The 141827-nt window shown below is 52.0% G+C and overlaps 1 protein-coding gene across 5 annotated transcripts; it reads left to right on the top strand.

Moving 5' to 3' along the window:
* Positions 1-69921: 69921 nt before the first annotated feature.
* LOC111929140 (GDNF family receptor alpha-4) lies at positions 69922-141222 on the top strand. 5 transcript variants are annotated; one of them, XR_015286861.1, is made up of 10 exons: positions 69997-70133; positions 122566-122844; positions 125793-125873; positions 129180-129525; positions 132641-132750; positions 134118-134252; positions 134469-134626; positions 135898-136115; positions 137189-137450; positions 137569-141222. XR_015286861.1 is itself a non-coding variant. In XM_086889287.1 (9 exons), the coding sequence occupies exons 1-9, from the start codon at positions 70094-70096 to the stop codon at positions 137316-137318; spliced, it is 1497 nt and encodes a 498-aa protein (XP_086745413.1). In that variant the 5' UTR covers positions 69922-70093; the 3' UTR covers positions 137319-141222. The 5 variants fall into 5 exon arrangements, 3 of the variants coding, with proteins under 3 accessions (XP_086745413.1, XP_086745411.1, XP_086745412.1); XM_086889287.1 differs by having other exon boundaries at positions 69922-70133; positions 137189-141222; XR_015286862.1 differs by lacking the exon at positions 135898-136115.
* Positions 141223-141827: the final 605 nt, after the last annotated feature.

Here is a 141827-nt window from a genome sequence, read left to right as displayed (position 1 = left end):
GTTCTCCTGGAGAAACAGTGGTGAGCTCAGCAGGGGCAGTGAGAACAGACCACTCTGCTGCTCCTCAGGCTGTGCACAGCCATCTCTGCACTGATGGACATTCCGAGTCCCAGCTCCACAGAAATGTCACCCCAGACCCCACCAGGGCCAAGGGATGACGTCCCAGCCCCGGCGTGCAGGGTGTTGGCTCCTCTCCTGAAGTGCACATTGCTCAGGGACCTCTCCACGCCAGCCTGAGCAGCTCTTGGCCTTTAGCAGGGCACAAGATGGGGAGAGGACCCAGCTGGGAGAAGGATTTATGGCCAGACAATGAGGATTTTTCATGGTGTGACATTTTATTGTGCACTGATGTGTTGTCATGAGTCCCATGAGTCACCACGAAGCTGATCTCCGACTTCCCAATCCTTAGGTCCTCTTTTGTCTACTGGGTTTGCCTCTATGGGGGATTTGGCACTAATGAAATTAAAGTCTTTTGCTTCTGAATGAATTCATGTCTCTGGCTCATGCAGGAGAGAGGGGAAACAGAAGCACCCAAAGGGGCTGTGAGAAGGGTCAAGGAATTAGAGGCAACATTTTCCGTGTTAACAGGCTCTGTATTTGCCCTTTTGCAGTTAAATGTGTTAAATTTAATCTCCAGAACATTCTGACCATCAAGTGCAATCTACAGCCCCGGACCCCTTTCCTATAAATGAAACATTCAAATGTGTCTTCATCATGAAAAGCACCAGATGGACAAGTTACAAATTCAAGGGCCACTTTGTCCCCGTGGCTTTTGCCCAGAGCAGCTGTGGCTGTCCCTGGATCCCCGGCAGTGCCCAGGCTCAGATGGGGCTCGGAGCAGCCTGGGACAGTGGAAGGGGTCCCTGCCCATGGTTATCTTTAAATCCCTTCCAATCCTGTGATTCTGTGATTGTCCACAAATACAAATCTGGCCAGGACCTCGAGCCTGGGGAAGGCCCTCTGTGTGTGGCAGGTGATGGAGCAGCTGGGCTGACTGTGATCCCAGAGAAGGACGCCCGGGGTGTTACAGATTCACTTTTGGGGTTGATACACAGTGCAGGGGAAGATCACACTCTTTTTCCATCACACTCTTCAGTACTGCATGTCCCAAATTTTGGGCTACCAAGCATTAATTTCTGGTGGAAAAGTGCAAAGTTCTCACAGAAGGTGCTTCTTCTCCAGGCTCAGGTTGGAGATGAGGTGATAGACCCCGGGCACCCTGAAGGAGAAGGCAAAAGGAATCACAGCAGACCCTGCAGGGGCTGGGAACAGGAGAGGACAGTTCCTTCTTTACTGCAGCCCTAGCATTCAGTGTGAGTCCATCATCCTTGGCTGCTTGACACCACTGCACCTCCATTAACCAGCAAACGTGGGCAGGCTCCCTTTTCCTGAGGATTGAACCTCCCCAGGAGGACTCCGGGCCCGGCTGGGGGCAGATTATCCATCCCTGGGAGTGGCCATGGGGAAGGAGGCTTGGAGACAGAGCAATCAGGCAATTGTTTTGTAGGAAAGCCTGTGCCAAAGATGTCAGGGTTGACATTGTGTTTATCCTAATCTGTAACAGCTCCAGATCCAGGAGCCAGGCAGGAGCCAGGACTTCAGAGAGCACGGAGGGGGCTGCTGGAATTTTATACAGATGTTTTATAACAGGTGTGCATTGACCTGGAACTCAAAAAGCAAAAAAAGGCAAGCAGATTAACAACTCTGTTTTAACCAGGAGCTGTGTTTGTAACAGGCCCCGGGGGGTAATACACAATTATGCACAGAAATGCTGCTTACAGCCAGCAGAAAATGACTACAGATGCATAAAGAGTGAGATTAATTCAGCACTAAACAATTTACCACTAACACATGTAGTGCTGTCTTCTGAAATGATCCTGTAGAAACAGGCTGTGACCTAAAGCTGCAGCCCAGCTGGGCAGGCTGTGGAAATTGTGTTTCCCTTCCTTCTCCAGGAGCCAGGAACTCGGGGAGCCCTGGCTCCATTCCTGGGGTACCTGTGAGCTTTGGATGTGTGTTCATGGGACACTTCAGGTGACAGGTTTGCATTTCCAGAGCAGCAGCTAAGCAGGTTGAGAGTTTCAGAACAAAATTCCAGGTGTTTTCAGTTCTCCCACTGGGACTCAGCATCAGCCCTAACCCCAACCCTAACCCTAACCACCCCACACCTTGAGTGCTCCATTCTGCTGCTGCCCTGACCCAGGGGAAGGGTTTTAGTCAAGGAATCAGAGAATCGGGGAGTGGTGTGGACTGGAAGGGACTCAAAGCTCATCTGCATTCAATCCCCCTGCCATGGGACACCTTCCACAAGTCCAGGTTGCTCAAGAGCCCAAGAAAGAAAAAGAAGAAAAAAGAGGAAGAGGAGGAGCAGGAGGAAACTCTTTATTGATCTGTCCCTCTCCTCCTCGGCTTTCACCCAATTCTATTCTTTCCCAGTGCTTTTCCCCTCCAAAAGTGGAGCCCTTGAGCACGCTCCCTTCTCATCCCCCAGGGAAGGTTCACCCTCTCCCTCCCTGCTCCCTGCCCGTGGCATCTGTCCTGAATCCTGGGGAGCCTGGGGGAGCCAGGGCAGGGGGGCTGCACCGACACCTGCCCTCCCTCAAGGAGAGAGACCCCAGAGCCGGTCCCAGCTCCGTGTCTGAGTGGTTTGGGTCCTGGAGTCACCTCCAGCCCTGCCTGAGCCCTCTTGGGTCCCCAGGGACCCAACCCCTCCTCTCCTGGCACAGCCCCACCGCTCTGCCTGTCCTGGGGCTGGGGGAGAGCTGGCAGCTCTGCTTCTGCAGGGTTCCAGACAAAGGCAAGTCTGGCACCTTGTCTGGGGTGTGAACGGGGTGTAAATGGGGTGTAAATGGGGTGTAAACCGGGTGTAAATGGGGGTGTAAACAGGGTGCGAACGGGGTGTAAACCGGGTGTAAATGGGGTGTGAACGGGGTGTAAATGTGGTGTAAATGGGGGGTCAATGGGGTGTAAATGGGGTGTTAATGGGGTGTTAATGGGGTGTTAATGGGGTGTAAATGGGGAAAGGGGGGACAGGACAGGCAAGGGCTTGCAATGGACCGGAGCCACCCCAGCTTGGTGGCACAAAGAGCAGCAGCTTGTCAGGGGTGTCCTTGGAGGACATCAAGCACCCCAGGCCCTCGGGACCTTCCTGAGTCTGTCTGTCACCAGCAGCCTGTGGCTGCTCCTGCCTGAACTCATCCCAAAACCTTCCCCCACTCTGATCCCTGTCCCCAAAAGAGAAAAGCAGCCAGGAGAGCCCTGCAAACACTCAAACTGCCCTGGGGGCTCCAGCCAGCCCCAGGTGATGGGGAAGGGGTCTCGCTGTGTCCCGGTCTGTGTCACAGCCAGGCCCCTCCAGCACAGCCCCTGCCTGCAGCAGCTGTAATTTATGAACAAGATGATAAAGAAAGGAAAAGGAGTCCTGTCAAGGTTCTCTGTGTGTGCTGTAAATTGTCCGTATATCAAAGATATTGCCTACATTCAGCATTTAATGCTATCGGTAAAAATATAATGTGAGAGGCCGAAAAAGAAGTTGCTCACAGGGAAGGATGAATATTCGGTGTGAAATATTAAGCCTGTAAAAGAGGCATTTCTCTTTTTGGCTGGAGTGCTGGTATTTCTTCCTATTTAATTTACATAAATCAATGGTGAAAAAAAAAAGTAATAACAGGACTCAGATTCTGTAGCTGCAGGGAACCTGGGGAACCTGGAGAAGGAGTTTGGGGATTATAGACACGCTCCAAAGAAAGCAGCATGGAGCAACTGACTTTTCTAAACTTTCCTAGTTTGGCTTGCTCAAAGAAGTTAACTCCTGTTTTGTACATCCCAGGGGTGAGATCATGTCACGAAAAACTAATAAAATTGTCATTGCAAACTCTGTGTTTGATGGTTCACTGGTTTGATTTTCCACAAAACTTTGTCTTTTAAAATGGTGACTCAACCATTTCTGGCTAGCAAAAAAAAAAATAGAAGATGGAAATATGGAAATACTCTGCATGATATTGGAAAATCTCACAGGAAAGGCCCCAAAAGGGATCAGTGACATCTTATTATGGCCTCAGAAGGAGAGAGCAGAGACCTGAAGGGCAGTGCAGAGACCAGGGCTGGAGGTCAGGGCCCTGCACCCTGAACCTGTCCTAACACCTCCCTCTGACCCTTCCTGATCCAGGCTGGAGCTGGGCAGAACTCAGCCCAGGGGAGCTGGACAGGGCAGGGAGGACAGAGAGGGTCAGAGGGAGCTGTGTGGATGCTGCTGATGGGTTCCTGCTCCTGGTTTGCAGCTCCATGTGCAGAACTCAGCCCAGGGGAGCTGGACAGGGGAGGGGAGGACAGAGGGGGTCAGAGGGAGCTCTGTGGATGCTGCTGATGGGTTCCTGCTCCTGCCTTGCAGCTCCATGTGCAGTGCTGGAAAATGAGAGGGTTTGGTCAGGACCCCAGAGTTCAGCAAAGCCCCTTGTGCAGAGGGGCAGAAATGGGCTGGAACTTTATTCTTCTAAGTGCCACAGGAAAAAAAGAAAAACCCTCCATGTACTTTTTTCCTTCTGCCTTCCTTTGTTTTTCTCTCCCCTTGCCCTGAAGAAGCTGTTGATTATAATTTCAGTGCAGTTGGAGATGCAAAGCTTAATGGAGCGGGCCTTTCTATTTTTGTCCTCTATGCATTGTCAGATGAAATAACATGGATTATATTTTCTTGTTGATGCACTGAATATTCTTGATATTTAAATCCAGCAGTGTTTATAGCAGGCTGAGATTCTGTGCTGGGATCAGAAAGGTTTGAGGTTTGCTTGTTTCTATTATTTATTTTGTGGGGAGATCGAGATTCTGCCTTGTGGTTTTGTGGGTTTTGTTTTACTCTTTTTAACCAGGGAGAGTTAAAGAATACATTGGAATTGCAGGGGTTGGAATTAGATGATCTCTAAGGCTGCTCTCCACCCAACCCATTCAGTGATTCCATGAATTCTGCCCTCCTTATCCATAGCAAGCACCATCGTGATCCTTTCCTGGTCCTACTGCAAACGAGTGCTACCAACTTTGTGCTTGCTGAAATCTAAACCTCTGGTGGAAATTCTTTGTGGTTATTTCTCTTATTTCTCCTTCTCGTCTGATGTTTTCAGTTTGAGGTTCCTCTGGGATATCCTGAGGAATTGCATCCCAAAGTCTGCTGTTCTCCGTTCTTTGCACCACGAGTGTCCCTGGGGCCAAGGCCAGGCTGAGATCTCCCGGCACTTCTGCTTTCAGAACCAGCACTGCAGACCCTGCCCCACCCAGGAGCCCTGAACAGACCAAGCACAACTGTGACCATGGGCTGAGAAAGGACGTGGAGTGGCCAGGAGCAGCTGCAAAGGACCCCAAATGTAAACCCCAGTTTCAGGATGTTCTCCGGATTAATGGGATGGTTCAGTTTGAACAGAGATCAGCTGGCAGAGCAGGGCACAAGGGAGGCCTGTGCTGGGGTGAATTTGGTTGCCAGAGCGTCCCTGATTATTTTTCCACTTTTTTTTGTGTTCATTTGGAATGCATTCGACACCAAGGGTGCTCTGCAGCTGCAGGGAGATGATCCCTCTTTTTCTGGGTAATTGCTGTTCAGTGCAGATATTTCAGCTGGAAGACAGAGGCAAGGTGGCTTCAGAGCACACAGAGATTTCAAACTGACTGATAAGAGTTAAAAATTCTCTATGAACCCCATCTCTCAGAATGTGTTCACCATGGGTGGGACCCTTCAGCTGTCAGGTCTTATCTCGCCCCTTGAACCCTCCACAGATCTAATCCTGAATTTGGAACTGAAGTGGAAATCTTTCATGTTCCAAGAGCCAGTGGAGTTCAGGTTGCAATTGCAGGATGTCCTGCAGGAGGAGGAGAAAGAAGGGATGATTGGGTGCAAGAGAGACGGTTCCTGCTGTGGTTTAGAAGTTGGAAAACTCCTGCCTTAGTGGATATGGCAGGGAGCTGGAACTGGGTGATCCCAAAGGTCCCTTCCAAGCCAAACCACTCTGTGATTCTCTGACCCTGTGTGTGACTGTGTGTGTGTGACTGTGTGTGTGTGACTGTGTGTGTGTGACTGTGTGTGTGTGACTGTGTGTGTGTGACTGTGTGTGTGTCTGACTGTGTGTGACTGTGTATGACTGTGTGTGTGACCCTGTGTGTGACTGTGTGTGTGTGACTGTGTGTGACTGTGTGTGTGTGTGACTGTGTGTGACCCTGTGTGTGACTGTGTGTGTGTGACTGTGTGTGACTGTGTGTGTGTGACTCTGTGTGTGTGTGACTCTGTGTGTGTGTGACTGTGTGTGACTGTGTGTGTGTGACTCTGTGTGTGTGTGACTGTGTGTGACTGTGTGTGTGACTGTGTGTGACCCTGTGTGTGACTGTGTGTGACCCTGTGTGTGTGAGACTGTGTGTGTGACTGTGTGTGTGTGACTGTGTGTGTGAGACTGTGTGTGAGACTGTGTGTGTGACTGTGTGTGTGTGACTGTGTGTGACTGTGTGTGTGTGACTCTGTGTGTGTGTGACTGTGTGTGTGTGTGACTGTGTGTGACTGTGTGTGTGTGACTGTGTGTGTGTGACTGTGTGTGTGAGACTGTGTGTGTGACTGTGTGTGACTGTGTGTGTGAGACTGTGTGTGACTGTGTGTGTGACTGTGTGTGTGACTCTGTGTGTGTGACTGTGTGTGTGACTGTGTGTGACTGTGTGTGTGACTGTGTGTGTGACTGTGTGTGACTCTGTGATTCCATGGAATGAGGTGAATTCAGCGAGCCAAACCAGGAACAGTGAAATTGTTCATCGGGAGTTTGGAGAACAGAGGTAGAAACGGGACAGTCGGTGTTACAGCAGGGTGTCACAGGCACAGTGTTACAGCAGGGTGTTTGTTACAGCAGGGTGTTACAGCAGGGTGTCACAGGCACAGTGTTACAGCAGGGTGTTGTTCCAGACGGGTGTTACAGCAGGGTGTTGTTCCAGCAGGGTGTTACAGGAACACTGTCACAGCAGGGTGTTGTCACAGCAGGGTGTTGTCACAGCAGGGTGTTGTCACAGCCCGGTGTTGTCACAGCCGGGTGTTGTTCCAGCAGGGTGTTACAGGAACACTGTCACAGCCGGGTGTTGTCACAGCCGGGTGTTGTCACAGCCGGGTGTTGTCACAGCAGGGTGTTGTTCCAGCAGGGTGTTACAGGAACACTGTCACAGCAGGGTGTTGTTCCAGCCCAGTGTTGTCACAGCAGGGTGTTGTTCCAGCCAGGTGTTGTCACAGCCAGGTGTTGTCACAGCCAGGTGTTGTCACAGCCGGGTGTTGTCACAGCCCGGTGTTGTCACAGCCGGGTGCAGGAGCAGTCAGTGCCGGGGTGTGCCGGCTGCTGACCAGCACGCATTGCCCGTTGGAAGCGGGAGATGAAGGATTCTCGTGTGTTCGCTCAAACAGGGAGGAGCTCACGGCCCCGAGGAGCCCTTGAAGCTGAAGCAGCAGCGGGACAAGGCCCCGCTCAAGGCTCAGCTCTGCAGGGCTGGGCTGAATCTGGAGCAGCTCTGGCAGCTTTTCCTGCCCACACATCAAACAATCAGCGAGGACACGCCGTGGCCTCCCCTGCCAGGCAGCTGCAACACCTCACTGTGGAATATTGAACACTCACAGCCCCCAGGGGCTTTTTAAATTCAAATTGAGCTGTGTTCCTTCTTGTCCCTCTCTCAGTGGACAAGACAACAGCTGATCTCAGTCCCTTTCTCACAACCTTTCCCGCGTCAGAAGAAGTTGCCATGCCAACCTCTCCTTCTGTTGCCAAGCAGAGGATGGAGGGGCAGCTCCACTCCCAGCACCAGGCACAAGGTCCCAGAGCACCCATCTCCTCCTCGTGGAAATGGGGCCGGGGTGTCAGAGCGCCCGGCCTGGGCAGCCTGTGCCAAACCTGTGGCCCAGGTGAGAGCACCTGGTGGCTGTGCCTCAGCTCTCTGCTCTGCCATGTCCTGCCACAGCCACCGGTGGGACAAAGTCACTGTGGGGCCTTTCCCACGTGGGCGGTTCAAGCAGAAGGGAGAGGTTGACTCTGAGGATCTGGAGTGACGATTTCTGACCTCGAAATCATGTGCCAAACCTTTGGCAATGTCTTGGGAGGTTTCTCTGCTTGGGAGGAGCCGTGCTGGGAGTGGGTGAATGAGGGGAAGGGATCAGGACTGGCCCAGGGCTCAGCCCGTGCCCCAGGAATGGGGAAGGCCCTGTTTGTTGCTGGGGACAGAAGAAATGAATTGTCCTTTCAAACAGAGCAAAGAGAAGATGGAGCAAGCCGAGAGATGAGGAAGAACCTGTTTGTCTCATACAGCTCCCCCAGGAGCAGCTCATTCAGGGGAGACACAGAATCAGGGTCACGGAGGGGTTTGGGTTGGAAGGGACCTTACAGCCCATCCCTGCCATGGCAGGGACAGCTCCCAGCGGCCCAGAGCCCCAGCCAGCCGTGGCATTTGAGGGCTGTCCAGGGTGGTAAGGCCAGTGCTGATGTGTCAGCCAGACAAGGTTAAAGCTGCATGCAGGGGGATGCAGGGAATTGCCCAGAGGTTGTTCAGCTGTGAGAGTGTCAGCTCTGAGAGTGGGGGTGTGATTGTGTCAGTGCTGGAAATCCTGGTGCCATTGTCCTCAACTGTGACCTGTCCCACTTTGTATCCCTGTTCCTCAACTCAGCCAATCTCAGCCCCCTTCTGCAGCAGATTCAATCACTGTCTCACCATCCTTTGAGTGCTGATTGCCACCAAAGCCACAAGGTGACCAAAGGAATAGAGACCCCAGGAAGATGAAGAATCAATCCCTGTGCATTCCCTGCACAGGGTGGACAGGCCCTGGCACAGGTGCCCAGAGCAGCCCCTGGATCCCTGGCAGTGCCCAAGGCCAGGCTGGACACTGGGGCTGGAGCTCCTGGACAGTGGGAGCTGTCCCTGCCATGGCTGGGGTGGGGCTGGAGAGGCTTTAAATCCCTTCCAACCCAAACCATTCTAGGATGCTGTGATATATAAGAAATCTGCATTTAAACAGATCTGTGAGGAGAGCTGGGACAGAATGCCACTTGAAATCTCTCTTCCTCTTGCCTCGCCTTTCTAGCCACCACCAGCACCAGCAAAAGGCAATCAGGGCTCGTGGCTGGGTGCAGCTGAGGCGAGGATGTTACAGGATGTTTGGTCATTAGCTTTCAATGAGACCGTGTGGCCAGGGAGAGGCCGCTGCAGCTCGAGAGGGGATGATTTACAGAGCCCAGGAATAACGAACCTTGTAAGGAGCAGAGCTGGGAAATGAAGCTCCATGCTCCACCTGAATTGCTACCTGGCCGTGTGTGCTCAGAGCTCATATTTAGTGCTGCTGGTGGCACATTGACAGACGGCTTAGTGAAAACAAATGTTAATGTTAATTAAGCTGGAAAACTTCCCAGATTTTGAGAATGAGAGTGTTTGCTTGGATAATAATTCAGATAGCCTGTGTCCTGCTCAGCACTCCCACTGGGAAATGTGATCACTCAGAAACAGGGGATCAAAGAACTGGAGCAGCTCCTCTGGGTACCAGATCTCCTCCTAGGACGGAGCGTGCTGCTCCTTGCAGCCTCTCCCAGCCCCTGAGCACCCCAAGTTTCCCTGGCACAGGTGATCAGCCATCCCTCCCTTTCCTGCTGAGAATATGCTGTGCTAGCAGAGCCACAGCTCCTGACATGCCTCCTAAATTCTCCTCTACTTAATTTCACTCTGGTGCTTCCAGATGATGATAATTAACCTCTCTTACTGCAGAGGACAGCAAATAGTGAGAGCTTGGAGGTATGAGTGAGGTTGGGCATGGCTTCTTTTGCATACAGTCAGATCTCACTGCTTAATCCAAATAATTGTGGTTCTGTTGGCTTCAGCTGGTCATCGCTGACTTGCAGCAGCTGATGATCTGGCCCAGTGATTTTAAATTCCCTTTTACATATTGTTAATTCAAGCCATGGTCACTGGTGCCAGCCCAAGCCTAGTGAGTTCCAGAGAGGGGCTGTGGGCTGAAGAGCTGCTCCAGCTCTTATCCCAGGGATGGAAACCTCAATTTATTTATTGATCTATCCATTTATTTATTTGTTTGTTTATTTGTTGCTGAAAGGACTGGGAAGAAAACATGATAATTAGGAAACGAGGAGATGCACACAAATAGAAACCCCTGGTAGCACTTCAATCTTTGCAGGAGGCCACGTGATGGCTCAACACGTTCCTATTTTCTGCTTGAGTGAGATGACACTCACATGGTGGATACAGCTCCAGCTCCCAGCTCGGCTCTGCCTGTGCCCAGTTCAGCCTCCTGGGCTGGGCTGAGCCTCGGGGGCTGGAGCAGGTCATGGGGGGCTGGAGGTGATCATGGGGGACTGGAGGTGATCATGGGGGACTGGAGGTGATCATGGGGGGCTGGAGATGATCATGGGGGGCTGGAGCAGGTCATGGGGGCCTGGAACAGGTTATGGGGGGCTGGAGCAGGTCATGGGGGGCTGGAGCAGGTCATGGGGGGCTGGAGATGATCATGGGGGGCTGGAGCAGGTCATGGGGGCCTGGAGCAGGTCATGGGGGGCTGGAGCAGGTCATGGGGGGCTGGAGGTGATCATGGGGGGCTGGAGCAGGTCATGGGGGGCTGGAGATGATCATGGGGGGCTGGAGCAGGTCATGGGGGGCTGGAGCAGGTCATGGGGGGCTGGAGCAGGTCATGGGGGGCTGGAGCAGGTCATGGGGGCCTGGAACAGGTCATGGGGGGCTGGAGGTGATCATGGGGGGCTGGAGGTGATCATGGGGGGCTGGAGATGGTCATAGGGGGCTGGAGCAGGTCATGGGGGGCTGGGAAGTGCCCGCCCAGCCACCTGTGGGGCGAGCCCGACGCTGCCAGGGCTCTCCCCGGGCTGCAGGGACACACCAAGTGACAAAGTGTCCTCTGACTGCCACTTGCTTGCACATCTCCTCCAAGCTCTGCCAGCTGGGCAGGAACAGTTTTCCACTTCTGCCTTTCCCCTGTAGGACCCTCCCATCCCCTCCCTGGTGTGTGGCAGCTCTCAGAGCCACAGCCCCTTCAGCAAAGCCATTTCATCGAGGGAAAATCCTCCTGGGCTCTGCCCTGAGCCCCAGGAATGCCGAGGGCCTGGCTGGATCAGGTGTGCCAGACTTCTTCATGCAGCTCCTGAGGTTCCTTTTACCAGTGAGTCAGAGAATGGTTTGGGTTGGGAGGGCCCTTAAAGATCATCCAGTCCCACCTTCTGCCATGGCAGGGACAGCTTCCCAGCAGCCCAGGGTGCTCCAAGCCCAGCCTTGGCCTTGGGCAGGGATCCAGGGGCAGCCCCAGCTGCTCTGGGCACCCTGTGCCACCTCCCCAGTTTCTTCCCAATATCTCACCTGAAGCTTCTCTCTGTCCCTCTGGAGCGATTCCCCCTGTCCTGTCCCTTGCCAAAGTCTCTCTGCCTCTCTGCTGGTTCCTCTGCAGGCACTGAAGGGGTGCACTGAGGTCACCCCCAAGCCTTCTCCTCCCCCTGAGGCTGAACAGCCCCAGCTCCCGTGGCTGAGCTGTCCTGGGCTCTGTCCCTCTCTTGGGTGGGACACACAGAGAACACCCAAACCGAATCCTGACACCTCAGAATTCCCTGGAACAGCCAAACCCTGGAGCCCTGTGCTGAGATGCAGCAGCTGCAGGCTATGAGACACCGCTGACCATTCCTGTGAACAGATTTGTTCCTGAATTGACCTGGTTAGCGACAGACTGAGAGGCTGAAATCAGAAGTAACTCTTTGAGGAAGAGATTCAGTCCTGATTGGAAAGCTTTTCAATCTGCAGAGAGATGCAGCACTTTCCATGGCACTGCTTTCACCTGGTCCATCACTCTGTTAAAATTATTTCTATTTGAATATGTCAGGATTCCACTTCCAGTCATAAATATTCCTTTCTCCACAAGATTAACGACTACTTTGCTAACCACAATTTTCTCCCTGTGTGAAAGTACTTACACACCTTAATCAAATTAGTCACCTCTTCATCTTCTTTTTTTTTTTTTTCTTTTATAAACTTTCTTTTATGAGCAGATTGAATTGTGAAAGTCTCAGTACCAGGCACTTTCTCCAGACCTCCAGTAGTTTTTCTTACACATTTTTGGGGTTTTTTTGGACTCTCTTCCGATCCTTCCCCAAACTCCTTTTGAAGACTGACAGCAGCCAGCTGGCTGCTGTTCTCCTCTCAGGGCCACTGCTGTCTCTCACTGCAGCAGAAGATGCTTCTCCTTTCCTGATTCCATCTCCCTTCTCGTTTTCTCCAGGCTCTCTGTTGATGTCTTTGCTGCAGCCCCTGGGTGGAATTTCTGCTGCTCTGCCTCCTCCCCAGACCGCTGAACCCCGCTCCCCAACACAGTCTGCATTCCCCACGTCTCTGTGGGTTCCTCTGGCATTGTTTAAATTCCCTCCTGGCCCCGTCACAGCCACTCACAGATGGACTCAGAGCAAAAGCTCGTGTTAATCCACGTGGGCTTCCCTGCCTTCCTGTGCAGATGCCCCCTCAGCCAACACCTCAAGTGCATTAAAATGGCCTAATCATTTTTAAACAAACTCATTCCTGGTATTTTCTTAATATCTTCTTTGGTAATTATCCTTAATCATATTCATGAAATACAAATAATTCTTCTTTTAATTTTAAAACTGTGAGAGGAAGGTGAGAACACATTGAGGGCTGGAGAACAGGTTATTACTTTCTTCTCCTTCACCAGCAAAGAGCCAAATGTCATTGCTGAGGTCCCTCGTGGTTCTAACCTGCTCTACAGTTCTTTATTCCTGGGACTTTCCTTAATGCCTTTAGTTTCCTGAGTGAACTATTTCAATTTCACAGCTTCTCATTTGTGCTAATTACCGTCTTCCCAGTTCTGTTCTTCCCCTATTGTCCTTTTATTTGTAATTGTTGCCTTCGTTTTTCCACGGGGCCAAAATGGGATTTTAGGTCAGGCTGTCCTTTTGCTTGATCTGCAAATAGTGGTTTTACATGGAAATGTGCTTTGTACCAGTGCTGGAAATGGCACAAAGACAGAATGACAAATCAGTCCTTGCAACAGTGCAAGAGCTAATTATAAAGCAGGAGAGAACAGTGGCCACAGGCAGATGGGGCTGCACAAGAAAACACTCAATTATCCCCAATTGTGTGAAAAATGTCTCATCCAGACAGATCTGAGCATTGTCCTGCCTCGGTGGCCGCTCACTCCTGGAGGGACAGCAGCCCTGCAATGCCACCATTCCTCCCCAGCCATCACTCCCCCAGCAGGGACAGCTCCCAGCCAAAGGAAGAGGGTTAATTCCCAACCATGACTTTTGGGGAAGCAAATAGGAATTAACATGTTCCAAGAAGCTCCCTGTCTTTCTCTGTAAGAAAAAGACCTTCCAAGGATGGAACTAATCCAAGAGAAAAATAACTTGGGACAATTTTGCTGTCACACTGCTATTGCCAAGGAAACCAGGTTGATCCAGCCACCACAGAAAGAGGAGAGAATAAAACAAAAAGGCTACAAAAATGGAATAATTTGATATTTCCGGCTGGTGGCACCATGGCAAATACAAATGGTTCAGGACTGGTCCAGAAAATTGCCCTTCTTACAAGGGCCTGGAGTGACAGGACAAAGGGGAACGGACTCAAACTGCCAGAGAACGGGGTCAGATGGGATCCTGGGCAGCAATTCCCCCCTGGCAGGGAGGGGTGGCTATGGCTGGGGCTGCCCCTGGGTCCCTGGCAGTGCCCAAGGCCAGGCTGGACACTGGGGCTGGAGCTCCTGGGACACTGGGAGCTGTCCCTGCCATGGCTGGGGGAACAAAACAGTTTTTAAGATCCTTCCCAACCCAAACCATTCAATAACTCTTAATCTGCTCAGAGTACTTGTGGTTTCTTCTGGCTTCATGAGGAAGCCACAGAAAGCCGAGAGATCCTCCTGGTTTCCAGGCAGGGCTGTCCCAGAGTTCCTTCTGGAGCAGTTCCAGTGCCATGGAGCTGAGCTTCTCAGAGCTTTGTGCCCTCGGTCACTGGAGGCAGCTGCAGGGATTTCTGCAAGGTCGAAGAATGGATTGATGGATCAATTAATTGATCCATGAGTGATTGACAGCCTGCATTACCCTGGGTGCACAGCAGAGACAAAAACTTTCAGTCACCAGCCTAAACAGCAATTGTGGAAAAATTAAGGTTCATTTGTGAACATTTTCCTTTCAGTGCTTCTGTCTCAGGACAGAAGAGGCGTCACACAAACAAACACGAGCACGGTACATCCAGCCCGACTGTCAGAGAGCCAGATTAGGAACAGGGAAAATGGGCACACAGTGTTCACTCATAAAACCACTGGAAAAGATGCTCAACAATGAAGTGGAATTAAATGAAATTCTAGCCACTCAGAATGCATTATCCCTGCAGCATGTCCATGAAATCGCTCTCTGAATTGCAGAGTAATTTGCTCTTAGCCTATGAAGCCTTTCTGGGCTCTTTTCTCCCTTTTATTCCCCCCTTCCTCAATTCTTTTTTTTTTTTATTATTTTTTTTCCTTGTTAGCAATCATTTGGGAACTCGTTCCTCACTCATTTTGCTCCCAAAGGAAATATTCTGCGAGGGAACAATAGTGATGTGTCATGATGACGTTCCGGGTCACTCACTCAGGCAGTAATGTGCTTCCCAATTGCTCTGCCTGTGTGCACTCAGCTGCTTCTGGAAGGGCTTTCATGTCCTTTAACTCTTTGCTGGATTTCTGCCTCATCCTCAGCCCCCAGAGTCTGCCTTTGTGGAGGAGCAAACTGCTCACACTGACCTGGCACCAGCCCACCTAAAGTGCTTTTCTTCACATAATCAGCAGCTCTGATGGGGATGAAGGGACAATAAAGCTGTAGAGAGTCTTTACCTGGCACAGAAGTTAAAAATTACTTGACCCAAACGGTGCTGGACAAATTCACGGCCCTACAGAGCTGCTGTGCTGTAAATGCCATTGTGATGAGCTTCATCAGCAGCTGGACAGAGAGTGCAGCTGATTGTGTTTGATGAGAGTGTTGGAGGGGCTGGAAAGCCTTTTAGCATGGGTGTTATCCCTGGCCCTGGCAGTGTCCTGCAGCACCTGGGACAGGGGGAGCTGTCCCTGCCATGGCAGGGGTGGCACTGGGTGGGCTTTAAGGTCCCTTCCAGCCCAAACCATTCCAGGGTTCGGTGATTCCACGTGGACAGCGATGCAGTTTATCAGGGTGTGACTGTTGGGGTCCCTGTCCTGCAGCTTGGGATCTGACTGTGGAGCTCAGGTCCAAGTGACACCCCCTGAGCAGCAGCATCCCCTGCTCTGGATGCCCTGGGATATTTATCCCAGGCAGCTGGGCTGCCTCTGTCCCTCTGTCTGTCTGCACATCTTTTTCTTGGACATTAGCTTCTGATAATCTGATCATTTCAACCAAAGGGAGCATCTTCAATATATTGAACTGTGAATGCATTGAACTCATTGGACTTAATGAAAACACCCAGCTGGGCAGCAGAAAGCCTGTTTATTATTGAAGCCCATGGTTCATCCTCTGCACGAGGGAGGCTGAGGGAGCTGGGGCTGCTCAGCCTGGAGAGGAGCCCCAGCTGAGAGGGGCCCTCAGGCCTGGCTGTCCCTGGCTGTCCCTGGCTGTCCCTGTGTGTCCCCCTGTCTGTCCCTGGGGGTCCCTGTGTGTCCCTGGCTGTCCCTGGCTGTCCCTGGGTGTCTCTGGGTGTCCCTGTGTCCCCCTGTGTGTCCTTGTCTGTCCCTGGCTGTCTCTGGCTGTCCCTGGGTGTCCCTGTGTGTCTCTGTGTGTCCCTGAGTGTCCCTGTCCATCCCTGTCTGTCCCTGTGTGCAGGAGGGGCAGATCAGGGCCAGGCAGTGGCACCAGAGCCACGGGCAGGGACAGAGCCCAGGAATTCCCCTGGCCCAGGAGCAGAACTTGTGCCCTGGGCAGAGCCCAGAGGGGCCGGAGTCTCCTCCTGGGACATTGCAGAGCTGTGCACACACTGCTGTGCCCTGGGCTGGAGCAGGGGGTGGCACCAGGTGGCCACTGGGGTCCCTCCCTGACCCAGCCTGGGGTCCTGTGACTGCAATCAGAGCCCATCAGACAGAGGATAGCGGCTCCAGCTGCTCCAGAACCGGTGATAACCACCATGGAAAGCCTGAGTCCAGGGTGAGCCTGGCTCAGGTCTCCTGGTGCCATCACTGCCCTGGTGCCATCACTGCCCTGGACAGAGCTCTGGAGTTGGGCACTGGAGCTGCTGCCTGGTGGTGATGGCACAGAGGATCCACTCCAGCTGCTCTGAGTCCAGAACCGGTGATAACCACCATGGAAAGCCACAAGAGACACAGAGTGAGCCCAGCTCACATTCCCTGGTGCCATCACTGCCCTGGTGCCATCACTGCCCTGGTGCCATCACTGCCCTGGTGCCATCGCTCTGCAGAGCTCTGGAGCTGATGCCTGGTGGTGATGGCACAGAGGATCCACTCCAGCTCTGGTGTTCTGGTTTGGGGCTTTTTTATGTAAAAAGAGGAGACAATCTGTTCATTTCACAGATGCTCAACAGCTCTTCAGAAATAATACAGGTGTGCACAGAAATAAATCTGCTTTGTTTACTGTGTAATTAAGTAAAAAAAAAAAGGCAGCAGCATTGGGAAGTTTTTCTGCCTTTCATTTTCTTCTGGAAACAGCTTTCCAATCCCCTCAAAGGAAATTCAAGATGTTCAGCAATGATGACAACAAAACCAGAGTTTGATCAAAAATAAGACAAACAAACAAACCAGTACAGACTCTTAGCTGGGGGGTAGGGGGAAGACTTGAAAATAATTTTTAAAATTGTTATATTTGTATTCCTAAATTTGTTGTGCTACTTGAGTCTTCAGCCCTGCAGAGACTCACAAATGCATTTAACTCACAGCACCACGAGAACCTTCACGTCATGGACTTCAATCTGCTCCCTCATGCTGAGAAGTCAATAACTGGATCTGGACACTAAAAATTAACTTAAAAAATAAATTGTCTGGATGCTATTCATCTTCCATATCACAAGGCTTCATCGTCCTCGGTGTCCTCGAGTCTCATGTCAGTGACATTTATGCTCCTGTATCGCTCCACACATCCATGGTGTCAATCCAGCTGAATTTGCTGTGTCTGCTCATAAAAACCTACACAGACCCCAGGACCTGATCCAGCAGCTGTCAACAACAACCAGTGTCCCCACAAAGCATCCCCTGACAATCCAGAAAGTTCCCCCAGGTTCCCACAGGATCAGGCCTGCCTCTGGTCAGTGAGGGGAACCTGCTCGAGCCGGGGGAACCAGGGCTGAAATACCAAAAACTGGAATGGGCTGATCCCAGTGCTGAAACACCAAACTAACCTGGGCTGATCCCAGTGCTGAAACACCAAACTGGAGTGGGCTGATCCCAGTGCTGAAACACCAAACACTGAGAATGGGCTGATCCCAGTGCTGAAACACCAAAAACTGAGAATGAGCTGATCCCAGTGCTGAAACACCAAACTGGAGTGGGCTGATCCCAGGGCTGAAATACCAAAAACTGAGAATGGGCTGATCCCAGTGCTGAAACACCAAAAACTGAGAGTGGGCTGATCCCAGTGCTGAAACACCAAAAACTGAGAGTGGGCTGATCCCAGTGCTGAAACACCAAACTAACCTGGGCTGATCCCAGTGCTGAAACACCAAACTGGAGTGGGCTGATCCCAGTGCTGAAACACCAAACTGGAGTGGGCTGATCCCAGTGCTGAAACACCAAAAACTGGAGTGGGCTGATCCCAGTGCTGAAACACCAAAAACTGAGAGTGGGCTGATCCCAGTGCTGAAACACCAAAAACTGAGAATGGGCTGATCCCAGTGCTGAAATACCAAACTGGAGTGGGCTGATCCCAGTGCTGAAACACCAACCTGGAGTGGGCTGATCCCAGTGCTGAAACACCAAACACTGAGAATGAGCTGATCCCAGTGCTGAAACACCAAACTGGAATGGGCTGATCCCAGGGCTGAAACACCAAACACTGAGAATGGGCTGATCCCAGGGCTGAAATACCAAAAACTGGAGTGGGCTGATCCCAGTGCTGAAACACCAAACTGGAGTGGGCTGATCCCAGTGCTGAAACACCAAACTGGAGTGGGCTGATCCCAGTGCTGAAACACCAAAAACTGGAATGGGCTGATCCCCAGTGTGGGCAGCAGGAGAGGAGATCCCAGTGCAGGATCCCAGTGCTGAAACACCAACCTGGAGTGGACACCATTCCCCAGGCTGGGGCTGGAGTGTCTGGGCTGGGGCAGGTCCTGCTCTCACCCACCGACCCCTCCTCCTCTCAGCCCCAGTGAAATGATGAGCTGAGTGTTTAATGCTGCTGAGATCCAAGCTGTTCTGTTCCTGGAAATGTAAACAAGTGCCCCGGGCATTCCTGAGCCCACAGCCAGGTCCTGCCCCCTCCCTGACCCCAGGCCAGGGGCTGTGAGCAGGGCAGAGCCTTCTCTCCTGTGCTGCCACCAGCTCGGTCCCTCCTGCCCTCCCCCTGCAAACTCCTGCTCCTCTCCCCGGGAAGATTTAGGGAAGAAATAATAGCAGTAGGTCATTATGACGTTTTAGTGTGTGCTTTATAGGGCATCATGACTCACTGATTCAGGGAAGAACTTTGCAGCTTGCTACGAAATTGCCTGTTTCAATCAATCCTGCTGGTGGATTCTCTGGGAATTTTATGAGGTGTAACATACATGTGTGTGAGAGTACATATATTTATATATATATGTATGTATAGGGGGAACAGTATTTTTGTTTCTGGAAGAACCAGTCAAATGCAAAAATGGAAATTCTGAAATGAAAAACATGAAGGTTGAAAGTGCTGAGGGCAGCACAGGGCTGTGCCAGGCCAGGAGAGCAGAGCTGACAGGAACAATCCTGCAGGGACTCCCCAGGCTCGGCTGCCTGAGCAGGGTCCCTGCCTGTGTTTCTGTCCCTGTGAGCTGGATGCAGCTCCCCCTCCTCTGCCTCTCAAACTCTCAGGCCAGAGATTCCTGAACTTTGTGAGTCTTCATGTCATGGATGAAGGTGTCATAGATCAACAGGAGCAAATCTCCCTGCACTGTTTTCCTTCTGCCCAGGGAGCTCTGAGGTGCCTGGGGTGCAGAGAGCTTGGGCAGTGCTGGCCCGGGCACATGGACACACAACTTCAGTTACAAACAAAAAATAAACACATCCTTCACCAAAATGTAAACAGACAGACCCATCAGATGAGTCTGAACTGTGGGATGCAGGATGGGCACTGGGAGCATCCTCCCACCCGGAGCCCCTGGCAGGAAGCTTTAGCCAGACTTGTCGTGTCCCCGAGCCAGGAGGAGACGTCACTGCACAGAGCTCCAGTGCCCTGCTGCTCTCCTTCCTGGGCTCTCAGAACCTGCCAAGAGCAGGCACCGCGTGGGAGCCCGGGATACAGCGCTGAGCGCGGTGCTGCCAGGCTCAGGGCTCTGGGCAGCGGTGACAGGTCACTGTCAGTGTCAGTGTCAGTGTGACTGTCACCGTCACTGTCACTGTCACTCAGTGTCACTGTCATTGTCACCCTCACTGTCAGTGTCAGTGTCAGTGTCACTGTCATTGTCACCCTCACTGTCACTGTCAGTGTCAGTTCACTGTCCCTGTCCCTGTCACTGTCACTGTCCCTGTCACTGTCACTGTCAGTGTCACTGTCACTGTCACTGTCACCGTCACTGTCACCGTCACCATCACTGTCAGTGTCACTGTCAGTGTCAGTGTCACTGTCACTGTCAGTGTCACTGTCAGTGTCCCTGTCAGTGTCACTGTCATTGTCACCCTCACTGTCACTGTCACCGTCACTGTCATTGTCACCGTCACTGTCACTGTCAGTGTCCCTGTCAGTGTCACTGTCACTGTCACTGTCACCGTCACTGTCATTGTCACCGTCACTGTCACTGTCACCGTCCCTGTCACTGTCACTGTCCCTGTCACTGTCACTGTCCCTGTCCCTGTCACCGTCACTGCCTGCCCCGGCCCCACAGGACCCCTCAATCACAGCCGGTTTCTGCCCCCCAGGAGATGGGGCCCTGTCCCCAGGAGAGCTCCTGAACCCCCCTGAATCTCATCCAGACCCTCGTGCCTGGCTCGTGCCTGGGGGAGCCTGGGGGACACAGAAAGATCTCGGGACAGCACTGCTGCTCCAGGGTTCCCTCCTAGCACAGCCGGCGGGGTGTCAATCAGAAACAGCATCTTTACCTGCAGTGTCAATCAGAAACAACATCTTTACCTGCACGGTGTCAGTCAGAAACAGCATCTTTACCTGCACAGTGTCAATCAGAAACAGCATCTGTACCTGCACGGTGTCAATCAGAAACAGCATCTTTACCTGCACGGTGTCAATCAGAAACAGCATCTTTACCTGCACAGTGTCAATCAGAAACAGCATCTTTACCTGCAGTGTCAATCAGAAACATCATCTTTACCTGCACGGTGTCAATCAGAAACATCATCTTTACCTGCACAGTGTCAATCAGAAACAGCATCTTTACCTGCACAGTGTCAATCAGAAACAGCATCTGTACCTGCACAGTGTCAATCAGAAACAGCATCTTTACCTGCACAGTGTCAATCAGAAACAACATCTGTACCTGCACAGTGTCAATCAGAAACAGCATCTTTACCTGCACAGTGTCAATCAGAAACAACATCTTTACCTGCACAGTGTCAATCAGAAACAACATCTGTACCTGCACGGTGTCAATCAGAAACAGCATCTTTACCTGCACAGTGTCAATCAGAAACAACATCTGTACCTGCACGGTGTCAATCAGAAACAGCATCTTTACCTGCACGGGGTGTTCCATTGCCTGCCAAGGACAAACCCTGATCCTTGCAGGTCTGGGGGTACAGAGGGAGGCACAGCCAGCTCCTGGTGTTTCTGTCACACTGAACATGGAGAAATACAAGGTATTAGATCAAACCAGGGCTTGTGGGTGCTGCTGCCTGTATCTTGTGGTCAGAAGGGCCATTTAATTCATCTGGGACTTGTTGAGGACTGATAAACACAGAGATCCATTAGGGGTCATAAAATAATAGAAACAGAATATCCCAAATTGGGAGGGACCCACAGGATCACCCAGTCCCACCCTGCCCTGCCCAGACCCCCCAGCAATCCCACCCTGGGCATCCCTGGGAGCTCCTGGAGCTGCGGCAGCCTCGGGGCCGTGCCCATTCCCTGGGGAGCCTGGGCAGTGCCAGCACCTCTGGATCAGGAACCTTTCCCAAAATCCAACCCAATCCTGGCCCAGCTCCAGCATTCCCTGGTCCTGTCCCTGTCACAGACCTGAGCAGCCCCTGAGCTCTGCCCTCAGTCTCCTCTGCTCCAGCTGAACGTCCCACGTGCCCTCAGCCATCCCTCAGAGGGGTTCCCCTCTGGACCTTTCACCCTGATCCTCCTGCATCCTTTCATCCTCCTGCAGAGTCTGGATGAACCCACAGAGCTGCTGGGTCTCTTCTGGCACCCACCTGCAGAGCCAGTGGCTGCCTGTCCCAAACGCTGCCAGCTCCCACCAGGTACAAGCATTGCACAGGTGTTGGAATCACTGGAACTGCATTTCCTAGAAGCATGGGATGTGGGAATCCAGGCCTGGTGTAACAGGAATGCTAAAAAAAGTGCCATGCAATTGTTTGGATTGGATTGGATTGGATTGGATTGGATTGGATTGGATTGGATTGGATTAGATTGGATTGGACTGGATTGGATTGGATTGGATTGGATTGGAATGGACTGGACTGGACTGGATTGGATTGGATTGGATTGGATTGGGTTGGGTTGGATTGGATTGGACTGGATTGGATTGGATTGGATTGGATTGGATTGGATTGGATTGGGTTGGGTTGGATTGGATCGGATTGGATTGGATTGGATGGGGTTGGATTGGATTGGATCGGATCGGATCGGATTGGATTGGATTGGATTGGATTGGATTGGGTTGGATTGGATTGGATTGGATTGGATTGGATTGGATTGGGTTGGATTGGATTGGATTGGATTGGATTGGATTGGATCGGATCGGATTGGATTGGATTGGGTTGGATTGGATTGGATTGGATTGGATGGGGTTGGATTGGATTGGATCGGATCGGATCGGATTGGATTGGATTGGATTGGGTTGGATTGGATTGGATTGGATTGGATTGGATTGGATTGGATTGGGTTGGGTGGGGTTGGATTGGATTGGATTGGATTGGATTGGATTGGATTGGATCGGATTGGATTGGATTGGATTGGATTGGATTGGATTGGATTGGGTTGGAGGGACCTTCAGAACCATCTGTCCAACCCCCTGCCATGGGAGCACCTTTCCCTATCCCAGGGTGTTCAGAGCCCAGCCTGGCCTTGGATGTTTCCAGGGATGGGGCAGCCACAGCTGCCGGTGCCGGTGGTTTTCCATCCCTGGAATACAAACCCCTTGCTTTTACCTGCTCTGATTCCACATCTTCCTTGCGGTGCCTGTCCTGGCTGTGGGCTGAAGATGTGCCGTGGCTGCAGGAGTGCACCTGAGCTTGGGGCACTGAGCAGGACCCCAGAGCAGCCGGGGCAGATTTTGTCTTCAGCTCCTGATGCTCCCTGAGCTGCAGAGCGAGCGCTTCCCTGGGGGGCTCAGAGCCACCCCAGCCCCCTCGGGGCTCCCCCAGAGCCGGGGGAGGCTGCAGAGACCCCTCAGCCCTGCCAGAGGCAGCTGGGCAGGACCTGCAGCAGTGCTGGGGGGTCTGGGCACGGCTCCCCAGCCCGGCCTGGCTGCCGTCCTTCTCTTCCAGCTGACACTCATGGAACGTCCATCCTTGTTTTCCTGTGTCACACGGAGCTCACGCTGCATTTCCCCTCATATTTTCTATTTGAAAGTGCCAGGAGAAGCAGGGATTTCATTACTCCCCTCCCACAGCGGCCAACGACTCAGCACAGGTGGAAATGGCATCTTAATTTCTCTTTTACTGAGCGGGTTGGTACCTGCTAGAGCCAAAGGATGTCATTTCACCAAGAACAGGCTGCGAAACTCCAGTGAAATGATAAGCACGATGAGTGGACAATCACAATTCTTTCCCTGATGATATTTGAAAATGAGAAATGATGACATCCTATTTCAGTGGAACTGGGGGCTGGGACTTACTTAAAAATAGAAAGAAAAAAAAAAAAGCCCCCCTTTTCCAGGAAGAGCACTTAACTCTATGCAAGCAAAGTGGATAAAAGCAGCTCGGTAACAACCCCAATTGCACCGAGATTGTCTCCTGCATTCCTGCACATCTTTGCCTTTTTGACATTTAACTTTAATTTATAGCAATTTAGCTGCTCTTAGAGCCTGCACTGTGCGTTTGGGAAAGCAAAGTGATCTGTTAAATGTTTGTCTGAAATTCAAATCAGGCACAAAGCACCTTTGTCTTTTCCTCAGAAAAAAGAGCCTCCCCACCCCCATCTGAACATGCTGATTGTGGTGGAGAGGCAAATTGTTCTCCTATTATAAATTCATTAATTGCTAAGAGAACAACTACAAATTAGTTAGAACCGTTGGTCAAGAGTTGTGAAATTGGTGGGATTCGTAGTGCCCACAGTGAGATCCTTTAACAGAACCCCAGAATGGTTTGGGTTGGAGAGACCCCAAATCCCCCCCAGTGCCACCCCAGCCATGGCAGGGACAGCTCCCACTGTCCCAGGAGCTCCAGCCCCAGTGTCCAGCCTGGCCTTGGGCACTGCCAGGGATCCAGGGGCTGCTCTGGGCACCTGTGCCAGGGCCTGCCCACCCTGCCAGGAACAATTCCTTCCTAAAGTCCAGTCTAAATCTACCCTCCTTCACTTTGAATCCCTTCCCCCTTGTCCTGGCACTCCAGCTCCTGATGAACACGGCTCCTTGTGTGTCTTCACCTGCTCCATGTGCCTGGGATAACAGGGAGATCCCCTGCCCTGTCTGGGATAACAGGAGCATCCTCTGCCACTCCCTGGGATAACAGGAGCATCCTCTGCCCCATCTGGGATAACAGGAGCATCCTCTGCCCCATCTGGGATAACAGGAGCATCCTCTGCCACATCTGGGATAACAGGAACATCCTCTGCCCCATCTGGGATAACAGGAGCATCCTCTGCCACATCTGGGATAACAGGAGCATCCCCTGTCCCATCTGGGATAACAGGAGCATCCTCTGCCCCATCTGGGATAACAGGAGCATCCCCTGTCCCATGCCTGGCACCCCTGCACACCCCCAGGTACCTGAGGGGCTCCTCAGGGCAGGTGTGGGAGGAACGTGGGGCTGGAAGGAGCCTCCTGCCTGAGGAGCTCGCTGGAGAGGACATTGCTCTGAACTCCAGCCCAGAGTGACCCCACAGTCCAACAGCCTGACCTGGCCCAAACTAAACCTGGGCAGCAGCATGGCAGGACACAGTGCTTGCTCCAGAGCATCCTTTTGTTTAGTGATGGAAATGTAACAGCTGAAAGACAAATAAGTTCTCTCATCTGTGGAGATCAAAAAATTGCTAATTTCTGCAGAGTTGAGGAGCCAGATCAGATCACAGAGGGCCCAGGAGCTCTGCAGTTGGATAGAGGGAACACGAGTGGGGAGGAGGAACGAGACCTTTCTTTGGCAGCAGTGAAGGATTTAGTGTGTGATTGCCCAGTCACAGCTTTCTATAGGTGTAGAAATTAAAAACTGTTGGCTACTGAAGTTCTTCTGTGCTGTTCATGAACAATAATTCATCACCTGATATTCATTTTAGCAACACTAAAGTAGTGATAAATGTCTGGGAAAGAATTATTTCCAACTTTTTTTTGTCTCTTTCTGCTCCTGGGTTCCCTGACAATGACCTGTGATTTTCCCAGGGTTGCTGATTATTCAGAATTATTCAGTGATCACCTTGTGAACGTTCTTGGCCTTTCTGTCACTTTAAGGAGTCTGAAAGCAGGGACAGATCTGGGGATGGGGAATGGTGGCCCCCAGGAGAGGCAAGTGGGACAAAGCATCTGCAGCTGACTGCAGTCTCATCCCCTGTGCCTCTGGGCTGCTCCTCAGCTGAGCCAGCCGTCCCATGGCTACAGGAACCACTGCAGGAGCTCCTGCCACTGCAGGACAGGATCCTCAGCCAGGAATGCAGAGAGGGGACATCACAAAGGCTGTGCTTCAAGTCAGAAGAGAAACCTAAAATTGGGTTTCTAGGGCAATTTCAAACTGAATCCAAGTTCCCAGAGTCTGTGCACAGCTCAGCATGGTGTGGGATCCCAGATCCTCAGCTCTGGGTGTGGGAGCAGTGACCGGGACCCCACAGCCATTCCCATAAATCCAACCAAAACCCACCCCAGGCCCAGGCTCAGGTGCTGCTCTAGACTTTGTAGCCAGGAGCATTCCCAGAAAATGCACCCTCAGAAAAGAGACACTGACACTTCTGAACAGGTTTGTTCCAGCAGCTGCTGATGGAAAAGTCCTTCTCAGCTTTCTCAGCTCCTCCTGCAACACCTTTAGTGGTGCAAAGCCCATCCTCAGGAGGTCAGCCCCTCACCTTTTGAGGCAGTGTGACAGCAGGATTTGCTGTGCAGTCCCGTTTTACCCCACTGGCCTCGTGGTTTCTGTGATGTGCAAATCCTCAGAGTCACGGCATGGTTTGGGTGGGAAGGAACCTTAGGGATGATCCCATCCCACCCCAGCCATGGCAGGGACAGCTCCACTGCCCCAGTATGGATGCTAGCTTTAGAACAGGCTGCAGAGAGCTGCAGAGACTGCAGGCCCATAGCTCTCAGGCCTGACTGAGAGCTAGCCTGAGAAATTCTTGAGAAGGAATTAAAACAATTCTCAGGGACACTAAACAGCCTTGCAGGTGTTGTTTTGCAGCTTCTTGTTTCTCCTTGCAGGAGACAGTCAGGGGGGCAGAGTGCCCCTGACCAATGATGGTGATGTAGTACTTTGTTAACCAATAAGAGTTTCCTTTCTGTACTTTCCCACGTATCTGTCTATAAGACAGACCTGAAGCAATAAACTAAGGAATTCTCGTGTTGTGACTCCCTTGAGAGTCAGTGTCGTTCTTTCTAGCCGTTCCCAATCGGAACGACACCCCAGTGTCCAGGGGACACTGCAGGGATCCAGGGGCAGCTCTGGGAATTGCTGTGCCAGGGCCTCGGCTCCCTCACAATCCCGGCTTTCCAAAGGCCTAAAGCTGCTGGGAATGGTGGGACAGGGCCAGGACATCTGTCATTGACACGTGGCTCCCCCCGTGTGCCATCGCTGTTTGCTCACTGCCACGGCGGCTCCTCGCCGCTCAAAGGCCATCATGTGGATATTAAGGACAGCAGAGAGTCTCTTCCTCTGCATAATATTCCTGTTCCCCAGGAACTCCTGCTGGGATCATTCTCGCGCGGCGGCGGCGGCGCTGAGCGCGGAACGCGGAGCTGAGGCGCAGAGCGGCCCTGGGGTCCCTCCCCTCCCTGCCAAACCACATGAGGAGAGATCCACCACTGGAGAGCTCTGCAGCCTCTCCCCCGAGCAGAGGAGCAGCCCCAGCGCTGGGGCAGCAGTGAGGATGAGGAGCAGGGTGGCCGAGGGGCAGCCCCTAACGCAGCACAAATGAGGCTGTGCTGAGCAGGATCCCACCCCACACCCAGGGCTCTGACTGTCCCTCCCCTGGGGAGGAAACAGCCGCTATTTTCATAGAACCAGCTCGCCCCAGACAGCCCTGACCTTCCTCTGCCCCAGCCCTTCTGCCACATGGACATACTGACAACCTTCCTTTTATTTCCTGAGTGGATTCTTTCTAGAAAATGTCCATTTTTCTGCCATGTCCTGGTTTGGCATCACCTCAGAGCATTGACTGAACTCTGTCCTTCTGTGTCACTGTTCCCTGCTGCCCCTGGGTCCCTGCAGTGCCCAAGGCCAGGTGGGGCACTGGGGCTGGAGCTCCTGGGACAGAGGGAGGGTCCCTGCCACATCAGGGGTGGGGTGGGGTGGGATTTAAGGTCCTTCCCAACCCAACCCAACCCAACCCATTCCGTGATTCCCTGATTCTCTGAACCCCATTCCTGCTCAGCTGGATTTCCTTTCCCTTTCCCTCCCTAATGTTGCCACAGGGAATGCTCGGAGCAGAGCAGGGAGGGAGCTGTGGAGAGGCAGCCCGGGGTGTGCAGGTGTGACCCCCAGACCCTCCCAGCCCCTCCCTCACTCCCCACCAGGGGCACGGGGAACCTGGAGGGGAAGAGCTGCAGAACTGGTGGGCTGAGAGAAAGACGCTTGAACAGGGAAAGCGAAAACCAAACACACAAGCAGAGAAACCAAGGAATTGAGTCACCCCTTCCCAGTGGCAGGTGTTCAGCACCTCCAGGAGTTCCCACAGAACAAACCCCAAATGTCTCCAAATGTCTCCCCCTTCCTCCTTCTTCCCTCAGTTTACATGGTGGGAATGAAGTCACAAGGTGTGGAGTATCCCTTGGGTCACCTCCCACCACCCCAGCAGCCCCAGCCCCTCCCCAGAGGCAGGAAAGGCCTGGGCTCGGGGCAGCTCAGCACCACCGGCCCCAGCCCTGTGCCAAACCCAAACACGGCCCCACAGCCTCTCCTGGGGAGAAAATCAACTCCACCCAGCCAAATCCAGCCGGCAGGGCCTCCAGCACTGACCAGCTGTGCTCTGAATGCCCAGCCTTCCTGCCCCAAAAGCGTTTCCCTGGCCAAGGGTCCCTGGAGGGTCACAACAGCTTCAGGCACCAGGAGCAGGCAGGAGCATCCCTGGTCCGTGTGGAGAGGTGGGGAGACACAAAATGCTTTGTGCCTTTGGCCTGGGCTGGGTTACCCCAATAATAAATAATATTTTAACTCTACAAGGTCCAAGAATCCGGCCACCCACACACCCCAACAAGGTAAGAAATAGTAAAATCCATTTCGTTTTAAAGCCTCCCTTAGATTGTTCGATTGTCCCACTGTGGATATGAGTTACTGGTGCCTGAGGAAAACTACATGACACCTCATCTAACAAATTAAATGTTTCCATGCAATTAAAATGAAGCACTCAGCCTTAGTGTAATAAACTGGAGGCTATTAGTATTCCTAGTGCTGCTGCCTTCATTGTGCTTTACAGTGCCATAAATACAGGCTCAGCGTGATGGCTCAGCAGGCACTGGGCATGGAGAAAAATATCTTGTAATATTTGTTATTAAAACATTAAAAAGTCCTTTACTTGAGCACACACATTTTTAAAACGTCTCTGACTCGGAGCCTCTGCTTTTAATCTCTCAGTGTGCCCCGTGCATTCTATCCTGGAGTGCCAGGGAGTGCCAGGGAGAGCTGCTGGGAGTGCCAGGGAGAGCTGCTCTGGGAGAGCTGCTCTGGGAATTCTGCTCTGGGAGTGCCAGGGAGAGCTGCTGGGAATGCCAGGGAGAGCTGCTGGGAATGCCAGGGAGAGCTGCTGGGAATGCCAGGGAGAGCTGCTGGGAATGCTGCTCTGGGAATTCTGCTCTGGGAATTCTGCTCTGGGAATGTCAGGGAGAGCTGCTGGGAATGCCAGGGAGAGCTGCTGGGAATGACAGGGAGTGCTGCTGGGAATGCTGCTCTGGGAATGCTGCTCTGGGAATGCTGCTCTGGGAATGCTGCTCTGGGAATTCTGCTCTGGGAATGCCAGGGAGAGCTGCTGGGAGTGCTGCTCTGGGAATGCTGCTCTGGGAATGCTGCTCTGGGAATGCTGCTCTGCTCTGGGAGAGCTGCTGGAGTGGCAGGGAGAGCTGCTCTGCTCTGGGAATGCTGCTCTGGGAGTGCTGCTCTGGGAGTGCTGCTCTGGGAATGCTGCTCTGGGAATGCTGCTCTGGGAGTGCTGCTCTGCTCTGGGAGAGCTCTGAGCAAATGCAGCGGCTGCAGGAGGAGAGCAGATCCCACTGGGAATGTTCTTCTGCCGGGAACGGCCTCAAGCTGCACCACAGCAGGGTCAGGAGCAGGAAACCTCCACTGGAAGAGTGGCCAGGCCTTGGAACGGGGCAATGGGAGTCACCAGCCCCGGGGGAGGTTAAAAGATGGGAGGGTCTGGCCCTTTGTCAGGTGGTTCAGGGGGCACAGGGCTGTTTCCTTGGAGGGGTGATGGTGTTTCCTCGGAAGGGTGATGGTGTTTCCTTTGGGGGTGATGGTGTTTCCTTGGAGGGGTGATGGTGTTTCCTTGGAAGGGTGATGGTGTTTCCTTTGGGGGTGATGGTGTTTCCTTGGAGGGGTGATGGTGTTTCCTTGGAAGGGTGATGGTGTTTCCTTGGAAGGGTGATGGTGTTTCCTTGGAGGGGTGATGGTGTTTCCTTGGAGGGGTGATGGTGTTTCCTCGGAAGGGTGATGGTGTTTCCTTGGAGGGGTGATGATCTCAGGGCTCTTTTTCAGCATTAGTGATTCTGTGATTCTGTATGAGGGCTCCAGAACCTTTTCTAACTCGAAGGAATCTGCAGAGAACCATCAGATTTGGGGTTGAGCTGCCCATGAGAAGGAGTCTGGTGCCACTTGAGAAGCCCTGGGCTGTCTGAGACACCTGTGGAGCCCTGGCTGGCAGGGCAGGGGACACTTGGTGGCCAGGTGGCATCACCTGGGGGGCTGTCCCAGCTCACAGGGTGGGAGCCCACAGGAAGAGCCAGCAGCAGGTTTGGTGTCTGTGTTCTCTGGATCTGCCCCCAGGAAGGTTTTGGTGAAGAGGCTGAAGACAATGGAACAATCCCGTGTTTGGAGTGGCAGGAGCCCTGTCCCAGCCCCTCAGCCGCTCCAGGGCCATGGGCTCGCATGGAAGAGGCTTCTGGGCAGGTCCCTGGGGGTGGGCAGGCAAAACTCATCCCCAGGCACTGGAGAACAGCTGAGGTGAGACCCCCAGAGCTCTGTCCTGGGCACAGAGACCCCCAGAGCTCTGCCCTGGGGTAGGAATGGGCACAGAGACCCCCAGAGCTCTGTCCTGGGGTGGGAATGGGCACAGAGACCCCCAGAGCTCTGCCCTGGGCACAGAGACCCCCAGAGCTCTGCCCTGCGGTGGGAATGGGCACAGCTGGGGTGAGACCCCCAGAGCTCTGCCCAGGAGCCTCTGTGGGAGCGAGATAAAGCTGGAAATGCAGCCAGGGCCTGCCAGCTGTGCTGAGGGAATGCAGGATTTCCCTTCCAGGCTGGAAAAGGAACAGCAGCGTCCCAGGGACTTCAGCAGGAGCTACAGGAAGGAACTGGGAAATCCCCATTCCTGCCCTCTCCAGCAGCCTGGCAGAGATTGCTGTGAGGATGGAGCTGTTCTCCGAGGGCCAGGGTCTCATCCCCGCTGTCCCTGCCCCTGCTGTCCCCGCTCTGTGCCTCTGCCAGGCTCGGGGATGGGATCTCACAGCCCAGCTTCCCCCACTGCAGCCTGGCTGAGTCTGAATCCATCCTGAGAGCAGGGCTGCACGGCTTTTAATAAAATCCAAACAGAAACTCTTTATCCACTAATAGTTTCAGCTAAAAATAGGCAGCAAATTTCTCTGTTGAGATTTACTCTTTATGTACTTGGGCATCTGCTTGTGGGTTTGAGCTGGTCTCCCTTTCTTCATCCACTGTGTAGGAATTTATTTTGCTCAATACTTGTTCTATTGGTTACAATTGCCAGAATCACTCTTCTTTTTCAGTGACTGCTTTTTTATTTTTATTTTTTTTTTTTTACATTTGCTTTTTTAGTCTTGCTTCAGAATTTCTTTCCTCCTCTTTACTTCCAGCAGTCTGGAATGGGGTGCCACCCGTGCAGTCACCATAAATTCCTGAGCTTGGCTGGGCTCTCTTGCACATCCCTGGGCACAGGATGCCATAATTCTTCCCAGGGTTGTTGAGAAAGCAGGAAGAATCTTTTAAAGCACCTGAGCTGCCCAGAGCAGAGGCAGAGAGGAGTGAGTTTCTCCCCTCAGCAGTAGATCCTGCCCAGCACTTTCTCCTTAGAAAGGGACCCATCATTTACTCCACATTACTTCATAAATCCCGCAATTTCCAGTTCAGGAATTTGTTAGTGGATTTTTCAGCCTCCCCTGCTGCACAGCATTGAGTGGTTGATTTGTGCTGTGTCTGTTCACAGTTTCTGGGAATCCCCTTCTTGCCACTTTATCAATAACCAACCTGCTTCTCCAGGCAGCTTCACAATTTGTCCTTGCTGCTATGGATGGGTTTCAAAGCAGGACTTTTACGTCTCAGCAATTTCTGGCTCAGTGTCCCCATCACCTCCGCAATCATTCCCCCTCCTGCCGAGACCCGAGCAGCAGAGGATGAAATGCAGATGGGAAATATCTTCTTTATTCCATCTTAAAAACGAGATTCACTTAATAAATTATAAAAAGAATTTAATATAAACAAAAGACAATTAGGAGACAAAAGAAATAAAGCAAAGGGTTAAAACGGCCCGGTGCCCTGGTGGGTTACCAGGAACACACCTGGTATCTCAGGAGTGTCCTTTTTATCCCATCCTTGCTGTGAGAGGTTAATGCATATTCAAGCATGTCCCCTCCCTGGTTCCACCTTCTTGGATCATGTTATTTTCTGCTGGTCAGCATAATTTTTGCTGGTCTAGCTGGTCAGCATTATTTTGGAGTTTTTGGTTTCCTTTCTGCTGCAGATGGTCACTTGTTGATAAGGGTCCAGGCCCCTTATCCTTCCTCAGAGAGCAGATGGGCTTCATCTCTTTCCCCCTTGCCAACGTCCTGGTACGGGCTTTTTGGTAACAGTTTGCTCTCCATTTCCTGCTGCTGATAACAGTTTGGGCCCCAGTGTCCTTCCCTCTGAGGTTTCCTTGCCTTGTACCTAGGAAATTCTTTTAAACTTAAGACTTGTTAGCATAGCTAAAAAGTATTTACTATATAATATTCATCTGCGAAAGCCAATATCACAATACAAATTTATAACAGAGAGACACCTCACACAGAACTCCTGTGTGAGGGCAATAAAATAATGGCACTGCACAAAGACATCCTCACTCAAGTCTCTGATGTTCTGCTTCCCCAGGAAGGGAAATGACACACACGGATGGGAGACGGCAAAACGGAACGATTTTAAATGCTGGAGGGGTGAAATCCAGTCCTGGGAGTCTGAGGGCAAAATAAAAGCGTGGATTCTCTAATCGAAGAGATTCTCGCTTATTTTTGGCCCTCCAAACGTTTTCTTGTTGCTCCATGGGAAATGCGAGGCATCAATCTGCATCTCCCCTCCTCTGACCACGGGTGCTCCGCTCCGTGGCTCATCAGGAGAGTTTGGTATTTATTTATTTATTGCTTGAATAAAAGTTCCATCCTGGCAAATCGTCCTGCTGGAAGTCACATCCATCGCACACATTCTGCATCTGCAGGTGAAAGAAGAAAGAAACCTGCCAAGCCTCGGAGCCCCTGCCCCTCCTGCCCACTGTCTGCACCCCCTGCAGTGCCCAATTAGCGCTAATTGACATTTCAGCACTGGGAACCCAGCTCGTCCCGACACGTCTGAGCTCGGGAGAAGGTCCTGGGCAGAGAGGGGGGTGAGCAGGGATGATGCGAGCAGGGATGAGCACAGGGATGAGCACAGGGATGATGGGAGCAGGGATGTGCACAGGGATTTGCACAGGGATGAGCACAGGGATATTTTGCACAGGGATGTTTTGCACAGGGATGTTTTGCACAGGGATGATGAGCACAGGGATGCTCACAGGGATGTGCACAGGGATGTTTTGCACAGGGATGTGCACAGGGATGTGCACAGGGATATTTTGCACAGGGATTTGCACAGGGATGTTTTGCACAGGGATGTGCACAGGGATGTTTTGCACAGGGATGATGAGCACAGGGATGCTCACAGAGATGAGCACAGGGATGTTTTGCACAGGGATGTGCACAGGGATGTTTTGCACAGGGATGTTTTGCACAGGGATGATGTGCACAGGGATGTTTTGCACAGGGATGATGAGCACAGGGATGTTTTGCACAGGGATGTTTTGCACAGGGATGCTCACAGAGATGTGCACAGGGATGTTTTGCACAGGGATGTTTTGCACAGGGATGTTTTGCACAGGGATGATGTGCACAGGGATGAGCACAGGGATGTTTTGCACAGGGATGCTCACAGAGATGTGCACAGGGATGTTTTGCACAGGGATGTTTTGCACAGGGATGTTTTGCACAGGGATGATGTGCACAGGGATGATGTGCACAGGGATGAGCACAGGGATGTTTTGCACAGGGATGCTCACAGAGATGTGCACAGGGATGTTTTGCACAGGGATGATGAGCACAGGGATGTGCACAGTGATGTTTTGCACAGGGATGTGCACAGGGATGTTTTGCACAGGGATGTGCACAGTGATGTTTTGCACAGGGATGTGCACAGGGATGATGAGCACAGGGATGTTTTGCACAGGGATGTTTTGCACAGGGATGCTCACAGGGATGTGCACAGGGATGTTTTGCACAGGGATGATGTGCACAGGGATGTGCACAGGGATGTTTTGCACAGGGATGTGAGCAGGGATGTGCACAGTGATGTTTTGCACAGGGATGTGCACAGGGATGTTTTGCACAGGGATGTGCACAGGGATGTTTTGCACAGGGATGATGAGCACAGGGATGTGCACAGTGATGTTTTGCACAGGGATGTGCACAGGGATATTTTGCACAGGGATTTGCACAGAGGGACACGGGGGCAGGGTCGGGACAGGAGCTGGAGCCCATCCTGCTCATTACCTGTCAGGGGCCCGTTAATTACCCTTCCTCCTTCCTGACATCAGAGCCGCAGCTCCCCCAGGGCTCGTTGGCCACAGGTGGGCACTGGCATTATAAAATCTGCCCAACACCAAATGTCAGGGACTGGAGCTGCCACATTTGTGCTCCCAGCATCGAATCCTTCCCCAGTGCTCCCAGCGCGGATCCTCCCAGCGAGAACTCCCCATCTGGCCAGGGTGGGACAAACATCACTCAGAGATGGTGGGAGGAGGCGAGAAGAGCAAGCAAGAGGCCAAGGACCTCATCAGGAATGTGCAGATGTAGTAAATTCCCATGTGAGCACATCCTCCAGCACCCACCAGCATCGTGCACCAGAGCTGGCAGGAACCGTAATTCTGCATTTCTGGCCCATCACTTCAGCATCCTCTTCCCTCGCCGAGGCTTTTCACACCTGGCTGAGTAAGATCTCACGGGGAGAGCGGTGAGCCTGAGCCTGTGTGGCACCAGCACATTTCCTATCTGGGGCAGGATCAGACCTCGAGTCCCTCCAGGGTCTGTGCCTCCTGTTGAGGGAAATACCAGCTCTTGCATCTGCTGCCTTTTTTATTTTTGGCTCAAGGGTGAATTAAAATACTCAGAAGTTCCTTTGCTGTGCCTAAGACAGAGTTCAGGTGTTTTCCCAAAGCTTTGTTTTGTAGCAGTTGCCTGAGCAGTCACCATTTACTGACGAAAGCTTTGTGAGATGTGGAGCAGGAAGATGAAGGGAGAATTGAAGGGCACATGAGAGAAAACACCACCAAGGGGGAAAAGAAAGGAAGGCAGACAGGGGTAGAGGGAGAGGATGAGGAGATGTGCAAAGCAGAGCTCAAACCTGGGATCCTCCAGCCCAGGCAGGTGAGGAGGGGTGAGGTTGTCAGGGATAATCGGGGAATTGGAATCATTAGGGCTGGAAAACCCCCTGAGATCAAGCCCAGTCCTGACCTCCAGTGCCAGGTCCACAGTAACTCCTGTCTCTGAGCACCACTTCCAGGTGTTGTTTGAACACTTCCAGGGACAGTGATTCCCACTCCTTTGGGCAGACTGTTCCAGTGCTGGAGCTCACAGGGCTTTGCCAGCCTTGATCCCTCCCTAATTCTGATGGTGCAGGTCCAGCTCCTCCTGGGATGAGTCCACTGAGACTGGGATTTAATCCTTAAATCTGAATAAGAGCTGTTCAGGCAAGCAGCTGCTCTGAGTGAGAGCTGGTCTGAAGCAGCAGCCTGTGAGTGTTCCTTTGGCTCCCCCAGACCCTGCTGAGCCCACCCCAAACTGCTGTTCCTGCTCTGAGGGAGCAGCGCTGTGTCTGGGGGGAAACATGACAGTGCTGCTCTGACAGACACACGAGGGTCTGGGGGAGCTTCTAATGAAGCTGAGCCACGGGCACAAACGGCACCTTCCACAGAAGCGTTTCCATGCGGGAACAGCTGCTCCCAGGGCTGTCTCTGTTTAACCAAATGGGTGGGATGGCCTGGGATGGCAGATGACAATCAGGGCACAGCATGCTGCTCACACGGGCAGGGCTGCCTGTCCACATTTCTGTCCTCCAGCCCTGACAGAAGCAGCTGCTGGAAAATGCAGAAGCCATGGCAGGAGGAAGAGGCAGCCCAGCAGCCAGACTAACGAGTCTGCTCTGCACCCCTGGCTCATTGAAATTCGATTTGGGCTTGGGGAACTTTTCCTGCACTTTTCCTAACGCTCCTCTGTGCCAGAGGTAATTGGGTGGATTTAAAGCCCAATGCTTGGCTGTTTGAAATGCTCAGGAAGGAATTTTCCCCTGAAACAACACAAATGGTCCTTGGGTGAGACCTCAGCTGCTGCAGTGACAGACATCCCCTGACCTCTGCTGAGGTGGGGTCTAGGGTGCTTTAAATGCTGCTGCTCTTCCCCTCGTTATTAATTCCTTAAAGGCTGAACCCTCCAAAGGGAGCCAAAGGAAGGCAGGAGCCCAGATCCTGCAGGAATTCAGGCTGTACCGATTCCCCAGGGCACTCAGCTCCCAGAGTGAAGCTCCTGGGGCTGGGGCAGCGCTGGGAGCACAGCAGGAGCTGGGTCCTGTGCTCCAGGCTCTGCCCTGGGGGGGCTGAGCCCAGGGACACCGGCAGGCTAAAATGGACAGGCACAAACAGATCCTCTCACATCTCCTGTGCTCATCCCAGCCTGGTGGGACACAGGACAAGGATGGGCCCACTGCACCCTGGGACCCACCACAGCCTGGAACCCACCACCTGGGACCCACCACCTGGAACCCACCACAGCCTGGGACCCACCACAGCCTGGAACCCACCACAGCCTGGAACCCACCACAGCCTGGGACCCACCACCTGGGACCCACCACAGCCTGGAACCCACCAGAGCCTGGAACCCACCACAGCCTGGAACCCACCACAGCCTGGAACCCACCACCTGGAACCCACCACAGCCTGGAACCCACCACAGCCTGGAACCCACCACCTGGAACCCACCACAGCCTGGGACCCACCACAGCCTGGAACCCACCACAGCCTGGAACCCACCACAGCCTGGAACCCACCACAGCCTGGGACCCACCACAGCCTGGAACCCACCACAGCCTGGGACCCACCACCTGGAACCCACCGCAGCCTGGGACCCACCACAGCCTGGGACCCACCACAGCCTGGGACCCACCACAGCCTGGGATCCACCACAGCCTGGGACCCACCACAGCCTGGGACCCACCACAGCCTGGAACCCACCACAGCCTGGAACCTACCTGGGACCCACCACAGCCTGGGACCCACCACAGCCTGGAACCCACCACAGCCTGGAACCCACCACCTGGAACCCACCGCAGCCTGGAACCCACCACAGCCTGGGACCCACCACAGCCTGGGACCCACCACCTGGAACCCACCACAGCCTGGAACCCACCACAGCCTGGGACCCACCACCTGGAACCCACCACAGCCTGGAACCCACCACCTGGGACCCACCACCACGGGACTGGCAGAACTTCCACCCCTGTCCCCTGGGCCATGACCTCAGCAGCAATTCCAGCAATTCCCAGGGACTAACTCAGCCTTGGGGAGGAGGACAAAAGGGAAAGTCAGTTAATGGGGATTCAAAAGCAGGAAGTTCCACCTTCTGAAAAATTTCCCTGGTGCTGACACTTGGTCTTCTCTTGAATGAAGTGCAGAGAATCGATCCATTGAAGAGCATTTGGATTCAAGAAGGTGAAAAGTTATCTTCAGGGTGGTGAAATTGAGCTCAGGCAACAGAGGGGAATGTCAGATGTCCCCTGAGCTTCTGTGCAGGTGAGAAGAGCACACAAAGCAAAGCTGGGAGCAAACACTCCCATGAGGAGCTGGCAGGCCCAGAGGGGAGTGCCAGTACAAAAGGAAAATGCTTCTTTGGATTATTCTCCACTGAAATTCTGTTAAAATCAATTTTCTCATCAATTTTGCTCAGTTCTGAATCATTGTGATTCCCAATGAGATGTGAAAGCTGCTCTTGGCCATTTGGGGTCACTGAATACAGAAGATCTGTGCAGTTACAGCATCACAATTTGAAAATTCACACAGCCAATTTTTTTGCATGGTAATTTCACTAAAGTGGTCCAATATCACAAACAATCCACACAGAATAAATATCAAAATGTTTGCAATACCACACAAGAAAAACTGACCAATTTTGCAATGTTCCAAGCCCATTTCCACTTGGATAAATCAAAGGAGAGAAGCTTTTGTTCTTTTGACTTCACAGTTGGATTTTTTTTATGGTAAATCTCCTTCATAAAGGAGTGAAGGTACAAAATTTTCTCTGGGAAAAAAAAATAAATCTGTAATTATATTAATCCACAAAGCAAATCATCAGCTTTGGAGAGCCCTTTCCCATTTCTTTCCATGCTTCCAGCTGTACTGATTTTCCTGGTGAAAAAGGAATCCAAATCAGCTCCTCCCAGCAGACAAAACGTTCTGCAGAACTCATCCTCAGCTCCCCCAGCCCAATGGAGAAGCCACTGGATCCTCAAAGCCGTCCTGCGTGGCTGATCAGGTCTCCAGCTGAGGAGGTGAAGCAGAAAAGGCTCCCCAGGTTCCAGGCAGAGCTGTGCCTCAGGGCACAGAGGCAGCAGCGAGGTTTCTGTGCTCACACCACAAATGGGAATTTGCAGGAAGGGGCCTCAGGACTTTCCCAGTCCAGCTCCTGCCCAAAGCAGGGTCAGCTGCAGGATCAGAGCAGCCTGCTCAGGGCTCTGTCCAGCCTGCTCTTGAAAGCCCCCAAGGATGGAGATGTTGGTGTCCCAGCCTGTCCCCGTCCTTGGGGTCATTTCTTTGCTGCCAGCTTCACACAAACGTTATTTCAAGGGGAACAGAGAGCCCTTATCTCCCAGGTGTGGAAAAGTGCATAAATCCCCAGATGACCAGCCTGGGGCTGTGATGGAAGGTCCTCACCAGAGCATAAAGCTGCATTTCTGCCCTCCCGTGTCTGGCTGTAAAAGTCTCTGCTGTTGCAAAAGAAATGTTGGCTTCAGGTTGAGTCCACAGTGGAAAAAAGTGCTCCAAGACCTTGGATCACAGACATGGAAGGGATGTCCCACCCCTGGCACCATTCCAGGCCAGGCTGGACAGGGCCTGGAGGATCCAGCTGCAGTGGGAGCTGTCCCTGCCTGTGGCAAGGGGTGGGACTGGATGGGCTTTAAGGTCCCTCCAACCCAAACCATTCCAGCATTCCAAAATCTGTCTCAACCTCTTCATTTACAAGCTGGGACTTGTGTGGCCCCAAAGGAGCCAGGGGACACGGTTTGGCTTCTCTGACACCTTTATCCTCAGGCCTACAACCCATGTTTTATAGAAATTGTGGAACTGGGTGAAGCTCCCCAGCAGGAAAAACCTTCCCAGCAGCAAACGCAGCATCTCTCCAGGTCCTGTGTGTGACACGGGACCTCGGGGAGGGAGAAGCTCCTTCTGCCATCTGATGGTGAGTGGAGGGAAGGAATTGGAGCAGTGCACGGAAGCGTGGAATGGTTGGTGTTGGAAGGGAGCTCATCCAGCTCCACCCCTGCCATCAGCAGGGACACCTTCCAGCAGCCCAGGGTGCCCCCAGCCCTGCCCAGCCTGAGCCACCTCTGCTCAGTGCTCAGCCAGGGTACTGAACACCACACCTCCAGACAGGGGATGGATTTTTGGCCCCCAGCAGTTGGGAAGGACAGAGAAGGATGGCCACAGGGAGAGCTTCCCTTTCCAACATCCTCACCCTGCAGCGAGACCTGCGGCAGCTCCTCAACAGGAGCCCCACCAAGGGCACTGCGTGGGCTGCAGGAGCGCTCAGGAGGAGCAGGACTGAGATTGTTTGGGCAGGGGGACAGAGGTGCAGAAGGGACTGGAATCAGGATGTGGAATGTACTGGAAACTTTGTCATTTCTATTCCTGCTCACCCTGTGAAGTGAATAGTGTGAAGTGCCCCAGGCCAGGTCGGTGCAGTGGAAGCTGTCCCTGCCTATGACAGGGGGTTGAGCTGGATGGCCTTCAAAAGCCCCTTCCCACCCAAACAGTTCTGTGATTCTGTGACCCTCTGTAGGTCCTCTAAGTGCCTGGAAGGTTTTCAGGGTTATCCTCCTTTCCCAGGACACCGGTATTGTCCTTGTTATTGCAGCCACTTGTACTGCAGGGGTGCTCCTGCCCAACCATAAACTAAATAAACCCAGAATAAGGGATTTCAGGGAATGGAAGGCTTTGGAACTGACTCAGCAGAGCTTCACTGGTGTGACCTTCCTCCTGGCCCTTGGGAGCTCTGTTCCTTCCCACCAGAGCTGCCCCACAACCCCACCAAGCTCCTCATCATCGCTCTGCCCCTTCTGCTCTTCCTCTTGTCCCAGGCGTGGAACAAACGCTCTCTCCTCGAGCCTCCAGCCCCTCCCTGTGCCCAGTGTCTCCAGTCCCTGCAGAAACCTGTCCTCCTGACCCCCTCCCTGTGCCCAGTGTCTCCAGTCCCTGCAGAAACCTGTCCTCCTGACCCCCTCCCTGTGCCCAGTGTCTCCAGCCCTGTCCTCCTGGCCTGCTGGGCTTTCCCTGCTGGGCTTTCCCTGCAGGGCTTTCCCTGCTGGGCTTTCCCTGCAGGGCTTTCCCTGCTGGGCTTTCCCTGCAGGGCTTTCCCTGCAGGGCTTTCCCTGCTGGGCTTTCCCTGCAGGGCTTTCCCTGCTGGGCTTTCCCTGCAGGGCTTTCCCTGCAGGGCTTTCCCTGCTGGGCTTTCCCTGCAGGGCTTTCCCTGCTGGGCTTTCCCTGCAGGGCTTTCCCTGCAGGGCTTTCCCTGCAGGGCTTTCCCTGCTGGGCTTTCCCTGCTGGTCCTTTCCCTGCTGGTCCTTTCCCTGCAGGGCTTTCCCTGCTGGTCCTTTCCCTGCTGGTCCTTTCCCTGCTGGTCCTTTCCCTGCAGGGCTTTCCCTGCTGGTGCTTTCCCTGCTGGTCCTTTCCCTGCTGGTCCTTTCCCTGCAGGGCTTTCCCTGCTGGGCTTTCCCTGCTGGTCCTTTCCCTGCTGGGCTTTCCCTGCAGGGCTTTCCCTGCTCTCTGTGGCTCCACGTTCCTGTCCCCAGGACTCCTGACAAGGCAGGCAGCCCCTGACCCTGTGCCTGCAGTGCTGTCCTGCCCAGTGACCGTGTGAGTGGCCCCAGGCTGCAGGACAGAGGTGAATTTGCCTCTTGCCACTGGTGCTGGCCTGGTGCAGGATGGGGCAGGAAGCAAAGCCCAGGCTCTCCAGAATGGCTGTCTTTAAACTGATAACAAGAGCTTGATTTTGTAGAGGGTGACATTCCTCACATTTTTCCTTGTGATTAATGCTTTCCTTGTCTGCCCTTGCCCCACCACGAGCTCCTTGGCTGCACAGTCACCCTTTATGTGCTGCAGGGCACATCCAGGAAATGGCAGAAAGGCCTCAGAGTTGGATCTGTCACTAAAAGACCTGAGGGACAGGTCCAAGGCTGTGCTCAGTACCGAGTGGAGCTGCAGTTCTCAAATCCTAACAAACAAGGTGCTGGTGGGATCTGATAAACCACTGGCAGTGGAAAGGTGTCCCACCTGCAGCACTGCCCACTTTAGGGCTCTGGGCACGTGTTCTGGGGTGTAAATCACATTTTTGGCACGGCTGACCTGGTGACGATGATTCCTGTCACAGCTTTGGACCTTCTCAGGGCTGAGGGCAGAGCTTCTGCAGGGCTGTGTTTGGAGACAGCCCTGGCCCAGGGCAGTGTTGTCCTGCAGGAGCCTCTGTAGCCCCAGTTTGGGGATTGGCTTTGGGCTGGGACTACTCAGGAGCAACTCCAGCAATGGCAGAGGAGATCTGGACAGAGCCCAGACAGCCTGGGAAGATCTTCAGCATGAGAACAGAGGAAGACAGCCAAGATCCTCCTCCCCTGCAGGCCTGGGGCCGTGGGGATGTGAGCCCAGGTCCCCTGGGGAGGGCTGGGTGCATTGGCACTGCCTCGCTGCCCAGGGCACGCTCAGGGTGGGCTCCAGTCAGGGCCAGCGCGGGGTGGGAGGGGAACAGCTCCTCGTGTCTGAGCCAGAAGGGTGAGGGAGGAGCAGGTGTTGGGTTCCCGAGGGTCTGCAGGGCTGAAACAAGAGCAGCAATCTCCCAGTCAGGGGCAGGATGGAGAGGGCTACCCACGCTCACGTCGCTCAGTGACACAGCTGGGGCAGAGGTGCTGCCAAAGGGGCCTGGAGCAAACTCTGATTTTCCTCATGTGCCTCATTCATGGTCACAGAGCCTGGCAGCAGCAGCTTCACTCACCTGAGACCTCCACGGACATCAGACCTTCCCAAATGTGGGGCTTTGAGCTCCTCTTCCCAGGGGAGGGAACAAACCCTGAGACTGCATCACCACAGAGCTGCTGGTGAGACAAAGGACAGTGCTCTCCACCACACATTGATAGGAAGGGCCGTGGTTTCACACTGGAAGAGGGCAGTTTAGAGCAGCTGTTCAGAAGTTTTCACAGTGAGGGGGATGAAACACAGCAAACAGATGCCCAGAGAGATGGTGGCTGCCCCAGCCCTGGAAACGTTCCAGGACAGGGCTCTGAGCAGCCTGGGGTAGTTGAAGATGCCCCTGTGCATGGCAGGGAGGTTGGATTAGGTGACCTTTAAAAGTCCTTTCCAACCCAAACTGTTCTCTGATTCTGTGATTTTACCCCTGTCCCTGTGTTCAGATGAAGTGTGAGCAGCTGCACTCAAAGGCTGCACAGCTCTTTCAAGTCACTTCTGGTTCCCTGAACCGGCTCCTTGGCACTTCTGTCACTTCCCTTGGTTCTCACCCCAGCTCATTTCTTCTCCCTGTCTCTCCACCATGCTGGGAGCTCAGGGCACATCCCCTCCTGCCCAGGGAGCCCACAGCAGCGGCTTCAGAGCTGCTGTTCCCTGCAAAGCTGCAGGAAAGGGAGCCAAGAAACCAATGCTAATTGCAACAGTAATTAAAAGCCAAGTGTGAATACTCAGTCGGGGTGAGCCTGGGTGACATGCCAGGCCCAGCAGCAGCGAGGCTGTTCCAGGAGTGGAACGTGCCTCACGCCTGAGCTCTCAGCCCTGCAGAGCCCTGGGGCAGAGCAGGGAGCCCAGCCCAGCTCCCAGACCTGGCCCGAGCTCCTCATCCAGAGCCAAGGGGTGACAGCAGCTTGTCAACATCCCGAGCCCAGGGGCTGCGTGGCAGGGATGGCAGCAGCTCAGGGATCAGGAGGCAGCCAGAGATGAGGTTCTGAGACATTTCTGTCCTTGGGAAGTTGTGTTGAGAGCTGTGACAAGACACAGATGGTCCGGGGTGAGGTTTGTCTGCAGAGAATCACAGAATGTTCTGATCTGGAAAGGACCCACCAGGATCATCCATCCCACCCCTGTCCCTGCCCAGACCCCCCAGCATCCCAGCCTGGGCATCCCTGGAGCTCTGTGTCCATTCCCTGGGCAGCCTGGGCAGTGCCAGCACCTCTGGGGAAGAGCCTTGCCCTGAAATCCAGCCTGAGCCTCCCTGGCCCAGCCCCAGCTGCCCCCTGGTCCTGTCCCTGGGCAGAGGATGGACCTTCCTTCTGCTGGGATGTGTGTGATGGGCACAGCTGCACAGAACAGCTTTGTAGAATTTGGGTCTAATCCTTCTGCTCCAAGGTGCAAACCAGGAGTAGCTTCACAGATGTCATGGTTTTCTGATGCTCCTGAGAGATGAAGCTTCCTTGATTATCTCCAGTTTATTAGTCTGATTATTATATATTTTATGGTGTTTGTCACCTGGAGGTCATTTCCAGGGTCCCAGCAATTCTGGAGTTTGGTGTTGAGCCATCCTGAAGGGCTCAGCTCACCCTTCCCCTCCTGCAACTCTTCACTCCCAGACCTTTGCAGAAGGGCTGAAGGCCTCCATGTGCAGCTGCTGAGAGATCAGAACACTCTGCAGGGACATTTACCTGCCCTCTCCACACACCCTGTCACTCAGCAGGAGCAGAAATGTTTCTGGGGGAGTGGAGCAGTGTTTACTGCACTCTGCCTCAGGGGCAGAGCCAAGAACCCAGCCCCAGTTAATCAAATGTCTTTGAGCAGCTCCACAGTTTGGCACCTCCTCACACTGGAGTGGATGTTCTGAAAACCTGCAGGAACCTTTCTGTCCCTGTGCCTCTCAGCCCATTGCACAGCGCTGGAAATGTCCCTCTCTCTTATTTCCATGAACCCTGGGTTACCAGAAATGCTCCTTTTCCAAGAGGCCACAGGGAAAGTGTTTCAAAATGATGGAATTACAATAACTTGGTAAGAAAACTTTACATTGCTCAGAGCTGCAGATGAGATTGGTCTGAAGTGAGAGGAAAATTTTTTTCAATTGTCACTCCTGGGTCATGGAGAAGAGCTGTGCTCCTAATTTCTTCAGGCAATTGCAGCTCTTGGGGCTCTCTTGGAAGAGCAGAGGATTTGTCTGCATTTCTTGGCCAGGTTTGAACAAGGTGATCACATTTTATCTCTGGGGAGGAAGAGCCTTTCCAATAACTCCAGAGCACCTGTGTGTTTCCATTATGGGATGATATAAAAATGTACATTGCCAGGTTCTCCTGTCTGTGCAAGGAGTTTCTCTCTCTTAAGGGGGGTGCAGAGTAAGTGGTGCAGTGATGAACCACTCCAGGCCCAGCTCTGATGGATTAGCTGCACCCAAACAAGTTGGAAATGCACCCGTGTGTCAAAGATTTCAGTGTCCCCTAAAGGAAAGAAGATTTTATGAGCCAGGATGAGATGGGTCCAACTATCAAAGTCAAAGCAGCCACTCTTAGACAGTCAGGCCTTCCCTGCCCATAGCCACGTTCCTCCTGCCAGTTAATCAAGAAGGGGCAGAATCTCACCTTAATGTCACCTTAATGGTTAAAACAAGTAAATTTGGGTCCTCAGGTGCTGGATACAGACAATGCCACATGCTGCAGTAAATCTGCATAATTACTACTTAATCAGTACCAGTGGAATCAGTTACAGCTGTAATTAAGAGTGAGAAATCTCAGTGTTTATTGCAGGGGTGTAACGAGGCCAGACCCTCTCTCCCAGCGGGGTAACCCTGCCCCAGCAGCACCAGGAGTGTCCAGTCTGAGCAAGAGGCACAAGTGCAGGGACAGCCTTTCCTCTGGCTGCTCACACTCAGGCTCTGCAGAGCCAGAACAGCCCTGGAGAAACACACAGAACACTTTTCCTCCTGGAGAAACACACAGAACACTTTTCCTCCTGGAGAAACACACCAAACACTTTTCCTCCTGGAGAAACACACAGAACACTTTTCCTCTTGGACAAACACACAAACCACTTTTCCTCCTGGACAAACACACAAACCACTTTTCTTCCTGGAGAAACACACAGAACACTTTTCCTCTTGGACAAACACACCAAACACTTTTCCTCCCAGAGAAACACACCAAACACTTTTCCTCCTGGAGAAACACACAGAACACTTTTCCTCCTGGAGAAACACACAGAACACTTTTCCTCCCTCCTCAGCCTCCTCCAGGAGAAGGCCAAGCAGCAGAGCAGAGCTGTGAGCTGGGCTGGGCAGGGAGGCTGTGCTGGGGACACGGCTCTCTGGGGACAGCAGCAGCTGAAGTCTTTCCAATTAGCACTTTGGAGTGGAGTCAAGGGCTGTCAGGGCCTTAATTTACTCAGCAGTGTCCCTCTCCCTATATATCCCTGTGACAGCTCATTCCTTTAGGCTTGATGGAGTGCGTGGCTGGCCTCTAACTGTTCCCCCATCCATCTCCCTCCCCAGTCTGCTTCCTCAAGAACATTTTCCAAAGGGGAATTTCCATGGCTCCTGGTCACCCTGGTTAATTTATGCCAAATAGTTATTCCTGCTGCAAAACAAAACCTCAGATTTCTCTGAGTGCTTTGCATGCCCTGGGGTGAGGATGTTGCTTGGTGTAAATCAGCACAGAGAGGAGACAACAATTCAGATTTGTTGATGCCCCAGGTTGGAGGGGGCTGGAGCAGCCTGGACCAGGGGAAGGTGTCCCTGGCATGGCAAGGGTGGGATGGGGGCTGTGGGGTCCCTTCCCACCCAGAGCACTCTGTGGTTCTGTGGTCAGACGGGTCTGCAGCGGGGCAGCTCCAGCAGAGGCGGTGCCCGGGCTCCTTTGCTGGTCCCTGGGGTCAAACAGGGCATGAGGAACCCGGTTCATTTCAGAAATTTACTCAGGATGGGATAAATCATTCCTGGAACACCCATTTTGCTCCATGGATTAGGAACGGAGGGTGGGCAGCTAATTTGGATGGGGGTGTGAACACCCATTTAAAGTCACAGAGAGTTTAAGTTTTGAAGGCTTGAAATGATGTGAATCCTAAAGAACATAATTGCAGGGTGAACAGGGAGACACCAACATCACCAGGAAAAAAAAGGAATAAAAACTCAGAGGGGAGAGCACAAGTCCTGCTCTGAGTCCCAGGTCAGAGGCAGCTGCTGGGACCTGCTGTCCCCTGGACTTCTGTCCCCGGAGCAGGGGGGTGGCAGCGGGTGGGGCAGAGCCCGGGGACATCAGCTGCCACTTTAAAATCCCACATTAAGGACACAGAGACACCTGGGCCTCAGGACACACCTGAGCAGATCCCTCCAGCCTTTGGGCCTTTGGGCCTTTGCTGCTCAGCTGTGTCACAATGGAAAGCAGAGCTTTTACAATGTAAAATGCTCTACAATGTAAAGGCAGGGCTGGGAGCAGGGAGATCAGTCTTGTTACTTGTTGGACTGACAGGAGTAATGGAAAGGAGGAGGAGAGGGCAGGAGAGAATGCAAAAGCATTAGGCAGAAATTCTGTGAAGCTTGTGCAAGCTAAAATAAACCTAAAATAAACCAGGCTCTGCACGCAGTGCCGTTTAACCTCCCGCCCCTGTGACTAATGAATTTCCAGTGCTGAGGGACAGAGAGAAAGCCCAAAGCACCAGCACCACAACCACAAAAAGCCTCTGTAACCCACAATTAAGTGGCCAGCAGCACAAGGACCGTGTTTTCCCCAGTCTGCAGAGTTTTCCAGCAGGGTATCTTCGGGGCCATCGCTGGGAGATGGACAGGCTCAGCACAGGACTGCAATTCTCAGCCATTGTCTGACTGATAAAGATTTTAATTGCAGTGTTTATGCTTCCAGTTCTCCAGCAACACAAATCTGTGCTGATAATGTGTTTTAAGGGACCAGAGGTAACATTTGGAAGATAAATGTGATGTCAGCTGCCCACTGGGTTACAGAGACGTTATGGCCAGCTAAGGATTCATTATCCATGGTAGTTTGAGGGGTTTTAATGGGTTTTCCAGGCATCCAGGTCTGGTTTTATGGAACTTTGCCTCTCTCCTCTGCTTTTAGATACCGTTTGGGGTTACCAACTGATGTAAATCAAGCAATTCTCCTTGACTGGCTTGGGTGGGGTCCGGGGTAGGATCCTGAGCAGCAGAGCTACCCTGAAAACAGGACACTGCTCTTGTTATTATAGATAGCCTGGGATTTGGGGCTGGAGCTCCTCTGCCCTGGAGCCAGGCTGGGGGAGCTGGGAATGTTCCCCTGGAGAAGGGAAAAATCCTGGGAGAGCTCAGAGCCCCTTGCAGGGCCTGGAGGGGCTCCAGGAGAGCTGGAGAGGGACTGGGGCCAAGGGCTGCAGGGACAGGAGCCAGGGAATGGCTGCCAGTGCCAGAGGGCAGGGCTGGATGGGATTTGGGCAGGAATTGTTCCTGGCAGGGTGGGCAGGGGCTGGGATGGAATTGCTGGGGCTGCCCCTGGATTCCTGGCAGTGCCCAGGGCCAGGCTGGACACTGGGAATGGAGCTCCTGGGACAGTGGGAGGGGTTGGAAGCAGATGATCTTTAAGGTCTCTCCAACACAAACCATCCCATACCTGGATAATTCTGTGGATCCAGCAGCTTTCAGAACCAGGGGCAGCAGCAAGACGAGGGTCCAAGTGGAGAAGGAACAATTTGTTCTGAGCTACAGGAGACAAGCCTTGTCTGCAAGGGAAGGATTTTCCCTGCCTGCTGAGCAGCCTTGGGGCTGTCAGTGCCTCTGAACCCATGGATCAGAGCAGGGCAGAAATCCACGGGTGCATTTCCTCTGGTGGTGAAGCTTCAGCCCCCAGCCAGCAAAGCTTCTTGTGTGAGGACAGCACTGCCTGGGCAGCCACGGGGCTGCTTTAAACCACAGCCATGGGCTCATTCAGCCTGGAACCCCCAGGATGAGCAGCCCCAGCTGTCTGCAGTGCCAGGCTCCTGGCCCTGGCCAGGGCAGGGATGTCCTTCCCTCCCTGGCAAGCACAGCCAGCGTCCCACATTCGTCTGCAGTGTCCCCAGTGACTGGATTGACCTGAGAAGGTCAGTCCAACTCAGACTGATTTGGGTTAAGAGCATGTGGGATGTGTTCCAAAGCTCCTGACAGCCTGGGAAAGCTGGGAGAGCGTGGTCCTGAATGTGCCATGGAAAGGGGGCAGGGAAGAAAACTGCTGGTGCAGCTCCAGCTTGTCTGCCCAGCATCTTTCGTTTGGAGCTGCCCATTAGGAAGATGCACTTCCAGGTAGGAAAATCCCTACCCCTAAAAGTGAATTTGAACCTGCTTCATGGAAGTTTCTGGGATACCTCCTGTACAGAGTTCAAAACCTCTGGGGTGACTGAGAAGTTATTTGTGTCTTTACAGCTGGATTTCAACAGTAACAGTGCTGGAACCCTCCAGTTTGTCCCCACAAAAGCCCACATTTGTCCAAAATCAGAAGAAAACCTGAAGGAATATTTTCCCTTTGAAGGTGAGGAGAGGTGAAATTTTCCCCCACGATTTCTGGTCTGCTCTGGTTGTTCCCTTGCAGCTTCCAGAGCCATCAGATCGTTTGAGTTCGGGAACATGGAGACAGAAAATATTTAGAATTGGCACTGGCTTTATTTTCAGTCCAGAAGGGAAAAGCAGACTCTGAAGATTTATATGTTCTTCGAATAAGCAGTGAGCAGAGCTTTTAATTGATCACAGTTGGTTTAAAGTGAGAGCTGTGCAAACCTGGGGCTGCTGCAAGGCCAGGACTAACAAAGAGTCACTTCCACATGCCCTGGGAAATCCCAGTGCTACTGGTGAGATCCTCTGCTCTTGGGGAATTCTCACTCCTGGCAGCATCCCTCAGCCTCAGATCCCTGGGAATGACGGGCCTGGCACACACTGGGCTGGTGTGCAAACAGCAAGAGTCACAAAACAATAACAGCTGTGACATCTCTCCATGGCCATTCCTAATGAGAGCCTTCCCCCTCTCATTTTGGGCTGAAATCCCCAAATGATGGCTGTCCTTCCATTGCTGGTGACCAGCAAGACCCGAGGGAACAAAGCAGAAATTAAAAGCAGTCGTTGAGCAGCTTGGGCCAAATTCTGCCCAGAGCCCTGTGAATCATTTTTCACGAGGAGGGAATTCAATTAAAGGTGGAGGGCTGGGGGTGATTGGGGAGCATGGGCTGAGTGCAGCTGATGGTTTGAAAATAAAAGTAAGGGGGTGATGGAAGTGGAATGTCAAAATATTTCTTTTCAACCTGTCTTATGTTTCACATCAGAAACACCAGAGCACTTTCAAAGCAAAACCTTTCAGCTTCCATTTGTCATCTGAAAGTGGAATTTCTTTCATAGTGGACCTGGTTATTTTTAAAAACTTTGAAATTAAGCAAAAAGTTTAATTAGGAGGAGAAGGGAAATATTTTGGGTTGACCCTAAATTATTCTTTTTCCAGCTTTTTTCATTTCTCTGAAAATAAGAGGGGAAATAGTTGGGCTTGATTTACTTTAGTTGTTTTTCATTGATTTGAGTAAAATCAGGGGCCTGAAAAAAAATTATTTACAAGCTCTGAACCTTGCTCTGAACCAGGCTGCATCTCCTGGGGGCGTGGGCTGAGTACCTTCTCCTGATTATAAATAGTCTCTGCTCATAGACAGTAATTGAAAACATGAAGATGGGAGAAAAAAAGAAAAAGTCCTTCTGAACTTCTCAGCAGTTTTTCCCTGCACGTTGCAGGTCTCAGATCCACTGGGAACTTATCTGGAATCACAGCAGTGCTTGGGACATGGGCAGGGCTGGAGGGAGCACTGGGACGAGGGGCTGGCTGTAATGGGGGGCTCCAGGCAGGGCCATCCTGCTCCCTTCCCAGAGCAGGAGAAGTGTCAGGGGGGAAATCACAGCTCACATCGGCTTCCTGAGCATCTTCCTGAGCATCATCCTTGAGCATCATCCCTGAGCATCATCCCTGAGCATCTTCCTGAGCATCTTCCTGAGCATCTTCCTGAGCATCATCCCTGAGCATCATCCCTGAGCATCATCCTTGAGCATCTTCCTGAGCATCATCCCTGAGCATCATCCCTGAGGATCATCTCTGAGGATCATCCCTGAGGATCATCCCTGAGCATCATCTCTGAGCATCATCTCTGAGGATCATCCCTGAGCATCATCCCTGAGCATCATCTCTGAGGATCATCCTTGAGCATCTTCCTGAGCATCTTCACTGAGCATCTTCCTGAGAATCTTCCTGAGCATCATCCCTGAGCATCATCCCTGAGCATCATCTCTGAGCATCATCCCTGAGCATCATCCCTGAGCATCATCCCTGAGCATCATCTCTGAGCATCATCCCTGAGGATCATCCCTGAGCATCATCCCTGAGCATCTTCACTGAGGATCATCCTTGAGCATCTTCCTGAGCATCTTCCTGAGCATCTTCACTGAGCATCATCCCTGAGCATCATCCCTGAGGATCATCTCTGAGGATCATCCCTGAGCATCTTCCATCATCCCTGAGCATCTTCCTGAGGATCATCCCTGAGGATCATCCCTGGGCATCATCCATCTCCCCTGAGCATCTTCCTGAGCATCATCCCTGAGCATCTTCCCTGTTCATAGCACTCCACCCCATCCCATCCCATCCCATCCCATCCCATCCCATCCCATCCCATCCCATCCCATCCCATTCTCTTTTTATCTCCTGCCAGGGGTCAGGGAGCACAGAAAGGGGCAGAATTTGCTCTCTTGGGATGTCTTGGAGTGCCCAGAGCCTCCCTGGAGCTGCGGGCTCCGTGTGAATTTCCCCATGGGAGCTGCTGATTTGTTTCTGCTTCCTGCAACTTGTCCTGCAGGGCTGGCCCAGAATCTGCAGCCACATCCAAAAACTGCTACAAACAAAAAGCCAAAATTTGAATTCTGATCCCATGTCAGGTGTGGATGTGGAGCCCCTTCCTTGCAGATTTCCTGGGATTTGCAGGGTGTCCACGTTGTCCACTCCAGGCTGCCCCAGCCAGGCATTCCCCACTGCCTGTTTCCTAAAGAATTTGGGTTATTTCTGCCTCTTTCTGCTCTTCCCTTCCTCCTCTTCCCAACAACTCCTGAAACCATTCATTTTCAGCCACCTTCAAAGCAGAGACTTTTTTACAAGAGCCTGGAGTTTCAGGACACAGGGAATGGCTGCCAGTGGCAGAGGGCAGGGCTGGATGGGATTTGGGCAGGAATTGTTCCTGGCAGGGTGGGCAGGCCCTGGCACAGGCGCCCAGAGCAGCCCCTGGATCCCTGGCAGTGCCCAAGGCCAGGCTGGACACTGGGGCTGGAGCTGCTGGGACAGTGGGAGCTGTCCCTGCCATGGCTGGGGTGGGATGGGGGGGATTTGGGATCCTTCCCACCCAAACCATCCTGGGATTCCCTGGGGGATTTCGGGAGGTCCAAGGCAGCCCCTGTGCCGTTGCCACTGAGAGGTGATGGTGCAAACACCTGCCCAGCACAGCCACAGGGAGCTGCTGGCTCCCAGCACTGGTGTGGAAAGGAGGGAAGAGGATTTCCAGACACCCAAAAGCAAAAGTTCAGTAAATCTCCTGTGTACTCTGACATAGGTTGGAGCTGTCTGCACTGAAATTTGAGCAGTCTGGGATTTCCTTTCCTCACAGGTTTGGGCTCTCTGGAGACTCCTCTGTTCTGTCACCTCAGCACTGAATCCACACCCTGCACCTTGCCCTCATCACAAACACGAACTCTGCAGACACAAAAAAGAGGAAAAAGGAATAAAAATCAACCAAACCAACAACCCAAGAAACACCACTGAGAAAGCAGTTTCCTCTGCAGGACCAGAGGGACAGCACAGCAAAAGAGGATTTTTGGAGGAAAGGAGCAGCTGAGCAGGCAGCAATCCTCTGCACCAAGGTGAGCTGCAGTGTCCCACCCGTGCTCTCAGCCTGACTTCTGGGCAGCTGCACCACAAAAAAATAAAAATAAAGATTGCCAGCTAATCAATCCATACTCTGTGCTGTTCCAGAGAACACTTTGGGGAAATTGCTCCTCTGTATTCTCTGTCACAGAGAGAAAAGAAAAGAGAGATCTTTTTCCACAACCATTTTATTTCACAGCCTCACAGAGAGGAGCAGGAAGGCCTGGGGGAAGGGGCTGGTGCTCACCCTCACCTCAGCTCCAGCAGAGCTGGTGGATCTACAGTCACTGACACCAGCTGAGAAACCAGGCCCAGGTTCTCACTGCACAGGCAACACTGAGTCCTGATTTATTGTTTCCCAGGAATGAAGGGAGGGAGATGGAGGTCAGACAGCACAAAATCCAGATAAACAGGAGATGTGAGTCATCTGGGGCTGGAACTGCTGCAGACTCAGGACAGGAACTTGTTTGCTGTAGGAAATCTTCCTCCAACACCACTGCAGAGCAAAGGGGCCTCTCACATCAGGGCCACAGAGCCCTGGGGGCATCTCCTGCTTCCTCATCTCCTGCTTCCTCATCTCCTGCTTCCTCATCTCCTGCTTCCTCCATCTCCTGGCTCCTCCATCTCCTGATTCCTCCATCTCCTGATTCCTCATCTCTTGGTTCCTCCATCTCCTGCTTCATCCATCTCCTGGCTCCTCCATCTCCTGGATTTTCCATCTCCTGGCTTTTCCATCTCCTGCTTCCTCATCTCCTGATTCCTCCATCTCCTGATTCCTCCATCTCCTGGCTTTTCCATCTCCTGGTTTTCCACTGGAGCACGGAGCTGGACAAGGCTGGAAAACCAGTGGCAGAATGAAGCAGAAGGAAAATCCTTTCCAGAGAAACCAGAGTTCCTGATGAAAACCACAGTCAGTCCAGAGAACAGAAGTGGAGAGTCACTGAATTACGGAATGGTTTGGGATGGGAGGACCATCCCCACCCCAGCCATGGCAGGGACAGCTCCCCCTGTCCCAGCAGCTCCAGCCCCAGTGTCCAGCCTGGCCTTGGGCACTGCAGGGATCCAGGGGCAGCCCCAGCTGCTCTGGGCAGCTCTGCCATGGTTCTTCCCCACACAGGGTAAAATTCCCCTGATTTCCAACCCAGATCTCCTCTCCTCCAGCCTGGAGCCGTTTCCCCCGTCAGACCCTGCTGAGCGGTGCCACAGGAGAGCAGGGACAGCAGAGCTCCTTCCCTGTGAGCAGAAAGGTCTTCAGGAGCACAGGGGAGAGAAAGCCACTGCAGCTCTCGGGTGGATGTCTGTCCCTGACTCTGTTTGGGCTCCTGGAGGAAAACCATCCTGTCTGGTGAAACCCCGGGGCCTGCAGGGAGCTGTGCCTATTGCCCAGCCCAGGGGACATGAAATACAGGAGGATGCATTCTAATTGTCACTGGGAGCAAAGAATATCCTCCAGTGCCTCCCTGGAGGAAAGCCACAACAACATGTAGTTCTAAAAGCTGTGAGAGGAAATGTGAGAGAATAAAGGCCTGGAAAATAATTCTCTCCCTCACTTTTGGAGTGGTTATTGGAAACACCAACTGGAGAGCACAGAGTGAGATCTAACATGCTGTGGTGTTTAAAAAAAACAAACTCAGAAAATGTCCTGGTTAATGAAATGGAAGAATCTCCTCCATGAAAGTGGAAAGTGCTCTCTGAAGGAGCCACACCATGAGTCACACTCCAGGAGAGGATCCAGGGCACGAGTGTGTGGGCCTGCAGTCAGGGGATCACAGTCAGGGAATCACAGCCTGGTTTGGCTGGGACTTCAAAAATCCCCTTGTTCCACCCCAGCCATGGCAGGGACAGCTCCCCCTGTCCCAGCAGCTCCAGCCCCAGTGTCCAACCTTGGGCACTGCCAGGGATCCAGGGGCAGCCCCAGCTGCTCTGGGAATTCCATCCCAGCCCCTGCCCACCCTCCCAGGCAGGGATTCATCCCCAAATCCCATCTAAGCCTGAGCTCCTTCAGCAGAGCTCCATCCCTGTCCCTTGGCAGAAAGAGGGAGAGGTGCCAAGTGCCAGAGGGAAGGATCTGGAGTGCCCTGGGCTCCCAAAGTGTGGATGGAAGCAGCTGGGACATCCATCCACCAGCTGGTCACTGGATTCAGGAGGGGGAAGCCTGGACACTGGGGATTTAAGAAAAGCAGAATTTGGCAATGTTTCTCCTAGAAAGTGATTTAGGAAGTTAAAAAGTGACAGTGTAGCCAGGGGAGAGCTGCTAAAATATTTACAATTACATCATTTGTAAGAGTGATTTGAGGAGAATGGAACAGTTTATTTTTTTTTTTTTTTTTTTTTTTGGTGTGTGTGGCAAGTGTCTGCTTCCTTTGAAAATACTCACACTGCTCATGGAACCTGGGGAAGCTTTTTTAGCCAAAACCTCACTAAACACTGGGTTCAGTGAAAAGCTGATTCTTTTCATCCTTGAAAGATGTTTTGATTTTATCTCTGTTTTTGGGAAAGAACAAAACATTTGCTAACCATATCCACCTTAAAGGCTGGTAAGGTCAAAGCCTTGGAATATCTCAGAAAACTTGGAAGTGGTCTCAAAAGTTTCGGTTCAGACCTTCCTTGGGCTGTTCTTACACCCTGTGAGATAATGAACCAGGGGATGACACCAACATCAAGGCCCTGGGGAGGTGTGAAAAAACCTCTTTGAAATCTACACCAATTTCTGGCTCTGAATTCTCCAGATTGTCAAGACAGCTGCCAAGAGCAGATCCAAATTCCTCCCAATCCAAGACAAGATCTGAGCACTTTGAAATGTAATTTGATTCGAAGCTTGGGTCAGAATTCTGCTGGAAACACCTCCCTCCTGTCCTGCAGTGATGCTTCAAAGAGCATCAAAGGCACCAGAACATTCCAGCAGGACAAATCCACCTCGTGCAGTGAATTTCTTTTTGAAATTTGGGTTTTCACTGCTGGTTAGCAAAAGGGAGGGATGTGCACAGGAAGGGTGTCTGCTCTGGGATGGTTTTGTGGGTTTGCTCCAGCACCTCCCTGCACACCACAGGAGAACCAAACTGGGTTTGCTGGGGGCCAGGCAGGGACCCTGTCCTAGCAAGAGCAGATGATCCCCCCAAAATCCACATGAGAATGGAACTCAGTTCCCCACTGGTTTGTACCATCCCAAGAGTTTGTTAAAGAGAAATCACAGAGTCCCCAGGGTTGGACAGGACCTCCAGGATCATCCAGGCCAACCTTCCATCAAATCCAAGGAAAATCAACCTCAGCACGGAGCTGAGCTGGGCTTGCAGCGCTCCTCAGCTGCTGCTGGAGGCACCTTCACACGTCAGCATGGCCCCAGGGCTCCCAGATCCCAGCTGTCCCCACAAGGAACCCCCCACGCGTCTTCCAGGACCTTTGGGATCACAGAATCTCGGGACAGTTGGAGTTGGGACTTTAAAGATCCCCTTGTTCCACCCCAGCCAGGGCAGGGACAGCTCCCAGTGTCCCAGCAGCTCCAGCCCCAGTGTCCAGCCTGGCCCTGGGCACTGCCAGGGACCCAGGGGCTGCTCTGAGCACCTGTGCCAGGGCCTGCCCACCCTGCCAGGGGAGGATTCATCCTGATATCCCATCTAACCCTCCTCTGGCAGGCTGAAACCCTTCTCCTGCAGTGGCTCTGGGATTCTGAGGGTGAGGCTGGAGATCTCTGTGCCTTTGCTCCCTGCCCAGCTCCAGCAGAGAGGCCGTGCCTGGCCCCAGGGTCAGAGATGGAGCAGCCCCAGGGTCAGAGGAGAGGGAGCAGCCCCAGGGTCACAGGAGAGGGAGCAGCCCCAGGGTCACAGGAGAGGGAGCAGCCCCAGAGTCAGAGAGGGAGCAGCCCCAGGGTCACAGGAGAGGGAGCAGCCCCAGGCTCAGAGAGGGAGCAGCCCTGGGGAGCTCTGGAGTTCCTGAGTCCTTTGGAGCCCCACAGCTCTCGGCTGTTCACTCCTGCAGGATGGAAATGGGGCAATTGTGGTATCAAACCCCAGCACCCAGAGCCACTCTCTGCAGTCTGAGGTGGAAAGCAGGGATGGAGGGGCTCTTTACCCCAGGAAATCCAGGGGAACAGCTTTGGTGCTGCTGAAGCTGCAGGTGGAACATCTGCCTGTCTGCTGGGGGCAGAAACTCCATCACAGCCCAGCCCATCCTGGTTTGTGCTGCAGCAATCTGGGCTGCTGCCTTTGGAAGGAGGTCTGTAAATATGGAAATGCTGGAAATCAGCTCCCATGGAGCCATGGCCTTGTGTCTTCTTGTGGAAAGTTCCCTGCCCATGGGTGAGAGGGTCTTTAAGAAGAAACTGTTCTGTGATTCTGTGAAATCTCCATTCCTGTTGAAGCCTATTTTTTCCTGTGTGGGCAGGTCACAGGACAGCCTCGTTCATTTTTGCAGGGTGCTGGTGTTTTGAAGCCGAGACCAGAGCCAGGGAAACGCCTCAGAAACAGCTCCTGCAGAGGATTTGCCTGCAGGAGAGGCAGGAGCAGCGCTGGACATCAGCTGAGCTGTGATGGGCATCAGCCTAAGGCAGAGGTCAGCTCCCCCAGAGGACAGGCCCATGAGCAGCCTGGGTGCCCAGGGCAGGCACCTGCTCACAGCTGGGCTCCCCAGAGCAAGGAGATAAGGACACAGCTGATGGGAACAGACATTGACATAACCTGGACAGGAGGAGCTGAACCCCAAACCCGGCTGTTGCTCCCCTCTGGCTCTGAGGAACCCCAGCACTGCCCCAGCACTCGTGTGGAGTGCCAGCCTTGTGTCCCAGCTTCCCTGGCACAGCCCAGAGCTGTGTGAGGAGGGAACAGTCCTGGCAGTGCCTCTGTGTGCCCAGGGACTGCCAACATCTGCCTCCCCACAAACACCTTGCTGTGACAGGAACACGGACCCCGAGTCCCGGGAAGGCTTCAAAAACGAGAGCACAGCTGCACAGGGTACGTATTTGTATTTGTATTTGTATTTGTATTTGTGTTTGTATTTGTATTTGTATTTGTATTTGTATTTGTATTTGTATTTGTATTTGTATTTATTTGTGTTCCTGCAGGAGCACGCTCCATGTTCTGCTTTCTTACCCTCGGGTAATCCTCAGGTCCCTGGCACCTCTCCTGAGCACCTGGGGAAACTGAGGCCGGCCGAGCAGGGTGACAGCTCCAAGGAGGTTAATCCCCAGAGCAGAGGATGGACTCCAGGCCGGTGCTGTGAGCATTGGAAAATCACCTTCCTGCCTGAGACACTGCTCCCCTCCAGCCTGGGGGGCAGAACCTCCCCTGCAGGTGCCAGCCGGCAGCAGATTCAAGGCAAAGGGAAGAGGAGGAAGATTAAAGCACAGAACCAAAGCTCATCCCCTGTGGCATCTTTGACACAACCATTTCCCTCTGCAAAGTACCAAACATCCATTAGGGAAGCTTTTAGGACCAGCCCTTCTTTTGTCTTACAAAGGAAGAGGATGCCAAGCCCCCAGGAGTGGCAGCAGCCCAGACTGAGCCCAGATTCCCCCCTGAACCTGCCCGCAGCCTGGGGCCACCCCAGCACAGCCCTCACAGGATCATCCATCACCTCACCAAACTGAGGCTGCTCCAATTAAAAGAGACACCGTAAAGATTTGGATATTTTATCAAATATTGAAAGCAAAAGCACTCACTGCCAGAGTGATGGAGGTCCTCACTGCAATTCATAAAGAATTCACTCAGTTATCCCAGGATGGATCCCGGTTTGGCTGGTCAGGAGCAAAGGGGCCTGGCTCTGCATGGATCAGAGCACGGAAGGAGTTTCATTGTGGTAGCCTTGCTCCCAGTTCAATAATGGCTTGTGAGAGGAGAGGGCCACTTCTCATCTGGCTGTGACACGGAACAGACCCTAATTGTGCTCTTTCACATCAAAGAAAAGGATCCAAGGGTAAATTCATTTGCTGCCTTTTGCTCTGAGCATCTCCATATCCTTAATCCCTGCTGCAGCAGCACTGAGAGTGTGAATCCCCAGCCCAAAACTCAGGGGAGTTCTTGAGCTTTCCCATTGCAAAGTCGCCCATGGCAGGGTATGGGATGAGCAGCCAGCTCCTTTCCAATGCCCTCCTCTCCTGACAAAGCAGCTCTTTAAGCTCTGCTTTGTGCAGGGTTTGAGCCATGGAGGAAATGAGGGTCAGGAAAGAGAAATGTGAGGGCACTTTTTCCTTTTAGTTGAGCAGGTTTCCATCAAAACAAAACAAAAAAACAAAACAAAACCAAAAACAAAACCAAAACAAAAAATACACCCCCCAAAAAATCTAAAACGACTGTGAGCAATGTGTTCGTGTTTCATTATTAAAACTGAAATCATCCTTCACTCCTCAGTGGCAACCTTTGTCATCTTCCAATGAAACTTTTGAGATGTGAAGGAAGTTTTGTACTTAGCACAGAACCACAGAATGTCCTGAGCCAGGAGGGTCCCACAGGGATCATCAAATCCCCCCCTGGCCTGCCCAGACCCCCCAGCATCCCACCCTGGGCATCCCTGGGAGCTCCTGGGCATCCCTGTTCATCCCTGGGCATCCCTGTTCATCCCTGTTCATCCCTGTTCATCCCTGGGCATCCCAGTTCATCCATGGGAGCTCCTGGGCATCCCTGTTCATCCCTGTTCATCCCTGAGCATCCCTGTTCATCCCTGTTCATCCCTGGGCATCCCTGTTCATCCCTGTTCATCCCTGGGCATCCCTGTTCATCCCTGTTCATCCCTGGGCATCCCTGGGCATCCCAGTTCATCCCTGGGCATCCCTGTTCATCCCTGGGCATCCCTGGCATCCCTGTTCATCCCTGTTCATCCCTGTTCATCCCTGTTCATCCCTGGGCATCCCTGGGAGCTCCTGGGCATCCCAGTTCATCCCTGGGCATCCCTGCTCATCCCTGGGCATCCCAGTTCATCCCTGCTCATCCCTGGGCATCCCTGGGCATCCCTGGGAGCTCCTGGGCATCCAAGTTCATCCCTGGGCATCCCTGTTCGTCCCTGTTCATCCCTGTTCATCTCTGGGCATCCCTGCTCATCCCTGTTCATCCCTGTTCATCCCTGTTCATCCCTGTTCATCCCTGGGCATCCCTGTTCATCCCTGTTCATCCCTGGGCATCCCTGTTCGTCCCTGTTCATCCCTGTTCATCCCTGTTCATCCCTGGGCATCCCTGGGCATCCCTGTTCATCCCTGGGCATCCCTGGGCATCCCTGTTCATCCCTGGGCATCCCTGGGAGCTCCTGTTCATCCCTGGGAGCTCCTGGAGCTGCGGCAGCCTCGGGGCCGTGCCCATTCCCTGGGGAGCCTGGGCAATGCCAGCACCTCTGGATCAGGAACCTTTCCCAAAATCCAACCCAATCCTGGCGCAGCTCCAGGCGCTGCAGTTTTGTGAAGAAAAGATAATCCTTTGCCCTTTTATTCCACCTCCTCACCCCATCCCATCCTCCTCCCATCTCTCCAGGGCTGCCTGAGCCTCGCTCCGTTCTCCATCCCAGCTCCTGTTTCCCACCCTGCTGGCAGCTTTGGGGAGAAATCTGAGGAGCATTTCCATTACAATGCGAGGGCTCCAAGTCACCAGCAGCGGTGTCCTTGAAGCCAGAGCCTCCCTCGGATTTAAAACAGAGCCTTTATGAGAAGTTCAAGACAAAACCCTTCCCTTACAGAAGCGCTCCCTGTGACAGCCTCACTAATTAGCTGTTATTAACAGTGATAACAGAGCTATCCGATCTAATCGACAGCAGATTATGGTAATTACAGGGATTCAGCGGCTCTGGGGCCGAAGGGATTCGGGCAGCACAGGCAGCTCCAGGGAAGGATGCTCCCCTGGCCGGGAGGATGCAGCAGCCACTGGAACCTCGGGGGATTTTGGGGATCCCGCATTCCACGGGCTGTGCAATTAACCACAAGCACGGGAACACTTCTGAGGAGCTCCTCATCCTCCCTCCCTGCCGTGCTCCCAGCCCCTCCAGCACCACAGGCTTTTCCCTCTGGGGCTGGGTTTCCTTTTCCCGTGCTGGATTTGCCTTCACTAAACCAGCCTCGAGGAATAAAACCCAGCACAGACACAGCGAGGATCCCTGCTGGGGAACGCACTCAGCAGAGGCAGCCCCCAGCCCTGCTCTCCTCATTTCCCTGGAGCTTGGGAAGGAATCCTGCCCTCAATCCCATGGATCCCATCCCATGGATCCCATCCCATCCCATGGATCCCATCCCATCCCATCCCATGGATCCCATCCCATCCCGTCCCATGGATCCCATCCCATCCCATCCCATCCCATCCCATGGATCCCATCCCATCCCATCCCATCCCATGGATCCCATCCCATCCCATCCCATCCCATCCCATCCCATCCCATCCCATCCCATCCCATCCCATGGATCCCATCCCATCCCATCCCATCCCATCCCATGGATCCCATCCCATGGATCCCATCCCATGGATCCCATCCCATCCCATGGATCCCATCCCATCCCATCCCATCCCATCCCATGGATCCCATCCCATCCCATCCCATCCCATCCCATCCCATCCCATGGATCCCATCCCATGGATCCCATCCCATCCCATGGATCCCATCCCATCCCATCCCATGGATCCCATCCCATGGATCCCATCCCATCCCATCCCATCCCATCCCATCCCATCCCATCCCATCCCATGGATCCCATCCCATCCCATCCCATGGATCCCATGGATCCCATGGATCCCATCCCATCCCATCCCATCCCATCCCATCCCATGGATCCCATCCCATCCCATCCCATGGATCCCATGGATCCCATGGATCCCATCCCATCCCATGGATCCCATCCCATGGATCCCATGGATCCCATCCCATCCCACACCCTCTCCATCAAACCCTTGGCTGCAAAGATGACCCAGCACGTGGAGACCCCGGAGCTGCAGCCAGAGCTGCTCCAGCCTGGGCTCTGTGCTGAGGCTGAGCCTCAGGGTGTTCTCTCCCACCCAAAAAGGTGCAGGAGGGGTGGAGGAGAGGAGGGGATGCAGAGCTGGGTCACACCACGCTGCTCCTCACAGGTGCTCCTTCAACTGAACCCCAGGGGTGTCCAGAGACCCCTGGGACCAGCACCTGTTAAACATCCTGCAGAGAGAGGTGTTCAAAGCACAGCTGGGCTGGGAGCAGGGGCGAGCAGGAGTTAGGAGGAGCTGTGAGGTTGGGAAAGACCTCTGAGATCACTGGAGAGATTTCCCTGTGGATGTGGCACCTGGGGACGTGGGGCACTGGTGGCCCTGGCAGTGCTGGGGATGGTTGGACTGGGTGATCCCAGAGGGTTTTCCTTATTTATTGCTCTGAATCTGTTTTCACCTCTGCTGAGAGCTCACTGGAACTGAGCTGGGGAAGAGCTCAGGCAGCACGTGCAGAACCTCCCTGCTTCCAGGGCCGGGCTGCCTCTGGGTCTGCACTAAAATCAGCCTTGGTGCTACATCCAGAGCCTCCAGAGCTGACATTTAGGAGGGATTTTGGTTCAAAGGGCTTAGAGTAAGAGGTGCAAATACTGAAAAATTATCTTCCTCATTTTTTTTTTCTCTATCACAAAGCAGAATAAAAATGCCACAGACTCAATTTCTATAATGTTCTGTTTTCATCTGTAAGAGGAAAATTTTCAAGCTTAGGTGCCAAAAGCAGGAAAATTAAATCTCTATTTAGACAGTTAAATAAGAGGCTCAATTTTCAAAGGCACAATACCCTGTATTCCTAATTGCTGCCAGAAGAGACTGAAACCTTACTTTCCTTTTAAAAAGGTTTTTTTCTAAGTCTACAAAGAAAACTTTCTTATTTGTAAGCATTTAAACAGAAAATATCCACCAGGGAATGAAGGACAGATGTTCACTGAAAAACAACGTGCTGATTTTTCCTTTTAAAGTTCAATTCCTCGAATTAGGCAACTGAGATGGATTCAGGAGCAATGGAGTAACAGAAGTCAAAGGTCCCATGCTCAGCTCCTCTTCCACTCCTCTGCACCGAGGGGTTGCACCCAAGCTACTGCAGTGGAAATCAGGAAATCAGGGGAAGGGGCTGGAACCCCAGGAGAGGCTGAGGAGCTGGGAAGGGGCTGGAGAATTGCTGAGGGAGCTGGGAAGGGGCTGGAGAATTGCTGAGGGAGCTGGGAAGGGGCTGGAGAATTGCTGAGGGAGCTGGGAAGGGGCTGGAGAATTGCTGAGGGAACTGGGAAGGGGCTGGAGAATTGCTGAGGGAGCTGGGAAGGGGCTGGAGAATTGCTGAGGGAGCTGGGAAGGGGCTGGAGAATTGCTGAGGGAGCTGGGAAGGGGCTCAGGCTGGAGCAAAGGGGGCTCAGGGGGAATTTCTGGCTCTGCACAAGTCCCTGGCAGGAGGGGACAGCCGGGGGGGATTTGGGATCTGCTCGCAGGGAACAGGGACAGGAGGAGAGGGAACGGCCTCAGGGCAGCTCAGGGTGGATTTTGGGAATATTCCTGCATGGAAAGGAATCTGGAAGTGCCCAGGGAGGTTGGGAATTCCCATCCCTGGGGATTCCAGAGCCCCTGGATGTGGCACTTGGGGACAGGGGCAGCGCTGGCCCTGGCAGGGCTGGGGATGGCTGGGCTGGATGGGATCAGAGGGATTTTCCATCCTGAATGATTCTGTCATTCCAGGTTTGCTGTTAACCCCATTTCCCCACTCTGTGGAATGAGCTCCCTGCTGGGGCAGCTGTCTCTACCCCCAGGTTTAACCCTTCCCATGACAGCAGTTCCATTTCCCAGACAGCTCCAGCTCCGTTTCCCTCCATGCAGGCACCGTGAGCAGGGCTGCTCAGGGAGGATCCACAGCGCCTGCAGGAGGATCCAGCTGTGCCCCACGCCAGGCCAGACAGAAGAGGGAGAAGCATTTATGGAAGTATTTCCAAATCCCAGTAGAAGGATAAGAAAACCGTAGTTTAAATTTGCTTTCAACTTCATTCCTCCCCACATACAACGCAACTCCTGCTGACACCTAGTCCTCTTCCTGAGCTAAGAACATCCCTACGTTCCCCAGGTTTTAAAAGTATAATTCCATTTTTATTTTTATTTTTATAGAGTCTTTGTTTTAGTGGTGATCTCTCCTTAGTCCTCAGCACAGGCAGGGAGGTCTCCAAGCAGACAGGAACGTTGTCAGAGTGCAAGCCTCAGGATTTGACCTTGACTGGACCAAGTCACGAAAGGGTGTGGAATTAGGTCTGGTGCTAAACACTTCCCATCATTCCTCCCCAAATGCCAGGAGCCAAGATTAACACTGACAGAGGATCAGATGCTCTGAGATAACTCAATGCACGGTGGAAGGGCCATCAGGGTCAGAAAGCAAAGGAAAATACAAGCCATAATTCTGAGGGGAAATGGAGATTTGTCATCAGCCACTGAGAAATAGCCTGGTGCTGGGATGAATAACTCTGTCTGCAGAAGAGCTGTCATCTCATGATGGGTGAACTTCGTCCCCTTGTCCTTCCCAGAGAGCTCTGGGAGTGCCAGCACAGCCGGCTGGGGAACGTTTCCAGTTTGCAGTGGCAGCCCAGCGCCAGAGGATGGACAGAGCTCCCAGGGGCTGCCCATCACCCCCCAGACCATTCCACCCACCCTGAAAGGAAAACAAGTTCAGAAAGCAAATGCTCAGAGCTTCCAGGAGGGTGCCCCAGCTCGGGGAAGGTGATTCTCTGCCCCAGGTTGTGTTTTGTGCTGTGTTTTCGCTCGTGTTGGCTCCCAGAGGATGGTTTCAATGTGTGTCATGTTGTGCAAACACTGAACCAGTGAAATTTCTTTTTCAGAAAGGATCAAGGGTGCCAAACCTACATTTCAGGGTGAAAGTTGTTCAAGCAGCTGCTGTTTCTGGAAGTACAAATAAACTGGTGCTGCTGTATCGATGTTTTCATTACGCTGGGGCTGTTCTGCAGCACCTCTGACACCTTCACGGCACGAACCGTGGGTCAGCGGGTGGTGAATGCTGGAGGGTGCACTCGGGACAGGGAAATGAGGCTCTGTGCCCTGGAAATGCTCCTGCATTTCCCACAGCAATGAAGGCAAATCCCAGCTGGGAACCACGGTCACCTGGATAACGCAGCAGGACACAGGCTGCTCTCCAGGCTATTGGAGAAAGTTTAGAAATGAGCACAATATCCCCTCGTTATTAACAAAAGGAGGAGGGAAGGAAATCGTTTCAGCAATAAAAGCATCAGTCTGGTTTATTTAAAAAAATACTAAAACAATGAGCTGCAAATGGGGAATCTGGAAAACTCCTTTGATAAATGTCAGTACTTTTAAATTAGGACAAAGGAATTAGAAAAATGGAGGCTTATGTTTAATTCACTTGAAAGCAAATTAAAGAGTTCGGCTTACGGATGAAAGAGAAAATTGGGTTATTTTTTCCCTGAGAGTTACCAAGGCTACTGCAGCCCAGAGAAAGCCACACAGCGTGGTGAGCTGCTGTTGACAGGGCTGTTTGCACATCTCAAGTGGATTTAGGAGAAGTGGTTCCATCTCAGGAATCGGAAGCTGGAGCAGACACGGTGTCACATCCTGGCAGGGACAGCACGCTGTTGGGTCTGTCTGACCCAGGGATTTTTCCCAAAATAGCCCTTCCTCCTCCACGCTTCACAAGGGGGTGGTGAGCATGGAACCTCCAGCACTGGGCTGTGGGGTTTTTCAGAGGCTCAGGTGCTTTAAAGCACCTCCTGCACCTGGGCATGGGGCCTCCAGCATTTCCATGGAAGCAGAAAGCACTTCCATGTAAACATTTCCATGGAAGCATTTCCATAGAGGCATTTCCATGGAAGCATTTCCATATAACATTTCCATGTAAACATTTCCATGTAGGCATTTCCATGTAGGCTTTTCCATGTAAGCATTTCCAGGAAGCATTCCCATGGAAGCATTTCCATATAAACATTTCCATGGAAGCATTTCCAGGAAGCATTTCCAGGAAGCATTTCCATATAAACATTTCTATGTAAACATTTCCATGGAAGCATTTCCCGGAAGCATTTCTATGTAAACATTCCCATGGAAGCATTTCCATGTAAACATTTCCATGGAAGCATTTCCAGGAAGCATTTCCATATAAACATTTCCATATAAACATTTCCATGGAAGCATTTCCATATAAGCATTTCCATGTAAACATCTCCATGGAAGCATTTCCAGGAAGCATTTCTATGTAAACATTTCCATGGAAGCATTTCCATGGAAGCATTTCCATATAAACATTTCCATGGAAGCATTTCCATGTAAACATTTCCATGGAAGCATTTCCATATAAACATTTCCATATAAACATTTCCATGTAAACATTTCCATATAAACATTTCCATGTAAACATTTCCATGGAAGCTGCCCCTCAGCCCACGTGTGCCCAGCACCTGTTCATTCTGCCATGCCTCAAGCCAGGAATTCTCTCTGGCAGAGAAAGGGTTTATGGTTTATTAAGTGCCCTTTTCAAGGGAACTTTCACTGCAGGTTCATGACTTCAGATTTTCAGCTGTTTCATCCTGTTTCTGCTCCTTCTTGAGGGCTGTGAGATATTCAGCTCCTGCTACATTTCATGGAGGTTTTTAATCAGAACTTAATTTCCATTGTGGGACCCAAAGCTCTTATGGCACATCTTAAACAAATCAATTGTTCAAGTTGGGGCTTGGAGTGCTCTGGGACAGTGGGAGGTGTCAGGGGTGGAACAGGATGGGCTTTAAGGTCCCTTCCACCCTAAACTATTCCAAGAATCTGTAATTCCCATTTCTCAGCACATTTTCTTTCTCAGTGCACTTTGCTTTTCCCTCTTCAGTGGTTCATATTACAGAAAGCCAGGTTGTCACATTGATTTTTCCTAAGGGATCTTACAGACACCGAGGCAAACACATAAATAGGTGTCAGCCATGATTCTTCCTTCATTTCTGGACAACATCTGTCCAGCTCCTGTGCTCTCCTTTTGAGGTATCCCCTGAATGAATATACAAAGGGTACAGGGAGATTGGGGTCATTACATCACTCAAATTCCCTTTTCCCATTGGAAACATCAAAATTATTGCAATCCATGGCAAGTCAAACCTGCTTGGCACTGAGTTTTCACACCCTACAGGTGCTGAGACACTCCAGGGTCCTTGGAAGAATGAAGATGTTCCTGAAAAGGTTTCACACAGCTGCAGTTATTGGGGTTCAGTTCGGTTTTATTTGATCCTAAATGCTAACAAGGAACTCTCCTGTCAGTCCAGCTCCAGAGGCTGAATTATTCCAGAAGTTCAGCAATGAGAGAGTCCCACAAGAACACATCTGCAAGCAGGAAAGAGCAGCAAGAGGACAAGTTCCTAAAACCCCCCCAGATTTCAGTTCACAGCTCCTCCACCCTGACAAACAGCTGAGGCCAGAACCAGACCCCTCCTCAAAGCAGGAGCAGCAGCTGCAGCTGGCCAGGGAGGGGATGCAGATGATGCCAGCAGAGGGATGAGGATCCCAGCAGCTCCTCAGCTCAGGGAAGGGTGACTGCTGTTCAGGAGAAGTGGCAGCTCCAGTTCTCTTGCTTCGTTCCCGTGGCTGTTCTGGGAGCTGGGGACCATCCCTTGCCATGGGATGTGCGTGGCAGGTCCTGCACAGCAGGACCCTGACCCTGACCCTGACCCTGACCCTGACCCGAGGAACACACCCCAGAGCTGCGCTCCAGTTTCCAGTGGGACCAGTGCCACTCTCCCAAGTGAGTTTATTTGAATCAACACATTTCATGTGATTTCTCCACAGACCTACCCAAACAATCCTTTCTTTCATTGCCTTTCTAAATCTGTTGTCTGGAGCTCTGGGGAGCAGCTTTTCGGGGCAGGTCTAACGGGAGCAACAATGGGACCTTTTCCAGCTGACAGATCAACACCTGGACTCATTTGCAGAGAGGGAGCAGGTGACTTTCAGAGGGGCTGGAAGGAGTGGCTTTACTTCATCCACGCAGCGAGGAGGAGAGAGCCCAGGCCTGATAAGTGAGGCACAGGGAACAATGGTTCCTCTCTCTCCACAGGGTCTGTAGGATCTGTTCTGGGAGGTTTTTCCCAGTGCAACACTCGTCTGTCCTGGTTGTCCCACAAGTAATTACAGAGAGGCAGGAAATGCCTCCCTGCTGGGATGGGCCCTGGGGCTTGTCTGGGCCTGCATTTTCCACATCCCCAAACCCCACAATTTTGGTTTTTCCCTCCTCAGCCTCAGGAAGAAACGATGTTTTCATTGCTCTGATTCCTTGGCAGTTCCCCTGTCCAGAGAGGTGATGCCAAGGCAGCCTCACGCTGTTCCTCCTGCTGCTGTGAGGATGGAGGCATTTCACGCAGCCCCCCTGCTCTGACCAAGGTTTTCCTGCTGCTCAGACCCCAAAAAGGGACCAGACAGAGGCAGGGAAAGCAAATCCTCACAGCCCAGCGCTGGTGTGAGGCAGGACACTGAGCTCAACCCATCCCTTCCCTAACGTGCGGGGTGATGGGGCTCAGGTCACCTCCTCTGGCCCAAGAGCATCCCAATTTCTCATTCCTGAGGGAAGCAAAGATGTTTTCCAAGGAAAAGATCTTTTTCATTTGTTAAAAACCCCACTAAGACTCACATATGTTCCAGTGATTTTTTTCCTGGACAAACAGCCACTTCAAAAATAGAACACTGAAAAAGAATCTGCAAAATAATTAAAAATAATAATAAGCAGAAAAATCCAATCATTTCCCCAGTTTCCCAGTTGATGTTTCAACTGCAGCTCAGTGCAATTTCAGCTTGAAATTTGCTTAAACATGATCATACTCTTCTTAAAGAAATCAAAAAAACCCAGCTCCAGAGCAATGTTTTTTACTCCAAATGAGGCTTTATTAACACTTTCTTTTTCCCCACTGAGTAGCTCAGGAAATGTTCATTTTGGGTGTGAAATACAGTTGCTAAAGACATTCATGTATTTACAACTTTTCAATTCTGACAGAGGACTTGGAAACCTGTTAAATGAGTAGTTCCAGACTGGAACATGGTAGAAGCTTTCAAAAGGAGAGGAAGGCCAGGGAGGAAGGCCAAGGATCACACTTTCCTTTTGATTTGCCAGTAGGGAAAAAGGAAAAGGAAAAAATAAAATAAAAAGTATTTTCTTGACTCTTTTCCATTTCATATATAACACCTACAAATGGCCGTGTGAATTATTTCCCCTCTCTGTTTTACTTCTAAAAAATAAGTGTGCAGTTCCTCTGGTTTTGCAGGAAGGATTAATGAGGTGATGCCACGAGGAAATGCAAGTTAAGAACCCTGAACAGCTCCAGCAGGGGAAAAAAAACTTCCCAGAGCATTTAAATACCTGTTCAGAGAAAATATCTGAGCCAGCAGTGGGAAAAAGCTCTCTCTGCAAATATGGGAAGGGAAGGGAAGGGAAGGGAAGGGAAGGGAAGGGAAGGGAAGGGAAGGGAAGGGAAGGGAAGGGAAGGGAAGGGAAGGGAAGGGAAGGGAAGGGAAGGGAAGGGAAGGGAAGGGAAGGGAAGGGAAGGGAAGGGAAGGGAAGGGAAGGGAAGGGAAGGGAAGGGAAGGGAAGGGAAGGGAAGGGAAGGGAAGGGAAGGGAAGGGAAGGGAAGGGAAGGGAAGGGAAGGGAAGGGAAGGGAAGGGAAGGGAAGGGAAGGGAAGGCTGTGTTAGGCTGAGGTGGCTGTGAACAGCACACTGACCATAGGTCAGTTAATTACTGGGGAACCTGAAGATGTCACTTCACGTTTTGTGTCTCAGGTACTCCATGCATGAAATGGAGGTACTGAAAAATGATGCTCACTCATCATCATAAAGATTAAGGAGCCTGGCTCTGCTGCTTGGCTCCCTAAAACAGGGTCCCTTGCTGGGCCACGGGGATTAGAGCTGGGGGAAGCAGCAGGGAATGGTGCTGAGGGACCCGTGCACCATGGTGAAGGAGGTGTGTGGAAGGAAAGTTATGGAAGCACATCACCTGAATTTACAGAGGGTTTTGGAGGAGAGCTGGGAGCTCATCATGTTGCAGGGCATTAAAGGAAGGTGCCGTGGCCGGGAGGGGGGCAGGACATGGCCCAAGTCACTGTGTCACTGCCAACAGTCAGCAGCAGGACACGCGTCCAAGGCCATGGGGCCGGTGCTTCCACCTGAATGGGAGGGTCAGGAGGAGGGGAGAGATGCCAGGACCCTCCAGGAGGGCAGGGGCAAGGAATAAACCAGCCTGGGGCTCGCCAGGTGAGAGGGGCCGTGCCCCAGGTGCACGAGGTGCTCGGGGATGTGGGGCTGGGGATGCGGGGTAGGGATGCGGGGCAGGGATGCGGGGCAGGGATGAGGGGCAGGGGATGAGGGGCAGGGATGAGGGGCAGGGATGCGGGGCAGGGATGCGGGGCAGGGATGAGGGGCAGGGATGCTCGGGGCAGGGATGCGGGGCAGGGATGAGGGGCAGGGATGCTCGGGGCAGGGATGCGGGGCCGGGATGCTCGGGGCAGGGATGTGGGGCAGGGATGCGGGGCCGGGATGCTCGGGGCAGGGATGAGGGGCAGGGATGAGGGGCAGGGATGCTCGGGGCAGGGATGAGGGGCAGGGGATGAGGGGCAGGGATGAGGGGCAGGGATGCGGGGCAGGGATGCGGGGCAGGGATGCGGGGCAGGGATGCCGGGCAGGGGATGAGGAGCAGGGATGAGGGGCAGGGATGAGGGGCAGGGATGCGGGGCAGGGATGCGGGGCAGGGATGCGGGGCAGGGATGCTCGGGGCAGGGATGCGGAGCGGGGATGAGGAGCAGGGATGCGGGGCAGGGATGCGGGGCAGGGATGCGGAGCGGGGATGCGGGGCAGGGATGAGGGGCAGGGATGAGGGGCAGGGATGAGGGGCAGGGATGCGGGGCAGGGATGAGGGGCAGGGATGAGGGGCAGGGATGAGGGGCAGGGATGAGGGGCAGGGATGCGGGGCAGGGATGCGGGGCAGGGATGCGGGGCAGGGATGAGGGGCAGGGATGCGGGGCAGGGATGCGGGGCAGGGATGCGGGGCAGGGATGCGGAGTGGGGATGCGGGGCAGGGATGAGGGGCAGGGATGCGGGGCTGGGATGCGGGGCAGGGATGCCGGGCAGGGATGCGGGGCAGGGATGAGGGGCAGGGATGCCGGGCAGGGATGCGGAGCGGGGATGCGGGGCAGGGGATGAGGAGCAGGGATGCGGGGCCGGGATGAGGGGCAGGGATGCTCGGGGCAGGGATGAGGGGCAGGGATGCGGGGCAGGGATGAGGGGCAGGGATGCGGGGCAGGGATGAGGGGCAGGGATGCGGGGCAGGGATGCGGGGCTGGGATGCCGGGCCGGGATGCGGGGCCGGGGGAGGAGGCGGGGGCCGGAGCTCCAAGCCCCTCCCCGAGGGCCGCGTTGGGGCGGGGGCGGCCCGGGGAAGGCGGCGAGGCTGCCCCGGCGCTCGGGCACGGCGGAGCGGAGCCCGCCGCAAGTTTCGCTGCTGACAGAGGAGGGAGAAAACAAAAAATAAAAACACACCGCAAGAAAACAAAACAAAGGAAAAAAAAAAAAAAAAAAAGAAAAGAAAATAGATAACAAGAAGAAAGGAAAATTAAATCAATAAGCATAAAATAAGTGGAGCGGCCGGGGGAGCGGCCCCTCGGCGGAGATGGGGCGGAGGGCGGCCCGCAGCCCCCGGAACGAGCCGGGAATGAGCCGGGCCCGGAGCGGGGCCGGGCCGGCCGTGTGAGCTCGGGCCGGGGGGGCCGGGCCGGGGCCGCCTCCCTCCCTCCGCCCTGCCCAGCCCTCCGCGCATCCTCCGGCAGGGCCGAGCCGCGCCGGGCCGGGCCGGGCTCCCAGCCCAGCCCAGTCGGTGGGGCCGAGCCGCGCCGAGCGGGAGGATGAGGGGCATCCTCTGCTTCTGCACCCTGATCCTCCTGGGTGAGTACCGCGGCAGGGGGAGCGGGACACAACTTTCTCCGGGCTCGCTGGCGGGGGTTTCTCGGGCGCTCCCCGGAGCTCCGGAGCCAGCACCGGGGCCGGGCTGGACGGGCTCGGGGCAGCCCCGGCTCGGGGAACGTGTCGCTGCCCCAGGCAGGGGGTTGGAACGAGATGCTCGCCAAGGTCCTTTCCAGCCCAAACCATTCCATCGGCAGCTTTCTGTCGCCTCCTCTGCTCTGGAGCCGAGCGCTGGGCTCTCCCCGCTGTCATTTGGGATCATTTGGGATCATTTGGGATCGTCCTGCGCGGCAGTGCCCAGATAAAGCCCCGCGGATCCGGGCTCCTCCTGGGGAAGAGGAGCGCGGAGCGGCGGTGCTGGGGAGGGGGAGGAAGGCTCTGCACAGGATGCCGAGGCTGGGGAATGCTTTGGGGCAGGTGCGAGCCGGTGGCAGCCCCAGCCCTGCCCTGCCTTGTGCAGCCCCAGCCCGAGCGGGGGTCCCTGCGGCGGATTTCCCCGCAGCCCAGAGCCCAGCCGCCCTCAGGGCTTTGTTCCTGCACCGAGAGCGGGCAGTAAGGACCCCGGCCGGTTCCCCCGCCCCGCTGGAGCTCCAGAGGCAGCCTCGTCCCCTGGCGTGCCTGGGAGCCGCTGTCCCCGTGTCCGCGGGGATGTGGCTGCAGCTCCCGTGGCCTGAGCATCCCGCTCGCATCCTCCCCCTGCCCTGCCCTGCTCTGCTTCGCTCTGCCCTGTCCTGCCCTCCTCTGCCCTGCCCTCCTCTGCCCTGCTCTGCCCTGCTCTGCCCTGTCCTGCCCTCCTCTGCCCTGCTCTGCTCTGCCCTGTCCTGCTCTGCCCTGCTCCCCTCGCATCCTCCCCCTGCTCTGCCCTGCTCTGCCCTGCCCTGCTCTGCCCTGTCCTGCCCTCCTCTGTCCTGCTCTGCCCTGCTCCCCTCGCATCCTCCCCCTGCCCTGTCCTGCTCTGCTCTGCCCGGACGCTTCTCCTGCCGGAATTCCGGGGTTCCCGAGTGCCTGGGAAGAAGGAAAGGCGCTGAGGGGGTTTCAGCCCCCGGCAGAGGCTGGGGAATGCCCGGCTGCTGCCACCCCGGCTCCTCCCCTTGGGGTATCTTGTCCCCTCCCTGCGCTCCCCTCGGCAGCAAGCGCGACATCAGCCGTGCTTCAGTGGGGCAGGAACGGCTGGGAACGGCTGGGAACGGCTGGGAACGGCTGGGAACGGCTGGGAACGGCGGGACCAGAAGGTCTGGGGGTGATGGGGGCGGCCGGGACAGCCCGGGGAGCCCCCGAGGGGGCTCTGCCCGCCCTGGGGAGGCTCTGCCGGAGCTCCAGGTGACTCCCCGTGCCGGCTCTGCTGTCACTAGATGTCAGCAGCAGCAACTCTTCCGAGTCCCGAAGGTGTGGGGAGGGCAAATTCCACCCCCAGGCGGGCCCGACCATCCTCAGCTTTGCTCCGGGGGCTGGGAGTGCTCCGGGAGCCGGGGGCAGGAGCTGTGCCCGGGCTGGGATGGGGCTGGGATGGGCTCAGCCTCCCCCAGAGCTGCAGCTCTTCCCGGAGGCTCTGGGTGCGAGGCCGGGGCTCTGCAGGACCCGATTTCCAAGGGTTCCGATGGGCTGCCTGTCCATCTCCTGCCTGCCTGCCTGCATTGATCTCTCTAGAGAAAGTGGACTGAGAGAAAAGGGCGAGCGGCCAGCCCTGCACTGTGGCAATGCCTTTGGGAACAGGGGACAGGTGCTGAGGATTCACCTGGCACCTGTGCCCCAAGCCAGAGCAGAGCTAGCAGCTGCTATTCGCCCTTTGCCCTCTTGATCCTGGGGTCTCCGGAGGGAGCTCTTCAGCCCTGAACTGGCATTTGACCCCTGCAGGCACAGCACCACCCCAGCAGATGTTCCCGGACACCCTCAGCCTTTTCTCTAGGTATTTCTGGGATGTTGTGTTATGGAAGATGTGTCCGGGGGATCCCCTGCAGGGATCCAGGCGCAAGGCTGGAGAGGGCAGGCACGAGCCTGGCAATTCCCAGCTCCATCCCCAGCTCCATCCCTGCTGGCAATGCAGCCTGTGGGCAGCAGTGCCAGCTCCTCCAGCTCCTCGCCTTTGCTGTGTCCCCCTCTGGCGTTTTTGGGGTGATCCTGGCTGGAGGAGCAGTTTGTGGTGAGATTAGGGCTGTCCAAGGCAGTGCCACCATCGCCCAGCCTGGCTGGAGATCCCTGCACAGACACACAGGGTGACCCAGGGCAGGACTGAGCCCTGCTTTTATTTTCCTCGGCTGCTTTGGGATCAGCTCCCTGGCCCGTGTCCCCTCGCATTTCTGGCAGTGCCAGGACAGAACGGGAGCACAGCTGCACCCCTGGGGACAGGCACATGGCTCTGGGGAAGTTCATTGCTGCTGGAGGGTCCCCTGATGTTTCCTGAATTCCTGGTGATGGCTCCAAGTGCCTCTCACGGGACAGTGGGGAGGCATTCAGGGAGCCTTTCTGGAAAACCAGGGCTCCAGGAAGCGCTGGTATAGTCAAATATAAAGGGACATTTATTATATAAATTCAATATTTATTCTATTTATATTAATTGTTTATTATATTATATTTCTTATCCCATATATATTAAATATAAAGGGACATTAATTGTGCAGGGACACTGGGCTGCCCCTGTGAGCAGCTCCCAGGGCAGTGCCCAGATCTCAGAGGACACAGCACTAACGAAGCAGCAGTAATTAAAGGATGAGCTGCTGGGCACAGCTGGGAGCAGCAGTTGGAGCCCCCCTGGGACCCAGAGGCAGCTCTGGCCCTGTGCTGGGGGGCAGGAGCCCAGATGGAATCGGGGCCGATTTCTGCAGCAGCTTGGGCTGCTCTGCTCCTTTGCATAATTCCTGGCATATGTTTCCCACAGGCTCCTCACAGATGCAGACATGAGATCGTTTGGTGGATTTTCACCTGGTTTGGGAACTCAGATCCCAGGGGAAAAGCAAAAAACAAAAATCTCTTGAAAAATGCATCTGTGTGTGTGAGAGAGAGGGAAACTCTCCTTAAATTAGTGGCTTTGTCAGTTCTGACAGGAGCAATCTGTTATTTGCATCAATGGGAATGTGATATTTATGTCTGTCCGTGTTGGTGCAGAGGAGAAATAAAAGTTCTCCCTCAACAGGCTGCCCTCAAACACCGTGCAGATCCCTCTGCAAGGATCTTACCACGCCCAGAAAATATTTTTTCCAGAGCTCTGGAGCCTTAAATAGTAATTATTGCTGGGTAAAAATTAGTAGTACTTAAGGCTAACAATTAGTATGAATTACTGTGAACAGCATTTTATTTTGCTTTTGGAGACAGAAATGTCTTCCCTGTTCTCCTGGCAATTTTCACAGATTATTCCTATTGTACCTGAATTTCCCTTCATCATTTTCACACAAGACTTTTCATTTTTATAACTTTCCATTTGGTCATTTTAAAACATGGCTTCTGATGTCTCTAAAGTTTGCCACCTTTTGATAAAAGTACCTTGCTACCAAGATATTCATGATTTCTTTTTCCCTCTAGTGGACTTTATATTCCTTTTGCTTCCTTAAAAATATATAAATGACCTCTTTCTTCTCGACCCAAAAGTGAGAGAGGACAAATTGAAAGGTAGTTCTCCTGCTAGAAGAATTTTTTCAGAAGAACACATTTCATTGAAAAAACAGAAAGGAACAAAACTATGAAAAGCTTGTTCCTGTCAATCTTCAGTTCAGTACAGCTCCCTTGTTTTAACAGCATCTGTCAAAATGCCCTCTCAAACACCTCCTGGCAGTGAGCTCCACGCTGGGGGGCTGAGGGTGGCTGGAAGGGTGACTCCTCCATCCCTTCCATCCCAGCTGGGAAGGGTGACTCCTCCATCCCTTCCATCCCAGCTGGGAAGGGTGACTCCTCCATCCCTTCCATCCCAGCTGGGAAGGGTGACTCCTCCATCCCTTCCATCCCAGCTGGAAGGGTGACTCCTCCATCCCTTCCATCCCAGCTGGGAAGGGTGACTCCTCCATCCCTTCCATCCCAGCTGGGAAGGGTGACTCCTCCATCCCTTCCATCCCAGCTGGAAGGGTGACTCCTCCATCCCTTCCATCCCAGCTGGGAAAGGTGACTCCTCCATCCCTTCCATCCCAGCTGGGAAGGTTCAGCTGGGGCTGCCTGGGGCTGGATCCTGGGAAAGCAGAGTGGGAGCTCGTGGGTGAGTCTGGAGAGGTGTGTGGGAGGTGGAACAGGGGATGGATGATCTCTCCTGCAGATGGAAAGGGAGGAAAGCCAGGGGGTTGTGTCCAGGGGGGTTGGGATGGAGCACAACACCCAGGGCTGTGTCACACAGGGCAGGAAGGGTCTCCAGAGGTGAAGCCACCATTTATCCTGGGCAGGGAGAACCTGGGAGTGCCACCAGAAGAAAAATGAGTCTGCAGGAAGGTGACATCACATTTAAACCCCCCGTGAGCCATGCAGGACCTGGGGCTGACTGCAGGTGATGCCACAGCTGGCTCTGGCTGGGCTGCACTGAGCTTGCTGGGTGCTGAGAGAGGTTGTTGTCCTCGTGGATATTTCCAAGCTTCTCCCTGCATCTCACCCGAGAGGTGGTGGATGCCCCACCTCTGGAAATGTTCAGGCTGGGGCTGGATGGGGCTGGGAGAAACCTGATCCAGTGGAAGATGTCTCTGCTCTTGAAAAGTTCCTTTCAACTCAAACCAGCCTGTGACTGGGATTGTTGATTAAATGACCTTTAAGAGGTCCCTTCCAACCCAAACTGTTGGATGTCTCTAGGGTGAGAAGTCCTGTCCCAGCTGCAGATCTGCCTTGGCCCCTTTGGTCCCTCGGCAGTGGCACATCTTTCCCTGGCCTTGGGAATGGGATCCATGCCCAGCACACATCCATGGTGTGTCCTCAGAGCCTGCTCATCTCCTGCACCCTCTGCCAGAGCCGCTGGGGCTCTGGGGTTTAGCTGCCTGCAGCAGGAAGGGATGGATGACCCCCAGAGACAGAATAAACCTCACTGTCCACTGCCTCTGTGTCCTCTTGGGGATAAGAGGTTTTCCTGTATCTTGTATTTGATAAATATTCTCCAGCTCAAAACTGCTCTGGCCATATCCTGTCACTCTCAGGTCTCATCTCTCTTCACCTCCCTTCGTGTGAATCCAGCTCCTTCCTCCTTGGTGTCCCCTCCAAGGAGGCTCAGGGGGAATTTCTGGCTCTGCACAAGTCCCTGGCAGGAGGGGACAGCCGGGGGGATTTGGGATCTGCTCCAGGGAACAGGGACAGGAGGAGAGGGAACGGCCTCAGGGCAGCTCAGGGTGGATTTTGGGAATATTCCTGCATGGAAAGGCTGTGCAGCCCTGGCCCAGCTGCCCAGGGCAGGGGTGGAGTCCCCACTCCTGCAGGGATTTCAAAGCTGTGTTGGTGTGGCACTTGGGGACAAGGGGCAGTGGTGGCCTGGGCAGTGCTGGGGAATGGTTGGACTCGATGGTCTTTTTGAATTTAGAGGGCTTTTCCAATTTAAATTATTCTTTGACTCTATTTTTCTCTTTCTCTGCAAATCCATCTGGGAAGCAGTTTGCATGAAAGATGCAGTGAAAGCAGTTGTGCTGTGGCTTTGATTTATAGAATCCAACTGGAAACCCTGTTGGTGATACCTGTCCCCACCGAGGGCTCTGGCAGAGTTATTGCAGCACTCCCCACTCGTGACATATGGCTCCAAGGGCTGCTTTGACACACAAGTGCAGGCAGCTGGGTTTTGAGGAGAAAGGGATGGGACAGATTTTTTGGTGCTTCTTCCAAAAGGAGGATCAAATTACTCATCTTTCAAACATCTCCAGGCTCAGCCATCTCTTTGTTACCCCCTGGGGATGGCACTTTGGGATGGGAGTTTAAACAGCTCCAGATGCTAATGGACTGTGAGTTAAGACTTGAGAAACTGCTGGGTTTTCCCTCCCCTTTCCTGTTGCTTGTACCCTGAGAAAGAAGGCCAAGCAGATCATTTGGGTCAGAACTCACCTGCAGAGCTGCTGTGGCTGCAGGGCTGTGGCTGCAGGGCTGTGGCTGCAGGGCTGTGGCTGCAGGGCTGTGGCTGCAGGGCTGGGGATGCAGGGCTGGGGATGCAGGGCCGTGGCTGCAGGGCCGTGGCTGCAGGGCTGGGGATGCAGGGCTGTGGATGCAGGGCTGTGGCTGCAGGGCTGTGGCTGCAGGGCTGGGGATGCAGGGCTGGGGATGCAGGGCCGTGGCTGCAGGGCCGTGGCTGCAGGGCTGGGGATGCAGGGCTGTGGATGCAGGGCTGTGGCTGCAGGGCTGGGGATGCAGGGCTGTGGATGCAGGGCTGTGGCTGCAGGGCTGTGGCTGCAGGGCTGTGGATGCAGGGCTGGGGATGCAGGGCCGTGGCTGCAGGGCTGTGGATGCAGGGCTGTGGCTGCAGGGCTGGGGATGCAGGGCTGGGGATGCAGGGCTGCAGGGCTGTGGCTGCAGGGCTGTGGCTGCAGGGCTGTGGCTGCAGGGCTGTGGATGCAGGGCTGGGGATGCAGGGCCGTGGCTGCAGGGCTGTGGATGCAGGGCTGTGGCTGCAGGGCTGTGGCTGCAGGGCTGGGGATGCAGGGCTGTGGCTGCAGGGCTGTGGATGCAGGGCTGGGGATGCAGGGCTGTGGCTGCAGGGCTGTGGCTGCAGGGCTGGGGATGCAGGGCTGTGGCTGCAGGGCTGGGGATGCAGGGCTGGGGATGCAGGGCTGGGGATGCAGGGCTGTGGCTGCAGGGCTGGGGATGCAGGGCTGTGGCTGCAGGGCTGTGGCTGCAGGGCTGGGGATGCAGGGCTGTGGCTGCAGGGCTGGGGATGCAGGGCTGGGGATGCAGGGCTGTGGCTGCAGGGCTGGGGATGCAGGGCTGTGGCTGCAGGGCTGTGGCTGCAGGGCTGGGGATGCAGGGCTGTGGATGCAGGGCTGTGGATGCAGGGCTGTGGATGCAGGGCCGTGGATGCAGGGCCGTGGCTGCAGGGCTGTGGATGCAGGGCTGTGGATGCAGGGCTGTGGATGCAGGGCTGTGGCTGCAGGGCTGTGGATGCAGGGCTGTGGCTGCAGGGCTGTGGCTGCAGGGCTGCTCTGCTCGCAGGGTTCACATCTCCTCTGCCTCCTGAGCCTCCCTGCTGTGAGCCCAGGGAGCAGCAGAGGTGCTCCGGGAAGAGTTCAGCTCCAGACAGTCAGCAAGGGGAGCAGCCTGCGAGTCCCTGACAGATCTGAGGTCTCTGGAGCCTCAGAGCTGAACTGGACCCAGCAAACGCTCAGGACAGGTCCTGGGAGAGCTCCAGGGTGCCTTAAGAGGTGGTGAATTGAACTCAATCTCTGCAAAAAAATCAGGCTTTGCTTCAAGCTTTGCATCAAATGAGGCTGGCTGGTGCCTCCTGGGAAATCCCATCCTCCTCGATTAATCAGAGCAAAGGAAATAAAGGGCAGCTACAGCCTCATGGGAAGGGAGCCTTCACTTGGAACATGGCTGTGAATTTCTGTTTGGAGCAAACACGGTGTCTGGACCACCACTCTGCAGAGTTCATGTGGTCCTGCCCGTGAGAATTTTACATAAACAGTCAAATCAATCATAAAGGGGTTTGAATTTCTCAATTCATCTTCTTTTACTGTTGCAGTCTTTATTGAACGCTTTGCTCTTTTTTTTTGGTTCTCCTGCTGCCCAAACTGGACCCCCTAAGTGTCACCTCCACCTTATTTTACTGTTGCAGCCTTTATTGAACACTTTGTTTTATGTTTTCCTCCTGCTGCTCTAATTGGATCCCTGAAGGGCATCACCTGCACCGTGATTATAACTTTAATGTCTTTCTGTCCCTGCTCAGGCTGGTGGAAGCTGTCCCTGTCCCTGGCAGGGCACAGAACAGGATGAGCTCTGAGGTCCCTTCCAGACCAAAGCATTGCAGGATTCCCTGACTGTGCATCCCCACGAGAGCTGTCTGGGACCTGCACTCCAGCTCCAAAGTGTTGCCTGCACATGCAGGGATTTCTCTTGCAGCCAACCCAGCCCCGCTTCCCCCGGGCTGCTGCAGTAAGAAAATCCAGGAGGAGCTCACAGCTCCTCAGACACCTGTGTCTGACTTGGGATAGAACTTTTGCTGTCAGAGGAACCATTTCTGCTGGCACTGGAGCTTCCCTGGGTGTGCAGAGCGGTCAGCAGCCCAGAGATCTCAGCTCCCTGCAGGCAGGGGCAGCAGCTGTCTCCAGCTTCCCTTCCTTGCTGCCCGTGTTTCTCTTTGATGGATGCTGTGTGCTGCACCAGGCTCTTTAAAAGCCTGGCACAAGGCTGGAGCTGACAGAACCCCCAGAATCTCCTGGGATGAAGGCTGCAGGTGGGGACATGGTGTCACTTAATGGAGAGGAGAGCAAACGTGAATGATCAGCCAGGGCTTGGAAAGAGTCAGAGCGTTTGACTTGTTTGCATAAGCCCCAGACAGGGCTGTGTGCTCAAGTGTTTCCTCTGCCTACTGAGGAATTCACTCCTCCTTGCAAGGTTAGTTGATTTGACACGACTTACAGCAATTTCACGGTACATTTTTTCCCCCCTTCCAAGACATTTGTTTTGTTTTTTCCTCTTGGTGAGAGAACATAACCCAGCTGGAGAGACAAACTGCTCACCTTGGGCTGCTGTCACAGCCGTGCCAGCCCCGGGCAGAGCTTTCCTTCAGTGTGGGAAAAGTGCTCAGGGGGTCGTGGTGGTGCTCAGAGCCTGGAAAAACCTCGGAGGTAGCGTGACAGAGGTGTCTCCACAGGAGCTGGAACGGAGGAGCTGGGTGTTAGGAGTGGGGTGTCTGCAGAACAGACCATGAGGCTCTGACACCTCACCCTGAGCCCCCAAATCTGGGCACTGTGGGCTCCTTTGGTCTGCAGGGAATTGCTGCAGGAGGAACTGAAATCATTGGATTCTATGGACTCAGAGGTATTTTCCAACCCAAATCGTTCTATTAATAAAATTTGATTTCATATCACTAGAAGGAAGGGAGAAGAGCCAGTTCCCCCTCAGGGGCTGATGGGATCACTGGAGGACTCGTCAGGCTTTGGAGAGTCAGCAAACCTTTCAACCAAAAGTGCTGCCCTGTGGAACTCCTCAAAGGTGCTGGAGTTCCCCACCCCCTGAGAATATGCTGATTTTCCCTGTCCAGACAGAAATCTTGTCTCCTTTTTGTCATCACTTGGAATGTTAAAAGGAAATGGCCTGAGATGAAAAGCCTCCTGTAGGACTGAGCTTTAGAGGCTTTCCTGCTGTTTGCTAAACTGGCACTACCAGAGTTCTCCATAGGCCCAGAAGTCCTGGAAAGGGAACCATGGAGAAGGTTCTGAGCAGATTCTGGTCTGGAGGTGGGAAGTGGAACAGAAGAGGCTCCTGAGGTGTCAGACAGGAGATGCGGATGGAGTTTCCCATGATAACGAAATCCAAGGTAGGGAGGAGAAACGTGTAGGACTGAGAAGCTCTGAGAGCCCTTCTGGGTCCAGGGAAGCCCTGAGGTTTGGCTTTTCCTCCTGCAGCAGGGGATGTGATTCCCTGCAGGTGAAGTGACAGCTCAGGGAGCCAGCAGCCGGCGTGGAGCATGGACACACATCCCGGGAAAAGCAGTGTCAGAGTTACCACCCTCCTGGGACTAATGCAAGGAAATTTATCTCCCTCTCCTGGTATTGCTTCATTTCTCCTCCCAACAGACCAGGGCAGTCCTTGATGTGAGCTGGAGAGCCCGTTGGTAATTAAGTGCCTGGCTCCAGGGGTCCAGATCTCTAATTGAGCTCATTAGATGCTATCGCATTACCAGCAAGTTTTGATCCTCATGGAAGGGCTGGAGCAAAAACCAAACTAACAAACAGGGATTAAAAAAAAACAAATAGCAAGAAGAAATCCAGTGAACACCCCCAGAAGTGTTTCATCTGCAGGGTGAGTCTGCCCCATGGGATGAGGAGTTGCAGCATCTGTTTCTGGATCTCTCAGGTTTTGGATAGTGATGTAAATTCCCTGCATCCAGGTGTAAAATTGGGATAAAGTGGGGGAATTCTTGTGAGGCAGAACCAGGAGATAACACTGTGTTTGACCCGGGGTGTTTGTGTTTGTGGGAGGCAGAGAACAAGCTGGGATCAGAATTTCTCAGCAGCCTGAGCACACAAACAACACCCCGAGCTCTTCCTTTGTGCTGGGGCAGGAACCAGAGCCAAGCAAGGCGCTCCAAAATCCTTCCCCACCCCAAAGATCCACCCCAAACACGGGATCAGTGATCCTGCCCTGCCCTGGGACTGGGGATCAGGATCAGTGATCCTGCCCTGCCCTGGGACTGGGGATTGGGATCAGGATCAGTGATCCTGCCCTGCTCTGGGACTGGGGATCAGGATCAGTGATCCTGCCCTGCCCTGGGACTGGGGATTGGGATTGGGATCAGTGATCCTGCCCTGCCCTGGGACTGGGGATTGGGATCAGTGATCCTGCCCTGCCCTGGGACTGGGGATTGGGATCAGGATCAGTGATCCTGCCCTGCCCTGGGACTGGGGATTGGGATCAGGATCAGTGATCCTGCCCTGCCCTGGGACTGGGGATTGGGATCAGGATCAGTGATCCTGCCCTGCCCTGGGACTGGGGATCAGGATCAGTGATCCTGCCCTGCCCTGGGACTGGGGATCAGGATCAGGATCAGTGATCCTGCCCTGCCCTGGGACTGGGGATTGGGATCAGGATCAGTGATCCTGCCCTGCTCTGGGACTGGGGATTGGGATCAGGATCAGTGATCCTGCCCTGCTCTGGGACTGGGGATCAGGATCAGGATCAGTGATCCTGCCCTGCCCTGGGACTGGGGATCAGGATCAGTGATCCTGCCCTGCCCTGGGACTGGGGATCAGGATCAGTGATCCTGCCCTGCTCTGGGACTGGGGATCAGGATCAGTGATCCTGCCCTGCTCTGGGATTGGGGATTGGGATCAGGATCAGGATCAGTGATCCTGCCCTGCTCGGGGACTGGGGATCAGGATCAGTGATCCTGCCCTGCTCTGGGACTGGGGATCAGGATCAGTGATCCTGCCCTGCTCGGGGACTGGGGATCAGGATCAGTGATCCTGCCCTGCCCTGGGACTGGGGATTGGGATCAGGATCAGTGATCCTGCCCTGCCCTGGGACTGGGGATCAGGATCAGTGATCCTGCCCTGCCCTGGGACTGGGGATCAGGATCAGTGATCCTGCCCTGCCCTGGGACTGGGGATTGGGATCAGGATCAGTGATCCTGCCCTGCCCTGGGACTGGGGATCAGGATCAGTGATCCTGCCCTGCCCTGGGACTGGGGATCAGGATCAGGATCAGTGATCCTGCCCTGCCCTGGGACTGGGGATTGGGATCAGGATCAGTGATCCTGCCCTGCTCTGGGACTGGGGATTGGGATCAGGATCAGTGATCCTGCCCTGCTCTGGGACTGGGGATGTGCTCTGCTGAGGAGCCACACAGGGGGAGCAGCCATGGAGGGTGAAATGTAAAAGCCTCTGCTAAAAGAGCAAGTTGGAGAACAGAAGCTCATTCCTCAGAAAAATATTGGGCTTTTGGTACAGTTTGACTTTTGAACAACAATGACAGATCAGGAACAGTAAAATTTGAAATAAAAGGTAGCAAGTGGAAAATAAAATGCTTATTAAGTATAATTCCAGGGGAAGAAAAATGAGGACTAAAATGAAACTGCAGATGTTTTTCTTCTGTTTTATCTGCTTTTATTAAGAAAACAGAAAATGGTCTTCCCAGAGGGACCTTGGACAGAAAGAGAAATGGAATTTGTCTCTCATCCCCTGCCCACACACCAGACAGGGATGGTCCCAGCAGGCTGCAGGAAAAGGGTTTCATCCCACCTGGTTTTCACCTGCTCTCCTGAACTCCTCCTTCCAGTTGAGGGGAGAAGTTGGCAGGTCTGGAGGGACACAGCCCTCTCTGGGGTGTTATCTGTGATTGCTGTTACCTCCAAGGACTGCAAAGCCAATCCCAGTGACACTTCCAGCTCTTTCCTTGGTCAGAGTTAAACCCAGCCTAAGCCACCAAGTTCTCCTGTCCTCCAAGGAAACAGCTGATGCTGGAGGGAGAAGTCAAGGACCCATCACTTCAATCTAAACAACTAAAAAAAAGAAATATGAAGAAAATTAGCTTAAAACATTATCTAGTGTTTTGTTTTTCTACTTGCAAAGCCCAAATTTTCCCAGGGAACTTATTTTTCCACGGTTAAAAGAGAAATAAAGAAATCCAGTGAGAACTTTCTGTTTCACAGAGCTGATGGCTCTGGTCCTAAGGGTGGTTGGAACTGCACGGAGCTGGTGACAATTCTGGTGGTCACAGAGGCCACCCAGGACATTTGGAGCCACAGGGGTTTGCTTGTCCCACCTGACAAAATCCCTGGGGAGGTTTTGGCCAAGGAGCATTGGCAGTCGGAGTGCAGGGGGCTGCTCTGCTCGCAGGCAGGAGTTCAGCAGTGACTGAGGCAGGCTGGGGTCGTTTGGAGCATCATTCCTTAGTGAGGTGAGCGAGCCAGGGCACTGAGACCACGCTTTCCCTCCCAGGTACTGCTGGACAAACAAGCTTCACTCCAATCTCCTTCAACCCCCTGCTCTGATCCTGTTTCTGCTGCTCCAGCCCAGGAGGCAGAGCCCTGGCAGTGACATAACATGAATAACATGAATAACATGATAACATGAACCAGATGATGGCAGTGGCTGATTTCTGGGGAGCAGATGGAGCTGGGTGTCCGGGGCACGGAGCTGTGGCCAGCACACGGAGCCAGCAGGGCCAGGCTGTGTGAGTGCAGGTGAGGAGCAGCAGCTCCCTCCAGCCTGGGCGAGCCCTGCCGTGCCCTCTCCAGCAGGAAAAGCCTTTCCTGGCTGCCACTGCAGGCAGCACGACCTCAAAGAGCACGGGAAGGCACGAGAGAGATGCCTGGGGGGGCTTGGTTTATCCAGAGCTGAGGAGGGAGGAAAGACACGGGAGAGAACATGATCACACTCTATAAATACCTTCAAGGTAACAGTGCCAGGGAAAGAAGAGGATTAGTCACACTCCTGTAAGACAGGGAGGGGAGGAGAGAGGAACAGCGTGAAGCACTGAAGGAAAAAGTTTTGAGTATTAGGAGTGAAATGTTTAGGCTATTTTTCTTTCTCACTCATAATGGAAAAAGAAATTGCAGGGTCTCAGTTTGACTTATCCTTGAGGCTTGATGAAATTTTTTCAGGAGAGCTGTGAGTCATGGGGAGTGACCAGTGCATCACTGTGTAGGATCTGCAGGTCCTGGGTGCATCCAGGAGTTCAGCAGGGGGCCAGAGTGGCCTTTGAGACAGCAGCAGTGTCACCAGGAGCACCCGGAGTCCAGGGTGGCCACAGTCCTTTCCCTTTCCCCCAGCACATCCCAAATTCATGCTGAGGGTCCCATGGGTTCAGCCTGCTCAGCCCAAGGTCTCAGTGAGCACTGGGGGCTGGGGGGGCTCAGTGCTGGATGCTGGGTCTGGACAAGCCCTGAGCTCTGCCTGTGCTCCATGGTGATGAGCTGGCTCCTCCTCTGCACTCAAACACCTCGGTGCCTCACACCCAGCGTCACCCTCTGCTCCTCCAGCCCTCTCTGCTCCCAGGACACCTCCTGCCCTCACACCTGGCCCTGTTCTCCCTGCAATGGAGGTGAGCAAGGCAGCAGTTCTGAGGTAACCTCCCTGAGGGGTTGGCTCCAAGTCAGGCTTGGACAATCACTCCTATTGTCACCTTCCATTGTGCTGGGACTCAAAAGTAAATGTTTTCAAACAAATATGGGTTGCTGCTGCCAAGATTTTCTCCCCTCTCCTCAAGTAAGTGCCAAGAACTCTGTCTTCTCATAACAAATCAACTGGGCAAATATAGGTGTCCCTGGAGAAAACCCTTCAGGCTGGTAGGAATCAACAAGTTGATTCAAGCTAAACAATTTAATTATATTGCTCTTCCAACAGTGTTTTCCAGAGAAAATGAATCTTGTGTCAGACTGTCCCCCCATGAGTTTTTGAGCCCCCTGGGTGGATCAGACAGGATCAGATTCATGGAATGGTTTGGGTTGGAAGGGATCTAAAAGCTCATCTCCTTCCACCTCCTGCCACAGGCAGGGACACCTTCCACTAGCCCAGGCTGCTCCAAGCCCTTCCAGCCTGGCCATGCTGGATGAGAAGTTCCAGAAGTTGAGATCCCACAAGCTTGGGAGATGGGAATGAGCTCCTCCTGTGTCCCACTGTAGGAAAGGTTAGTTCAGAGCAGAAGAGGTGTGTGTGGAAGGAGATGTAGAAACCCAGCTGCTTTCAGACTGCTGCTTATTTTGTCCCAGGCGAGTATTTCTTCTTGGGAGTGTGGCTGGCTTGTTGCAGGAGCTCCCCCAGGTTGTATTTCCTTGCTGTGGTGGCACCTTGAGCATCCAAGGATGTGGGAGAATCGCTCGAGGGCAGCAGGTGCCTGCTGAGGGGAACTGGGGAAAGAACAGGCTGGTGCAGAGACCCCAGGGTTTGAGTTCCTCTCCAGGATCAAAGGGAGCAGAGCTGGGAGCTGTTCCAGGGCTTTCTGTGGCTCCAGCAGCCCCTCAGTGCCTCCCCCAGCTGCAGGCTCGCGGGGACACGGGGACAGATCTGTCTGTCCCACCCGGTCTGAGCATGGCAGGGGGTGGCAGAGGCCGTGCCAGGGCAGCCCTGGCTGAGAGCTGGCTCTGGTGGCTCCTGTGACCCTGCACAGGGATTGGGGAATTGGCTCTGGTGGCTCCTGTGACCCTGCACAGGGATTGGGGAACTGGCTCTGGTGGCTCCTGTGACCCCGCACAGGGGAGCAGCAGGGATTGGGGAATTGGGGAATTGGGGAACTGGGGAATTGGGGAATTGGGGAATTGGGGAATTGGGGAATTGGCTCTGGTAGCTCCTGTGACCCCGCACAGGGGAGCAGCAGGGATTGGGGAATTGCCTGGTGCTTGCTCTGCATTTGAGCAGGGTGCACCCATGTGAACCTCACTGCCCCTTCCCTTCCTTCCTTGGCCTGCTCCTGATCTGCCCCTTTGTGCCGCACAGAAATCACAAAGGAATAGATCACAAGGAAAAAAGGGTGAAAGGGAAGGAGGGAAAGAGATGGTGTGCATCTTCACGGTGCTTTTGTTTTCTGACAATGTTGACATTATGTGGAGTAACCAAGTATAAAATCTGCCCATTGTTTGGGAGCTGGTGTGCAGGGAAGATGTTATTATCCCAGCCTTTTATGCCTCTTTACCCTGTCTGGATCAGAGGAGATAAATGTGTAGATAGGAGCCTCAGCTCCTGTCTTTATTTAAGCTGTCAGGTACTGCTGCGTTATTTTATGATGATTGTTATAGAAAGCCTCCACAAAGAGATATATGTTTCTATATTCCCCCTTGTTTCCTATTTTAATCTATAATTTAATAATAAAAGAGATGTATTTCCCTTTATTATTTTTATTTGTAGTGTCAGTGCTTCTCGTTCACTCTTATTTTTCAAATAAACATTCACAGTCACAAAGCACTTAAAATATGCACATAATCAATCTTCTCTGTTCTCTTTTGGGCTCCCTTTTGACTATTACTGCAGCTGTGCTTTAATTTACACATTAATGGCAGAGCATCCTCAGTGTGCAGCACCGGTGGGGACACAGCGGGGACACACACGAGCGCGGCCGCAGCCACGGCCACGCGGCTCAGGGCAGGCACATCTGCAGGGGAAACCAGGAAATGCCACTTCTGTCCCGGTGAAACAGCCCACAGAGCCAGGAACAGTTTGGAACAGGCTGCCCAGAGAAGCTGTGGCTGCCCCACCCCTAAAAACGTTCCAGGCCAGGTTGGACGGGGCTCTGACCGATGTTGGAGATTTCCCTGCTCATGGCAGGGGGGGACCAGATGTCCTCTGAAGGTCCCTTTCTATATAAACATTCCATAATTCTGTGTTTCTCTCGGGCCAGAGCCAGAGGTGCTGGCTGGGGTGGTTTTGTGTGGGCATGCAGCTCACCCTCAGCAGCACGGGCTGATCCCAGCTTCCTCAGCTTCCAGGGAAACGCTTCCCACCAGAAACTTCTCAACAATTTCTCAGCTGCTCCTCAGCACCAGGTGCAGTCTGAGGCCGAGCTACAACGGGTCAGCAGCCAGCAGAACAGCAAACACACGAGGCACAGAGCTTTGCTGGGCCCATCTTCACCCTCCTGCCTCTTCACAAGCATGGACAGGGACTTTCTCTTCCTTTCTTCTGGTTGAGTTTCTGCTGGTTTTACCTGTTCATACCCCAGGCAGCCAATGGCCCCTGGTGGTGAAAGGGGTTGCTGAAAACGAGTGATTGACATATGAAAGGACAGAATCACAGATTCACAGACTGCTTTGGGTTGGAAGGGACCCAAAAGCTCCTCCAGTGCCACCCCAGCCATGGCAGGGACAGTTCCCAGTGTCCCAGTCTGGCCTTGGGCAGGGATCCAGGTGCTCTGGGCACCTGTGCCAGGGCCTCACCACTCCCATGGAAAAGATGTTTTTCCTATTAATAATATAATGAAATACCAAACTGATTGGTTTGATCTCTAAAGGCTTTGTGATTGTAAACACTTCTGTTCAGTTACCCAGGACAGCATCTCCCTCATGGCCCCACATTTCTCTCCTGGGCATCAGAGCTCTCTTCTGTTCCCTGGGAAGGACCCGGAGCTGCTGGAGCGAGTCCAGAGGAGGCACCGAGATGTTCAGAGGGATGGAGCAGCTCTGCTGGGAGGAAAGGCTGGGAGAGCTGGGATTGTTCAGTCTGGAGAAGAGAAGGCTCTGGGGTGACCTCAGTGTGGCCTCCAAGAGCCTGAAGGAGACAAAAAGAAAGCTGTAAAGAGACTTTGGACAAGGAGAGACAGGACACAGGGAATGGCTGGACGCTGGGGCTTGGAGCAGCCTGGGACAGTGGGAGGTGTCCCTGCCCATGGCAGGAGCTGGATGAGCTTTAAGATCCCTTCCAACCCAAACCTTTCTGTGATACTCAATGATTCTATGACACTATTAACAGATTCTGGGATTTAATCACCTGTCAAGGCTTGTATAATACCTTCCAAAATACTGAGGTGTTTTCACTGTATCAGGGCAGTGACCTTCCCAGGGGTTCCTGGGAGAGCTGGGTACCAGAGAAGGAGGTGAACCTGTGGGCCTGAGCCAGATACCAACTGCACAGCTAGATTTTGGGTGAGCTTGCTTCAGCTGAGCTCATCACCGTGATTTCTCTGGTTCTTGTTCTCCCTAAATCCCTAAATCCTGTGGCCTTCCCTGCCTGGAACACCCATGCAGACTGCAGCCATGGGCTCCAGAAAGCAGCACAGGAATGACCGTGCTTGAAGCCAGCAAAGGGCTGGTGGTCTCCTGGGTTAAACAAAGAAATCATCTCACTCCACTCCCTCCTCTGCAAAGATGTGTCTTTCATCCTCTGCAGAGACTCAGAATCTTTTGTCTTTTGGGAGAAAGTGTCTGCCTTCTGTTTTGTTCTTATTTTGGGAGTTAACATTATGTCATAGCCTTTAGAAAGCTGGAAGTGCTCCCCACAGCAGCCTGGGGAGCATCACTCGGCCTGAGGTGAGGATGGGCTGCGTGGCCAGGTCCCAAGGTGCCCGATGACCCCGCGTGGTGCAGACGTCCTCGCGGGGAGCCTGCTAACAACAGCTGCTTGAACGGCTTCCAAGTAGGAACTTGGCACCACTTCAGATTTAAAATACAGACAATTAGTGGAAGTGGTTTCAGTCTCGATTATTTCCCTCTTATGGTGGAAAAGGCATCTGTGGAAAGCCGGACAGTTTCTTTCCAAGAGTGTTGAAATCGTGTCCAAAGGGAACAGGAAGGGATCCCAGAAGTGGCTCAATCTCTTATTCCTGCACATCTGAACCCTGTGCCAGGCAGGAGCCACCTCTGTCCAACATTTCCTCAAGTCCTGGCTCTAGAAACTCTAATAGGAGCTACAGGGGTTCTCAGCAACATTTTTACTGTGTTTAGTTTAAATCTATTCACTAACATCCAAATCAAAGGAGTTACATCTTTTAGCAAAAAGTCAGGAGCAGTGAGCAGCTACAGAAATGATTCCTTCTGCTCCCAGGCTGAAACTTCCAAGAGGAAAAAACACATGAAAAGAACCCTGGGACACACTGAGTCTAACACAAACACATCTCTATTCTGGTGGGGATTTTTCACTTGGGCAAGCTGATACTGCTGTGTTTACACTCAGCTCGTGCTCCTGCTGTCAGGTCACAGCGACTCGGGATGTTTCCCCACATCCATCACTTCTCGCAGTGGCACTGGGAGGCTCCTTGGAGACATCCAGGAATCCAGATCCATGGATGGGCCGAGGGCACAAAGCCGCTGTCCCCACAGCACTCAAAGCAAGGAACAAGTTTCTGTGGATCACAGAAGAGCAGAGTTGGGAAGCTCTGTTTTGTCCTCTCCCTGCCTGTCCTTAGCTGACATTTAGGCTGGAAAGGTGCACAGCCCAGCTTTCCCAGCACGTTCCCCAAGACCCAGGAGAGCTGTGCAAAGTGCAAGTGTTCTCCCTGAGCCTGACCCATGCTGGCTGTTCCTGCCTGCTCCCTGGGATGTGAGCCCTGCACCACAGCTCCGTTTCTCCCAGGACGAGCTGCAGAGCCTCAAGCAGAGCCCGTTCCTTCCCCAGGCCCCACGTTGTTGCTCAGCACCCAGGTCTGCAGGATGTGCAGTGTTTTGGAAGAGCCAGTTTGAGGTCAGCTGCTGCAGTCCTGGCCCCTGCAGCCCAGCAATGCCTCTGCCTCCCAGAGATGTGGAGTTTCTGCTGGGGCTGGCAGCCAAGGCTGTGAGGGGCTGGAGCAGTCTTAGCCCTGCCAGTGACCTGAACCTCTGAGCAATGACACCTTCCCTTGATTTGTCTTTCTTCTACACAGGCAAGGAAAGTGCAGACATTTTGGCTTCATGTAAGAAATGAATCAAAAGCTTACGTGAGGGAATGACCCAGCTTGGTCCCACTGCAAAGCTTTGTCCTCCTCCACCCCTGGCCACCTTCCCTGGCAGTCTGTGACAACCAAATTCTGTGGCTGTGCCACAGGCCCTGAAAACCTGCCCATCTCCCCAGAGCCTGCCACACCAAACCTCAGAGATCTGGTTTTGTCAGAAAGTTTGCAGAGAAAATGAGTTTTTTTTTCTTCCTGGCTGGTTTCCATCAGCAGCAGCTCCCACTCTCCAAGGCACATCTCAATTAATTTATACAGTCAAACCTTATTAGAGACAATCGTTGGGCAGAAATTATCCAGTCCAGAGTTCTCTTTGCTTTTCTTCTTCCTTGTCACCGTTGCTTTCCTCCCTGCTGCCTTTCTCCCCAGTGAGGCATCTCCTGTAAAGCCTGTAAAGGTGTGTAAATCTCCTGTAAAGGTGTGGGCTGGGAGCTTTCCAGAGCGGAGCAGAGGTTCAGCCCTGCTCCAGCCCAAAGCCCAGCTGAGTCAGGGATCCTGAGTGGATCCCAGCACAGCCTGGACACATTCCATGCCACCACCCATGGCTGGGCAGCAGCAGGTCACAGCTCTCAGGGTCCCACCTGCTCTCAGGGTCCCAGCTGCTCTCAGGGTCCCAGCAGCTCTCAGGGTCCCAGCAGCTCTCAGGGTCCCAGCTGCTCTCAGGGTCCCAGCTGCTCCTCTATCACCTCAAGTTTGGCACTGTGGGAAGAGCAGCGAGCTGTTTTTGTGAGAAACGTGAGGGATGACCCTCAAAGCTTCTGTAATGGGTGGCACTGGGAACACTGAAATTCCTCCAGGCAGGTTGAGGTTTGACTTGAGAGACTCTGAGGATCCAAGGAAGGAAGGAAGGAAGGAAGGAAGGAAGGACAAAACACAGCACACTCAGAACGAAAACACATCACCAAAAAGAATCAGAGTTTGATTTTGTGCCACCAGGCACAGCTGCTGCAGAATCCCTCAGCTGTTGCTCTGCCCTTGGGGAGACACAAGGTGCAGGGCATGGTCCATGGGGCAGGGTGTGGTGGAGGGGAGGAGGGTCAGGGACAGTGCCCTGGGGATGGAGGCACAAGACCCCCCTCCACCCTCCCTGCTGAGAGATGCTGCTTCCCTGGGAGCGTGTGCTGGGCTCTGCTGCCAGGCTCTGCGGGAGCACCTGGGGCACCCAGCACCAGGACAGTCCCCAGGCCTCAGCTCCTGCCCTCCAGCTGCCCCAGCTGAGCCATGGCCATGGGGCTGGGCTGGGGGCACAGGGAAAAGAGGATGCAGGTGGCTGAGACACGGATTGGAGGTGGTGGAGGGCTCGTCCTCAGCAGGGAGCAGCCGTGTCCCAAAGCAGCAGATCGCTGTAAAAGCGGTGCTGGCACAGCAGGAGCAGAGGCTGCTTTGTGTCCGTGGGTAAATGAGAGGCATTTTCCAGCACTGTCAGGGCACAGCTTTTCAACAGCCTCAAATTATTGTTATTATTTTCTTTTAACAGGAATGCAAATGTCAGCCTTTCTAGGTGGCTTCATTAAGTACCCAGCACATCACTCAGAGCCTCACAATTCTTGTCAAGTACCGACATCCCCATCCCGTGTTCATTGCAGTCTGAATTCCTCTGACTCCATCTCCTGATGACAAACAGGTTCAGAATAGGATTAAAAAAAATCCAAAAGATAATAACAGTTGTTTTTCTTCCTTATAGCTGCTAAATAGCAGAGAAAGTACATGCCAGGGTTACTGCAGCTCCCACCCCGAGTAACTCAGTGCTGTGTCACTGGGATGCAGGTGAAGAATTAGGGCTCATCCTGGGATTTAATGGATTTGTTCTGAAACATGGGGCAATGCCTCATCCCCTTTTGTGTGCAGGAAGGAGAAATTCCTCTCTTTACCATTTTGCTTCTTCTTGATTGAGCAGGAGGGAACAAGAACAGTTCTGCAGGATCACTGTTAAAGCTGATCAAACTGAGACCAAAACAGACTAACAACAGAAAAATCCTTTTATTGCATAAAGGTCTTGATTAGTTTGTTTATTTTCACTGAACTGTTCTTTGACCCTCAGTATGTGACATTCCATTTCCTAGGAATTTTACCCACCTTCTCCCCAGGTATCAATTGAGGGGTGTCCATCACTTTGCCACGTGTCTCATGCTCAGAGACACCACAGGTCTCACCCGTGTTTGCTGCACCATTTGGTGCCCCAGCACCGCAGAACGTTCCCTCTCCTCGAGTCTCCCTCCATCCCTGCCAAGGTCTGTCCAGCCTGGCTTTCCTGTCCCACTGCAGCTCCCTGTCTTGTAATAAGATGCTTCTCCTCTCAGGCTCATCCCATCCAGAACTCCCTCAGAGCCCCCAAAACACGGCACATTTAGGAATCTGTACAATTCCTAAACAAGGGAAGCATGGAGAGGTGCTTTCTACATGTGCTTTGAGTAGGGGAACCTCAACTGAGAGATTTTGGAGCATAGAAGGAAATGCAGTTAAACACAGGGGACTTGGAGAAAGACAAGTCCTGAGCAGTCACTGCTGCACCTGGTCCTGCTGTGTTTCAAGATCAGTCACAAAAATGTGTTAAATACCTGAGCAGAAGGCACAGGACATGGACTGGCACAAAGTGGGGATTGCTCCAGATGTGGGTGTGCTGGCTGATGTGCAGGGAGGGGCACATTTAAGTGCATTTTAGCAGCTCTATGTCTCAAATGCCTGAGCCCTGACCTCCATCTCTACCAAAAAAATAGGTATTTCAGGCTCCAAAGTCGTTCAGACTCTTTATTTTAATGAAGGATAGGTACTCCAAAAATTACAGACTGAACTGGCAAAAGAAATGAAGGAATCCAGAGGCACAATTAAAAGAGCACTGCTGCTGTTTTGTCACCCATACAGCCATGAAAGCCGTGGGAAGCTCAAAGCAAGCTTTGCATTTGATGATGCAGTAATATTTTATATGGCTGGGCTGGTTTATTGTCAGCCTCTGCAGAACCACACCTGGTTCCTGGGGCTGTGAGCCCTGCTCTCTGGGGGTGCAGTTGGTGCTGGTGACCCTTTCCACATCACAGCCTCTGTGGCACAGACGAGGTCCCAGGGTGTCTGAGAGCAAAGGCACCTTTGGAGAGTTCACAGCTGAAATTTCCCGAGTGCACCAGTGGGGAGCAGGGGAATGTGGATGGGATAACAGCCTTTGGAAAGCAGGGCTGGGAGCTGTAAAACCCACTGCATGTGCAAGGGCAGGCAGGAGACAGGGAAGAGGAAAGACCAATCTCCCCTGAAGTTAAATTCTCCCAACCTGAGCCAGTGCAACATTCAGTACCTACAGCTGGCAACTCTTAAGGGGGTGTTGTAAAAAAGGTGGGGACAGACTTCTTTACAAGGGCCTGTAGTGATAGAAACAAGGGGAATGGTTTCAAACTAAGAAAGTATAGATCCAGACTAGATATAAGGATGAAAGTTTTTACAATGAGGGTGTAAAAGCTCAGCTGGGGCAGCCCCTGGATCCCTGGCAGTGCCCAAGGCCAGGCTGGACACTGGGGCTGGAGCTCCTGGGACAGGGGGAGCTGTCCCTGCCATGGCTGGGGTGGGAGTGGTGACCTTTAAATGTCCCCTTCAGCCCAGACCTTTCTGTGATTCTGTAACCAAGCGCTGGGAGAGGAAACCCCCGAGGAAAGCAATCCCTGAGCCAGGGGGGAGAGAGGAGCCCTGAGCAGATCCCAGTGGAGACACCAAAGCGCTCTCAGCTCCCCCGGAGTTCAGCCAGGGATCTCACAGAAGCATGGGATGGCTCTTTGCCTTTCCAGCCTCCTGGCTGGGTTTGGATGGGGAGAAATGGCCTTTGGGAGGGCTTGGCCGAGCTCTCCTTGCTGGCACTGCTGCGGGGAGAGGCACAGGAGGCTCCAGAGCTCCTCTGCACTGTGCCTTGCTTGGCCCCCCAGCACACCCTGAGCTCTTTAGTAATTGTCTTAGGCTTTTCACAACCAAAGAATTGCTAATTTCCAGAATTAGCCAGCTGTGTGCTTCTCCTCAGCACCCCCCACGCTGAGATGATCTGCATGTGAATTGTCAGCATAAAATCTGACCAAGTCCTAAGTTCACCTTTGGAACACACATTCCCTTTCCCCAGAGCCCCCAGAGCAGAGCAGACCTTGTGCATTCCTGACTCCCCTGCTGCAAGCAGCCCTCTGTGGGTTTAGCACCTGTCTCCTGGGGCAGGATCCCAGGCTGGAGAACTCGGCTTTGTGCTTTCCTTTGCTATTTAGACCTTCATGTGCAAACAAATTATTCTGTGGGTTTGGAATGGTGTGCTCTGTTCTTTGTATGGCCCCAAAATGCTTTGCTTGGGAAATGCTGCCGGGCACAATTGCTTGCAGGCTGCTGCAGGAGGTTTTTATCTGCTGTAAGCAAAGGTGGGGACGCTGCTTTGCAGAGCCCCTGCAGAACCCAAGTGCTGCACACCGGCTCCAGCAATGCTCAGAGATGTTCCAGGGCTGGGGCAGAGCAGCCCCTCATTCTGGGAGGGTCAGGCTGGGCGGAGTTGAATGAAAAAATGAGTTGAAAACAAGGATTTTTAGCTCAGCAATTAACTAAAATGAAAACCCATCTCAAGCTGGTGGTTAATGGGTAAAAGTGGGCTGTGTGGACTTCAGTGGCTCTTGGGGGAGATTCCCTCTTCCACCCACATTTCTTCGTGTCTGGGAAAGCAACCCCCCTCAATTAACAAAAATTAACTCCTCACATCCCATTAAGAGCAAGTAAATGCTGGGGAGAAGTTGCTGCTTTCGAGGGCATACCCAGGGGCCTGTTAGGGAATATTTAATGCAGATTTTCTCAGCATCCCAAGACTGGAAACGTAATAAACTTGGAAAGGAAAAGGAGCATGCCTGCACCCCAGCAAAAGGGAAACCCAATTTAATGCTGCTGGTCCCTGTGCAGAGGGGCCTGGGGCAGTGGGAGTCGGTGTTCCCTGGGATTTCTAACCCTGCTGGGGCAGTGGACAGAGGCTGTGGTGGGTGAGATTCTCCCAGTCCCCCTTCAGAGTCTGGGTCACAAACATGGCACTGAGAGCTTCCTGACGTCTCTGTGGATCCAGGGTCTTGTTCTCCAGGTCCTTAAGGCAGGGAGAGTGATTCTGGAAATTTTACTTATGACTGCAGCTGTCCTGTGGCTCAGGGCTGTTGTTACATGGCCACTCCAAATATCTCTTGTTATTTTCCCTTCTAACTTCATTTTTTTCTTAATCCAAGAAAAGATCCAATAATCAAAGCCAAGTAGTTAAATCATCCAAATCTATTTCCCCCCCACACCTTCCCCATTCCTCTTGTTTGCACAGGACAAATCTGTTGGCATCACAAAAGGTTGTTTCTCTTTTTTTGCAGCCTTTCTATAATTTTTTCTTTATTTAAAATATTTTACGGAAGCTTTTACACTCTGCACTACACAGCATTTGTTTTTCACATTGTATCAATATTTATAGCGTTTAAAACATCAGGAGAACTCTTTTCCTCCTGAACAACCTTTCAATAGGGACAGCCCTGGGATGGATGACTTTTGACTTAGCCTCTGTCCAGGAAGAAGGTTTACAGGCTGGTAAGTCACATTTTGGGTTCCAGGTGTCATAGGACAGACAGAGGAGCCACAGCTGAAACCCTGCTGCAGCAGCAGCACCTCCAGGCACCCGGGGCAGAAGCTCCCAGATGGGAATTTCAACATGAACTATCCATCAAAAGTAAAGCTGAAGGGATGGAATCGCCCTCCTGTGTCTCTGCTTTGTGCAGATCCTCCCTGTTTCTCCAGGAGGGATCATTCTCTGGAAGTTCTGAGGTTCACAGGGTCTCCTGGAGGGGTTCAGGGCAGCAGATGTCAGGTAGAGAGCCCGGGGAGCTCCTCACAGCAGGACATTGTGGATGTTCACGTGGGTCTGAGGAGAAACTGGACACATTCCCCAAAGAGAAATCTTGGAGAGCCACTGATCTGCACAGAAACCCCTTTTTGCCCAGGGAGGGTGTCCTGTCCCTGGGAGTGTCCAAGGCCAGGCTGGATGGGGCTTGGAGCCACCTGGTCCAGTGGAAAGCGTCCCTTCCATGGCAGGGGAAGGGGAATGGACTGGAAGACTTCTAAAAGCCCCTTCCAGCCCAAATAATTCTGTGGTTCCACATCCACAGGATGAAAAGAGCTGGAAGCTGGAAAGGTTCCAGGAGCAGCACCACGTGCTGGTCCCACTCTCACCATCCTCAGGCATCTCCACTGTCACCGTCCGTGTCCCCAGAGGGACCCTGGGGGAAGAGGGGCTCTTAACAGAATGAGAGGGAAAGCAGGAAGAGAAGGTGGTCTGGACAGTAACTGAGGACAAACAGAGGAAATAAAGGTTAGTTTGTGAGTTTGGAGTTTGTGCTTGCACAGAGAGCAGCAGTGCAGGACCTGTGAATGCTTGGCAGGGGTAGGAAGAAGGAGTGCTTGTGTCCTGGGATTAATTTAAGTCACAGAAATGTGATCCCAAGTAAATGAGATGATTTCCAATGCTCAGGGCAAAAGGAAGGGAGAAAAATGCACACAAACCAAATTAAAGAGAATTGCAGTGCTAAATAAACAAACATGGCTGTGTCCACACCCAACCCCCCAGAGTCCCAGTTAAATTCTTAGCTTTTCATCCCCACATTTATGAGGGGTGTCTGCTGATCCAGGTGTGCTCAAGTTCTGGCTCTGCAATTTCCAGTGCCCAGCATTCCTTTAAACGACAATCGGTGCCTGTAAAGGCTTTTCTTCCTCCCATCCACCTTCCCACCAGAATGAAAGCTTCCCCCACATAATAATGGTCAAAATGGAAATTGCCCATGCATTTCCCTAAGGTATGCACAGCCAAGCAGCTGTGCTGTGGTCTCAGCTGGGAAGTTCGATTTTATTCTGCCATTCAGCCCAAGTGCTCAATAAAAAATGCAAGAGCGACAACAACAAAAAAACCAAAAATCAAAGGGCAAAGGAAGGGAATATTGCTGCCAGCTAAACAGCTCCTTTTAATCTGGGCTCCGTCCTCCTTTTGAGGGGGAATGGTATTGCTATTAAAGTCGGATGAGAGGGAGAGATGGGATCCCAGGTGTGCGGAGCTGGAGTGGTTTTGGGAGATAAGATTTAATTTTCAGAGGCAGAGCTGGAGCTTTGTTGTTGCAGGAGGAGGGGTGTGTGTGCTGGGGAGGCTGCGGGAGCGTGAGGGATGTTTAACCTCGCCGGGTGTCCGTGCAGAGCACTGCGGGGCTGCATCTGTGTGGTTGTCCAAGGGCACATCCAGCTGGGGAAGAAAATGGCTTCTGTGTGGTTCAGGGTGATGATTTGGTCTGAAAGCTTCCATTCCTTGTTAGAAAGAGGTGGGAGCTCCTCGTGGTACCCCCTGCCCTGGGGCAGCTCCCAGAGACCTGTCCCTGCCTTCTGCATCCCCTGGGTGGCACTGAGCTCCATCCTCCCATCCCAAACTGCTCCAGGATTCTCCTCTGTGGCACTGGGGTTTCCCTCTCCTGGTCCCTGGTGGTGGCTGGAAGGAGCCACCGGAAGGACCTTCTGCTGCTGATGAAAATGCTCAAGGACATTTGACCAAGGATGTTTCTGAGGAGGGTTGGAGATACCGAGTGCAGTGCTAGTCCCATTTTTCCAGAGAGAGGAGCCCGGACGGAATCCCTGGACACCAAATAACCAACTTCATTTGGACAGATGCCTTGCCCTTTTGGTGCCTTGATTTTGGAGGAACACAGACAAGGTCCGGTACCTCTGACGGACAGACCACTGTCATGCCAGAGCAGCAGACACAAAGCAGAGGCAGAACAGATCCAAAGCTCAGCTGAATTTCTCAGGTCAGGAGTGGAAACCACAGGACTGATCTGGGACTTGGGGAAGTTTGGGCTGTCTCTTCTCTGCCACAGACTTTTTGTGTTCCTTGGGGAAACCTCTCCACCCTGCCAGGACCATGCCTGCCTTGTCTGTTTGCATTAAAAACCCACCGGGATGGACAGATGGATGGATGGATGGATGGATGGATGGATGGATGATGGATGATGGATGATGGATGGATGGATGGATGATGGATGGATGGATGATGGATGGATGGATGATGGATGATGGATGGATGATGGATGGATGATGGATGGATGATGGATGGATGGATGATGCATGGATGGATGGATGATGGATGGATGGATGATGGATGATGGATGGATGATGGATGGATGGATGGATGGATGATGGATGATGGATGATGGATGGATGGATGGATGATGGATGGATGGATGATGGATGATGGATGGATGATGGATGGATGGATGGATGGATGATGGATGGATGATGGATGGATGATGGATGGATGATGGATGATGGATGGATGGATGGATGATGGATGGATGATGGATGGATGATGGATGGATGGATGGATGGATGGATGGATGGAGGGATGGATGGATGGATGGATGGATGGATGGATGGATGATGGATGGATGGATGGATGATGGATGGATGATGGATGGATGGATGGATGGATGGATGATGGATGGATGGATGGATGATGGATGGATGATGGATGGATGGATGGATGGATGGATGATGGATGGATGGATGGATGATGGATGATGGATGGATGGATGATGGATGGATGGATGGATGGATGGATGGATGATGGATGGATGATGGATGGATGGATGGATGGATGGATGGATGGATGGAGGGATGGATGGATGGATGATGGATGGATGGATGGATGGATGATGGATGGATGGAGGGATGGATGGATGGATGGAGGGATGGATGGATGGATGGATGGATGGATGGATGGATGATGGATGGATGGATGGATGATGGATGGATGATGGATGGATGGATGGATGATGGATGGATGATGGATGGATGGATGATGGATGGATGGATGGATGGATGGATGGATGGATGGATGATGGATGGATGGAGGGATGGATGGATGGATGGATGGATGATGGATGGATGGATGGATGGATGGATGATGGATGGATGGATGGATGATGGATGGATGATGGATGGATGGATGGATGGATGGATGGATGGATGGATGGATGGATGGATGATGGATGATGGATGATGGATGGATGGATGGATGATGGATGGATGATGGATGGAGGGATGGATGGATGGATGGATGATGGATGATGGATGGATGGAGGGATGGATGGATGATGGATGATGGATGGATGGATGGATGATGGATGGATGGATGATGGATGGATGATGGATGGATGATGGATGGATGGATGGATGGATGATGGATGGATGGATGGATGGACGGACAGATGGACGGACGAACTGTGTCTCAGGATTCCCACATCCTAACACCAGCTTTCCAATTATCATTTTTTTGTTAGCATCAGGGCTTTCTCTTTGGTCTTTAAAACCTTCATAGCTGGGACCATCTCTCTCTATGATTTGGAGTCGGCTGCCCAGAGCAGCTGTGGCTGCCCCTGGATCCCTGGAGGTGTCCCAGGCCAGGTTGGACGGGGCCTGGTCTAGTGGAAGGTGTCCCTGCCCGTGGCAGAGTGGTGCTGGATGATATTTTAGGTCCCTTCCAACCAAATCGTTCCATGCTTTAAGGAGGTGGTGATGTGGAGGGGAACTTCACTCAGTCCCAGAATGAAATGACAGAGAAGTGACTTGTCCAGGGCTGAGCCACCAGTTTGTTTCAGAAGTGGGAACAGCCCTGAAGATTCCTGCTTGTGTTTGATTCTTATTAAGGGCTGTCAGGCTTTTCAATGAGAAACTCAACCTCAGTCCTCACTGTCTTGATGAGTTTTTCTGTGTGTTAACCAGTGCCAAACACTTGATCAGGAAAGTGCCTCTGAGCTTAACAGAGTGAGAAAAAACCCACACACTTCCACAAAAAGGCAGGGACGTGAGCTTCCAGAGCAGTCATCGGTGTGAGACAATGAGAACCCTCGAGATACTGAGTGTGTAACTCCCAGACATCCTCCTGCATTCATAAAATTGGGGTCAAGAACACCATTATTGATGCTAACTATGGCAGCCCCATTTCCCAGAGTGTCAGCTGTAATAAAACAGCTCCCCAAATGTCAGGCTGAGCATAAAGGATATTAGAAGCCTAATGGAGCACATTCATACTTCTAATTGAGAGTAAAATATCATCAAACAACTGAATACTTTGACAGGGTTGTTTAATAATTAGGCCAGGATGCAAGAGAGAGAGAGAGAGTTCAACTTGCTGCTGAAAATGAGGCAGGGCTTATGATGAGGGGAACAAAGACAGTCTTTTACAAAAGCAATTTGAGAGGAAATATTGCTGAAGAGTGCTGTAAAAAATGTCATGGATATGGTATCTGCCTGCACAGTCGTGGGGAGGGTGCACAGACTGCCCAGGGAGGTGAGTGCTAGAACTAGATGTTGGTGAATAAGCTAAGTTTAAAGATCAGCTTTGTCATGTTTGCTTTCATTTGGATTTTTACATCAAAGACCTCATTTATCCTCTCCTCCAAGCAAAGGCTGCAAGAGGCAGCCCTTCTACCTGAGCAGTAAAAAAATTCAGAGGCTTTGAGCTAAAAACATGAAACACCATCTTTGTGACCCTGCTTTGGCTTTGACAGTCTCTGGAGATACTCCCTGTCCCTTCATGCCTGAACTTCTCCAGGTGACACCATCCCTCCTGTAATTACATTAAAGTGGCAGGGAAATGTTTGGCACTGCAGAGATGGGAAATTTTCCTTGTCCTACATGGGGACACAGCACTTTTCCCACCTCCTCTCACCACTGTTCCATCCCACAGAGCCTCCACCAGCACCGCCCTGGCGGGCAGAGCTTGGCCAGGAGCGGCCAGTGGATCTGCAAAGGGGCTGCTGTGAGCACACACGGGCAGTGTGGGCAGGAATCAGCTGCTGCTGGGACAGAGGCTCATGAAAGCCTGTGGCACACCACCAGGAGATGTTTGAGAAGAGCAGAGTGGATTTTAGGGTGCAAGTTTCCTGCCAGCAAAGTGCTGGCTGGATTTTGGGAGAGGAGTACAAAGGGATGGAGCACTGCTCCTACAAGAAAAAGCTGAGAGACCTAGGGCTGGTCAGTCTGGAGACAAAAAGGATCCAGGGGGAACTTTAAACACCTTCCTGTCCCCAAGGGACTAAAAGAAAGACAGGGACAAGTGTTTTAGCTGGACCTTCTGCAATAGTATGAGAGGTGATAAAAGATTAAAATGAAAGAGGGTTGATTTAGATTAGATATAAAGAAAACATTTTTAAGGTGAGGGTGGGCAGGCCCTGGCACAGGCTGCCTAGAGAAGCTGTGTGTACCCCTGGGTCCCTGGAAGTGTCCCAGGCCAGGCTGGCCAGGGCTGGGAGCCCTGATCTCCTGGAAGGTGTCCCTGCTCATGGCAGGGGTTTGGAAATGGATGGGCTTTAAAGGCCCCTTCCAGCCCAAGCCATTCCCTGATCTGGTGCAATGATCTTCTCTTTCCTCCACCAGCTGTGCTTCCAGAACAGCTCCTGTGGCACTTCTGGCAAGAGCAGCAGAGCGAGATCTCTGGCATCCTGGCCCTGCTCCAGCAGTAATAATTCTATCCTGCCTCCCCAAATTCCTCCTGCTCTCTCAATTAGAAACAATTTTCTTCTTCACTTTGTGACCCAAACTGTTGCCTCAATTAGTTGCTCAGTGTTGATTAAACAAGCCAGTTCCTATAGATGGTAGGAAAGGAGTCTGTGGGGATTCAAGGACTAATGGAATGCACAATATTAACTGAAATCAATAGAATTAATGGGTTAATTCCATGCTAATACACAGTGCTGGAGGAGAAGTTAGGCTAATGAAAATGTATGTATTCCCTAAACTATTCCATTTGCATCAGATGATTCATCCACCACTGCTTCTTTCAACCATTAATGAGAGTAAAAGCACATTTAGTAAGTGCACACGACCAAGGCACAGGCTCTGCCTCACCAAGTCCTGGGGGCAAGGTGCTGTGTCTGTCCCTGCTTCTCTGCAGGTCAGCCAGGCTGCAGAGGAGACCTGGGGATCTGTCAAGGGAGAGATTCTGCTTTGAAGGCAGGCAGCTCTTTGCTAAAGACTGCAGAATGATTTGACATGAACTCCTCCCTAGGACTGCCCTGGGCTTGTGGAAGTCTTGCTGAGGAGTGAGAATGAGGAACTGTGGCCATTCTGATGCCCAGCTAAACCTTGCCTTGCGTCAGCTTTTGTTTTCTTACACTGGATAGACTCGCTGAAAAACAAAACTTCTGGGTTTTTCTTCTTCTCATGCTGATTTGTAAATGGAAATGGGTCTCAAAAACTGCAAATGTCTGGGTCTTCAAGAAGAAATGTACATTTTCATCAGAGTCATGGAATTACAGAATCATTGAGGCTATCACTGGGCCTTTTCAAGGGGGAAGAAGAGGGATTCATTTAGCCTGGAGGTGCAGGGGGACACAGCTGTGAACAGCAGGGAAGGAGATCCATCCACTGCAGATTTTATGAAGGGCAAGGAGTCAATGGCTTAACATAAACCAAGATGAGAAATTTCTCAGCACTGGGAGGAGAAACACTGGACTTAAAGATACCATGGAAGTGTGCCAAGTGCAAGTTAGATGCACATCTGTCAGGGGTGCACGTGGAGCTCTCAGAGAAGCCCGAGTACAAAACCACCCAGACTCCAGTAAATTTATCAACCTTCTCTTGTTCTTGCAAAATCAAAATATCTCCTCAGATGAGCCTTGATGGCCACAAACCCAGGTTTTCCTGCACAAGAGAGGATTGATAGAAACATCACAGAATCATTTAGGTCAGAAAAATCCTCTAAGACCATCAAGTGCCATCGTTGTCCAGCGCTGCCAAGGCTGACTCACGTCCCCATGTGCCACCCCCAGACAATCAGGGATCCCACAGCCAGAGAGGAGCCAAGGGGAGCCTGTGGGCAGCCCCACAATCAGGGATCCCACAGCCAGAGCAGCCAAGGGGAGGCTGTGGGCAGCCCCTGCAGGCACTGAGCACTCCTGGAGCTCTCTCTGTGCCCCATGGCACGAGCTGCCTCCCTCTGTGGGGATAACACGTTTGCAGTATCGCACATGCAGACCAAAGAGGATTTTGGCTCTGTGGTGGGGCTCATAAAACAGCCCTTTGTAGGCTGCATCCCCAGGCCACCCAGGAGGATGTGATTCACCCCAAAAACACGGCCAGAGCCTGCTGTGGGGCCATGGTGACACGGCCCAGGGGCAGCCCCGAGCTTAAACCAGCCCCAGGGAGTGGGTGGAGGCTCTGATTGAAAGTGGGCTGCAAAACCTTTGGAGTTTGTCTCTCTTCTGTGGGAAATATTGACAAAATCAGAGGTAAGAAAGATAGTCCCAGAAACCTGATGAATTTCTGGCAAAAGAGAAAAAGGTTTTGGCCAAAAAAGAGCTGGTTTGGCTCCTGAGCTGCATCTGTAGAGATGAGCTCCAGATGCAAAACTCTGAGCAGAACTGACCAGATTGCAGGATGCCCAATGGCAACAGTTCAGGGGCCACATTTGTCTTAGTTTGGGGACATTTGGGTTTTCTATTTATAGGCAAAAATATGTCATCTTTTTGTCTGTGCATCTCCATTTGCTCTGTGGGTGGGTAAAAGCACTTTGGGAGACCATTCTTGGAGAAATTATTAATTGGGACCTTTAGGATCCCTTCTAACCTTTAATCTATGATTCTGTAAAATAACTCATTCGATGACTCTATAAGAAATTGTCTTTAAAAATTGATATTTGTCACAATTTTCCCCTGAGAAGAGGCCTTGCCCAAAATAAAATGTAGGGAAGAGTTTCTTTAGGGGAAGGTTACATAAGTTGAAGCAAACCCTTCCTTTTTGGTTTCAGTGAAGTTTCTTACCAAGTCTGCTTTGTAGAGTGGCTGCACAGCTGAACTTGGCTCTAATCCTCCAATTTCAGCGCTGTGGCAGGAGCAGCAGGATAACAGAGGGTCTCACCCTCTCCATGGGTAGCCAGGAGACTGTGCCTTTACCCAGCCAAGCACATACAAGGTCAATACAGTATTTTTCTTTATTGATAGAAGTGACATGGATTCCCCAATGAAATTTCTCCCTCGTTTCTCTGAGCACCCCTGTGTTCTGACATGAGGAGCTCTGTATTCAGAATCACTGAGGGGATGAGGGAGCCTCATTTCCAGAAGTGCTCTGCAGTTCCAGGAGCGTGTCCCTCACAGAACAGAGTATCAGGAGCAATCCCTGGCTGCTGTTCCACGGCCCAGCCCTGCTCCAAGGGCTCCAGCTCTGCCTCCAGCTCTGCCCTGAGCTGTGCTGTGGTATCCAGAGGAAGGCAGCCAGGAGGAAAGGGAGCAGGAGACAGGACTGCTCATTTCTGAGTCTCCCTCTCCTATCTTGTAATTCTAAAATCCTGGGATGGTTTGGTTTGGAAAGGACCTGAAAGCTCATCCAGTTCTGCTCCCTGTCATGGGCAGGGACACCTTGTCCTAGAAGAAGCACGGTTTAGTTTGCTGTGTCGAGGTGGATAAACCTTCAGTGGGGCTCCCCTGAGAGGACAGTGCTGGATGTGAACAGCCACGGCACGGTCACCCCTGCTGTGCACAGACAGGTCTTGTTCACACTCCAGCAAGAGGCAGCACAGACATCAGCTGTCTCTACATTTTCACCTGGACACGACCAGCACAGACCCTTCCTCTATTTCCAGGCCGAAATGGGTGATCAGCTGCACCCAGGTGGCCTTGTGGTGACACCAGAGGGTGAGACTCGTGTAAATGGTTCTGTAGAGGTGCCACAAGATGGGACAAACACATCCATCACACAGATTTCTGCTGCTCAGCCTGGACTGGAGGACTCCTCTCTGCTCTCAGAGTAGCTGAAGTCCTGCAGTGCTCAGCAGCAGTTTGGTTCTGATGCTCCATTTGGTACAGTCCTGTAAATGGCAAATGAAAACCAAGCATTTGCATTTTCATTTCCTTCACTTCTGATTTTCACCACAAGGAGATGTCACTGAGTGTTAGGAAGAATTCCTCCACAGAAAGATTTGACAGGCCTTGGCAGGGGCTGGTTTGGAGTCCCCATCCCTGGAGGTGTCCAAGAACACCTGGAGGTGGCACTCGGTGCTCTGGGCTGGTGACAAGGTGACAATCCTGGGCATCGGGCACAGGATGGACTCGATGTCTGGGAGGTCTTTTCCAACCTGAATGATCCTGTGATTCTGTGATTCAGAGCAGAAGCTCCAACAACCTTGCAGAGCACTGTCAGGGCCAGGGCCTCCCCAGGACACATTTGTGTGTTCAGAAGAGGAAGCAGAGCTACCCTGTCACACCAGCTCATGAAACTTGCCTTTGATCTCACACTTTTATACACCACTGACTTCACTGCAGAACTGGCACCATCAAAAATAAGATCAAAGCCTGTTCTGGAGCACTAGAGGCATCTGTGATGTCATCAAGCACTCAGAGTCACCAAACCGAGCTCTGTGGAATTTCTGTGGTTTGAAAGAGGTGTAACTGTGATTAAAATCTTGTCCTTACATGAATTCATATTTCACAGGCCTTTTTTCGGATGTTTCACATTGTGAATCTGCTGGGGAAATTCCAGCTGCGTGTTCTAGATTCGTGATCTCTGATTCTGTCATCTGTTCATTCTCGTGTCCCCGTGGCTGCTCATCAAAGGAAAGGAGAAGCAGGAAATTTCCCCCGGGCCGGTGTAAATCAGCGTAACGCCAGTACAGGCTGAGTCAGCCCCGTCTTCACTCAGCTGGGCCAGCTTCTAATTCCATGAAATTGGGGGTTTCTCTGTGGAGAAGGGCATTGCAGTGAGCTGGGAATACGCAGCACAAGTGTAGTACAAAATTCCCAGCTGACAAAAGCAGACAGGAGAGGGGCTGCCTGGAGGGGGTGATGGACAGGGATGGTCCACGATTCAGAGCCAATGGACAACCAAGTTTGTGACCAGCATCACTGGCAAGGGAACTGCGTGGTTCAATACCTGGCCCCCAACCATCAGCCCGGACTCGGAGTAGATGTAGGAGGCTTGAGGATGCTTGCTGAACTCAGGGGAACTTCTCAGGTCAGAGTTCAACCCACCTCAACTGTGCTTCCATGAAATCTGTCTCTGAAAATGTCCCATGACATCTCAAAGGAAACTGCAGTTGGGTGAAGGACGAAGTAAACACTTGAGAGGGGATGTGGCCATTTGTGGAGACCTTGAGAGAGAGGGGATTCAGCTCCAGAAAACAAAGTGAGACTGAAGTGATCAAAACCCCTCCAGGATTTAGGAACTTCTTCCTTGTTTAATCACACACTTGTGAATTGGTTTCTTGCTCAGCGCTGGAGGCTCACTGTGTCCCGCTGGGCACCGAGTGCCGCCAGTGGCACTGCACTTTGGGGTCTGTTCCCAGCCACAGCCGTGCCATGAGCAAATGCCCTTGGCCAGCTGAGCCAGCCATGCACAGACACAGACACTGCTCTGTGCCCGGTGCCAGCTCTGCAGTGCTCCAGGTTCACGCTAAAACCAACAGAAATGAACACCCTGTGACTGTCACCTACTGACAGAACACCCAGGGTCTCAAAGCTGTGCACCAGCTTCTCCAAACTCACCTCCCAGCTGGAGCAGCCAAGGCATGAAGTGGCTGAGGGACTTCCAATCCCATTGCCAGGGCCAGGAGCCCTCGCCTGAGGTGAGTCCCAGCAGACACACATCCCAAACCAGGCTGGGAGTCCTCCCTGGAGAACCTGGGGAGGAGCTGGGGCTCACTGCTGAGCCACCTGTGCTCTGCAGATGCAGTGGATTCGGGAAGGGAGGAGGTCCAGCAAGGCAGGATGAGCATGTGCCGCTCTCTGAGGCAGCCTGAACACTTGAGAATTGCTAAGTGTTTATTTTGTGTTTATTCTGGAGATCCTGAGGACAGAGGGAGGTCAGCACAGGTGCTTTACACACACGAGTATCTTGTGAGGGAGGATGGTCTGATATTGTCAGAGAAGGTTAAGGTAGAAAAGCCAAGCAGTCAAAAGACAGGTGGTGACACATCCAAGGCTGTCTGTGCATGTAATTCCTTTTCTCCAGTGTGTTTCCACTCTGATATCATCTTTAACTGCATGATTAAAAATATTGATACTCTTCTTGGACAAGATAAAAATCTGTAGTGTGGAGGTATTGAATTACTGAAGACACAAATCCTCATCTTTGGTAGACAAGCCAGGCAGATGCTGTGAGGTTTTCTTCAGCTGAATGCAGGCTCTGGGTTTCCAGGATGGGAGGAAAACACAATCCCTCATGACAGAACGGTGATATTTCAGCAGAGAGAGGAGTTAGGGGCCACGGCAGACAGGCAGTGCTGATGATTTGCTGAGATGTTGTGTTCAGTACTCAAACCCTTCATGGGCACACAAATGAAAACCCCACACTGGAGCAAACCAGCAGAGCTGAGGTGGATGTGAAAAGAACCTGGGGATGGGCACCCACCCCCTGCCTGGGAGGGCAGGTTCTGAGCCACTGGATCGGCGGATTAAAGGACTACAGAAATTGTCTCTAATTCTGCAAAGACCTCCCAGGGACAGAGATTTTAAGGAGTGAAGTTGTTGCAGAAGGAAGATGAGTGATTCTGTTATTAAAGGGTTTCCAAGAATTTAATCCTCACAGGAAAGCAGCAGCAAGAGGTGGGGGAAGAATTTGGGCCAGTTACAACCAAAGGAGCCAAAGAAAGCACATTTTGGCAAGAGGGGTGATTAACCATTGGAACAAACTTCCTGGGATGACAACAGATTTCTTTCTCTCTTGAGGTTTTCCATCAATGCGAGCTCTTCTCTGGAAAACAGACGAGCCAAAGACAAATCAGTGGGGCTGTTGTTGCTGTGAGTGGATGCAATCCCTTGGCCTGGGTGAGCTCCTCAGTGTTTTGCTCCTCAGTGAGCCGGTGTTTTGCTGTCTCAGGGCCCTGCCTGGGCTGGAGCAGCTGCTGGCTGAGCCCAGCAGAGCAGGGTGCAGCACATCCCGCTGCCAGGGACAGGAGAGGCCTCCACACCTTCCCCTCTGCCACCCACACCTGCAAGCTCCAAATGACCTTACACTGACCTAGACTCTGTTCTGGACACATTGGCTGTGTTCTGACCACTGACCACATCCAGCCTCTGTGCACATGCCCACAAAGCCTGTGTCCACCTCACTTGCAGCCTCTCCTTGACCTTGTTTCCCCCATGAGAGCAGCACGAGCCCACACAGGCCGGGGAGCTCGCACTCAGCACCCAAAGGGGCCCACGTGCTGCATGTCAAGCACTGTCCTCCCCTGGGATCAGCAGCTCTTCCTGGCTGGCTCTGCTCCAGAGACAGGCTCGTTCCCTCCTGGCTCTTCTCTCTCCTCGTGGTTTCTGTCTTTCCAAATGGGTGTAGCCACCTTTGGTGCCCAGGGACGGGACCAGGGGGCAGCTGGGGCTGGGCCAGGGAGGCTCAGGCTGGATTTCAGGGCAAGGCTCTTCCCCAGAGGTGCTGGCACTGCCCAGGCTGCCCAGGGAATGGACACAGAGCTCCTTTGGACAGCGCTGCCAGGGATGCTCAGGGGGAATTGTTGGGGGTTCTGGGCAGGGCCAGGGCTTGGATGGATGATCCCTGTGGGTTCCATTCAGGTCAGGGTGTTCTATGAGTCTGTGATCTTTTAACCAGGGCACTGCAGTCACTCCCTTGCTGGGTGATTCCCAACCTCCACAGAGTCACACTCACAGGATATTCGGAGTTAAAGGGGACCTTCCCACCCTGTCCTGCATCAGAACCTTTCTGCTCTTGAGCAGAACATCGAGGGTGCCATGGGGAAATGCTGTAGCAGCTTAATTCTTCCTTGGGCACTGGGATCTTCAAGCTCATCCACAGCTGAATAAACACTCCCAAGATGGAAAGCAGCCGCTGCAGCCTTTGCCTGTGCCTGCCCTGGGCCAGGAGTGCAGCAGCTCTTGCAAGCAGAGCTGTGACTCTGTGAGGTGAAGGCAGCAGAGGAACTGGACTGGAGCTGTAATATTGTTCCTGGCCAGGCCCCAGACAGCCCAGAATGAGTTTCCATCGTGAGGCTGAGGAAGGGGGTCCTCGCAGTCAGTTGCTGGCACAGTTTTGTGTTTTCCTCAGCAGGCTGAGAGCAGCTCCAGTGGGGGGAAAAGGGTTATGGAAATAACAAACGCCATTCAAGGAGAGCTGTGATTAGCTGGGTTTTACAGACACTCAGGACAAAAGCTGAACTTTATTACTTCTGGCTTTTTCAGTTGCCTCTGGTCTATTCAAACTTCATGACACTTAAAATTAGATTAAACACCGAGCTTCTCTAAATTGGGAAACTGAAGTCAATAGGGAACAGGGAAGAGAGACCAACAACACTTTTACCTGTATTGATTAGATGATAAAAAATGTGATTTCCCTTTAAAGGCTCTGTTGATTTAAGTGTCTGAAATTCACTGATGTGCCATAGAGTTTTTAATAGTACACATGTTCCTGGTAAATTTTCATAATCAATTTCCTTTATGCTCTTCCCATGCACTTTCCATCATACTCATCTTTCCCCAGCTCTTCTCAGCAGTAATTCTGAATTTCAGGCTTGTTTGCATCCTGATGACCTCTCCCTGCCCCCCATATGAAACCTATGAATAATCAGTGAAAGCATGTCATAAATAATTGCATGTGAACTGCAGCCAGTAATTAAATATTAGGATTCTGCTCCTGTTGCTGGGTGAACTCTTGTTTTACAAGGGTAAAAGAAGCCTTCAAGCAAGTTACTAGACCTTTGTATGGCTCAAGTTGTCTTGGATTACAAGATAATTTCTTACAGCAAAATTCGTGTTTGGTTATTTAAGCGGAGACCGAAAACAGATTTCCATAACAGAAATAGTGAGGGCATAAGGAGAAAGTTCATCACAAAGGTTCAAACCTTGTTTAATAGCTTATTATTATTTAATTTCCTTCCATCCCCTGGGATCTCTGGGATGGAAGGAACACCTGATTGCCACAGCTGCAGGTGTAGCTCAGGTGAAGACGCCGTGGCTGGAGGATGCTGCTCCTTCCCTGGCGTTTGGGCAGTGCTGCTGTCACAGCCGTGCTCGTGGCAGGAGGCACTGCTGGTCCTGTGCTGGGCTGAGTGGGAAAGCCAGCCCCACCTCAGCAAACTCTCAGCCTCTGGCTCCAGGTGCTGCTTGAATCCCTGACACAGGTCAGGGCTCTTCTCTGAACAGTGAAGTTCATGGCCTCTGCTGTGGCCACATTTGGCACCCGGGGCTTGCATTTTCACATCACCTCTCTCTGTCTGGCTGCACCTTCAGCACTTGTTGCTGTGGGAGCAGGATTGAGCTCCGAGGGCTGTATCCCTCCCATCTCATGTCGAGCCACAGCTGAGCTGCTGCCCTGCTGCAGCTGTGCTCCAGGAGCAGGCAGGGCTCCCCTGGGACTGTGTCACATCTGCAGCCCTGGTCATGTCTCAGGTACCCTGGAGCTCCCCAAGGTGCTCTGAATGCCCCCAGGTGAGCAGCTGGCTCCTCCAGTGATACACAAACAATGAACCCAGCTCGGGGGGGTAAACTAAATGATTGCCAGCACAATTATCAGAGAACCACGGGATGGTTTGGGTTGGAAGGGACCTTCAGGCTCATCTTGTTCCACCCCCTGCCATGGGCACCTTCCTCTAGACCTGCTTCAAGCAGGCCTTGGCTTCTTTTCCTCTGCACCACCCTTGTATGACAAATAATTTACTATTTGTTTTATAGTCTATACTTTATATTTTATTTTTTAACACAGTGCCTTTTTTGTTCATTATCTGCCCATTTCTGCCCAATGCCTCAACTCAGCAGCCCGAGGGGAAACCAATTTATCATCCTGGTTTTGGAGCCACCCCAAGACATGATCCATTTGTCTTCCCTCTTTCTCATCATGTTTCCACTGTTTTTCCTTATTCTGTGTCCTCCACATTGGTTTTATGCTTTTTATGACTCAGTTACCCAGCTGAAATATCTCTTTTGCTCTCTGTTTTATGAGATGTATTAGGAAAGACTCGCCAAGGCTGTGCAGATCTCGCAGTGCAGCCTCTCCCTGCTCGACACAGCACTCTAAATATTACACGAGGCACAGACACAAGGCTTGCACTGCTTCCAGAGGTACAATTCTCACCCAAGTTTGATGATTAAAATACTATCTGTGGTCTCCCTGTCAGCCAGCTGAAGTTCTGGGCGAGGCAGATCCGTGTAATGAGAATCACTCCTGTGTGTAAGGTTGTATTAATGCACAGAGCGGGGCTGTTGTGTGACTGTGCTGACACAGACTGTGCCCTCCTGTTGGTGTGGGATGGGAGGATGGATTTCATCTCCTTCTGGATTATTCATGGCATGTCTCAGGTTGTGAATCCTTGCATTTACAGCCTCAATGTCTCTTTAGTGTAGAGTCTTGTTTATTCCAATGAAAGTTCTCATGGTTTTGTGTTTTTGCTGTTCCAACACATCCCTCCTTTCCCTCCATGCCCTCCCAGCCTTGGTTTGCAGTCTGACTCCCCCGTGAGCCCCACAGGCTGTGGGAGTGATCCCAGCTAAGTGAGGCTCCCCAGGCTCTCCTCAAGCCACTGAGGGCACAGAAGGGATTTCAGAGAGTAACTGCAAGAACTCAATTCAGGTTCCTTTGTATTTCCTAACTCTTTTCCTAGACATATAAATACTGTATGTATGGCTAGATGCCTAAATTCCAGTTGTCTTGTGTCACCACTCAGTTCTCACTGCCTTTTCCCTTCCTCAGCTAAAATCTTCTCTGGCTTTTCCAACTTGGCTTCCTCTTCAGATTTCGCTGTATGTCTTATTCTTCCTCACTTGTGATTTGGGCTAACAAACTCCAGCCTTTGTGTCTAATATTTAGTGTCAGAAGCAAAAAAAAGGTCAGTGAGAGATGAAGGGATGATGGACAGATACAATGACTGTGCTGGTATGCACATGTAGACAGTTTTGTCTCTGAACCCAGGAAAAGTGTCACTGAAGGACATTTATTGGGGCCCTGTGGCTTCATAACAACAGGAGAAGATTCTCTGTTCTTTGATTTTAATCATCATTAGTCTTCATAAATCTTAGAAGGGTTTGGCTTTTGTTTGAATGAATTTTGCAACTTCCAGAGAAAGCAGAGGCGGGGGAGTATAATTGAGTGCTTGTTTAGTGCCAAATTCATCCTAAAGCAGAGAATGCAAATCGCATGGCAAGTGTTGAATTATATATGATTAAAACTGCTTCAGCCCTTGTAAAGAAAAATAAAAAAATGGCCTTTTTATTCACCAGTCAATCATGTACAAAAAAAAGTGGATGGAACAAAAAATGAACTTAATCACAGAAGAAGGGGTCATAGCTCCTGCTTGGCATCCGGCTGGGATCCCCACCGTAACCAGGCGCCGCAGAGCACGCTGGCATTTAAGTGCTCCGAAGAGGTGCATTAAGAAGAGAGTTCACTGATAAATGACCCTTTAAAAATGGGAGAGATTCTGTCCTCAGCAATGAATGCTCAAGGTCTGCACAGTTGTCTTGGCCCATCTTGGCTGCTCCTGTGTTTTGCCGGCAGAGCTGGAAGGTTTTCCAGTGCTTCGCTCTAGGGAATGATGTGCAGGACAGATAAGAGTGTTGAAACCGCTGAAGGCAGGATCCAAATCCTGTCCATTTCTGCTAACAATTGTTAGTCTGGCAGCAGTTCAAACTCAACACCCGCGGACTTTTCCAATCCAGCAAGTGCCAGAGATCAAACGAGGAAAATGTAATTTTCTCCTCACTTCTCTATGGCAAGAACAGGGGCCTGAAAATGACTCCTGGACCCTGCTGAAGCAAGAGCATCACACGTTTTTAGGGCTGTTTGATGCAGCAGGCATCACAACTCCCCGGAGGGCTTGATGAACTCTGTGTTCCGAGAACTCCGTCTTTGAAGGCATTGCCCTTATTTTGTTATTGGCAGCGTGGACAGGGGGACGCGGCGTGCTCTGCCTTCCAAGCTGCTCTGGACACAAAGGAGGGTGTGGAGCGAGCAAATGGGCTCAGCTTGCCCTGGAACAGCAGCTCCCTCAGATCTCTGGCAAGGGTGCCAAAGGGGGACACAGACCTCCAGCGGGTGCTTTAAAAATCCAACCCCCTTTCTGCAGCTTGGGGGAAGCGTCAGCATCTGGTGGGAGCCAGTGGATAAAAACAGGGTGTTAGAGGCTGTGTTAGAGCCTGGTGAGGCAGGGCAGAGCTGCCCAGGGACACTTTGCACTATCCCAGGCTGCTCCAAGCCCCAGGGTCCCACCCGGCCTTGGGGAAGGAGATGCCTTGTTCTGGGAGAGCCACACCTCACACAGACTTTATTCCCCTTCCCTTTGTGCCTGTCCCCAGTGTGGTTTGTTAGATTTGGAGGTGCCTGTCCTTGTTTCACACCTGCCAGAAGGTGCCACAGGGACAGAGAGCGGGAAGGGACCGCGTGTACGACGCCTGCTGCTCCAGCAGGGAAGGGAGGATGCAAGAGTTGTTTCTGACAGGTGCTTTGGTAAATAATCCCACTGCTGGGGATTAACCAGACCCTCCATAATCTGTTCCACATTTTAACTTCCATATAACATTTTTCTTAATATTGATCTAAATCTCCCTTGCTGCACATTTACCCAGAATTACTTCTCATGTCTCACAGCAGTGGAGGGATATCTATCACTGTCCACATCTGAAATGTCTTGTTTATGTATCTGAGTGCTCTGATCTTGTTTCTTCACAGCCTTCATCCTAAACTACACAAATCCTGTTCTTTCATCCTCACCTCAAACTATTTCTAATTTTAATAAAATTCCTCTGGGATCTTGTCATCTTCCTTAACATGTGTTGTCCTACCAAAATTTGACCCAAACTCCAGCTGAACTCTGCACTCTCAGCTTCTCTGGAGCTGAGCAGTGCAGAATAATTGCTTCCTGTGATAAACACATACAGCTTATGCCCCAGACCACACATTTTCTGTTTTTCATCTTGTTTCTTTTCCCTGTTCAGCCTGTGACCACCTCTCACCCCATGGTCCTATCTCCCTTGCCTCTATTTCCTAGGTTTGTTTTCCCCTCCTGTCTTTTCACACTCGCATCTCCCGGTGCCACTTTTGCTTCTGGTCAGTGTCATCCTCCTGACTTCATGCACTGCCTTAAACAGACCAAGATAATTTTGAATTCCAGTCTTGTCTCGCCCATCGTTTGTGACCCCCTCCTCATCTTCTGTCAGCTACAAATTACAGAAATCTATTCTCTATTCCATCACTGTAGTCATTATGGGAATATTGAACAGAAGCAGACTCAGGACAGACTCTCAAACACCTTCTTAGTCTGAAAATGTGCCTTTCTGCTTTTGGAGCTCTGTATTCATGAGCACCCACTTGGCTGTGACTGCCCAGAGGCCACTCACTCTTCTGGCAGCTCATGTGGACCTGTGCCAAGCAGCTTGGAGAGGTCAAATCACACCACCCCCTCCTTTCCTGGATAGTCTTATCCATGAGATTGATCTATGATTTGTCTAGTTCCTTTGTCTGCTTCTTTAAAAAGGGCATTTCTTTTCCACTCCTTTGGGATCTCGTTCTTCCTCAGAGTTGGAAAGATAAAAACTTTACTTTTCTACCATCTCCAGTAGCTGATACAACACACACTCTCTGACAGATTCTAGCAACTGCTGGGAGAACGTATTTCTGTGTGAGCAGCTGTGTGGCACGAGGGGAAAGGGATTTAAAAGCAGAATTTGGAGGGTTATTTATATATATATATATATATATATATATATATATATATATATATATAATAAGAGGGTTACTCTTATTCTATGGAGAGTGTGGTGGGACATGACAGAAGCAGCCTGGATGTCATTCTGAAGGTCTTGCCCAAAAGGCTCCACGTCCTCAAATTACTTTATTTCCTTGGAACTGCTGCCCCTCTCATGACCCATCACATGTTCTGACCTGCACCACAGCAGAGGTTCAGGATCTTGCTCTTGGTTATGTCAGAGAGGGAGAAACCCACGGCATGAACGCCAGATCCACTCCTGGTCCCAGTTTGTGTCATTGATGGTGTCCATCAGTGGATCACCAGCACAACCATCCCTCTCCTCACCCTCAGCCTCACCCCATCACCTCTGTTTTGCTGAACAGCTCCTCCAGGAACTGGCTGCAGCCAGAGACTACAGCAGATGGAAAATCTTTGTGAATGTGAAAAAGAATGAGAATCACTGGATGGTATCTGGAGCAGGAAAGTGGTACACTGCAAGGAAGTACAGAGCAGGGGAAAAAAGAGAAAATAAAAGAGTGTAGAGATGTCTTTAATGGCACTGGTGAGCAGGGCACAGAAATCTGTGCTGTCAGGTCCTGACCCCTCAGTGCTTCAGCCTCCAGAAATGCTGCTCTGCTCATGAGGCAGAAGTTTAGGGAAGGGTTTGGGCAATCTGCAAACACTGAAAGTAATTTTTAAAAATAGAAGTCACTGCAATATGCCTGCCCCTGGGAGCAGCAGGAATGAAGGACATGTCCCTCAGATGGAGATTAGACCCCAAACAACTCAGCAGGAATATTCAGAGAATTTTTATTCCTTGTGTACCAAAGGAGATATTTTGAAGACAATAGCTGGAGATGTGGGGTTTTTTCATCCTGTGATCTGCCCCTCATGGGTCTTTGCAAATTGCCCTGACCAAGAGGACTTTGCAAGTCTGCCTTGCCAATGCCCCTGATGGGATATGTTCCTTATAAAAATTTCCCTCTGGTTTTTAACTTGCTCCTAAGGTTTTTGACAGAAAAGTGCAAGAATTATCTGGAGGAAATAAGGACATTGCCATCCACATAGACTGGGGGGGTGGGGGAGAGGGCAGCAAAAGGGTCAAAAAATGGGGCATGGCAAAAGAAATCTAATTTATAATCAGAAATGTGGGATATTTGGGGGAAAGTGTAAGTGAACTGATGTATACGCAGACTCTGGCCAAAGCCATGTGATTACAGAAATGCTGCTTTGACAGCTAAGAAAGATTTGCAGGGTTTGGCTCCCAGAATTAAATGAGCTCACTGTTCTTGCTGCGTTGTTATGCAGGATTCCAAGTGAAACAGGAGTGCTGGCGTGGACAGGGAGTTTTGCCAGCCAAAGAGAGGAAAGCACCTGAGCTTGGGCAAGATGTGCCAGACGATCAGAGAATAGTTTGGGTTTTGAAGAGGCCTTTAAAGGTCATCTCTGCAACCCCCAGCAATGAGCAGGGATGTCTTCCACTAGATAACACTGCTCAGAGCCCCTTCCAAGCTGCTATTGAATATTTCACCCCAAGATCAACCATCTGGCCAGTAAATCCCTCTGGGGGTGACTCAGGACAGTGTGACACAACTCCTTTGGTGGAATTGATTTCTCAAACACTCTGCAAAAAGCATCTTCATGTACAGAGGGATGCCTTTGCTGCAGGAGATGTTTAAGAAAAAAATTCAGATAGGCAAATGGATCTCAAGAAATAAAAAAATTGACCCCAGTTTCACTGTTCCTAAAGAAATGGCTCATTCCCCTGCCAGAAGACAGAAGGGTGTTCAGCTTTAATTTTCCAGCTGCATCCATGGAGTCTGAGCAGTGTAAACCAGGAAAACAAGAGCTGAGAGCAGGCACTGTCCTGGGAGTGTTTGAGGCATCTTCCTAAATGCTGTGTGGAGAACTGCCCTGGCTCATCTCAAAAATTTGAGATGAGATTTCTCTCATCTCAAACATCGTTGGGAATAAACTCCTGGAAGCCATGGCCAAAGAGAAGGCACTGCAGAAAGCTTTTAACAATTGGGAGCTGCATTCAATCCAGATCAGAGGTTTCTGTAAGAGAGCACAGTGCAGAGCTGCAGGAATTAGCAGTGTCAGTGCTACAGCCCTGAGGGGCTCTGTAGAACCTGGGGGGTCATGAAAATCCACGGCAGTGGCCACCAGTGAACACAGGGATGGAGGAAATAGGTGTGTGTGAAATGTGTCAAGAGTTTCTACCTTGGGTCAGATGTGGGGGACCTGTGGGATTATCCATGGGACTCTGGGACTGCATTATTACAGACTCTCATATTAAGTTACCCTGGAGGAAACAATAAACCTTTATGTGACACATATGGGCTTCCCAAGTGGTCATTTTTTACATCAGTGCACAGTTAATTAATAGGACTTTGATAATTTTGAAGAGTTGGTGAATGCCAGAACTCTTCAGTCAAATGATTTGAAGCAAAATGGAGCTAAGGGAGCTAAAAAAATCCTCAGATGTTTTATTTTTTATGTGTATAAAACCACTACAGGCACTGTGAAAGATCTGCATCTCACTCTGCTGGACTTAAGCAGACTGGCTTTAAGGCATTGGTGTTGTTAGCTGAAATTTTGCTCAGAAGGATGAGAATTAGACTGCCTTGCTTATCCAAATCTGGGCTGGGAAGCTGAGCTGATCTTGATGTGCAGATAGAGAAATAAAAATACATGTACAAAACCAAGTGATGTCTGAGGAGCTCAGTCACTTCAGACTCTGTGGCTGATGACTCCTGAATGCTGCTTTAGTGGTGGATGAACATAAACTGCAACGTGAGAAGAATTTGTGCTTGTAAAAGGAGAAAATGCAAAGGGTTTAATGGTGAGGTTGGTCTAGGAAGGACACCAAGAGAACATGTCACAGAATGTGCTCCAGTATCCAATCACAACATTATCCTTTAAAGATAAATCTTGCTCCGGGTGTGGACGGTTGAGGAACCCAAACACCACTGTGCTGACTCTTTGGGGGTCTCAGTTCTGTCTCAGCAGCTGTAGGATATTGTGTTATGGCTCTCTGCCTTGAGCAGTGCAGCCATTTGGAGCACCAGGGATTCTGTGATGTTCAGGAGCTGCAGCACACAGCACTTTCTTTCCTCTGAAGACTGGAAAATCAGCCCTGTGGTGATCAGGAGGTGGAACACATAGCCCCAGTGGGGGGAGACCGCTGTGAGTGTCCAGCACGCTGCTGATAGCACAAATACTGCCTTGCTTAAATCATTCCTCAGTTCTCCCAGTTTCCCCACACACAGACCTCATTTGTCTTTGCATGCCCTGCACACGGCCAAGCCTCCTTTCTCCTGTGCCTCTGGCATCTGCAGAATGCTCTTTGCCTTACACTGACATCCTTCTGCTTGTTCCTTACCTCAGAATTATGGCTAGGGCATGGAATCTTGATTTCCTTTGTGTGTGACAAGTCCAGCTGATGACCAAGGAGCTGGCACAAAGAAAGTCACCAACATTGCAATTGTAATTGTTTGCCCAGAGGGGTGCTGGCTGTCCCATCTGTGCATGCAGTCCCTGTGCAGCCACGGCCTGACTGAACACATCAGGGACTCCTCTTTGTGACAGGGTGCTCACAGTGTCTCCTTGGGATACAGCCTGACTGGAAAAGCAAAGACCATTTGAATATCGAGAATCCTCAATATTCTTATTGAGTCACCTTCCTGGAGAGAATGCTTTCTGCAGCATTTTGGTCAGGCACTGGATTATGGTCAGGCACTGGAACAGGCTGCTCAGGAGGTTGGTGGAGTGTCCATCCCTGGAGGGATTTCAAAGCCCTGTGGATGTGGCACTTGGGACTGGGGGGCAGTGGTGGCCTTGGCAGTGCAGGGGGAATGCTGGAGCTTGGAGAGCTGGAAGGGCTTCTCCAGCCGAAATGGTCCTGTGGTTCCTGTCCTATGGGTCTCTGTGCAGGTCAAATATTAGACTTGAAGCCACAGAAAGACAAGGGAACAAACCTCTTGTTCTCCATCATCTCTCAGGTGAACAGGGACATGTGTGAGCCCTGCCCAGCACATGAGATCTCCGGATGAGGAACATGACAGGTCAGAGTGGAAAGAAAGTGGGAAAGAAGATCACAAGGTGCTGTGATTGAGCAGACCCAGGCAAATTTAGACCAAAAAAAGGAGCTGTTCTGGTTCTAAGCTTGTTTTGCTCAGCCTCAGCAGAGAATCTTTGTCTTTCCCTTCAGCCAGGACATTTTAAAGTCAAATTTAGGTGGCACCCAATGTCTTATATCCACTGCAAGTACTCAAGGGTCACCTTTGGCCCTTGAGACCTCAGTTGTCCTTGCTGCTCTCTGCCAGATGTTGTCTCATTTTGACATACGAGGACTTTGTACCCAGAGACCACCAGTTATCCCACAGGATGGGATGATTATTTTATAGGCACCAGTGTTGAGATCCTGGTGATCACAAACCCTAATCACCCTGTCTGCTATGACTGCCTGGCTTTGGGAGAAGAGCCTCTGTTCCAGCAGAAGTCAGGGACTGAAGCTTCCCAGCACACCAATATCATGGTGTTCCCAGATTCCAGAAGGAATCCATGGATCATTTTCTCTGCCAAAACTTGCACTTTGTTGTGTGATCTGAGTTTCAGATTCCCAGCATTTCAGAAGAACTTGTACCCACTTTGGGACTTCATGGATCCACAAAAGTTTTAAGCCTTCTTCCTGGTCTGATGGATTAAACTTGTTTAAAATAGATGCACAACTATTTACAAGCTGGTCATGCAGTGAGCGTGATTTCCATCCTCCTTTCATAAGAATATTGTTTATAGCTGACTTGGTGGTTAGTCTGGCTGAGTCAGTCCAGCAGGATGGGGCATTCCAGAGGCATCTTTAGAAAACAAAGGCTGAAGCCTTGTCAAAAAGGATGTGTTAGTGTAGGGGAATAATGATATCTAGGGAGACTTCACCCCAAGTCATTATGAGGGTTTTCATGATGAATTCTGTTCTCCTTAAGGGTAGTGGAGACATGATACAACTTGTCATGGTATCTGGGTGTCATGTATAAATCCATGATAAACAGCAAGACAGATCAGAGGAATGTTTCCTCTGGGTTTGAGTCCATACAGTGTGCTTATCTCCTACATGGATCAGCGACTGGAGGAGGAGGAGGAAATACTCAGTGGATGCTGCTGTGTTTATTCCTATCTCCTCTGTATCTGTAAAGTCCTGCATGGAGGCACAGATCCAGTGCAGACCAAAGATTGCTCATAACGTGGAAGGAAGGGGTGAAAGGTCAGAACTGGAGGGACAAAGAGTCAGGCAGCACATTTTTAATGTACACAGCACGTTATTGGGCTGAACTTTCCAATATTGCTTCAACACCCTCAGACCTTACATTCCTGAGATGTTCTCAGCAAATTCCACCAGCCCCTCAAATGAGGAGTGTAAAAAGATTCATGCTGAATTCATATATAAACTGGAGCCCAGTTCATACATGTTGATAATCCAGTTTAATCCCAAAGCTCCCGGTGGAACTGGTGTGGTTCCTGCTAAAACGTCTAAAGCCCAAGGTGAGTAAGAAAGGGAGAGTGACAGGACTGCACATTGGTGCTCTCCAGGCGTTTTATTCACTATTTCCAGCCCACAAGGAATCACCTTCACACTTCTGTACCCCAGGCACAGCTGCACCTCCTTGAGAAGGGAAATTATCCCCTTGGAGGAGAGTCAGATCTGCTGGGCCAGCACAATGCCCTTTGAGACACCTGTGTGAGAGGGACTGAGGGTCTGTTCAAATGGCAAGAGACAGATTTTTCTCTACTCCCACACTTGAGGAGTAACTGGGTGAATGGCACTGAGATAAGAGTGAGCAGAAACAGATGTGGAGCACAGCTACAAACAGGATGCGAAAATAAACTCATTACTCCATCTGCCCACCGTAAACAGCGTGAAATTAGCAGGGAGTGAGGAATAAAACTCCAGACAAATGGCCTTTTAAAGGGAGCAGAGGGAGCTGGAAGTGCTGCAATTAGAAAAGCAGAGACACAGAAAGCCCAAGCCACGCACAGCTCGGTGCGTATCCCAATTCCCTGGTCAGTCAAGGAGGAGGAGAATCCTGACAGAGACCCTGCCAGGAGCTATTTTTGAAGGCAAAACCAGAAAGGCCACTCCATCTTTGGGAGAGAAGACCTAATATTGCTCTTGTCCCTGCCTGTTAGGAAGCACTATCAATTTTATAAGTCATGGAGATTTATTTTTTTCCCTAAGAGGTGCTGTCTTAATGTTGCATAAAATTACTCTCTCAGGGGCAGTGTGAGGAGAAAAACGTGGTGTTATGTTGTCTCAGTTGCAAAGACGGCGCTAACAATAAAAGCTCCTGAATGATTTGGTTTTTAAGTGACACAATTACAGAACAGGTCATTCGTGACACTCCAAGTGGCTTCAAGCACCTCTGTCATAAAGTCTGAATGGGGGTGTTTTATGCTGTGGGTTTGGGCTGTAAATATTCACCCCTGGCCTTTGTTCTATGAAGCAAGGCTCGGTTTGAGGATATATTTATTTAAAATTTTACAGGAAAATTTCTCAAATGGTCAATCTGATTGATTTATTTAAAGTGAGCTCCCGAAGTGTTTTACAGCTTTTACAGGCTGGTTGTGTTTATAACCATCCTGGGGAGTATCTTCTGCAATTCATGTAGCGGAGAAAGGGAAGGAAGGTCATAATTTCTATTTTAACCTACTTTTCTAGCAGCTGACAGGACACTGACAAAGTCATCTCTTCTAGAATACAACCTGCTGGGCTTTATCCTCATTCACAGGAGATCCTTTGGAGAAAACCACAGTAAAAGAAGCCAAGTATTTTTTCCTTTATTCCTATGGATTCTGCTCAGATATGTTCTCCAGCTCATTTTATGGATCTCAGTGAAATTGCAAATTGCCCAAATGATATTTCAAGGCAACTGGTTCCCTGTGTTCGAAGTTCTTCAGTATATGACAGCCCCAGGCAGAGTTTCCCACATGTTGGAAATAATTTCTCTCTCCACGTTTGGCAGATCCAAACCAGCCTCGAGTGCTAAATAAACCAGGTCTATGAATAAATCAGGGGCAGGAGAACTCAGATTTGAGATGGTGTGAGATTTGAAATACCTGAAAGCTTGACGTTGGCCATGAGGCACTTCGAAATAGTCTGCAGTTAGATGAAAGGTTTTTCATTTGAGATTCCACTGGGATGTTTCAGGAGGAAACCTCCTGGTGGGTTCACCCAAAGTTTGTAATAAACATAATTGAAGTATCTGAACTCCAGCTGCTACTTTCTACTCTAATCAAGAGCAACAGAGACAGCTCCTTTTAGCAAACACACTGTGACTGCTGAGGGAACAGAAATGGATGTACTGGGCTGGAGTGCTGAACTGGGAGGTGCAGAAATTGAGAAAGGAGAGGTAGAAGTTGGAAGGCAGAAAATGGGACTTTATGAAGAGATCCTTAGAGTCTTGGAGAAAGCAGAGATTCCATGAAGCCCTCAGAGATGGAGATCAGGGGCTCACATTTTTCACAGGAATCAGGATTTTCTAATATTGTCCAAGCTGGGTCTCACCAGAAGCAGACACCGGAGGGAGTCAAAAAGCAGATGTTATTTTCTATCCCTTCCCTTCTGGTTCCTATCCAAAGGGAAGACAAGTTATGTTAGAGACAGAGAGTTCCTTTGGGAAGTATTTGAGAAGTTCTCCTTCAAGGTCATGACAGCAGTTTCTGTTTTTATAGTACAGCAGGATCCAAAATTACTGTACGGGCACTGGAACTGATTCTCCCCTTCCATAAACCAGGTTTGCCTCTTCCTCACCCTCCCAAGCCCTGGTGAAGTCATGTCTGATCTATGTCAAATGCTGCAGACCATGACAGCTGTCACCTGTCACTACCTGGGTGCTGCACAACCACGTCCTGCTGAGCACGGCGGAGCTGCTGGCCCTGCCCTTTGCCAGGAGCAGCACTGCAGCCACGAGCCTTGGGGTGAGCACATCCCCAAAAACCCAGCTGGATGTGTCCAGACTGCTGGAATGAGGAAGAGCAACGAGTAACACAGGATTGGTCTGCTCCTGGCACTGAGGTGCAGCACCACTGAGCCCTGATGGATTCATTTATTGGTGTACGTGTAGCAACACCATCTTCCAGGCTTTGGGCTCTCCTCTCCAAATGGGGAACAGCGTCTTCTGTTGGTAGAGGAACTCTGAAAACAATTTACAAAAGCTTGGAAAAAGCCAGAACAGGAACAGTGGGAGTCCTGGGGAGATGGTGACAGTGAATTGGGAATGTCCCAATTCCTGGGATATATGTGGGCTGACTACATGTCAAAACACCCACACAGAGACGTTTATAGCTCCAGGAAGGTGTAGGCACAGTTAAATCATATTCAAGGAGCAGAGGCCAGGGTCTCATTAACATGGGGCTACTGTCACCTTTGAAGGGCAGAAATGAGATAGAGAGCTGGGAAAGAAAGGGTTTGAAAATATTTTTGTTCTCCAAGAAGACCAGGGACTGGTCAAGGTTCTGTAACCTATAATGCTGCTACCAGGCTGATCCTGTCATGGAACCATGGAATGATTTAGGCTGGAAGGGACCTCAGAGGTCATGTGGTTCCACCCCTCTGCCATGGGCAGGGACACCTTTCACTGTCCCAGGTTGCTCAGAGCTCCATCCAACCTGGCCCTGAACACTTCCAGGAACGGGGCATCCACAACTTCTCTGGGCAGCCTAGAAGGAGACAGCGGGAGACCCAGCCCGTTTCTGGCGGGGGTTGCTCCATGAGCTGACAGGCTCTCGGTTCCCTTGCAGAAGGCATGGCGGAGGCGGCGGGCTCGAGCAGGGACTGCCTGCAGGCGGGCGAGTCCTGCACCAACGACCCGGTGTGCAGCGCCAAGTTCCGCACGCTGCGGCAGTGCATCGCCGGCAACGGCGCCAACAAGCTGGGCCCCGGTGCCAAGAGCCAGTGCCGCAACACCGTGACGGCCCTGCTCTCCAGCCAGCTCTACGGCTGCAAGTGCAAGCGGGGCATGAAGAAGGAGAAACACTGCTTGAGCGTCTACTGGAGCATCCACCACACGCTGATGGAAGGTCAGTAGAGCAGGACGCTCCTTTCTGATGATCTTCCTGAAATGGCTCATGGGCCATTCCACAGAGCCCCTCAGCTCCAAAGCTGCTGCAAAATACCCCTGTGTTGTCCTGTTCTGTCCCAGGACATACTGATAGGACCCGAGGGAACAGCATGAAGCTCTGTTGAATGGGGTTAGGTTGGATATCAGGGAATATCTTGGGAATCTTCCCCCAGAGGGTCTCAGGCACTGCCCAGGCTCCCCGGGGAATGGGCACAGTCCGAAGGCTGCCAGAGCTCCAGGAGAGTTTGAATAACGCTCTCAGGCACAGGGTGGGATTGTTGAGGTGTCCTGTGTCCAGGAGTTGGACTTGAGGGTCCCTGTGGGCCTCCTCCATCTCAAGAGATTTGATGATCCTATTGATCCCCGTGGTATTGACATTTTGGGGAAAGCAGTACTGAAAACCTGAGATGCCTCCTTGCCTTTTTTTTTAACCCAACCTCTTTTTTATGACATTCCCAATAGACACTGAGATCTTTTGTTGGAGAAATGCATATTTTGTATCTAAGTATGTTAACTAAGACCATGAACACGGTAGATTTTATAGAAACACAATATAAAGCACAGGCTATGTTGAGGAAAAACAGCATGAACTTAAAAAATCACTCTCTCAGAATGGCTCAAGTGCACCAGTGTTTTTGGGTCAGTGAAGATTTGGGGCTGATGACATCAAGTTGGAACTTAAAGAGTTCCCAGAGCCAGTATTCAATAAGTTTGCATTTTGAGAGTTTTTTAAGAGTCACCATAAAATTGCACCTCAGTGACCATAACTCTTCCTTGTCAGGCTGGTGAGTATTTTATGCACCATGAAAATTAAAATGGGGAATTAAACAGAGCCTTCCAGCCATGGGCTGTGAAACACTGCTAGCAGAAACCTGAAAGGAAAAGTGCAGGGGTGAGACCACAGGCCAAAAGGCCAAGCAAAACAAAGAGGATGGACCCTACAGGGCACGGGCTTGCCAGGATGGAAACTGGTTGATCAAGTTCCTGGGAAGCTTTCAGGTGCCACAGCTTGCAGGGTGCAGAGCATGGTGCTACAAACTGACCTCAGCACCCTCCAGTTTCTGGTCTTTCCCATAATTATGTGGCAGATTTGTTTCCACTGAAGGGAAGCCTGGGGAAGCAATCCAGCTCCTCCATTCATCTCAAATGTCACAGCTCCTTCCAAGCTGACCCTCATGGCTCAGGCTTTGGAAACAGGTCACCTGTGACATGGCTGGGTAAGGCAGAGTTGTCATGAGGGTTTCCAGCTCTGGGACGCAGGATGGTTTATGTTGGAAGGCACCTGAAAGAACATCTAATTCTAATCCCCTGCCATGGGCAGGGAGGGACACCTCCCACTAGAAGGGAGAGAAGAGGGAGGCTGACAAGGAGTGCTGAGAGCAGGCTGGGGCTCGCTCGGAGTCTCCAGATGCAGAATAGCAGTTTGGTGCTGGACGGACTCTGCCCACTGGCCTGGGACTTCCACCTTGCAAATGACTGGGAGAGGGCTGGCCTTGGAGGCTGACAGCAGCTCTGCTCCTCTGCTGTCATGTCCTGAGCCCCACTCTTTTTCAAACAACTGACTTCATTTGCAAGGCAGATTCACACACCAAACTTTTGATTTCCTTGCCTTAATTTCCCCAGGGAGATATACTTCGTAGCAGTCCCATGTTTCAGAGTCCTTACACATGTTTAATTGACTGGGAAAGGAAGCAAATCCACACGGTCCATGTAGAGCTTTGTTTCTCAGTCACACATACCCAGGAGGCTGCAAAAAGCTTCCTAGAAGCCCTCTTGCAAAAACAATTGTGCTCAGGGAATTTACAAAACACACTATTTACTCAGCTTCTGTTGAGCTTGCCCATGTTTAGCCACCTTCCCGTTTAGAGACACAATAACATGATGACAACCCGATAACAACTCTCTGATAAGGTGCTTTATCATCAGGACATAAAACTTCTATGCTGGAAAATACAAATGGGCCCCTCTCCAGTCAGTAACGATGCAAGATATTTCAATGAAGGTGTAAAGCTGCCTTGTAATGCAGCAGTGGTGATTGCACAGGGCTGTGGACACGGAGCCATTCCTTCCTGCTGGAGCTCAGCACATGCCCGGAGCACGAGCCTGGCTGGTCCTTTTATCCCAGCCAGGGCATCTCCTGCTGCTGCCCACATCCATCCAAATGTCTAATAAAAAACCAACAGATACTGAGCTGTTTGCTTCAATGATATTCCATGGTATCCATCAGGATGATGGGGCATTACAGACCATTGCACAGATGAAAGGGAAGCACCAGTTGAATAAAATCAGGCTCCCAGAGACTTAAAAACAAGGAGAGGAAGTTTCTGCAGGAGCTGCGGGTCATTAGCTTTGTGCCAAGTAAGGAAAGGCTGTTGGCAAGGGGAAAGGGAGAGGTGACAGTAAATAGGGATTGTGTTATCACACACAGCCCTGTGAACAGCCCTGTCTGTGTCCTAAAAACAGGTGAGGACCTTTGACTCAGGGAGGGACACAGAAGAAACAGCAATAATGAAGGAAGTGTTGGAAAGCCTGTGTGTGTAGGGGGCTGGTGGTTTGAGCTCTGCCCATGAGCAGGAGGCTGTGCTACAGCCTGGTGTCCTGTCTGGCAATCCCTGCAGTACACCCAGAGCTTGAGCTACACAGAGTTACAGCTCAACAGTCCCTGACAGGCTGCCCCACTCCAAAACCGAGATCTATCTTTTAAAAGCCAGTTACATTCTATTCCCTTCTCCAAGGATGTGTCCACACACCTGTTCCCATGACTCTGAGTATCCATTCACTTGTGGTCTTTAGAGCTCAGTCCCTTTAGACCAAACAATCTTTCACTGCAAATGTCCAACCTTGTGCATCTCAGCCATCCCTCGGGAGCCTCATCTGCCTTCTCACCGATTTCCCTCTTTCCCCCAGGCATGAATGTCCTGGAGAGCTCCCCGTACGAGCCGTTCATCAGGGGCTTTGATTACGTGCGGCTGGCATCCATCACTGCAGGTAGGTGGGTGGGAAATGCTCCCACCCCTCCCGGGGCAGGGAGGGAGGGAGGGAGAGCTGTGGGGTCTCACTCTGCAGACTGGGAACTCCTTTGTGCTCCTTCAGGTCTGGCAATTGTTCTTCCAAGGAGTTGCCTCTGATTCCTGTGCTAAACTATTGCATGTTCTGGGAAAAAACACTTGTGATTTTTGTCTTTTGGCTGTTTGAGTCCGTACTATGAAGGGCTGGGACTTAGAGATGTGGTACAAAGACCCCTTGCAATGACCCATCCTAGGCACATTCACTGTCCATAGCAGGTGGGTGATCTGTTCCATGCAGACACCTCACCAAAGAGCTGCCTGGGCGTTGTGAGGCTTGAGAAGGTGCTTCCACATCAGTTACAGGATCAAGCTCTGCAGGAAAAAGGTTGGTAACTCAACTTATGTGTTGATTCCAGCCGCAGCCTTTAGCCACCTGCCCTGAGGGCAACCTCAGGATCCAGAGCCTGTTCTGCTCTGCATCTAATCCTGTTCACAGCTGAGCAGAACAGCCTGACACCTTTAACTCCTCGAGAGCTCAGCAGCTCAAAGGTGAGTGTGGCTGCCTGTCCATCACCAGTGGCACAGCTGCCACCACAGCCAGCCTGTTCACCACAGCCACGGGGAAGCTTTACCAAGAGTGGGTGTTTTACCAAACTGCCTGTCTGGGAGCAGGCAATGTGCTCCTCCTGTGTCTCTGGCAGATCTGCCCAAACAGCTTTTCCACATGTGTGCCTCGCTCTGGGTGACATCCACAGCTGGAGTTGCACCCAAGTGAGGATGGAGCAGCGTGTCCCTGCAGCTGGTGAGTGTCTGCAGTCCCCACCATGGCCAGGCACCTGCTGGGTGAAAATGTCCTGGAGCAAATTGACCCATCAGCCCTGGACAAGTGGAGCAGGGGGATGGGAGGGGTTCCCTGACCTCGCTCTCACTGACTCCACCTGGCAGATCGGTGCCTGGACAGGAAATCTTCTTTGCTGGGTCATGGTTTTCTTTACTGGAGGTTTTCCCCTTCTGCTGAATCCTAGAAAGCTTCAGAGCAAGGGGAAATCAAGGGATGCAGATTTTTATGCATGGTTAGCACACTTTCAGGTTTGTAAAGCAAATGGAAATAGGTTGTGCAGCAAAGCAAAAGGGCCCAGAGCAGCAGGGGTTCTTCAGAGGATTTGGCATCCACTTAGGGACATGAAATTTCTTAACCTTTTTGTCCTTATTCATGCTAATCAATATCTTCATTATAACATAATTTATGACCAGCTGCCCTCTGCCTATCCAGTGTCCAAGGTCATGTGGTCAATACTGCCAAAGGACCCTCTTTCAAACTGACCAAAAAGAAATCCTAAGAACTTGTTGAAACATAAGACACCTCTGTGACCACAGGCCAAATGGACAACAGGTATACAAAACTAAATTTTACATAAACAATATATGGTCACTACCAAAACTGTACAAATGGATCCATATCCCTCCACTCTAATTGTAGCAGTGATTTAAAAAGCACATCCACTGGTGTTGCGTGGGAAGAGGAGAGAATCCAGCATGGTCCCTGTGATTTATTGGCTGAATGGGTAATGAAACCCTTCCAAGTAACTGTTTCCTACACATCAGCTGGCAGCTCCCCAGCATAAACCAATGCTCTGACAAAATTCATCTCTGGGCAGCTTTAAAGGTAAGTATTTAGTGATGGAAGCACAGCAAGCAAAACTTTCACCCATCATAAAATAACTGAAAAACTTGGAATTTGACTTCAGCTCACTGTAAGCAACAGGAGGCGACAGGAAGGGAGAAATAAATGTTGGGAGAAGGAGCATGTGATGAAGTCAGGGAAATAAAGGAGGGCAGCCAGCTCTGAAGTGCTCAGGGATACTGTCAACATTTCAACACTTGTCAGCAGTGACTGGCTGGTTTTAACTCCCAGTCAAAGATAGGGCTTGACTCTGCGTTGGGAATTTATCATTCTGGGGTTTTTCCTTAGTGGAAAAATCTTTCTCTGCTGGGGAGAAAGTCCGTCTGGTGTGCTGCAGGTCATTATTTTAATTCAGAGAGGTGAAAACCAGCTTCAGATTCATTTTCTCCCTCAAGCTTGAAGGACCCTTGTTTTATCTGTTCAATCAGACACAGTCTGATGTTTCCACTGACTCCTGCAGGGACACTCTAGCATTTTTCCCCTCTATAAAACAGACCCCCATCCACCTTGGAAGCAGCCCTACAACCAGTGTTAGACAAATACCTTTCCTTCTCCCTTTTCCCGGTATTTACAGAGAAGGCTGTTGGCATATCAACTCGCGAGATCCCTACTTTCCCACTGCAGACACAGTTTTTCTCATCCATCAATACAGTTTTTGCTTCTTTTTCCTGACTTTTCCTCTTACAGCAGGTTTCCTTCACCTTCCCTGCATCCCACAGTACATCTCTGCTCTCCCACCCAGACTGGGACATTCTTTCTCCTCTAGTTTAGGGGGGTTGACATGCCGAGTGGTTTTGCTGATGTGAGTGAAGGGTGACCCTGAAAAGGGTGTGAGGAGAGACCATGTGCACTCACATGGCAGCAGCATCAGGTCCCAGGGGCACGAAGCTGGGTGGTACCTCTGATCCCACCCCGTGAAGGCACTGTCACTACTTAGGACATGGGGAAGGACTGGTCTGGATGGGGCACATTGTGACCCAGACAGGTCTCACTTAGCTGGGCAGATCCTGAGGTGAACTAACAGAGCTGCTGCCAAAGGCAGACATGACCCTGCAGAGGCCAAAGAAACTCCCTAGCCAGGGCAGTGAGGCTGAGGTGGCAGGAATTGGTGCAGACACCCATGTGTCAGACACCCAGCCTTGCCACTGACTCGGTCTTCGATCTTGAGCAACTTGCAGAAACAGGGAGGTCCATTAGGGGAGATCCCAGCACTCGAGTGGATCCACCTATGGCTTTAAGTAGACACATTTTCTGATGCCTGCTGTCTTCCAGGCCTCAGGCTGGTTAATTTGCATTAGCAAAGTGGTACCAGATGCCCAGATTAAAGCAAAATTCATTTTATTAAATATACGAGCTTGGCAAAGGGAGCTCTGGGGGTGAAGTCTGGTCTGTGACTGTGGCATTTCTTGGGAAAAGATGAATATGGAAAGGGGATGTGGTCCTGCACAAACCTACGCTTCACCCTGTCCGCTGCCTTCCTGGAGCAGGTGTGGTCTGACCGAGGTGGCCATGGACGGGAGCAGGGTGGGGATGAAGGTCCCAGGGGTGCTGCTGGCGGGGAGGTCAGCACAGACCCCCTGACCGTGTCCCACCACCCCACAGGGTCTGAGAATGAGGTGACACAGGTGAACCGGTGTCTGGACGCCGCCAAGGCCTGCAACGTGGATGAGATGTGCCAGCGGCTGCGGACGGAGTACGTCTCCTTCTGCATCCGGCGCCTGGCCCGGGCCGACACCTGCAACCGCTCCAAGTGCCACAAGGCCCTGCGCAAGTTCTTCGACCGCGTGCCCCCGGAGTACACCCACGAGCTGCTCTTCTGCCCCTGCGAGGACACGGCCTGCGCCGAGCGCCGCCGGCAGACCATCGTCCCGGCCTGCTCCTACGAGTCCAAGGACAAGCCCAACTGCCTGGCGCCTCTGGATTCCTGCCGGGAAAACTACGTCTGCAGGTCAGGTTGACACGCAGGGCTGGCCCCCAGGGAGAGCCCTCCCTCGGACAGGGGCTGGTGACAGCCCTGTGGCTGGAGCTGTCACCTGCAGGGTGCTCCTGGGGCACCATCCCACCACAGCCCACCGTGCCTCGGTGGCCCCTTCCCGGAGCCGTGTCCTGGTGTCCTACAGAACAACTTAACAGACAGAAGGAGGTGTGAGTGGATCATGCTGAGGTTTTTTAGACATTTTCTATGGATTTTTTGCTTTCATCCTAGAGAAAGACCTGCTATAGAAATAGTTCCAGGAAGGTGCAGGCTAAGCAGGAATATGGAGGAGAGGTCCTTACAGCCACTTTCACCAATCCATCTCCCTCACTGTCCCTCTTCCTCAGCCCAGAGCATCCTCAAGGAGCATCCAAGGTATCCTGACAGCCACAGGCACTTGTGAAGGCCTTAAAGCCATGTTTGTTTGCTTGTTTAATTAGGAAAAACTAATTGACATATGCAAAAAATATACCCTTCTGCTGCAAGGCTGAGTGTTGGAGAGACCTTATAGCACCTTCCAATCCCTAAAAGGAGCCTACAGGAGAGCAGGAGCGAGACTTTGGACAAGAGCAAGAAGTGACAGGACAAGGGGGAATGGCTGGAAGCTGGAGGAGGGTAGATTTAGATGGGCTGTTGGGAAGGAATTCCTGTCTGTGAGGGTGCTGAGGCCCTGGCACAGGTGCCCAGAGCAGCTGGGGCTGCCCCTGGATCCCTGGCAGTGCCCAAGGCCAGGCTGGACAGGGCTTGGAGCACCCTGGGACAGTGGAAAGTGTCCCTGCCCGTGACAGGGGGTGGAATGAGATGATTTTTAGGTCTCTTCCAACCCAAAGCATTCTGTGGTTCTGTGGTTCTATGTTTTGGTGATTGCAACAGGAGTCTCAGAGTCCCGGTGTCATTCCAGATCCCCCACACAGTCTGTGGCCAGTCTGCTTTGCTCCTGTGTTCCCATGCAGCCCCAGGCACACACACACACCCATCCCATGTGCACGCTGACACCAGAACCCCTCCAGTGCTTTTCCTTCATCTGTACTATTTTCACCTCCCTGTTTCTCAAAAAGCCATTGATATTCCAAAGGTTAATCCACACAGAGCTCTTGGGAGTGGAGCCCACCTGGCAGTGAGAGATGCAAGACAATAACAGCACCATGGGGGCCCCAGCCCAGTGCCCTGCACGAGGCTGGGTCATGAGCAGACACCTGGGGAAGAGCACAAGAACAAGTGTAGGACACACCTCCCTGTATTGTCTCAGTCTCCAGTTGCTGTGGGGTTTGGGACTTCCTGAGCTGAGCTTCCAGCAGCCGTCCCCTACCAGCACATCATCTTTTAATTACAATACAAATATTACGTATTTTCACAAAGGAAGGTGAGAGCAGCAGCATCCTCTTGGAAACATGAAAGTGCAGATACCCTCCACACTCTGCAGCCCAGAAACATGGGGAACACCTGAGCTGTGCAGAAGTAGACTCTGAAAGATGCAAAGCCCCTGGGCTGACCAGGCCCTGCTCAGATGTTGCCCCCTGGCTACCCAGAGAACCTGAAATGGGTGGGTACTGCCCCCTCCCTAACACAACAAGAGGGCCCAATGGGGGGAAGAAGAGGTTTAAAGGGGAGAGTGTTACTCCCCAGGAGACTGGAAACTATTTCCTGCAAGCAGCACAGCTGTTAATTATCTGGTCCCTTGGTCTCTGAATATATAATATAAAATATCCTCTAGAGACACAGAGGGGGCAAGAGGTTGACGTGTGACCTGGTCAAAGCCAGCAGTGCAGAATCAGGAGATTCTGCACAAGGAGAGCCAGGAATAAATCATAAAGAAATGGAGTGAAACCCTCTAGGTCTCACCCTGTCTGCACTGCAGCTCCTGCACAGCTCCAGCCCTTTGAACTTCCCAGCTCAGAGCGGGGGGTTCTGCTAATATGGATGATATAAAATCCACAGTCACTATCTCCCTTCTCTAAATCTCTAAACAATGCAGCAAGTCTTGGGAAAGAAGATTTTGCCTGTCCATGTTACAGGAGAAAAGGGTTGATATGGGACAAATACAGGAACAAAGATGAGAAAAAGAAGAAGGCTAGGGCACAGGGGTGAAGTGGGCTGGAAAGTGCAAACTGGGATGTGGACACTGACCAGGAGCAAGAGCAATGTGTCTGGAAGAGAGAGGATGTCTGGGAGGAGCAACATGCTCAGTTTTTCTGAGATTGCCCAGGCAGAGTAAACATTTGAGGTTCTCCGTTCTCAGCTCAGAGCGTGCAGGTTGTCACTTAAAGAACCCTCCCTCCAAGTCTTGTCAGTGCTGGTGCTTGCTTGAGTTTCCAAAGCAGCTCAAGTGCCATGTGAAATCCCTTCCTGCCTGGCCACGGAGTGAATGTTGAGAGGGATCAGGATCTCCAGCTGCTGCCACGTCCTGCCTGAGAGCCCTATGATCTCCAAACAGCACCAGATGCCAGGAGCTGGTCCATGCCTAAAGAGTCACGTGGCAGATAAGTGTTTGGCAGAATGATTTGCCTGCTCCACAGGCTCCACGGGCTCCAGAGAGTCCTTCTCCTGAGAATGGGCATCTGCAACAGAGGGTGGGGCAGCAGCCCTGGAGACGGGTAGGACATTTCCTTTGATCTGAGCTGACCTCAGCTGTATTTTGAGCCTTTAGAGACAAAAACTGGACCAGAGCAATTCTCTGTTTCATCAGATCAGACTAAAAATGAAGGCTGGGGTCTTTAGGCAAAGTTATTACCCAAAAGATAGAAAATGGCAACACAGACTGATTTCATACCTGACAACAGCTCTTCTCTCAAAAACCAACCTCACACAACAGAAAACAAACATTTCTTCCAAGATTGGACTTTTCATGTAGTCTGGAGGAGGAAGTCTGTAAAACATTAACTGCAGAACCTGTTTGAAGCCTCCTCCTGGGTTTGTTGGGGTGGGCAGGAGATTGTAAAAGGACGTGTGTTCAAACTGCTTGGATAACACCTACAGCAGCATTTTACAAACATGTTCCCTTCTGTAAACACCACGAGTGTGCTGTTGCACCCCCTTTTCCTCAGTCACCTGTGGTAAAATGTCCCATTTTGTGCTCTGGCTCCATCAGGTCGCGCTACGCAGAATTCCAGTTCAACTGCCAGCCATCGCCGCAGGCCGCGAGCGGCTGCCGCAGGGACAGCTACGCCGCCTGTCTGCTGGCCTACACCGGCATCATCGGTAAGAGACGCCTCCTTCCCGCGGGCTCCTTCCCAGTTTGGGTGGGAAATGTTTCCTCTGGGTGGGAAATGTCTCCTCTTACTCTGGCTATGAGGACAGTAAGGTGGAGAGCTGAGCTCTCAGGAACATCACAGAGTGCTGGAATGGTTCAGGTTGGAAGGGACCTGTAAAGTTCATCTCATTCCAACCCTCTGCCATGGGCAGGGACACTTTTCACCAGACCACATTGCTCCAAGCCACATCCAACCTGCTGCTGGTTTTTCTCCCTTCAGTGACATGACTGAGCCATGGGTATGGGGTAACTTTAGGATGGCTGGAGTGGAGGGAGAAAAACCATGGGCTGCTGCAAGATTCGAGTTTCTCTCTCCAGTGGAAATATATGGGCTGTTCCAGGGTGTCTGCTCTGCCAGGGATTCCCTGATGCCATCACCAGTGATCCCACTGGAAATCACCATGCACTGCCATTTTCCCAACTTCAAAGAGAGTCAGATTGGGGTTTCAGATGCTGCAGAGCCCAGCTGGCAGCAGTTGGCACAGACAAAAGTACAAAGAGAAGTGTTAGTGGCCTTTGGACCAGCTGTGTGCTGATGTATGAGACAGACTGACATTTTTGGGCCAACATTTCATTCCGTTTCAATCCTTCATTCTGGAGATTGAGACTGGCTTTTTTTATGGCAGCATGAAAATCTTCATTCACATTCAGGTTTTGAATGCTCAGCCTGGAGACCAAAAGGCTTCAAGAAAACCTTAGAGCCCCTTCCAGGGTCTAAAGTGAATCCAAGAGAATTGGAGAGGGATTTCAGACAAGAGCTGGAGTCCCAGGACAAGGGGGGATGGTTTCCCACTGCCAGAGGGCAGGGTTTGATGGGATACTGGGAAGGAATTCCTGGCTGAGAGGGTGGGGTGGTCCTGGCACAGGCTGCCCAGAGAAGCTGTGGCTGCCCCAGAGGTGCCCAAGGCCAGGTTGGACGGGGCTTAGAGCAGCCTGGGACAGTGAAGGTGTCCCTGCCCATAGCAGGAGGTGGAACAAGATCATTTTTAGGTCCTTTCCAACCCAAACCATTCCATTATTCTCTGAATGTTATTAGGGAACCTGAATTCCCAGGAACTGCCCATTCCTTGGACTGGCAGCACTTTTTAATTGACTGAAGGCTTTGGTGATGGTGGTGTGATCAAAAGGGCTGTGACTGCTCCTCTTCTCTTCCCTGGGAGCAAACCAGACCCATGACATCAGCACTTGAAGGGTTTTGCTGCTGTCATGGAGGGGCTTGGCTGAGGCAGAGTAACCCAGGAGAGCACGAAGGGGGGTCACTGACCCTTCCTGAAGTACCTGCCCTGCAGTAACACTTGTCCGTCGGTCCCGGCAGGCAGCCCCATCACCCCCAACTACATCGACAACTCAACATCCAGCATCGCTCCCTGGTGCACCTGCAACGCCAGCGGGAACCGGCAGGAAGAGTGTGAGAGCTTCCTGCACCTCTTCACCAACAACATCTGTCTCCGTAAGTGGCACTGCTGCATGCTGCTGAGGCTTCTGTGCATGGGGGCATGGAGCTGCCACGGTCCTGCAGGGTCTGTAGGTGTCCAGCTCCTGTGTTACCAGCAAAGGAGCTCTGAAGAGCCTCAGGCGTCCATTTGGATGATGCAGAGAAAGAGACTGGGAAAGGGATGCTTCCCCCTGCCCTGACAACCCTTTTCTCCATCTTTCCCACACAAAGAAAACGCCATTCAGGCGTTTGGCAACGGGACTCACCTGAACACAGCCGTGGCCCCGTCCATCCCTCCCACCACACAGATGTACAAGCAGGAGCGAAATGCCAACAGAGCTGTGGCGACCCTCAGAGAGAACAGCTTGGAGCACCTCCAGCCCACCAAGGTAGGAGAGGGCAGGCCTGGCCCAGAGAGATGATCGGACATGTCTGTGTCTCCTGCAGCCTCCTCACCTCAACTCCTTCTTCCACCTGTCATTTCAGTCACATGCAGACATCCAACCCACCCTCCACCTCCTGGAGGCCTGATTCACCCTTCCCTTCCCTTCCCTTCCCTTCCCTTCCCTTCCCTTCCCTTCCCTTCCCTTCCCTTCCCTTCCCTTCCCTTCCCTTCCCTTCCCTTCCCTTCCCTTCCCTTCCCTTCCCTTCCCTTCCCTTCCCTTCCCTTCCCTTCCCTTCCCTTCCCTTCCCTTCCCTTCCCTTCCCTTCCCTTCCCTTCCCTTCCCTTCCCTTCCCTTCCCTTCCCTTCCCTTCCCTTCCCTTCCCTTCCCTTCCCTTCCCTTCCCTTCCCTTCCCTTCCCTTCCCTTCCCTTCCCTTCCCTTCCCTTCCCTTCCCTTCCCTTCCCTTCCCTTCCCTTCCCTTCCCTTCCCTTCCCTTCCCTTCCCTTCCCTTCCCTTCCCTTCCCTTCCCTTCCCGCACCTTCCCTTCCCTTCCCTTCCCTTCCCTTCCCTTCCCTTCCCTTCCCTTCCCTTCCCTTCCCTTCCCTTCCCTTCCCTTCCCTTCCCTTCCCTTCCCTTCCCTTCCCTTCCCTTCCCTTCCCTTCCCGCACCTTCCCTTCCCTTCCCTTCCCTTCCCGAAATCCATGGGTTTCTCAGCCGGGAACGCTGCCTTGGCTCCTCAGCACCCTTCAGAGCATCACTTCAGCTGCAGACAAACATTTCAGCTTCCCAGGACACAAGTTCCTCCCTTGCTAATTGAGGATTCTAGAGGTCATAATGCAGGGGTTTAACTAAGGTTTGCAAAGCATTGGAAAATTTGAAAGGAAAGGTTCTGTTCATCAGCAAATTTTTACTATCAAAATAATATTAAATTGAAGTTATTTTAAAACAAATAACATGCTCATTTACTGATGATGGCCATGACAGGCATTAAATATTTTATTTTTAAATAAAACAAAATGACCTTGATTTGGCACACCAGCGTAATTTTCAGATTCAATTATTTTACTATTGAATAATTAACAGTGACCCTGATTTGCTGAACGTTCAGGTTACAGAAGCTGTCAGTTTTAACTAGACTCCAAGGACTGAGCGTGGGCTTTGCGCTGGGCTGACTGATACCTTCACAAGCTTCCAAATGCAGGTTATTTTAAGGCTTATCACTGTTTCTTTTGCTGGGAAAACACCCGATTCACCTCTCTCCACCCTATTTTCACAGAGCAGCGGGTTGGGAGGTGGAGAAAAGTGGCCTCAGGTTCCCTCACTGCTCTCCAGGGCACTGGTGGCACTGCTGCAGAGCACAGGGACACCTCCAGCAGGCCACAAGCTTGGCACCCAACAGATCTGGAGGATTTCCCTCAAGCTGGTGCTCCCCAGACCTCAGAGAAATCCAAGCAGTGGCCTCAGGTCCAGACCTAGAGCTGAGAGCTTCATGCTGTAAGTGATGGAGAAGCTGTGAACCGTCTGTGACTGGCACAGTGGGAAGCTGGAAAGAGCAGCTGCAGGAAAGTGTGGCCCTGCCACATCTCCAAGCTCCTCGTGGCAGCAGCACACCGCTCTGCTGAGGTGTGAGTGCTGCTGGAGTGTGATCCCTGCTGGCACTGCCAGAGAAAACAGAGATTTGGGTCTTGGCTTTGGACTCAGCTTCAAATCCAGATCCCATTCCATGTTTAATGAGGTTGGCACCTGTGGACCTGAGGGGGAGAGCTAGTGAAATGTCTCCCAGCACCATGGAGTACATTCCACACCCACCTTTAGGGTCACCGGCTCAAGGCACTGGCCAGCAGCGGCTCTGTAAGACACACGGATCACCACTGAGCTGAGAGGGCATCCAGACACCTCCACTCACACAGACACCTCCAGCCAGGGTCCACACAAGTGACTGCTGGGACACCACCACCACCACCATCTCCTGAAGAGCTGTGCTGACCTCCAGGCCAGAGTTTGGGATCTGAAATCAGCCCTGGCCCCTCTGCACCTGCACACACTGGGGGCTGCACAGCCCCAAGCCACAAATCCTCTGAGGTGCCAAGGAGGGACACCAGTTTGGTTAGAGATGGAGCCCCTCTCAGTGAGGAAAAACAGAGAATTGGGATTGTTCAGCCTGGAGAAGAGAAGCTTCAGAGTGACCTAATTGTGTCCTTCCAGTGCCTGAAGGGGCTCCAGGACAGCTGGAGAGGGACTTTGGAAGAGGGCCTGGAATGATAAGACAAAGGGAGTAGCTTCCCACTGCCAGAGGCAGTGTTAGATGGGATATTGGGAAGAAATCTTGGCTGTGAGGGTAAGGAGGCCCTGGCACAGCGTGCCCAGGAAGCTGTGACTGCCCTGGGAAGCTGTTCCAGGCCAGGTTGGACAGGGCTTGGGGCAACTTGGGATAGTGGAAAGTGTCCCTGCCCATGGCAGGGGTTGGAATTGGATGGTCTTTATTTATGTTCTCTTCCAACCTAAACCATTCATGATTCCATGATCAGCCACACCTCTCACCCCACACCATCTCCTTTCTCTTGCAGGTGTCTGGAGAGGAGAGGCTCCTGCATGGCTCCACTCGTTTGTCCTCAGGGACCTCCAGCCCAGCAGCCCCTTCCTGCTGGGTGGCCTCTCTGCTGCAGATGTGGCTTCTCCTCGCTCCTGCTGTGCTGAGCCTCCCTGTGATGTGAGGCAGGGCTGGCACACACCAGGCAGAGACTCGATTTGTGTTGGTTTCTTTACTCAACAACCAGACCAGTAACTTTTTCAGGAGAGCAGGGAGAAGGGAGGGGATGGGAAGGCAAGGTGAGTGTTTGGGCATCCCTTCCTCCTCCTCATCTGTCTGCCAGTTTATTTGATTTTATATGATCAGCATTGTTGACAACCAGCTCATTCTTGGTCCTGGCCACCTTTCCACACACAGCCTGGTTGTTGTTTCTCCAGCTCTCTGTGGATAGGGCTGGAGCCATGGACAATTCCCTTGGAAAAGATGGAGAGAGTTGATCCAAGAAATGAGAGCTGCAAAGGAAATGCTTTTTCCTGCCCCAGCCAAGAGGGGAAAGACTTTTGATGGAAGGATGAATGGATGACCTGTCAGGAGGTTTCCTAAAGCCCACATTGAGGGGCTCTTGAGAGGACATGTCAAGTGATGTGGAGTTCAGACTGTCTCCAGGGTTGCCCAGGACCTGAAGGACAGCGCACCTGGTTCCTTCAGACTGAAGAAACCAGACGACTGGTGAGAAGGTTGGTTTTGTTCACTGGAGAGGAATCTGAAGCACCTCTGCAGAGGACCAAGTAACCACACTCTGAACTGGCTGGCAGGGATTATCCATCCTCCCAAAACCATGGCCAAAGTGCAACCAGCATCCGTGTCCCACCTGTCACCTGTCCCTCCTTTTTAGGGAAACCTGTGTCCTGTATTGGTGGTATTCAGGAAGAAACTCGTGTGTTGCATTTTGTTTATGGCTGAATTTTTTGTGTCTCAACCCAAACATCTCCATGCACTGCTCCTGTACAGTGTTTGGGGCATTTTTGTCACATCCAAACAACCAGAGGCCAATGTTGCCACACTCCAGGCTGCCCTTTCACCATCAGGGGCCAATGTGTGAGCCCATGGGCAGGATTTGATGTCAGCCCAACATATCCCACTCTCACATGCTACCTGTTCATCCACTGGTTTCATAGGCACAGGTCTCCAGCCAGGGGATTTCATTGGGAAATTTTCCTGGGAAGAGAGAGGATAGGAGAGGTTTGCTAGATTCCACCCCAAGACAGAAACACCCAGCCAAGAAAGGCCAATTAATTACATCATGGTAGGGACCGGACTGCTACAGTTTCCCCTCTGTGAAGAACAGGCAGAGGCAACCCCCTGTGTCCAGGTGAGCAGGGGAAGGGCTTTGCCTCTTGCCAGGTTTTACTCTTGCATTGAAGATGTCATTTAAGCAAAGGCTGCTGAAGTGACGCTTTCTCCTGAGCTGCAGCCAGAGCCCAAGGGAGGAAGGGTAGGATGAATGTCTCTCCAGTGTCTTGGGGCACAGGGAGGCAGGTGTGTGACCTTGGATTACCTGAGCATCCCAGGGCCTTTCCTCTAGGAGGTGAGCTGAGGAATCCCAGTGCCCTTTTGGGGGGCTGAACCCTCTACTAGGTTAAGCCAGGAAAGAAGATGGTAAGGAAGAGTGAGAAGGTTTCCCAGGATAAAGGCTTACCAGGGTTGAGTGCCATGGGAGGAAGAGCAATAGCCCCAGAATCCCCTTGAGTGTATTTAGGCCTGGCCTTTGCAGCAATCCATTTATTCCTTGGTTTGTGCTCCTCCAATAAATATCATGAATCCCTTGGCATTCGAATGCATGGAAAGGTGGAGGAAGCATCTGACACAGCAAAGTCCATTGCTTTTTATTCCCATTTCCTGCAAATCCTCTCCCATTGCTTATTGCTTCAGATTTTCTGAGAAACTGCAGCAACTTCCTTGGCTTTTGTTCCAACAAGAAACCACTCTGGTTTTCAGCTGAACACCTGTGGTTGTGTCTGACATGAACAGAAATCCTCCTGCTGCATCCTGCCCAAAGTGCTGCTCCTTGAGGTCCTCCCCTCTTTTCCTACTCTGAGGCTGTGCAGAGGAACACACCGAGTTCCCAGGCTTGTGTGCAGGGTCACAGGTCACACCCTGAGCTGAAAGTTGTATGTGAGAACTCCATGGCCAAGGGGCTCACTCTGGTCAGGAAAGCAGACAAGGAGAGAGAGCTACAGGCAGGAAAGTCCTTTCAAAATGACCCCATACGTGCACAGAGTTGCTGTGAACATCTCCCCTTTATCCTGGACATCAGTGTCTCCTGAGAGACCAAGTGACACAGCTCCAACCTGCAACCCTGCAGAGCTTGTGTTCATGGAGCTGCAGGTGGGAGAGGGATGAAACCCTGATTGCTGATCTCTTCAAAGGCAAGGAACTACCTCAACACCACGAGGTCATGCTGGGAATTGCATTCCTCTGCCCTTTTCCTTAGTCCTGTAGTCATTCTCTGCTTTGCCACACATCTGGCCCCATCAAAGCAGTCTCCATCAGCTTTCAGCTGTGCACAGGCTGAGTGTCTGCAAAGGATGGGGGCACAGGTGTCAGCTGCTTTCCAGGAGCACACACTCCTGTGTCTCTCGTGTGTCAGTGTCAGTGATGTTGAAGTGCCACTTTTCCTTCTCATTCAGCAGAGAAAGGTTTTTTCTGGGTGGTCAGGATGCCTGGTGGCCCCAGCTCACCCCTCCCTTCAGACTGGTGTGCTGTAAAAAGAGGAGAATCCTGCTCAAGGAGGGGATGGGATGGAGGAGACCTCCAGAGGTAACCTAGTGCCAGCACCATGTCCCCCATCAGTACCTACTTTAATTTCAGTGAGAAATTAAATTAATTTACAATTTCAGTGAGAGATTTATATCAGAGAATCGTGAAATGGGTCAGGTGGGACCTTAAAGCACAACTCATTCCAGCCCCCCTGCCATGAGCAGGGACACCTTCCACAAGACCAGGTTTTCCCTAGCTCCATCCAGCCTGGCACTGGGCACTTCCAAGGGTATCTGGCTTTAAAGGCTCTGCAGATTGTCGTTGTCTCTGTGCATCACAGCCCAACAAGATCCTCAGTTCCCATGTTCTGCCCTCCAAGCCCTGTCTCAGGCCAGCTCCTGCCCTTCTGGGGGTTCCTCAGAGTTCACAGATGCTCCAGAATGAAGTGAATGAGGCACAGAGCGAGGAGCCTCTCACCCAGCCGGAAAGAGTTGGGGGGTGGGAATTGCAAAAAAAAGTTTTCCCTAAACTTTCATGGCTTTGTTCTGATTATTTCACTCATTCCATCAATATTTAATGTTGATTCTCTCTCCAAGCCTGTTCATGAATCAAACTTTGCAAAAAAGGATGACTTTTGATCCTTTCTTTTGGAGGAAGCAAACATGATTACTCTCCTTCCACCCACCAGCATGTGCCCAGACCACTCCTTTTTCCTTGTGAAAAGTCACTAATTTTTTTGGATGAAATTCCATCTCTGCTGAATTCTGTTAAGTGAACCATGGATCTTCATTTTTAAGTCTCTTGATTAACCACAGAAGTTGTAGCAGCTGCTTGTAAAGGCAAAAGACTGAGCGAGCCAAGAGACAGAAAGGGAGACAATTTTGTAGGAATTACTCCATTCCTGAGGACTTCCATAAGCACAAAGAAGAATCATAGGAAAAAGAAAGGAAAAAAACCCCCACAATTAAAGAACCAGCCAGACTTTCTGTAGCCACTGAACTCTATTTTTTTTGGCTGCCCAGCACCACTCCCAGTGGCTGGCAGCCCTGAGAGCCTGTGAAATATTGTGTATGTACTTATTCTTGTCATGTCATCATGTCCAGCATAGTCCAGGCTGGAGCAGGAGCTGGGAGGGAGACCCAGGGCTGGGAGATGGTGCTGGAGCAGGAACCTCATGTGTTCACCTGCTCGAGGGGAGGGTGGTGGGTGCCAGCCCAAACTGGGGTCAAACTTGTACTTACCTTTTCTGTACGTGTCAGTACTCAAACATATCCATGAATAAAGCACACACGCATTTTCCTGACCCCCTCACTCCTGCCTGCCATGCCAGCTTGTCCCTGCCAGCACGCCCAGGATGGTGCTCAGCTCACTGCTCCCGCGCTCGAGGCAGCTGCAAGAGCCTGGGGCATGTTGTGTGCGGGTTGGAAGAGTGGTGGAGCTCAGATGAGCCGTGCTTGGATGGAATCAGAGCCACAGAATATCCTCAGCTGGAAGGGACCCACTCCTTGTCCCCGCCCAGACCCCACAACAACTCCCCCAGGCATCCCTGGAGCGCTGTCCAAAGGCTCCTGGAGCTGCGGCAGCCTCGGGGCCGTGCCCATTCCCTGGGGAGCCTGGGCAGTGCCAGCACCTCTGGGGAGAACCTTTCCCAAAATCCAACCTAATCCTGCCCTGCCAGCTCAGCTGGAGCTCCTGGTGTGGTCCCAGAGAGCAGAGATCAGAGCTGTCCCTTGGGAGGAAGCTGCAGACACCTCTGGGGGCTCCTCTCAGCTCCAAACCCAGCTCCAGTCCGGTGTGTCCCAGCAAGGAGGGGTGACGGGTGACAAACAGCTCTTCTGAGATGGAGAGGCGTCAGTGCCACCTGGGAGGGAGACACAGTCCCCACACAGGTCCTGGGGCTCTTTGTGTTGCCTGTG

This window comes from Cyanistes caeruleus, chromosome 5, assembly GCF_971803275.1.
Source record: "Cyanistes caeruleus chromosome 5, bCyaCae1.hap1.1, whole genome shotgun sequence".
Classification (NCBI taxonomy): Eukaryota; Metazoa; Chordata; class Aves; order Passeriformes; family Paridae; genus Cyanistes; species Cyanistes caeruleus.
The sequence above is the reverse complement of the archived record's forward strand: the minus strand, read 5'-3'. Positions and strand labels throughout refer to the sequence as shown.

Bases quoted from the DNA above. Each gene is read 5' to 3' on its own strand.
- LOC111929140 (XM_086889287.1), top strand. From the start codon at position 70,094: ATGAGGGGCATCCTCTGCTTCTGCACCCTGATCCTCCTGG. The intron at 122,845-125,792 runs GTCAGTAGAGCA...TCTTTCCCCCAG, and splicing joins CCACCACACGCTGATGGAAG to GCATGAATGTCCTGGAGAGC. The intron at 132,751-134,117 runs GTAAGAGACGCC...CGGTCCCGGCAG, and splicing joins GGCCTACACCGGCATCATCG to GCAGCCCCATCACCCCCAAC.